Source organism: Martes martes (genome assembly GCF_963455335.1).
Source record: "Martes martes genome assembly, chromosome: 1".
Lineage (NCBI taxonomy): Eukaryota > Metazoa > Chordata > Mammalia > Carnivora > Mustelidae > Martes > Martes martes.
In genome coordinates this window covers 82,669,683-82,813,861 of record NC_137888.1, presented here as the reverse complement: position 1 = coordinate 82,813,861, position 144,179 = coordinate 82,669,683, and the positions used below count along the sequence as shown (strand labels likewise).

Genomic DNA, 144,179 nt, shown 5'->3' with positions numbered 1-144,179 from the left:
TTGAGGTTTGCCAAGTGTAAGCTCTAAGGAACACACAAACACACACAGTGAACTTCATCTGAACTTTGTTCATCCTTTTTTTCTGAGCCAAAATTGTCATAACAAATAGGGAAAGGGCCAGAGCCCACACAGATAGGTGGCGTGTTAGTGCAGAAGGTCTGTTTTCTGAGCCTCTTGCATCTGTGTTTCCTATCAACATGAACTCTGAGTGGCTTCACTAGCCACCCCAAATACCAGGCACTCAGTACACGTTTGAATGAACGAATGAGTGAACGAATGGACAACAAATGAACCCATTATTTTTCATACATTATGAATGCCTACAAGCTAGGACCAACACTATCTTGCCTCTAATGCTTTTTTCTGATTCACTCAGATTTAATGGCCTATTGTGTGTGTCATTATATATGAAGTAGGCACCTCTAATGTACAAGGAACTCTCCTGCCTTCAAAGATTACAATCTGTTTGGGGAGGCAAAATGTGAATAAACAAGTTTAAGCATACAGCCACGGATAGCTGAGCAGAGGGTGCAAAGAAGCTACTATGGGATTTGAAAGCATAACCCGAATATGGGTCTGGTTCAGGGAGGCATGGCTTTCCCAGTACTGGCTGCAAAATCCCTAGGGTGGTTTCCAAGCATTTTGCTCACAGTGGAGATGGGAAATGGGAAGATGGGAAGAAAGTGTCATACCAAGTAACACTCTTGTTGACAAAAGTCAGCAAAGCACAGATTTGGTTGGTATCCCACAAGCATTCTCATGTTTGCTTTAGTACTTTCACTCTAAAGAAGAAAAATAACAGTTCCTCCGGTGATGAAATCTCAACAGTCTTCTCCTCCCGCCATGAAAGAGGTACCACTGTTTGCCTGCTCTGCTCCCTCCATGACTGCAGACGTCAACTGATTTCCCCCATTTGGGTATTTCTTCCCACTGGAACAATGATCAAAGACATTTTTTTAAAGATTTTATTTATTTATTTGACATAGATGGGGAGAGCACAAGCAGGGGGAACAGCAGGCAGAGGGAGAAGCAGACTCCCCACTGAGCAGGGAGAGTGATGTGGGACTCGATCCCAGGACCCTAGGATCATGACGTGAGCCAAAGGCAAATGCTTTGCTGACTGAGCCACCCAGGCACCCCCAAATGATCAAACCATTATACAGGAGTAGCTAAGAGAACTTTCACTGCTTTGGGCTTCTTTTGGTGTTTTCTAGTTCTGGAACTCTTTGTCTCAACTCCTATGTTCTCCTGTGGCACCACATTCATGGCCAGCCCCACCAATTCACGTGAGAGTAGCCCTTTCCATTTTCTAGGAGGAATATCCTGATAGAGTAGAAGTCTTTCTCTTACTCTGCACTTCAGATTTAGAGGTTCAGACCTCAAAACATAAAGTCTTCATTTCTTTAGCTCTGGCTGCTTTACTTTTAATTACTTGTATAGAATATCCAGAGATGCAGTATTCTTTCAGTTTTGTAAATATTTCTTTTTAGCAAAATGTACACCTTTGGCATTTAAATGTCCCTGCCTTTGGGAAATAAGATAATTACAAGAGGAGCTGAACTTTTAAAAGGTCCTTAAACTCTATAGGATGGTTCCTACTGTGTGTGTAGAGTGCTCAGTTCTAACTGTGTGCATCCAGAACAGAGCCTGGCGTAGAGAAGTCTCTGGATGAGTATTTTTAGATGAATGAAAAATCAGAACCTTTCATCTGATGGCCATAAGGTAATCCTATCATAGTATGAGAGTATTGGTTCTGTTTCGTGTTCTCTTCAAATCTACTTGGCCATCCTGCAAATTCACATAGATTCTACCTGTTTTGTTTGAGGCTGCCCTGGGAACCAGCTTATGATGATTAATCTAGTGCCTATATATCTCAAGTGTAAGGGAAAAGGACTCTGTCCTGGCTCTTTCCAAATAATCTTTTTCATAAGGCCAGCTCTAGGATGACAGGGCTGTAGCTACCACTTTCCATGAACTATACAGGCCATTAGCATGGTTTATCACATAGAAAAATCTCTGTGTAGGAGAAAGCGGCTGGAGGTTTCACCTTAGAATTCACGGGAAGAAGGTCCCCAAAACCCTGCCCCAGTCATGCTCCATTTAAGGATTCTGCTGTGGGGGCTAAGTACCTACTATGTCAGTGGGAAATGACAGACATGATCTGTGCTTTTAAGGAACTTGCAATCTCATAGAAGAGGCCAGAAGTTAGAGTCCGTGAGGCACTTGAGGTAGACTTGTCCCAGACAACCACAGAGAGTGTCCTCCAAGAACTAAAACCAGGCCAAAGCAGGTGGACAAGGAGAGGGTTCCAGCAGGGGAACAGCAGGTGTTAAGGCTCATAGGTGAGAAATTCTGTAATGTATTGGCCTAGGCCTGGAATAGAGAAAGCAACAGGAAAAAGCAGCTGCAGAGGAGAAAGGGTGAGGGAAGCAGTGGACAGATCACACAGGAATCATGTTAGGAGATTTGGGCTTTATCTTGAGAGTAATGGGAAGCCATTGAAGTATTTCAAGCTGGTTAGAAACATGATTATATTTGCTATTTAGAAATATCAGATAGCGATTTAAACCAGCAGAGCAGAAGTAGAGATAAAGAAAAGCAACAGAATTTAACAGTCTCTAAGGAGACAGAATATATGGGGGGGGGCGGTGGGGACGGGATGGATATGATGAATGAGAAGCAGGGGAAGTCAGGATGAAGCTGCAGCCTCCCAGAATTAACAGCTGGGCGAACGGAGATGCCATTCCCTGACCTAGAGCTCACAGAGGAAGAACAGATTTGGAGAAGGTAGGAAGATGATTGATTCAGTTTGAACTGGTTGAATTTGAGTGATATGTAGGAAATCCAAGTATAGTTAAATGTCTATTAGATGGTTATGTATTTGGGTGTAGTTCATCAGAGAATCTGGGCTGAAGACAAGGATTTGGACAGCATCAGCACAAAGATGGCAACAAAAACCATGGAAGTGGATGAGAGTGTGTAGAAGGAGAAGAGAAGACAAGAACAAAACCCTGAGGAGCACCAATATTTAAAGGCAAGATTAAAAAAAGAGAGAGGAATCTATAGCATAGATTGAGAGGAAACAGCCAGAGAGTTGGGAGAAAACCCAGGAATGTGGAGTCACAGAAACAAGAGAGCTGGAGTTGTAGGTGTGGGTGGACAGCATTGTCCAGTGATGCTGAGAGATTAAGCAGCATAAAGGTGGAAAAGTATGTGTTGGATTTAACAGCAAAGCTGTTGTTTTGAGTTGAATTCTGTCCCCCAAAATTCATATGTTGTTTAACCCCTAGTACCTCAGAGTGTGACTAGGTTTGGAAATAGGATCTTTAAAGAGATAATTAAGTTAAAATGAGGTCATATGGGTGGGCTTTAATCCAATATGACTGGTGTCCTTATAAAAAGATATTAGGACACAGACACACACAGAAGGAAGGCTATGTGAAGACAAAGGGAGAGGGCAGCCATCTTCAAGCCAAGGAGAAGTGTCAGAAGAAACCCACCCCTCCAACACTTTGATCTTGGACTGCCAACTTGCATAACTATGAGAAACTAAACTTCTATTGTGTAAGCAACCCAGTCTGTGGTACATTGTGGTAGCAGCCCTTGCAAACAAACATAGCAGTTGTGGTGACTTTGATGAGAGGAGCTGCTTTGAGAGTAGCATGATGGGAGTTCAGGCGACAGGAACCAAGGAGTGAGCAAGTGTGAGAAAATGTCCAATAATTATAGAAAATAATTTAAAAATTCTGTCTGTGAAGGGAAAGAGCAGGCATGGGTGATACCTGGAGGAAGTTGTAGGTTAATGGAGGGGAGTTGACTAGTTAGTTGCTGGATTAGTTAGTTGATTTTAAAGTGATACAACTAGTCATTAATAGGTCTCCAACTGAAATATCAGAGCACATTTCAAGAAGGTCAGTTTACGATTCCAAGGCTAGAGTTTAACTAAGACCAAGCCAAAACATCCATTCTGGTCAGGTCCCTAGAGCAGCACTCTCCGATTAAGTAGCCACTGGATGCGTGTACTTATTGAAATTGAAAATAATTACAATTGAATAAAATTTAAAATTCAGTTCCTCAGTCACACTTGCCACCTTTTAGGTGTTCAATGGCCGCAAATGGCTAGTGGCTACCATATTAGGCAGTATAGATATCATAGGACATTTCCATCATCATAGAAAAGTCAATTGCCAATGCTGCCCCAGAGTTATTTAAATTGTTATTAAGTGAAGGGCTGATGCAAGCTCCATAGTTGTCACATGGTACAGTTTAAATGAATGGGGGAAGGTCAGCAAGAGATTGCATATCATTCCCAAGTCATGTGTCATTCAAGAAAGATATGCTTAGGCTAAACACAGATGGACACAGCCATCCTTATGCCCCAGAACAGAGAACCCCTGTGGCTCTTTTTTGCTGTGGACTTTGAGATTGAGAGCAGGTAGTAGAACTTGACTGAGGGTATGACCGGAGATTTTTGTGGTCAGAAAGCCTGGTACTGGAGATAACCTCCTATCAGCTGACCGGAGGTCCCTCTGCTGGGAGCCAGGAGGGAAACTGAGCCATGAAAGTCCCATGAAACTGCTGCACTGAGCAGCTTGTTGCCAGGAACCAAAAAAGACCCTAAAAAGTCATCCAAAGTACAAGCCTACTTGCGTCTCCTCACTAAGTCTATTTATGTTACACAAGGATTAGTTTCCCTGGAAATCCTAAGCACTGTCATTGTCACTAGAAATGGTGAAATGGTTTAATTTTCTTTAAGCATTCTACTGGTACCTGTTGTTGTTGTTGTTATTGTTGTTAAAATTGATTTATTTGTTCCTTTTCATTTTTTAAGACATAGCCATGTCTATATTTTTTTGGTTGAAATACACATAACATAAATTTTACCATCTCAACCATTTTTTAAATTTATTTTATTTTTTAAAGATTGTATTTATTTATTTGACAGAGAGAGAGAGCACAAGCAGGGGGAGCAGGAGAGGAAGAAGCAGGCTCCCCTTGAGCAAGGAACCCAATGCGATATTTGATCCCAGGACACTGGGATCATGACCTGAGCCAAAGGCAGATGCTTAACCCACTGAGGTACCCAGGAGCCTTTAAACTGATTTTAGAGGGCAAAGCAGAGGGAGAGAGAGAATCCTCAAGTGGACTCCCCGATGAGTGCAAAGCTGGACGCAGTCCTCAATCCCAGGACCCAGACATCATGACCTGAGCCGAAATCAAGAAAGAGCCACTTAACTGACTGAGCCACCCTGGTGCCACTCAACCATTTTTAAGTGTACAGTTCAGTGGCATTAAATATGTTCACATTGTTGTGCAGTCATCACCATCATCCATCCCCATAACTCTTTTCATCTTGTGAAACTGAAACTCGGGGTGCCTGGGTGGCTCAGTGGGTTAAAGCCTCTGCCTTCAGCTCAGATCATGATCCTGGGGTCTTGGGATAGAGCCCCACATCAGGCTCTCTGTTCCTCCTCTCATTCTCTCTCTGCCTGCCTCTCTGCCTGCTTGTGATTTCTGTCTGTCAAATAAATAAATAGAATCTTGGAGAAAGAAAAAAAAACCCTGAAACTCTATATTCATTAAACAATAACTCCCTGTTTCTCCTTCCCTTAACCCTTGCCAACCACCATTATACTTCTGTCTTTATGATTTTGACACTCTAAGTACCTTATATAAGTGAAATCCTACAATATTTGTATTTTTGTGACTGGCTTATTTCACTTAGCATAATATCCTCAAAGTTTGTCCATGTTGTAGCATATTTCAGAATTCCCTTCCATTTCAAGACTGAACAGTATTTCACTGCATGTATACACCACATTTTGCTTATCCATTCATCCATGGGTGGACACTTCAGTTGTTTCCATGTTTTAGCTATTACAAATAATGAACATGGGCACACAAATATCTCTCAGTCCTCTGCTTTCGATTATTTTGGGTCTATATGCAAAGTGGAATTACTGAGTCATATGGCAATTTTATTTTTTTAATTTCTTGAGGAACCTCTCTACTGTTTTCCACAGCTGCTTATTATTTTACATTCCCACCAACAGGAATTCCAATTTCTCCACATCCTTTCCAGCTCTTTTTTTTTTTGTCTTCTTTTCTTTTATTTTTTCTTCTTTAAATAGTAGTCATCATAATGAGTGTGTTTTTTGCATACTCTAGTTTAAATGTGTCCACCCAAAACTGACTACAGAGCTGACCAGACCAAGATCTGTTACCTCAGCTCATGCTATCAGTAGGGCTTGCAGCAGCACATCATACTAAAGGGGCCTGTTAAACTGTCTCGCTCTTTTCCAGCTGAACATTGGTCTACGTGGACACTTGGACTAGAACTACACTACCAGCTCCCCTGGGTCTCCAGCTTGCAGATGGCAACTCTATTAATGATTCCTCATAAAATTCATGACCTACTCTCACTGTCCTGACCTCAAGCTGCTCAATGTTTTCATCTAATTAGTTTTCTCTCCAAGAATAGGTCTTACCTCTGTGTGGATCATCACCTTAGAGAGGACACCCCCCGAGCTCCTAGAAAGGCCCCCTGGGGAGAGCAGAGCAACCTACCAGTGATCTGCTGGGAAAGTAGAGCATGGGCAAGTGGAAGGACATTCCAGACAGACTGCCTTTGTGCTATAAAGGGCAGGTTAGAAGGAAGGACCCTAATGTGTTGCCCTCACCTTAAAGCTCCGTAGCCCATTGTTTGTCCCTCCCTACACATCAAAATTTGACATCTTTTGTTTGTTTCAAGAGAACCAATGCACAATTTTATTTACTTTTTGGTAAATTTAAATCCTTGAGAGGTACAACATTGCAAGGATTCTCTGTGCAGTGGCCTTCGCAGGAAGGCTGCTTCATGGTTTGGCAAGAACCATGCCACTATTTCTATGGCATGAGTTGTCTTCCTCCAGATCCTTCTGGTATTGTTTGGTTTGCCAGCAGGAGTCACTGTGTTTTCTTTATGCTCATAAGCATGTCTCCCGCCCAAGTAGAATTTAGTTTCATGTCAGGCATAAGCAAACACCTTCAATTTTAAAGAGAGTTGTGTGTGCTCTCTCTGGTTCTGGAGACACTGCCAGCAAAAATAGCCCTGGACCACAGGCTCCCTGACATAGTTACCACTTTAGAAGTCCTATTCCCAGCGGGCTTCCACAGGCTCCAGGATGATGGGCAGAGTAGATTTGATCTCTTCTGATAGCATAAAAATCTCTCGCTAATTAGGGAAAAACAAAGTACTTTTTCAATACAGTTTGTCCCTAAATAAACTGTGTTAATTGCTGAATCTAAGATGTAGTGTAGCCTTAAATCTTACTCAGTACCTTTAAAATAAAATAAAATAAAATAAAATAAAATAAAATAAAATAAAACTAGCTTTAATTTGTAGAAGGTTGATATTGCATTATTTTGTTGTTACTATTTATTTTGTGATAAAAATTAACATTACAAAAAAGTAATAGTTCCATTAATAATCACCAGAGAAAAATAACTTTGCTTCTCCATATTATGGTTTGAAAGAGCACACCATTTTACATTGACATTGCCTCAAAATTCATAATTAATCCTGAAATGATGTAAGTAAAAATTCTGCAGGTCAGTAAAGAGAAAAAGAGAAATGATTTTCCTGAAGTATTAAGATTGCTCAAGGCATGGCCAAAAGCCATGCCCCCTTGGATTTTGTGGGATCATTTTCTCAGGCAAAGTGGAGTTAGGATTGGCAGGAACTCAAACAGGACAAAGAGCACACAGGGTATAGCAGGACATGGAAGTTATGATTTAGGAGGACTCCTGCCCCTTGAGTCAGTAATAGCAATATTTAGCACTCCTGGGGTGCTTTCGAACCCTTGGAAACCCCTCAAAGTCCTACCATGGGCCCCGGGCACTGGGTGCCTGAGAAAGGTTATTGTTACAAGTATCATGTAACCTGATGTCCTTCACTAATGGACACACTGGGGGGATGAAGAAACCAATACTGAGCGCCACATGTTACAGTCACACCCTCCTCACTGACACCTCACTGTGCCGGTTTCCCTATGAGCACAACAAAGAAGCCAGAGTGACTCCTTGCCCACCGAGTCTGATTATGTCATACCTCTGCTTAAACATTCAGGCCTCCTGTCAACCTTAAAACAAAGACAAAATCCTAATATGGTCTTCAGGATTTGGTATTGACTCCTGTCCACTTCACCATCATCTTCCACTTTTTGCTCCTGCACACTGGTCTGCAAGCTCCTCAAGCTTTCCATGAGAGCACTTTGATGCCACAGAGCTCTGTCCAGGCTCTTCCCTGCCTCCCACCCCCACCCACACTTTGCCTTGGCTCTTGGCTCACACTAGTACTTGAGATCTCAACTTAAAAGTCTGTTCCTCAATAAACTTACTGCTCCAAACTACTTTACCTCTTCCAGACCAAGTACCTTTCCCTCAGAATGTATCACATATGTGATTATACAGTCATGCATGTGATTATGTGATTAATGTCTTTATCCTCCACTTAAGCTGTCATCTCCATAAGGGCAAGGCCCATGTATGTTTTGCTTACCATGTTTTTTCCTAATGCCTGGCAGAGGTACATCATAGACTCTTAATAAATATTTGGTGCTTGAACAAATGGTAGAGTGCTGCCCCATCCCTTATAAATGTAATATTTGGGTTCACTCCCCACCATTCCAGCACAAGGTATAATCAGCATACAAACTTTAATCCCAAATATGGTAAAGGTTTATTCACACCCTATTCTCTGGAATTTAAGAACATATTGATTACTTCAGTTTGTGCCTCTCCATCTTTCAGAAGAAAGAAAATCATCATAGACTCATGGTTAAATGGGACTCACTTGTTTTAACTGGATGTTTTAAACACGAAACAAATGTTGAGAACTCAGTTGAATAACTGAGCTTCCTAATTTCTTTCTACTGTTAGAGATTCTCTTCTCGCCCCAGAAGTCTAGTGGAATACCACTTGAATATTTATTCACCTTAATAGACAAAGAAATGTCTCCTTGCTTTTCATGTGTTATATCCTTTTGACTGATTGGGAAATGAAGATCAAACACGTGTAGCTCTGGTGCGTTCCTCGTTCGTCAGAGCTCTCTACGTAGCTGATGGATACCAAGCCCTCTTTTCCCTGAAATAAACCACTCCTACTTCTAGCTTAATTTCTTTATTTAACGTGGTTTTTCTTCTCAGCTTTTGTAGACTCTCAAGGAAAAGGCAACGTTGTTTGAAAAGAATAGCAAGAATAAAACAGCTCTGCCAGGGATTAGATAAATTTTAAGACTGTGATAACTGATGTGACAGGTGCCAGGACTTCTGTATCCTCTGGGCACCAGAGTAAACAGCATGAATGGGAAACCCATAATGTAAATCCTGCACAGTGCCTGGCCAAGGCTGTAATCCACTGTGGCTCCTGGGAAGTAGTTTTTTACTTGACCCACTCAAGGCTGCCTCTAGGCCAAGGCCCCTATTTACAGATCGCAATCCTAGTTTGAGGGGGCCTGGTTCCCCTGACTTCTGTGGACTTTCTCCTCTCCTGGCCACTACCCCTTTTTATTATCTGACCCAAAGCCTTTGTCTCTTCTCTTGCCTCAGATTATCTGTGGTTGGCTTATTATTGGGAAGACTCTGAATCACCCTATCAGTGCCAAACCCCAATTGTTAGCAACTGACATCATCAGGTCAGTCCTCAAGGGCTGGGGATGCTCATTCTTCATCAACTCCAATAGTGTAATCTTCCCTCCATGGAGAGAAGAAAGATGTTGCCTCTCATCCCTGGATAATGTTGCCCTCACACCCAGAATGGACCTCTTTACCATCCAGAAAGAAAAAGACAATAGAATTTGAGTATTTGGGATTTTTAAAAAAGATTTTATTTATATATTTGACAGAGAGAGACGGTGAGAGAGAGAACACAAGCAGGGGGAGTGGGAGAGGGAGAAGCAGGCCTCCCACTGAGTAGGGAGCCCGATGCAGGGATCATGACCTGAGCTGAAGGCAGCCGCTTAACCACTGAGTCACCCAGGCACCCCTTGAGTATTTGTTTAAAGAGAAAGTTTATATCCTGCTTTTAGGCCATAATCCGTTTAATACTCATAAATATCTCTAACACATCCCCACACACAAAAAGAGGTGATCACATTCATTATATTTAAGAACTCTCCATAGAAAGAACACTCGTTATTTTTATTTTATTTAATGCTCAATGTATTAAACCTACAAGTTTAATAAACAAAACTTTGAAAATCAAATTTTCTCATACATTTGAGCATTGATTATTTATTTAAATTATCTAAAATTATTTAAACTATAATGAAATTCTAGCATAACTAATTTCTGAACAGTTCAGACACAACCATGATGACAACAAAACCCTTAAAACTATTTTAAAATATCGACCCAACTTATTTCCTAAGTATTTCTATACTTCTTATGCCTTTTCAACTTTGTATAAAATGCAGTATTGCTCATTTCAATTCCTTCCAAGTACTATACAATATTCCAGGCCAAAAAAAGAAAAATAATAATAATGGCAATATCACTTGGTGTCCAGCTGAGAAGACCAAACCCACTCAGGGTATTTCAGACATCAGAAATTTAACACAGAGATTGGCAGCAGCAGCAGGAGCACACCATCACTCTCAAGCCCCTGGGAGAACAAGAGGAAAGTAGTGTTAGCAGGGTGCACAACGTGGTGTGTGCAAGGCTCCCAAGCACCCCTGCTGCCACCACTGCCTTTCAGGAGCTTTGAAGTCCACTCCCACCAACACACAGAGCCCACCCATCCCATCAATGTTAGAGCTGAACCCAGTGGTGCTCTTTACCCTCTCTCCTCCCTGTCAGTAACAAGCACACATCCATACCCAGTATTACCATACCCAGTATTGGTAAGGAAATGCAGCCAAGAGGAGAAACAGAAAGCTCATATGTTATTACTATTCTCCTACTTATTACTATCAACACAAAATTAAACATGCATGATTATCTTCACTCTTCTACTATAACTGCCTTTTGTTCACTCTATATTAACTTTTCTCTTTTATATATCTAACTTTAGAAATTCAACAATTCCAATGAACTGTAATCACCATTTTCTCTGTGATATTCATACTGCCAAAGGCAGACAGGAATCTCTCTTAGATCAACCTCTATGTTCTTTCAGCACAGCTCCTCAAGTCCTGGAAATCATTCTTGTTTTGCTCCAGATCAGTCCTGAGGATTTGGCAGGCCAACACATGGGATCAACTACCCCTGGTCTTGGATCCTCAGAAAGACCAATTCTGGGAAGAGGAGTTGTACAAAAGAATGTTGGGGAAAGTACCCCTACTACAATTCTGCAACATTAGCTCCAGAAGTGACTTAAAGACTTGTAGTCGCAATAATGCTCCAGTTGAGCATATCCTACTGTTAAAACCTACTTTTCTTAGAGTATGAGATTTCATTCACCATTAAAACTTTTTTTTTCTTTTCTATTCTTTGTTTCTTCAAAGCAGCTGAGGTTGTGAGAACATATGTAACGTGTCCAGGATGACAACATAAGTTAGCAGCACATACCATTTCAAACCTGGTTTAATCCCAAAGCTCATATTCTCTCCACTACACAGTACTTTGTGAAACAGAAGCTACAGTTCTGGTCATTTGTTAATTTACTCTGTGAATCAGTCCTCCCTTATAGCTTAGGACTTGTCTTTCCTTCTCTATCTTCTGTCATGTGGTTATAGGGTGATTTAAATATGTCTTGTCCATTCTGGACATGCTGGTAATGACCAAGGGAAGAAAAACTCCTGTAATTGCATCAGAGTGAAGAAGAATTCTTTTAAGAATTATTTTTATACCTTCAAGAACTATCCTTTCAAGGCAATCAAATTACCTTATATTTCCAGGTCAAGGTCAGCATAAAGAGTAAAGTGCAACAAAAGGAATTCTCTGAACAATGCAAGCCAGCAGAACTACAGTAAATGAGAATTGAAATCTTGCTGAGCTCTAAATTTAAGAATAAAAGATTTGGTGCTGGGGAAATGGTGCTGGGAAAATTGGACAGCCACATATAGAAGAATGAAACTGGGCCATTTTCTTACCCCACAGGAATGTGAGACAGGAATCCATCAAAATCCTAGAGGAGAAACACAGGCAGCTACCTCTTCAATGCCAGCCTCAGCAACTTCTTTCTAGACACATCTCCAAAGGCAAGGGAAACTAAGGCAAAAATGAACTGTTAGGACTTCATCAAGATATAAAGCTTTTTCAGAGCAAAGGAAAACAGTCAACAAAACTAAAAGGCAACCCACAGAATGGGAGAAGATATTTGCAAATGACATTACAGATAAAGGGCTAGCATCCAGGATCTATAAAGAACTTCTCAAACTCAACACCCAAAAAACAAATAATCCTGTTAAGAAATGGGCAAAAGACATGAACAGACATTTCTCCAAAGAAGACATACAAATGGCCAATAGACATACGAAAAAATGCTCCACATCACGTAGCATCAGGGAAATACAAATCAAAACCACAATGAGATACCACCTCACACTAGTCAGAAATTAATAAGACAGGAAATAACAAATGTTGGCAAGAATGCAGAGAAAGGAGAACCCTCTTACACTGTTGGTGGGAATGCAAGCTGGTACAGCCACTCTGGAAAATAGTAAGGAAGTTCCTCAAGAAGTTAAAAATACAGCTACCCTATGACCCAGCAATTGCACTACTAGGTATTTACCCCAAAGATACAAATGTAGAGATCTGAAGAAGCACCTGCACCTCAAAGTTCATAGCAGCAATATCCACAATAGCCAAACTGTGGAAGAAGCCAGCTAGTATCTTTATAATCATTATTATGAACTCTAGTTCTAACATCTTAATTATATCCGCATTGTTTAGGTCTCTGGCAGTCAGTACTGCCTCTTGTTCTCTTTTTTGAAGTGAGTTTTTCTGTCTTGTCATTCTTGCAGGAAGTGGTTGCTTTTCTTTTTTTTTTAATTTATTTTTTTTAATTTCTTTTCAGCGTAACAGTATTCATTGTTTTTACACCACACCCAGTGCTCCATGCAACACGTGCCCTCCCTAATACCCACCACCTGGTTCCCCCAACCTCCCACCCCCCCCCCTGCCCCTTCAAAACCCTCAGGTTGTTTTTCAGAGTCCATAGTCTCTCATGGTTCACCTCCCCTATTTGTAGAATTGTAGCAATTCTTTTCTTAGATCTCTGGTTGAGTTCACAAGTGTTCAAAGTGATTTTATAGCTACCTAGCTGAATTCCTGGGACCAGACAAAACTAAGGTCTCCTACTCTTCCACCACGTTGGACTCTTCTGGCTAGGATTTTTTTTTAATTTCATGAAAGAACACTATGAATGATATGACATTAAATAATTAGAGGTAATGGACAATTTTCTAGAAAAATAAAAAAAAACAAACAACCCAAGGAGAATAAAAAACCTGAAAAGATCTGTACGCATTTAAAAAAAAAAAAAAAAGAGTCAGTAATTTAAAAAAAATCAGGGATGCCTGGGTGGCTCAGTTGGTGAAGTGTCTGCCTTTGGCTCAGGTCATGATCCTAGGGTCCTGGGACCAAGTCCAGCATCAGGCTCCTTGCTCAGTTGGGAGCCTGCTTCTACCTCTGCCTGCTGCTCTCCCTGCTTGTGCACTCTCTCTCTCTCTCTCTCTCTCTCTCTCTCACACACACACAAATAAATAAAATCTTAAAAAAATAAAAATTTAAAAATTTAAAAAATAACCCCTGAAAACAACAATCCTTCAAAATAGCACAGCTACTTTGGATGTTTGGTGGCTACTTACAAAGCTATAAACATACTAATATGATCCAACAGTCATGCTCCTTGGTATTCACCCAAAGGAGCTGAAAACTCTTAGCTACACAAAAATATATTCATGGATGTTTATAGTAGCTTTATTTATTATTACCTAAACTTGGAAGCAATTATTAAAATTTGGTAGGCAAATGGATAAATAAAATGGTGCGTCCAGACATGAAAAGACATGGAAAAAATGCATATTAATAATGAAAGAAGCCAATCTGAAAGGGCTACATACCGTACAATTCTAAGCATATGACATTCTGGAAAGGGCAAAACCAAGGAGACAGTAAAAATATCAGTGATTTCCAGGGTCTAGGGATAGGAAGTGTTGAAGAGGCAGATCATGGAGGATTTTTAGAGCAGTGAAACTATTCTGTGTGAGACTAAAATGGTACATACTTGTCATCATACATTTGTCAAGATCCATTAAGAAATGTAGGCCCTCACAAGTGAATCCTAATGTAAACTAGGGACTTTGGGTGATAATGATGTGTTCATGTAGGTTCATCACTTATAACCAATGTACCATTCTGATTTGGGATGTTGATAGTTGGTGAGGGGGGGCCGGGGGTTTGCAGATAGAGACAAGGAGTATAGGGGAACTTTCCCTTCTTTCTGCTCAATTTTGTGGTTGACCTAAAATTGTTCTTTTAAAAAAATGGTCTATTTAAAATTTTAAAAGGGACACCTGGGTGGCTCAGTGGGTTAAGCCTCTACCTTCAGCTCAGGTCATGATCTCAGGGTCCTGGGATCAAGCCCCACATCAGGCTCTCTGCTCAGCAGAGAGCCTGCTTCCCCCTCTCTCTGCCTGCCTCTCTGTCTATTTGTGATCTCTCTCTCTCTCTCTGTGTCAAATAAATAAAATCTTAAAAAAAATTTTTTAAAGCAACAGTATTTGATGGTTTCACAATTGTTTTATCAAACTTTTGAAGAAAGGTAACAAAAATTTAAATAAAACATTAACAAACTAAATCCAGCAATGCATTGAAACTCAAACACACACACACACACACACACACACACACGCACATGGCTTATTCCCAGAATGAAACAAAGGTTTAACTAGAGAAAATCTATCAATATAGAACACAGACTAATAAAGAAAAAATAATTAATTTAAAAAGAGAAAACATGGGGCGCCTGGGTGGTTCAGTGGGTTAAGCTTCTGCCTTCGGCTCAGGTCATGATCCCAGGGTCCTGGGATCAAGCCCCACATCGGGCTCTCTACTCAGCGGGGAGCCTGCTTCCCCCTCTTTCTCTGCCTGCCTCTCTGCCTACTTGTGATCTCTCTCTCTGTGTCAAATAAATAAATAAAATCTTTAAAAAAAAAAGAGAGAAAACATATAATTATTTGAATAGATCTAGAGAAACTCATTTAACAACTTTGAAGTCCATTAATGATCAGAAAATAAACTTTTAGCCAAGTAGGATTAGAAGGGAAACTCATGACCCTACAAAAGATGTCCTCCAAAAAATTACAGCAAACATTATACTTAAGAATGAAATATTAGAAGCATTTCCTCACAATCAAGAAAAATTAAAGGATTTTCCAATATTATCACTTCTATTTCACTCAAGGTTTTAGTCAGCACAAGAAGACCAGAGGTAAATATAAAATGTATAAGGAATGGAAAAGAAGAAACAGCCTTTCCATTAATTGTAGACAATATATTGTTAATGTATGTATTTGTCTTCTGTTTCTAGATAAGAAATTACCACAAATTTAGCAGCTCCAAACAGCACACATTTATTATCTTAACAGTTCTATCTGTTAGAACTTTTGTTTTCTGCTCAGGATGGAAGGAGGAAGAAACCAAAGTGGGGCTCTTCTGCTCTTCTCAGCTGGATCGTAGGGTCCTTTTTCTTTTTTCTTTTTTTTTTTTTTAAGATTTTATTTATTTATTTGTCAGAGAGAGAGAGAGAGCGAGAGCGAGCACTGGCAGACGGAGGCAGAGGGAGAAGAAGGCTTCCCGCCGAGCAAGGAGCCCGATGTGGGACTCGATCCCAGGACGCTGGGATCATGACCTGAGCCGAAGGCAGCTGCTTAACCAACTGAGCCACCCAGGTGTCCCCGTAGGGTCCTTTTTCAAGCTCACATGGTTGTTGGCAGGATTCAGTTCCTTGTGATTGTAGGACTGAGGTTTCTCTTTCCCTGACGGCTATCATCTGAGAGCTGCTCTCAGCCCCCTGAAGCCGGCCGCATTCCCTTGCCACATGCTTCCTACTGTGACAGCATACTTATTCAAAGCCACCAGGAGAAATTCTCCTTTCTGTGGACCATGACTGAGTCTTATATGATATATCGTAATAGTGGGAGTGACTATCGGATCACCTTTGTCATACAAAATAACCCAACCAAGGGAGTGACCATTCTATCAATTCTCAGGTCCTGCCCACACTCAGGGGAGGGGATTAGATGGGGTTATGTACATCAGATAATAAAAGTCTTGGGGGAGTTCTTAGAGTTTTGCCTACCACAACATGGTACATCCTAGAGATTTTTTAAAACTATTACAACAAATGTGACAGCTTAACAGGTTGCTAAATACACCATCAACAGACAAAAAGCCAAAGTATTTAGACAGAATCAATTAATAAAAATGTAATACAAAACAAGATTTCAGTATTAATACAAAATAAAACCACCAGCACCTAACTGGGAAAAAAACATCTAATAAAAACAGTGCAGGGTCTAGGGAAGACTCTCAAACTATAATGAAGGACATGGAAGGAAACCTGAGCACATGGTCCTGTTTACCACAGTCACCCTTCTTAAGATCTTTAAAAAGTCAGTTTTCTCCAAATTAATAAAAGCAGAGCAATTTAAACAAAATCCCAGCAGACTTTCTTCGTGGAACTTGTCAAGTTCATCCTCAAAGGAATAGGAATAGAAAAGTACAGCTAAGAAAAAACTGAGGAGGGAGAAGGAGACTCATGTTTCTGGATAATGTGACTTAATATGAAGCTAGAAACTCTGAAATAATGGGTGCCAAGTATTGACCCAGACAAATAGAGCAAGGAGCACTATTAGATGCAGGTCCTCACACATGAAAATGCCATTTATGACAGAACTGGCATTACAATTTAGACTAATAAGCGATACTGGGACAACTGGCTGTTGATTTGGGAAGAAAATCACTTTCACGCATATATTCAGAATTATGTATGATGAAGACTCAATGTGGAAAACAACATCTTAATATCTTTAGAAGAAAATAAGAGATTATTTTCATGATACTGAAGTAGGAAAGACACTTCCTAAATGGGATATAAAAGCACAAACCATGAAAGAAAAAAAATTTTAAAGACTTTATTTATTTATGTATTTGACAGAGAGAGAGAGAGATCACAAGTAGGCTGAGCAGAAGGCGGGGTTGGGGGGGGGCACGGTGGGAAGCAGGCTTCCTGTTGAGCAGAGAGCCCGATGCGGGGCTCAGTCCCAGGACCCTGAGATCATGACCTGAGCTGAAGGCAGATGCTTAACCCACTGAGCCACCCAGGTGCTCCAGAAAATTTTGATTACATTTAAAAATGTAAAACATGGGATGCCTGGGTGGCTCAGTGGGTTAAGCATCTGCCTTCATCTCAGGTCATGATCCCAGGGTTCTGGGACCAAGTCCTGCATTGTTCTCCCTGCTCAGCAGAAAGCCTGCTTCTCCTTCTCTCTCTGCCTGCTGCTCCCTCTGCTCATGCGTGCTCGCTCACTCTCTCTCTCTCTCTCTCTCTCTCTGAGGAATATGTAAGTAAAATCTTTTTTCCTTGAAGATTTTATTTATTTATCTGATTACGCTGAGTGGGCAGCCTGACATGGGGCTCAATCCCAGAATCTGGGATCATGACCTGAGCGGAAGGCAGATTCTTAACCAGCTGAGCCACCCAGGCACCCAATAAATAAAATCTTTAAAAAAAAAATGTAAAACATATGTAGAACAAAAGTCATATAATTGACTATATCAACAGGGTCCCCCACTCTCTTGCTTCCATTGGGTTTATCAGTGAAGAGCCCAATAGACTGGAGGCAGGCAAATATTATGAAGCCAGAGCACCTGTTCTCCCAGGATCCATGGATGTCCCCATAACTGTCTGTGACTCTCAACCAAAGACCACAACTCCGAAAGAGCCCTCTCTATATAGCCTCACTGTCCCCAGGCTCCTTCTCTATCCTATCAGCGTAGGGGTACAATGCCCCCATATTAGGAGTCCTTATGGTTTCCCTGAGTCCTGCCCACACTTTTATTATACTCACTTCTAATTGCTCAACTTAAGTTTGCCATCTGATCTCTTCCTGGACACTGGCATACCTGGTACAAATTCTGCTTTTAACCTATTAGGCAAGTTACTTAACCTGTCTGACTCCATTTACTTCATCTATAAATGGTTCTACTATGGGAATTAATTGAAATGATCTACATAAGCTCCTCAGTGCAGTTTTCAGCATGATGAGCAATCAGTAAATCGTTACTACTATTATCATGATGGTGATGGTTATTACTATTGCTTCTAATCTTTCTTTTCTGCTACCTAGTGATTTGAGTATCTTATAACCGTAGCTGGGCAAAAACACCAAAGCTGAGCCTACACAGGATAGCTAAAACATAATTTGCTATCAGGCTTAGAGAACTTCTCAAGATTTTCCTAAAGTCACTGTGGTACTAATAAGTGGGACACACTCTTTATCAAGTAGAATTACAGAGAGTTGTCTTCTGTCTACCCTTGATGAATGGGCCAGTCCAGTTCATCTCCCGCCTTCATTATCTGCAGACCAGTTGGCACCAATCGCTCACATTCCACAGACACCTGCAGGTGTGTCAGCGACAGAAGTCAGTGATGCTCTTGCCATTGCAGGTCTCCATAAACAGCAGCCAACCCAAATCAGTGGTGGAGGCAGGCCAGCACCCACTCATGCACCTGTGTGCACCTGTCCCAGCTAGAGACCTCATGAGTCAGTTCTGCCAATCAATTACCATGAAGGTCCTTACATACCTAATGACATTTATGACCAACCAGGGAGATGGTCTCCATTTCAGTTCAATTTTATATGCGTAGTTGAAAAATACTGCAAGTTAGAACACAGAATAAATTATTTAATTGGTATGACATATTGAACTATTTAAAGAAAATTATGCAATGGAAATGTGGGAAAACAGTATCATTAACACTTGGTTACTTGTCTCATGGAGGGGGATAGGGAATTTTAAACTGTAGGTATTTGTAAATCATGTATATCTGTCTCATTTTATTTTTATAGGATATTTGTTCTCTCCCTCCCATTATATTTGCATAGGGTCTAAGACCTATTAGAGTGTTAGAACTATAGGACATGTGAGGGATGAGGAAGGAGACCTTTCTAGGGTGATGGACTTGATCTGTATTCTGATCAGGATACTGGCTACATGGATCTATACATTTGTCAAAACTCATGGGCCTGCACGCTTAAGATCTGGGCATTCCTCTGTAGGTATTAACTCAGTTTTAATTGACATTATGGGAATATGTAGAGGAATAAAAAAGTTAAAACACAAACTCTAAAAGGTTACACTTGAAGGTATATCCCACCAGTTTCTTTATGACGGAATAAAGTCTTGAAGTTTGATAAATAGTTGAAGGTGAGAGGAGGTGACTCAGGGACCTCAGAGTGGCAAAGGGAGTCAACTGAAGATTAGGCCTTTGCTGGGAGTATACCGCCAACATAATTACAGGGTCAATGCCTCAATTATCTGTGCTCATTCACAGTGGAGTTAACCCGATGACACCCTGGGCTTTCTGGGAAAGGCTTTAACCCCTAAAGGATTCCAGTTTTTCATGATCATGTGTTCAAAAGCCTCTAGGGTTTACCCCTGAGGGCCCAAACAGAATTCGATGCATTCCTAAGTGGCTGGAGAAGAAGACTATAAATTATGGACTGACAGATCCTCAAGGTTCTTAAACACTTTAATCAACAATTTGGATGAGGGCACAGAAGATGCATTTACCTAATGTTCAGAAGCCACACAGAGGGGTGGGATCACCAGTAAGTTGGGCCACAGGCTCACAATTCACATCACCTAAACAGGAACACTGAGTGGGCCCAAGCCAAAAAGTTAAACTAGAATAAATTAAAAAGTAAACTGCCATTAGCTCCAGAAACAAATTGCCAAATCCAGGGGGGGAGTGGGGAACCTGACTTGACAGTGTTTTTCATGGATCACACGTGCAGTTCTATGCCAATAGTGTGGTGCAGTTGGTGAAAAAATGAACACACATTGACAGATCCACTAAATTCAACGTTGATTATCTCTTTGGTTACAGATGATGCATTTTAAGAGTGACATTGACAAACTGGAGTGTCTGCCAGAGAGGGGGTCAGGTAGAAGTAGATACCTTAGGCCGAAAAAATGTAAAGAGGTAGAAGGTAGGTGACCAGCCATCTTGGTTTGCTTGGGACTGAGGGGAGTTTTCAGACACAGAACTTTCAGGTTCAAAACAGGTACAGACTCTGCTCAGCTGCAGAAGGCCTTCTCGCTGCATCCTCACCTGGTGGAGAGAAGGAGCATGCTCTGGTCTGTCTTCTGCTTATAAAGATACCCTTCCATCATGGAGAATGGTGTCACCCTCATAACCTCATCTAAACCTGATTATCTCTCCAAGGCTCCACCTCCAAATATCATCACATTGGGGGTTAAGGCTTCAACTTATAATTGGGGGTAAGGGGAGGGACAGAAACATCAGTCCATAACAGAGAGATACAATCTGTGGGAGTCAGGGTCATGAACTTCGACACACAACTCCAGACACTGAAGGCAGAGGCCTTGGATCCAGAGCTGGAGGGGTCAAGAGTCATGATGGGGGCCGGGGAGCTCAGAGATGCCCAGGCCAGAATCCCAGCTCCATCACTTGACGACGGTGTGATTTGGTCTCATTACTAAAACCCTCTGAGCCTCAGATTCATCATCAGGAAAATGACTTATCTAGAGCATGGCATTGTACCCACCAAGAGGAAGTCCTCAGGAAAAGGTAGTTAACACTTGTCTTCGTCAGCATCATCAGTGCCGGGAGCACTCTCTTGTACTCCCCCAACGGCTTCTCTTCTTTCCCAGACCTCATGCTCCCTGGGGCAGGCAGAGTCCTCACACAAGTACCAACCTGAGAGAGAAAGGCTCTGTCTAGTCAGAGGTTTGTTTTCTCACATAAGAGAGTCCGGGGTCCTGCAGCTGCTTCAGGGACGCTGCTGAAGAGACACCTCCTTCTCTCTCCTGCTCCAGCTTCCTTGGTGCATAGCTTCTGTGGTGGCAGAGAGGCTGCTGTGCCTCCAAGCCTACCATCTGCATTCCAGAAAGAAAAAAAAGAAGGGGGTGAAAGGCAAAGGTCCCTAAGAACAGCCTGGCTAAGCCAAACCCCCCTTTTTTTATTTTATTTTTTTAATTTAAATTCAATCAACATACAATGTGTTATTGGTTTCAGGGGTAGAGTTCAGTGATTCATCAGTCTTATATAATACCTGTAATACCCAGTGCTCATTACATCACAGGTCCTCCTTAATGCCCATCACCCAGTTACCCTATCCCCTCCACCCCCATCCCCCCCAGCAACCCTCAGTTTGTTTCCTGTGATTAAGAGTCTTTATGGTCTATCTCCCTCTTGGATTTCATCTTGTTTTGTTTTTTCCTCTCTTCCCCTACGATCTCTGTTTTGTTTCCTAAATTCCACATACGAATGAGATCATATGATAATTGTCTTTCTCTGATAAGCCAGACCCCTTCTAAAAGCCATTCCCAGAAGCCATGTGTGAAAACTCCTTGGATGTCATTGGCTAGAGTCAGGCCACACAGCTACGCCAGCTGCAGGCCACCAGCGCCGTATTTAGTGGACACACTGCCACCCTGAACAACACTGGGGTTCAGTTAGTAAGGAAGAAAAGAAGAATGGGTATTGGGTTGGCAGAGAGCAGTGTTACCCCCCACCACCACCACAAGCTACCTCCTTTGGGAGGTACATTCATTCATTACCTTCCCACCTCACTTCTCCTTGGGAAACTGAAAAACAAGCAGACCTAATGGCACAGTCTGAGTGTGCAGCCCCAAATAGGAGGGCACAAGGCCATCAAGAAGAGAATGACATTGTGGGCCATTGTGCTGTGTCCTGACAAGGAGTTCTGTGACTCCCAAAGCAGTGGTGGTCACAGTTAACACCAGGCCCTAGAGATTTTCCTTTAATAAAAATAGCACAGTTAGCATGGAAAAAGGATTGGATAAGTCTTTTTTTTTTTTTCCTCAAGACTCTGGCGGCATTGGCATAGCTATTAGAAAGAATGTTCTACCAGGACCCTCTGTTCTAAAAACAAAAACAAAATGAAGAGTGTGCCAAGAAGAAGCAGCCTTGTGCAGAGTGGGTAAAATTACATGGGTTGTGTTGCAATTAAGAAATACAAAAGAAAATATGAAAAAGCTAGACCTGGTTCGATAATTCACAATTCTGAGTCTCTTGCTCACTGTCTGCCCATGTCTAGAAGGTGCCAATTGGTATATGTACATTAACCGAGTTGCCTTCTGGCATCCCCCATGCAGGCACCCAGAGACGAGATGTATACGAAGGTGGTTCTCCGTTATGCCAACTGCAGCTTCCTGAACCACTGGTGTTTGACATCTGATCCCTCGGCTGGTACCAGCAGCTTCCACATCTCCTGGGAACTGGCCAGAAATGCAAAACCTCAGGTCCATCCCAGACCTACCAGGATTCTGAGACACACACAGGTTTGAGAACCACTAGCCTAAGCCATGTCCAGCAGGGACATATTCAATAAGAGCAGTCAGTCTGTGGTTTTCCAACACATTTCGTAAGAGACTTATTAAAACCAGTGAAAAGTGGGACGCCTGGGTGGCTCAGTTGGTTAAGCGGCTGCCTTCGGCTCAGGTCATGATCCCGGCGTCCTGGGATCGAGTCCCACATCAGGCTCCTTGCTGGGCAGGGAGCCTGCTTCTCCCTCTGCCTCCGTCTTCCAGTGCTTGCTCTCTCTCTCTCTCTCTGACAAATAAATAAATAAAATCTTTAAAAAAAAATAAAATAAAAAAATAAAACCAGTGAAAAGTTAAAAATCAGGACTCTGAACTATCTAATCAATTCAGAGAATTTAGGGTAGAGATGAATGGGGGAAACCATCTGTAAGCCTATAATTAAATTTATATTTCTTAATTTTTTTATTCTAATCACAGCATCTCCATATATCTGTCTCAAAAGTTGTAGTAAAAAGTGATTTATTTACAAAAATTGCTCTCATTAGAGTTTTGGCACCAGGTATAGGGATAAAGATGTACTGAAAAGTTTTGCGTATTCCTGCCATTGTTAGAGCCTTATTTAATGAGACAGTCTCCAATTTTAACATCGTCTCTATTATGGCCTGAATCATGTGCCCCCCAAATTCATGTTGAAGTCCTAACCCCTAGTACTTCTGACTGTATTTGGGCATAGGACCTTTAAGGAGGTAATGAGATAAAATGAAGTTATTAGGGTAGGCCCTAATCCAATATGACCAGCGTCCCTATAAAAAGAGGTGGTTAGGACACAGACACACACGGAGAGATGATCATGTGGAGACACAGAGAAGGCGACCATATACAAACCAACGAGAGACCCCTCTGATGAAACCACACCTGCAAGACCTTAATCTCCGACTTTTAGCCTCCAGAACTGTGAGACAATGAACTTCTGTTGCTTAATCCGCCCAGTCTGTAGTAGTTTGTTCTGGAAACTCTAGCCAACGAACATGACATGCAAAAAGACTTATGACTAAGTGGGGCCTTGCCTGATAATTACTGTTGTGGTAGACATTTGTTGCTGTTCCAAATATTTCCAGCTTGCCACCTCCTGGGGAACATAATGTCATTGTACCTCCCCACCCCCTAAGAACTTAGGCATGGCCACATGACATGCCTTGGCCATTGAAATGTGATGGGAACTTTAATAGCCTGAGCAAAAGTCCCCCCTGCTCCTTTTTCCCCTCAGGCACAGCAAGGACCCATGCTCCCAAAGAGGCTGTTCCCTCAGCCTGCTCCCTGGAACGAGGGACACAGGCATAGCCCCCAGCCAAACCTCAATGGACTCATAGTGAAAGCAGCACTGCTTTAAGTCCTGAGTTGTAAGCCTTGTTCATTATTGCAGCATATCCTAGCCTACCTGACTGCTACATCAGTTTACTTGCAATCTAAAACAGAAGTCATCTCATTAACCAAATCCCAAACATCCAATTATTTCATTTAATTTGAATAACAGGTGTAAAAATTAAGCTATGAATCTCTTTTTGGTTTGGATTTTTTAAAATACAAAAATAGCTGAGAAATACATAAATTAAATGTCAATGAAATAAAAAAGAAGTACTGAAAAAAATAACAAGATAAAATATCAGGTAAGTCCATCTATGATACCTGCATGCTGGTGAGAGATAATGGGGCTTCTTGGAGAAGGTGGGACAATATCACTGAGACTAGTCCCAAGAAAGGACAATCCAGCAAGCCTCTCTGCCTTGGGTAGGCACAGCTAAAGGAGAATATAACCACAGTGTTCCAAACCGGCTCTTCTTTCTGATTATCACCTAATTATCACCCCAAACCCAGAACCTTATGCAGAGGAAACTGAAGCCAGTTAGGACAGCCAAACTGGGCTAGAACCCTTTCCTCCTGCCTTTCAGACCAGAGCTCTTTGCACTCTTCTGTACTTGTTAGTCCTTTAAGAATCAAAAGATAGAATTTCATATTAGCCCACCCTAGTACCTCCTTATTCTAAAGTCTGATCATATTTCTGTTATTTACCAGTGAAGAGAAAATCATTTTTGCACGAGCATTTCTTCCCAAAAAAAAAATGTTCAGGGCGCCTGGGTGGCTCAGTGGGTTAAGGCCTCTGCCTTCGGCTCAGGTCATGATCCCAGGGCCCTGGGATTGAGCCCCGCATCGGGCTCTCGCTTGGCGGGGAGCCTGCTTCCTCCTCTCTCTCTGCCTGCTTGTGATCTCTTTATGTCAAATAAATAAATAAAATCTTTTAAAAAAAATGTTCATACTATCTAACTCACCTTGTGCATTGTCCATTCTTTTCAGCCTACATGTGTGGGAACTTCTGGGGAACCTCTAAGAACAAAATGCCTATTTCTGGGCTCAAGTCTCCCATCTTTTTCCTTTACCTCAGGTAGCCTCTGGCACCATGCCAGCCAGTCTCACTGCTGTCCTGTGCTTGACCCTCCCTACAATTCATTCATTCAGGCCACCCCTCCTGCCTGGGACGGTCCCCTACTTTGATGTTCTCACAACTTGGTGATTCTTCTAAACCCACTACAAATGCAGTTTTTCTTGAATAACTGCCCAACCTGAAAATCCACCCACGGCATCATTACAAGAAACTCAACCAACTCTGTAGGTATATAAGTTGTCTAGGTGGTTGCTTCATCTATTTATCAGGAAGGTGATTTACTTATCAGTATTTTGTTCTCACTATTGGAGGCATGCCTTGTCATGTCTGTGGAAAGAATGGTGAGAAAAAAAAAACCACAACGTGGGTTTTATAACACATTGTCTTATTATCTAGGCTGCTATATGTGGGCACATACATTCTTTTGCAGTATGAAGAATTGATTTTAGTTTGCCCTGATAACATACTCTATGAAGTTTGATTAGTGATCCCTAGTGTCATAGAGTTTCATAAATCAGTCACTCCAGGGAGTTCGTGGTATACAAATATTAACAATTACTAGGGATTTTTCTTTGAAGAACATAAAATTCTAAGTATTACTGCCAGGGGAAAAAACTTTAAAATTTTTTATTTCACTCTGAATAAATGTAGCATCTTTTCAAATAAGAAAGAATAAACTTTACAATTTCAAGCTTTACTTGAATATCCTTTGCTTGGAAAATTAAAACAGTCCCAACCTGCAATTTACTTTACATCACAGTTTGTAAATCAAGTAGAATGTTAATTCATTCTTGGAATGGCAAATATCCTGTCTTAAATGATTGATGGAAGAACAAAATGCCATGCCAGATTTCTCAGGAAATGCATAATTGATCTATAAAGATGTTGCTTTCCTAACGAGCACGACATGCCAAAAATGAGGGTTTACTTTGGAAAATTGCAAAATCCAATACATTGGGTACTGACCATGTTCATTATATTTAAAAAACATCTGTTGGCAATTATGTGTCAAAATGGGCTTGTCAAATCTTTGCAAGAGAAGAAATTTTTGTCAAAGCCACACCATCTAAATTGCTTTCAGTTTTAACTGTGAACACATGGTGGATTTTAAAAGAATCGTTTCATGCTCACAGGTAAGTGGACAGAGGATTGGGTAACAGTTCTATTCATCTGCTCAAATATAGCAATGACTCCGAATCGAGAGTAGTCAAGCAAATAGGTTGTACACACTCACTATGAACCATAGCTAACTACCAGTGTTGTGATCACCAAAAAATTTGAATATAGGAATATAGGAATCTTTTTTTAAAAATTTGTCAGAGAGGGGCGCCTGGGTGGCTCAGTGGGTTAAAGCCTCTGCCTTCGGCTCAGGTCATGGTCTCAGGGTCCTGGGATCGAGGCCCGCATCGGGCTCTCTGCTCCGCAGGGAGCCTGCTTCCTCCTCTCTCTCTGCCTGCCTCTCTGCCTAGTTGTGACTTCTCTCTGTCAAATAAATAAAATATTAAAAAAAAAAGAAATTTGTCAGAGAGAGAGAGAGAGCACAAGCAGGGTGAGCAGCAGGCAGAGGGAGAAGCAGGCTCCCTGCTGAGCAAGAAGCCTGATGCAGGACTTGATCCCAGGACCTGAAGGCAGACACTCAACTGACTGAGCTACCCAGGTGTCCCTAGGTGTCCCTATAGGAATCTTGATACTTCTTATCGTCTTTAGAAGCCACCAGTTCTGGTCAGCCCAAATGCTACCCATATAGGGTCCAAAGGCCCACACTGACTTCCTTCTGGGGACCTCAAATCCAACCAGGCTTACTGAGGTACAAAGAGAGATGCCCACAAATCAGAACCAAAGCTATATTAATTCCCCCATGTCCCCGAGAATAACCCAAATAAAGTGAAGCTTTCATTACTGGTAACAGAGACAGGCCACTTACTGTCCTCTAAAAAATCTTTCAATTTAGCACTGAAGATTGAGTGGCTCCTTCAGTATTCTTCTCTTGAAATAAAATAATCCCAACTCTTCTATTAAGTTGTATTTTCACACTCTCCTTTAGCTTTTTTTTGTGATCTAAACCCCTCCATCTCGAGTCTCTCCTTGTGGAATATACCAAACAGTGCTTGGAGAAAGCTTGGGCACACCTGACTGACCCTTTCCTGACCCTTGCTAGTAAGGCAACCTTGGGCAGGTCATGGAACCTCTCTCTGGCCTCCAGTTTACTCCTCTAGACTGTGGAGATTGAATGAGATAATTCTGTTACAGAGAGCATGTAGCATTGTATCTGAAACACATCTCCCCAAATATTATTTTCCCTCTTTCCCCAAATCACTGTTGTACTGAAAAGTCAGTTGTCTATAATTGTGCTAACATGGCACAGCCATATCCTCAGCCACAAGTGGCTATGTATATTCAAATCAATTAAGATTATATATAATTAAAAATTCAGTTCTTCAGTTGCACTAACCACATTTCAAACAGTCAGTAGCTACATGTAGCTAGTGGCTACCATATTAGATAATGCAAATATAGAAACATTTTCATTAGAAAATTGTATTGGGTAGTGCTGGTTACCTTATCCACTTGATTTTGAGGCTTTCCAAACACATCCGTGTCAGTCTCTAAGCTATGTTGTGTGAAATCTTTTCTTGGTGACAGGAATCAATGTAACTTACTCTATTTTCTTTTTTTTTTCAATTTTATTTTTTCAGTGTTCCAAGATTCATTGTTTATGCACCACACCCAGTGCTCCATGCAATACGTGCCCTCCATAATACCTATCACCAGGCTCACCCATCCCCCATCCCCCTCTATTTTCTATCACATCTCTTTTAGAAAGAACCTGTCTCCAGTTCAGCATCTCAAAGGATTCATTCTCACTGGTTCAATCTAGAAAGACTCCCTTCTTAACCTCACAAATTCAGAAAACTATCATAGGCCCATCACAGCAGAGACCCATATTCTAGAGCCCTTAGCTCCGCAGGTGCCCCCTTGCTCTTTGCCTTGCTGTTGGGAGTCCGACGGGGTATAGGTGTGATGCTCCAAGCCCTGGGTCTTGTTACCATCTCTGGGGACTTGCTGCAGATGGTGTGAGCATCAGGTAGCTTATGGGTCCAATGTTGAGGAAAACAAATTCCTCCATGAGTCCTAGGCACCTTCAAGGAAGAGATCAGGAAGCCAAATGTTCTAGGAAAACAGCTCCCTCCAACAAACACGGTCTTTCCATGACCAGCAAAGTTCCTTCCTCCAGGGGCTTTAGGACAAACGTTACAGGCCTGAAGACACAGCATGGAAAATATGTAGGTCTCCAGGGCTTAACTGAGACAAAAGCTCAAGTCACCTCAGGGCATGCAAGATGCAGACCCAAGGAACCAGGTGAGCAGTACTTTGTCCACAGGTGCTCCTGGTTCCAAGTCTCCGAGAGAAAGGATCATCTCAGTCACACCTAAGATTTGGTTAATCGGGTTTCAGTAGTCAAGTGCTGATTGTCTATACTCTTCTCCCAGGTCCCACCTACCTTCACTTTCACCTGCCAAGAAGAAGAGAAAGGAGGATATAGATTCACATTTTCCGACTTGCTAATAGCTCTGCTAAAAGGTTGGGTTAAGAAGGGTTAAGAAGGTTAAGATTTTATTTGATGGCCCAACATATTTTAGTCCCTGGCATCCCCTCTCATCATTCGTGAAAAGAAATCCACAGCTGACTGCATTAGTTTCAAGATTATATCTGATTTTTTAGGTTAATAGCTATAATTATAATAGCAATCACTCACATAGCCATTACTGCACGCTTTGCATATGTATAGCTATTAGCACAAGCAAACCATTAGGAGGCATCACAAAAGTGCAGAGCAGTCCAGTAACACTGGTGAAGCGGCTCTTCAGACCCTGCAGTCTGGCTCCAAGTCCACGCCCCTCACTGCTGTTACCACCAGCAAGAGCGGAGAGCAGGGAGTCAAAGACTTGCAGTTCCAGTAATCTCCTTCCACCCCAGCTCCCTCTTCCAAGGCAACGGCTGTTCCCAGTTTCTGACTGTCCTTCCAGATGGTCTGTGCAAGCATCAGCATGTAGGAAGGGGTTGTGGTATTACATCCTGTGGTCTTACTCGTGCATAAATAGGAGTTGTCTTTACCGGTTTTCTAATAATTGATATCATCTGTGCTTTACCAGCCCCATAGGGGGGTGGGGCTTGCACTGGCATGATCAGGTGTGAGAGGAGGGGAGAAACCTAAGTTATCAATAAAGAATACTCAGGCCTTTACAAAATATTCCATCCACCCCAGTGATTCCATCATCCCTGGGTGGGACTCAGCCCTGGCCCATGTTCAAGTCTCTAAGGGAATTCCTTCCTCTCCTGCAGGGTCTTTTTTCCCCTATCCCTCCTCCTGCCCCTCTTTTCCTTAAAGAGCCCGAGAGAGAGTAGCTGACAGTTGTCCGACTTGGGAGCAGTCACTTCTCTAGTCTCCCAGCCTGGCCTGACCCTTATGGCTGGCTAGATTGCACAGCCCTAGCTGGGAGTGGATGTGGAAGGAGATGTCCCTTCACCAGCTGGTTCAGCCCAGAGCTGGTGGCATCTGCCAATATGGTCTTCTCCAGGTAGGGGGCCGCTGAGGTATTCCCAGACTGTGTCCCCCAGTGCTGGCGCAAGCAGACTTCCTACACACACACACACACACACACACACACACACACACACACACACGGGGCAGCCTTGTATCTCTGGTTCCTGCTTCAGCAATGCATTAGGAATTTTTCCACTGGTGCAACAAAATCACGCCCAAGTTGGCTTAAACAATAAATGTGAGTTATTGGTTCTTGTAACTGTGAAGTCTTGAGATAGGGCAGGTTTCCGGGGGGTCCTGAGCCAGCAGATAATATCTCCAATATCTTTCCGTGCCTCATTTCTACTTTCCACGAGCTGGCTTCATCCTGATGCCTACTTTCCGGAGGGTGGCATGAGGGAACCAGCAGCTTTGGGGCTACAGGCTTCCTCTCAAAGGCGCGGCACGGGAGGAGAGAGCACGCTCTCTATAAGAGCAAGGCAGTTTCTCTCCAAGACCTCACCAACAACTCGTGATTCCCTCACCCGAATAGGGCCCCGAGCCTATACCTGAACCAACCTCCCCCGCAATGACCAAGGGGTGAAGGGCCTTGCTGACCACTACAACCTCCTCTCCAGCCTCAGCCATCCAACGACCTGTCCCACTCCCAACGTCATTGTGCCACTGGGGACCCCCCCAATCAATGTTGGCTGCGTCCCGCCCCCTTATCCGCGGTCCCCAATTTCATAGTCTGGGAAACCGAAGTTCCAAGCCTTGGAGAACTGAAGCAGGTTCGCGGCGCAGGGTGGTGGCGGGCAAGCTGCGCTCCCTCGGAGGAGGAGTCTCCACTGCCCCCCCACCCCGGTCCCTCTGCCAGCGCAGCCTGGGCCAGACGCTCCGGCCCCGCGCCGCAAAGGCGCCTCCGCGTCGGGGCTTCGAGCCGGCGCAGCTGGGGCCCAGGCAGAGTGGGGCGGGGCAGAGGGGCCCCGGGGCCGGAGGAAGCGCTGAGAGGGCGCGGCCGAGCGAGGACCCCGGCTCCCGGCAGCGGGCCGCCCCGGGGGCGGAGGGGAGGAGCCCGTCGCGGCCTTATTTCCTCGAGCGCCGGCACAGCCCGCCGGGAACCCGCTCCGTCGAACGCCGCGCCTGCTGCCCGCGTCCATGCCGCCCCGCCGGCAACTGCCGCCCGCGTCTGGGCCCGGGGGCCCGCGCGCCGCTGTCCTGCTGCTCGCGCCGCTGCTGCTCCTCGCCCTGCAAGGGGTGGCGGCGGCACCCACGGGGGCCGGAGGGCCGGAGGACTCCCCCGGGCCCCAGGACGCGGAGTTCCCGCGCGGACTCCTGCAGCAGGCGGCGCGCGCGGCGCTGCACTTCTTCAACTTCCGTGCGGGCTCGCCCAGCGCCCTGCGAGTGCTGGCCGCCGTGCTGGAGGGCCGCGCCACGGTGAGTGCCCGAGTGACACGGCCGCGCAGCGCGTGGGCAGGACACCTGTGCGCGCGCGCCCGTCCGCCCCGCGGAGTACGACGCTGGGGGAGATCGGGCGAGGGCCTCGGCGGCTCCGGAGTGGTCAGGCGGTGCAGGGGCCCATGGTTGCGCAGAGTCCACAGGGAGTCGGCTGGCTCGTTCGCCGTTTATGAGGCCGTAGATTTTTCACAGGGCAGCTCCCATTCCTGGGAAAGAGGTGCATGGGGAAACTGAGGAGCAGGCCCCAACGGCGAGGCTTGATCTTGTCTGGGAGTATCCAGAGGTTCTTGCCAAAGGGGTGGTCACTGCGAGACCCACCTGGCTCCAGCAGAGGTCCTGGGCGGGATTTCTAAAATCTGTGCCAGTTCCCCTGCAGACCGTGGACGCACTGTCTCTTAACAGCAGGCGACGCTGCTGGGGCTTCCGGATGATGTGGTTGGAATTGGTGCGTTGGCCGAGGGGGCAGGAACCTTCCTAATGCTGGCTCTGGTTTAATGGGAGTGAACCAGGGCTGCTTTCCATGTGAATGGAATGAATGAGAATTTGGCTGCTCCTGATTTGGTTGATTTCCAGGCACTGGCTGTTGGACCCTCATTTCTTTGTGTCTGTGGAGCTACTTTGTTTTCTTCATCAAACAGAAGGTTGCAGAATTACAGAACTCCACTCAGTCTGTCCCCAAAGTAGCGACGCTCTTTCCAGTAATTCCCAAATACCCCACAAAGCCTGCAGACTCGGTCTCATAAAATCTAGAATTGAGTGTAGAGTGTAAATACATAGAGTTTTAAAGAGGGGCGGTAGGATTTTTGTTCTAGACTTGGTGTCAGATACCGGGGTGGGGAAGGCCTTTTGGAAACACAGTATTTGTTGCTCAAAGACTTAATCCTGTACCTCAGGTGGTTAAATTTATTGATGGATGAAATAAAATTTTTCTTAGAAAAAGGCGTCCTACTCTTCTCACCTGTTTTAATAATCCTTGCTTTCTCACGGAGAAAAGAAGTTCAGTGTTACTAGTTCTTCAGAGAAGTGAAGAAACAGAGCTTGAGAACTTTCTATCAAAGTAGGAGAGTAACCGCCTCCTAGAGCCCAAAGAGAGGGTCCATGAAAATTTGCTCCCTAGTTATCACTGAGGAGGATTCCCTACAGAAAAGTCAGTTTTCAAGTTCTGGGAATTCTTTTCTTCCTTCCAAGGCCATAAAAAACTAAATAATAATACTTTGCCTTTTTTATCCGTTTAGTCATCCCCTTGAAAGAAAATTAAATACTTAGTGTCTTTCCCGAGATAACTAAGCTCTCTTGAAACCCAAGTGCATTCAGTAAAAATTCTCCGTCTCTTCCACAAGGAGCTCAGTCAGTGTTTTTCATCTGTAATAGTATTGTGTTCCTGAACTTTAAAATAATTCTCCTTTGACCAAAAAAATGGGTGGGGCAATAAATCAATAAATTAGAGGCAGATATGCATGGGTGGGCAGGGATGGGGAGGAGAGTGGTAATTAATACGTAGAAGAATTCAGGGTATTGACTCTAAGAAAAGATAACTTCCTATTGTCATTTGGTTTACCTTTACATTTCTTCTGAAAATGGTTATAAATGTTTTTAAATCAAGGAGCCAGGAAAGAGAGCTCACTGACTTTCAGGGTCAAGAATCTCCTAAGAGTGAAGGGGTTTCAGTTTTTCTGCAGGTATTCAGTGAAATTTTTTCTCCATTCCTCTACCACCTTCAAACATCACCACTAAATGAGGACCCACCTTCAGGGGTGATCAAGGCAGCCTGGCGCAAGGTGTGTCTTAATTTGTGGCAGTGGCCTGCCGGGATCCTGAGGGTGGCAGAAGTCTAGCAGGGGGGCACTGAGAGTGAGTGCTCTTTCCTACTGGGGAGCTGCCATGGGGCTGCTTTTCCAGAATGTGGGTGACTGGTTGGCGTGGTGTTGTTGGGAACCTGGATTCCAGCCCCTGCTTTGCCTCCAGTGAGCCACACAACCCTGAGAAGGAAGATCATGTCTTTTCTGATTATTTCCTCATTTGGAGTGGAAATAATCCATGTTCTGCCTAACAGCTAGGTATTTTTAAGAATTCTGTAAGAGGATGGAAGTACCAATTGTAAAATATAAAAATGTGAGTTACCATTATACTGTCTGAGGGGTGATCCATTTACCCATGAGTTATTTCTTGAGCGCTTACTATGTGCCTGGCACTGGGCTAGATATTATGGCCCCAGTTCAGATTGGGGTGGGATTAATGGGAAAGCCTCTTTGAGATTCATTCAGTTTTGAAGCATTCTCTTGGCCACCTGAGTGAGGAGCACAGACATCACCTGCGTGAACCTTTCAATGTAGTGGCTTAAGAATTTCTGCTCTACTTCCAAGAACAGTCATAGTATTGATAAGAAGTGAAAAATGGTACATCTCCCAAATGGGTCTGCATTCTTTATTAAATCGGTGCATTTCCAGAGTGAGTGATCAGTTGCTACACAATGTTTGTCACTCATCCAGGACTGCCCCTAGGGTGAACAGGGGGCTGGGTGTGTGTGTGAAAAGTAAAGTTCCTAGGGAGCCCTCTTCACCCTAAGGGTCTGTGCAACCCTTTGTAAGATGAGAGGCTGAAGCCAAGTCAGGGGTTTTCAAAGTAATGGCCCACTAGTGGGTTAGGAAATCAAGCTGGTAGGTTGCAGATGTTTTGTGGTTTGTTTGTTTATTTTTAACAAAATTTGTTGGAATACAAACTATTAGAACGCTTTGCAAATGTAAGAGTAAATTGTACCTAAAATGCATTTAAAATATATATTTATGAACTAGTTCGCTATGAAGAATGCAGTTCTTGCTGTGGTTTTCAGCCAAAAAGATTTTGAAAACCGGTGAACCAAGTGATAGTGATATTTAAGACCTCTTCCAGCCCTGATAGATTTGATTTCTTGGTGTGCAAGAATCTCTCATTTTAGAGACACTATCGCCCTCTTGTGGTAAAATCCAGTAATAGCTGTGGTAGTCAATGTAGCTAAGTTTTGAAAAGAAATCAGTGATACAGTTGCGGAAAGAGCCAACTGTTTTGTTTTGTTTTGTTCTGTTTACTAAATTATAGGGAGAGATTGCAGACCACAGCTTGTGTTCCCTCATTCTATCTGGTGCCGTCTTTCTTCTGGCTTTACCCTCCACATAGCATGTGGCACAGCCTCATGACCCACAGTGCAGAGTGGTGGGAGGTGCTGGGTGACTGCTGATACCCAGGGTATCCTAGATCAGCCCCACTCCCAGCTCCTTCCTCCCTTAAGAGGCTGCCCCTTGGGGCGCCTGGGTGGCTCAGTGGGTTAAAGCCTCTGCCTTCGGCTCAGGTCATGATCCCAGGGTCCTGGGATCGAGCCCCGCATCGGGCTCTCTGCTCCGTGGAGAGCCTGCTTTCTCCTCTCTCTCTGCCTGCCTCTCTGCCTGCTTGTGATCTCTGTCTGTCAAATAAATAAATAAAATCTTAAAAAAAAAAAGGCTGCCCCTTACACTGAGATGGGTCTTAGCAAGTCCTGAGACCACACTGCCCCTAGCAGATGAGAGGCCAGCCCTTCCCTTGGCATTTAGAGATCCGAGTGTACACGTACCTCATGAGGAAAGCAACCCACTCAGGAATCCGCTGTTGTTTGGGGACTGGTCACTTCAGGTGAATGCCCGCTGCACTCCTTGGCTTCTGTGTCTGGGGAATGGAGGTTATGCCCATACCTCACGATGCTTCAATTTAAATTAAAAGCAATAAATGTAAATGTATCACCTATTTTGGGTATAGGGCCAAGGCCATTTCATTGTCACCCCTTGCAGTTTTTCTAGCAAGAAAACTCAGCCTTTATGGATCATCTCATTTCTCTTTTGGTTTACTTACAGTGCAGGGAGCACTTGCAAAGAATACAAAGTACAATTCTCTACTTTTACCCTTTTATCTTCTTGCTTAACCTTGACTCATCCACACCCAATTCAATAGCAAGAGTTTTAGAGACTTAATCAGATTCTTCTACAAATTTAACTTGGATTTTGTGGACATTATATATATTATATATTATTTTATTTTATTTTATTTTTTGCTCCCACTCATCACAGTTTATGTGACAGTTTGCATGCAATTAGGCAATAGGTACCCCTGGCAGGAACAAGTTTAGGAGCAAAACCATGGACTTCTGGCAAGCCTCAGGCCACAGTCGGGGCAGACAGGCTGGGCTACTGCAGGCACCCGCCCACGTGTCTGACAGCTGAACAGAGCCTGTCCACTGAGCCACAGGCTTTTAGGAGAGCACTTACTCTGCTAAGGAAAACCTTCTTCCTCTATCGCTGTCCAATCTTTACTTTCACTCAAGGAAGCCTCCTAGCTGCTTTTATAGTCATCACAGAACAGGGGTGGGATTTGCAAGATGAACATGGTGTCTCTCCGTGTGCCATCCCACACCCCTGGGGATGGAACCTAACCCTAGAGCCCAAAACAGACATACTCTCTCCTTGCCTCCCAGGCATTGCTCATGCTGAAAAGGCACAGGTGCATCCAAGGTCTGTGCCCAGCCTCCCACCACAGCACCCGTCTGGTCCGCAAAACCCTAACTGCAGAGTCTGGGCCTAGCACAGGATGGGAAAAGGCCACCTGGCCCTGACGATAAGCTTAGGCCTTGGCCTCCTTGGCACTTAGCCCCACTCACCCAAGCCAGCTGCACCCAGATGAGCTATGAAGTAGGAATGCTTCTGACCTCCTTGTAACAAATTGTTTTGAACCACAAACTTTTTTTTTTTTTTTTTTTTTTTTTTTTTTTTTTACCAGCCCACAACACTTTCCCACTTGTCTTGCCACGTGTGGTGTCCTAGCCAGGGGTGTGTGTGATCACAGATTATGAGCAGTGGCCCCGACTAAAGCTCACTGGTGGAGGAGGGTCGTGAATCTAACCACCAGGACTCTGGCTTAGTTGCACACTCTTCCTGGACCAGCCTAGGAAGTTCTGTTAGAGATGGATTATTAATACTCAGCCCTACAATGACCTATCAGTGAGGCATGGAACGTTAAATACACACAATAGCTCCCCGGTCCTACCTGCCCTTTGATCTCTGTCTATGGACAATGATTCACTCTAGAGATTTCTCCTCACATATGCAGCCTTGACACTTATTTGCCTTTGCGGTGGTGCCTCCGTTGGAGAGGTTTTTCAGAGCTGGTCCCACAGGAGGGGCTGGGGATGGTAGCCGTAGCAAGTCTCCACCCGAGGTTACATCTTGTTGTTGGTCAGCACATCTCTACCCAGTAAAGTCGAGTTGTCAAAGGGGGTCTTGTACTATAGCTGTGTGCAGGATGGACATAAAACCACAGTGGTCTCCAAAGACCTGCCCGCTCGGCGCACAACAGTAAGAGTCGCTACCATCTGTAATTAGTTCCACTGCTGTAACAAGTTACCACAAACTTTTATAGGTTAAAAGACCCCAGAGGTTTCTTCTCTTACAATTCCGGAAGTCGGTGGTCCAAAGGAGTCTAGATCAGGGTGTTGGAAGGGCTGCCTTTCTTCCAGAGGCTCTAGGGGGGAATCTGTTTCCTTGCCTTCTTCAGGTTTCGGCTTTGGTTTCCATCTTCCGTGTTCAAAGCCAAGAGCACAGCATCTCCTGGATGCAACACTACTGTCTCCTCCTTAAAAGGACTCTTGTAAACACATTGGTTAAGGCCACTGGGATAATCCAGGCTCTCTGCCAATCTCAAGATCCTTAGTTTGAGGCCCCTCAGTCCTCACATTGGTGAAGTTCCTTTTGCCATATTAAGTAACATATTTATAGATCTCAGGGATTAGGACATGGGCATCGCTGAGGGCTGTTACTCAGCCTACCTCACCCAGTTGCTGGTGTGGCTCTGGGCTCATGCAAGTACTCCCCACACTGCTGGACACGTGACTGGACCCACAAAATAGCAGCTCTCGCTCACGCCTCTTGTCTGGCCCATCGCTGCCTTGGTAATCTCCTCGCCTCCAGACACGTCTGTCCTCAACACGTTGTCTTGGTACTTGATTGGGGGCTGCCTTGTGCTGGCTCCTCAACAGGACCGTGCCTGTTTCTATCCTCAGACCTCCTTGTTCCTCCATTCCTCTGACATCGGGCCCTGTAAGGAAGAAATACTAAATATTAATATTTGTTCAGTGAAAATAAAGGTAGCTGGAAGGGTGCTGGGGCCATGGGGAATCTGGAACACAAGCTGGGCCTGGTCCAGCCCTTCTAGAGGGATGAGGGAGACTCAGCACCTAGTAACCCTCTCATAACCAGCCTTGTCCAGTGAGCCCCACCCTGAGCTAGAGGGGAAGCCGAGGGTAACACAGCCTCTGGCCATTTCCACTTTAGCTTCTTTCCAAGGGTCGAGAACTTGGAACCAGAGTTGGCTATACACTGTGTCTTTCTGTCTACTGGTCTTAACCTAATAAAGCAGAGTGTCCATGTGCAAAGGTCTCCTTGGACCCCACAGGATGGAGCCTGAGAAGGTCACGGACTTTCGATCAGTAGACTGTTTGCTTTATCTGGCATTGCCTAAGAGAAGAAAATGCGGTATGATAATTCCCGGGTATAATGAACACACTGAAGCTCTGTCCAGAACATAAGAACAGCACAGCAATTTTCATCCACAAATGATTCGTTTACTTCTCTGCCACTGAGCCTGACTCATAAAGTTAACCTTCCAGAATGAAAAAGTTTGCTTTTACTGAAATGGCAGGACATTTATGTTTTCTTACCAAATGTGAAGGCTGGAGGGGACATTTAGAAGCTGAGTCTGTCAAGCCAGCGGGCCCCAGTGTGTGTGGGAAGGGAGATTAGAATCACCCGGGAACTCGATGCCCGCGGGAGTTGTCCCCACCACCCACCCCCTCAACCTGAAAGCATGAAGTTGGAAGTTGTCACCACGAGTTCTCAGGCAAGATGAAGGGACTGTGCTGAGCAACCTTCCACGAAGAGAGGAAAAGCAAGGACCGTGTTTCCCCCTGAGCACAGGGTTTTCTTTCTGTAGATTAGCTTTTGGCAAAATCGTGTCTTTGGAAACTCAGAGTCGCAGCATTTCCATGGTCTCCCTGTGGCAGCCGACAGCAAGCCTTCTTGGGGACGCCGTTTCTGCTCTTTCATCGGCTCCAAGTTTTTGAGTGAGTGTAAAGGGGATGTTAGGTTTCTAAAATGAAATAAATATCTATTCTCTATCCCTCATTAAGGTCCTCAGGTTTATTTCCAATATTCACACTGATATTTCAGTGACTTTTTTCAAACAAACACTGTATTGTATCTAATGTAAATATAGTCCAGACATTTGCTGGGAGAAGAATCTTTGATCCGCTGACATGAAAACAAACCTTTATGTTTTACAGTAAACAGGTTTGTACTAAAAGTAAGCCATGACTTTGTAGAGTCACTATTAGAATGGGCAGTTTTAACTTCTTTTTTAAATTTATTTTAATTTTTAGAAGATTTTATTCATTTATTTTAGAGTGTGCATGAGCGGGCAGAGGGGCGGAGAGAGAGAGCGAGAGAATCCTCAAGCAGGCTCCCCACTGAGCCTAGAGCCCAATGCGGGGTTTGATCCCATGACCCTGAGATCATGATATGAGGCGAAATCAAGAGTTGATTGCTCAACTGACTGAGCACCCAGGCGTCCCAGTTTTAACTTCTTGATGGATATATAAAATGTCTTTACCTGGCAAAGTAGTTCTCCATGTAATAGGAAGCAAGGAGTGAATTTTCGTCAGCATTTTCTGTATCTGACTGTTTCGGTCCAGAGTGCTGCCTTCAGGTGCCCCCGCTTGCACAAGAGCCTGTCCTGTGCTGTCATGGAGTTTGCTGGTTGGGCTCCCTGAAGCAGAGGGTACCTTAACCTTCTGAGGCCCCATGACCTAATGGCCAGGGACACCATGTCAACCAGACTTTGAGCTACATTCCTCCATTTCGTCCTCAAGAAAGCCTTGGGCCCTCAGAATTGTCGTGTCCTCCATCTCTCTCGGTCATCTGTATGCTGGTGACTGTCACTGGAGCTACTTGTCACCTCTGCCCCTCCCTCAGAACTTCAGCGGTTCCACTCAGCACCTCGAGAGAAGGTCTCAAATGGTGGTCCCCAGACCAGCAGCAGCAGAGCCACCTGGCACGCCTTAAAATGCTGATCCCCAGGGCCCTCCCCCAGTGCTGACCCCACACTCCGGAGGGGCACCCCACCACACTGGGTTTTAGCTGGCTCTCCAGGAGATTCTGTTGCCGCTTAAGTTGGAGATTCACCACTCCAGAATAAAGTCTCTGTAAGAGGCCTTTTCTAATCTGGCCCCAATCCACCATCTTAACCTTCACTCCAAGTATATCCGTCCGTTAACTTGCCAACCTTCCAACCTGGCTGCTCACCTCCATGCTGGGGCTCACACTCCCTTCCTTGTGCCAGGCTCCTTGCCCTTCTCTCGGCTTCTCGCAGTCCCAGACCTCCCTGGAGATTTCCTCACCTGCGCCGGCTCCTGTTCCCCTATATACCTTACCTGAAATAGTGCATCCCGGGCTCCTTACAAAAGCTCAGATCATCTCCACTTACGCACTGGTTGGAGGTTGTTGTGTCCTCAAACATGATGCACTGAAGTCTTAACCCGTGCATCTGTGAGTCTGACCTTTCCTGAAAATAGTCTCTGCAGATATAATCAGATTAAGATGAGGCCATGCTGGAATAGCATGGGCCCCAAATCCAAGGACTGATGTCCTTAAAGGAAGACCACATGAGAGAAAAATGCCATTTAAAGACAGAGCCAAGGGGTGCCTGGGTGGCTCAGTAGGTTAAGCCTCTGCCTTTGGCTCAGGTCAGGATCTCCGCTTTCTGGGATCGAGCCCCACATCGGGCTCTCTGCTCAGTAGGGAGCCTGCTTCCCCCCCTCTCTCTGCCTGCTTTTCTGCCTACTAGTGATCTCTCTCTCTCTGCCAAATAAATAAAATCCTGAAAATAAATAATAAATACAGAGCCGAGGCTGAAATGCTGCAGCTGCGAGCTGAGGAGAAGTCAAGGACTTCTGGCCGCCACCAGGAGCCCGGGAGAGGCAAGGAGGGATTCTGCCCAGACCCCAGAGGGGGCACAGCCCTGACAACACCTTGATTTTGAGCTGTAGCCTTCAAAGCTGTGAGAGTATCGGTTTCTGTGGAGGCAGCCAATTTGTGGTACTTTGTTATGGCTGCCCTAGGAAACTGACACACATGCCTGGCCCTGTCCTTCCAGAAGGTTTGGGTGGTCTTGTCTGTAGGAACCATGGTTATAAGCGCCATCTGTCTCCCTCCCTTCCCTCCAGCCCCTCAGGCACACGTTGGAGAGCTTTCTTTCCACCCTCTCTTAGAGGTTGCTGGCCCCGTGCAGCTTCTGTGCCGTGTGGAGGCAGAGCAGCGCTTGGAAGCTGGGCGTTATTGCTTACTAGCTCTTGACTGTGGGAGGTTGACTCCATTTCTTCATCCTTAAAATGGAGCAATGACTGTATCTACCTGAAATAAGAAAGCCCAAGAGCCCTTGGGATGTGCGAACACACAGACGGTGTGTAGAACCCCAAGGAGCATGTAGTGAGAGCCTGTTATGTGCATCCTGCCTTTATCATTTGTTCTTTCCCCGTGGCTAGCAGGATGCCTTACCTACAAGCATGCAGTCAGTGCTTGAGACTGATTGGCTAAGGATTTGAGGAGCGTGTCTCTTACCCTCTCCCCCAAAATGTAGTCTACCGAGTCCAGTCCTCCTTCGTACACTTTCCTTTGAACACTTTCTCAAACAGGACTTTAAGATTTTTTTTTTTTTTTGCACACACAGAGAGAGATCACAAGTAGGCAGAGAGGCAGGCAGAGAGAGAGGGGGAAGCAGGCTCCCTGCTGAGCAGAGAGCCCGATGTGGGGCTTGATCCCAGGACCCTGGGATCATGACCTGAGCCGAAGGCAGAGGCTTTAACCCACTGAGCCACCCAGGTGCCCCTCAAACAGGACTTTATTTATTTTTTTTAAAGATTTTATTTATTTATTTGACAGACAGAGATCACAAGTAGGCAGAGAGGTAGGCAGAGAGAGAGGGAGAAGCAGGCTCCCCACTGAGCAGAGAGCCCGATGCGGGGCTTGATCCCAGGACTCTGGAATCATGACCTGAGCCGAAGGCAGAGACTTAACCCACTGAGCCACCCAGGCGCCCCTCAAACAGGACTTTAAAAGCAGCCTGTTTGCCTCCCTACTGCAAGGGAAGCCCCAAATCCATGTGCTGTTCCTTCCCCAAATAGCCCGTTGTGAGGCTCAGCATGTGGAAAGTGCACATGGGAGGGGGCTGCCTTTCCTCGTGGCCAGTGGGGACAAAACCAAGAAACCTGGAAAACAAGACAGATTAGATTATAATCCACATCATTAGTGGTCCCTGATTGTAAAGCAGTTTGTTCTAGGCTACAGCCCATAAATCCTCTTTTATACATAATTAGAAAGAAATCTGTAGCAAAGAACTGCTAATTCATCCCTTCAGGTTATGCATTCACATGGTCATTTGCTTTGTTTGTGGACTTTCCCTTTATATAAAGGGCCAATATTCTGGAAAATATTAGAACAGCATGTGGTACCTCTTGCTGTGTTTGAAGAAACAGATAAGACTTCCAAATCTGTCTCCCACTGGGACAGTTTAGCAGTGGGGGAGGGGATGTGGGTGGAAGGAAGGGCATAAGCACCATGACATGATATTCCAGGAATACTCCTTCCCTCGGGGAAGCCGGAACTGTTGTCACCTTTCCCAGAAGTAAACTCTTTCAAAAAAATATCTATTTAGCTTTTTTTTTTCCTTTTTAATAGCTATGAATGGATGGATTAGCTTTGCCCCGTGCAGTTGTAGCATGCCAAGAGCCAGCTGTGGAGGGAGGATCACCCGATGGGGAGAGTTGGGCTCCTTACTATGGGGTGAGGACATCCATGCTTAGCGACTTTGGACTTAACATTTTTAAAGGACTTTCTATCTTTTTAAAGGCCTGTTCATGGGCTCTCGGTCTCCGGTCCAAAGCTGAGGGAGAACCACACCTCATTTCAGGAGCTGTTTTTGTCTTTGGTCCACGGAGGCTCCTTCTGGAATTTATTCTTTTATCCCCGTTCCCCCACCTTCCCATGGGCCACCATCAAAAAAGTCAGATGTGTATTCATCTGTTTGTCAGTATTCTTACAAAAGATATTGTTGCGTTTGTGTGCAAATTTTTATTTAGACAATTTTTTGTAACTGGTTTTATGCCATACGTTTGTTTGTTTCTGTTTTCACTCTCAGAATTTTGGATCCATGTACATTGCTGTATGTCAGCTAGTTTGCTCCCTGTCGCCCCGAACGGCACTCTCTGGCCGGCACCCCCATCTTACTGCCCACCCTCCGGGGATGGACACCAGATTGCCTCCAGCTCCCCCTTACACATATGGTGCCTCAAGGAACCTCCTGCTGTGAGGCCCCAGGAACCAGCGTCCCAGTTCCTGGGGGCTGTGAACCAGAGGTGGGTTAGTTAGCTTGCAGGGCATGTGTAAGCGTGATGTGACCACGCCAGCCAGACTGTCCCCAAGCCAGGCTACATCAGACTTCTCTCAGTCAGCCCCCAAACCCGTCCCGCAGGTAGCCCTAGCCACTTTCTAATGTATTGCCAGTGATGTTACAGAGATACCTCATGGCTTCTTTAATGTGCATTTCTCTGATTACTCATGAGTCTGAACTGGCCTTCAGAGCTCTGTTAGCATAGTTAGGACATGTGGGGTGCTCAGAGCAGTCCCCCGCACAGACCCACTAGGGTAGCTGTTGTTGTTCTCTGAGTAAATACAAGCATAGTTTAAATGAGGGTTGGTGTAATAATGTCCTAATATAAAACTTACCTTCTAGTGGTTATTTCTGCTCTGGAATTACATTCAGTGTTTGCCTTCTACTGTGGCCCTCCTTTCTGTCTACCGTGTACTTCTCTCCATTTCCACCATCCCCACCTTGGTTCATCTACGACCCTCCGCTCACCTCCTGCAGTCTCTGTGGCCCGTGCTCACTCTGGACACCTCCTCACTCCAGCTCCAGCTCTCCACACTCCAGTAGAAGGATCTTTTAAAAATCTCTTCCATCTCTCCTGGCTTCCTATTTCTCTGCCGATAAAATCCTCACCTTAGCTGGTGGGGTGGCCCCTCCTTATCCTGGCTCCTGTCTTCCTGCCCTCTGGCCCCAGTGGCAGCTCCTCGGGGAACTTCTGCCCCACTGTTGCTTCCCTGTGGGATGACTGGCCTGGACCGCTTCCCCCGCCCCAGTCAATTCCTTCTTAATCTTCACAGTTCCGTTTAGAGGTCACTTCCTGATCCTGAGACTGGATCAGTCCTCCAGGTATCCTTTCATAGCTCTTAAGTCATCTATAATCACATGGTCAGTTCCAAAGGGATCTCTTTGAAGTTCTCCTCCTCCTACACACCGCCCCCCACGCTGAAGGCCCAGGCTACCACTGCCCTGTCTCCCCGTGTTCCAGCACCTAGCACTGCACTCTGAGCTCCTGCGGTGGGTGTCCAACAGAGGCCTCTTTACTGCAGAACAGTTGTAATCAAAGAGAGCCAGAGGGAAACACAGCCCTGCAACTGCCAGGGGGCACGAGACACTCACTCTGTCCCCGATGGAGCCCAGGCTGGCTGGTGCTGCTCACGGGGCTTATCTCGGGAGGACCAGCAAAGTGGCCTCACAGGAGCTGTGACTCATGCAAGGAAGGAGGGAGAGGCCCTTGTGGGAGATAAAAGCTCTGCGTCTTGGTAACTGATAAAGTGCAACCAAAAATACAAAAATCTTATTTTGGACAAAATGTAGATGCTTTTAAGAGTGCCTGATTAAAATAAGGAAATCAAATCAGCAAGGCAAATAACTCTTCAAAAGGCCAGGCTCCATTCTGACTCAGCTCACAGCCTTTGTTAATCGAGTTCTGTTTCTTTCCCTACGCAGTACATACTGATACCTCCTTTTGCCTCTGTGTGTTTTCAAAAACTGTTTTCAAATACTATCTTAAGTAGGTCATTTAAAATATGCACAGTTTTATCAAGGACGAGGAAGACTTTTGTTAATCCTTTCCTATGGCAAATAATCACCACCCCCCATGTATTACTGATAACGAAGTTTGATGGTCCCTGACCCTCGTATCGGAGGCCTACACTTCGTGGGGGTGGGGGAGCTGGAAGTGGGTGCAAACGAAGGTCCTGCATGTAGCAGGTGAGAGGGCCCAGGGCTGGCACAGTCAGCGTTTCAAGGCTTAGAACCTGCTGGCAAGCGGAGGGGCTGCCTTCTCCAAGTTCTAGTTTGTGGTGGGTCCCACTGTGGTGTGAGAGTCATAGGCAGCAAGCCCACCATTCCTCACGTTCCTTTAACTTGGGAAGCGAAGACCCCAAAGTTGAGGAGTCTGGGAGACAGAGGCCACGGACCACCTTATCCCATGACTTCCGTACAGATCTCAGATCCATTTACCACTCACCGGGAGCTTCAGGTGGAAGGAAACCAAACAAAGCAACCTTGAGTCCATGTTGCCATTCTTCCCTAGCCTGGAACTTGGGCCAGACTCTAATGTCCAGCATGGTTCTTTCTCTTCCTCAGGTCTATAGATTTTCCTAACGATAAAAATAGTGAAATATATTGACCTTTTACCCTGATCCTGTCTAAGCCCTTTTAATGCCCTATCTTATTCTTGACAACACCCTAAGTACTGTAGTTATGTTTGCTGGGAACTTCCTCCCTCTCTGAGTTCAGGATGAAGTTCTAAGTCCTCTTCATTTGACCAAAAAAAAAAAAAAGGGGGGGGGGCTTTCCAGGACCTTGTGCCCGTCTCCCCATACAGCCTTTTTTCTGGCTTCATTGCCTCCCCTGGAATGGCAGCCCCTACTATTCCTACACCCTTGGCCAGCCAGTACCTGCTCCTCAAAGAACTAGTTCAGGCCTCCCTACGCTTAGCGCCCTGCACACGCACAGCTTTCTGCCACACTGATGAGCACGCTATGTCTCCAGTGACTTGCCCGTTGCCACAGTAGCAGTGGGTTTCTGGTAGGGTTGGACTGGATATTCTTTGTCTGTATCTACCCTGCCGTGCTTGGCAGGGTAGGTGGCAAACAGGGACTGAGGGAGAAGTCAGACTTGTGTGTGTGAATTCTGTACATTGAAGTCTGTGTTTCAACTTACACCAGAACTTTTTTTTTCTTTTTTTTTTTAAGATTTTATTTATTTATTTGACAGATCACAAGTAGGCAGAGAGGCAGGAAGAGAGAGAGGAGGAAGCAGGCTCCCTGCTGAGCAGAGAGCCCATTGCAGATCCCAGGACCCTGGGATCATGACCCGAGCCAAAGGCAGAGGCTTTAACCCACTGAGCCACCCAGGTGCCCCCAGAACTTTTTCAAAATTGAAAATGGGTCCTAAGCAGATTGCCCCTGCGCTCTGCTCTGGGGGCTTCCCCACCCCCGACACAGTGACATCCGTACATTCACATGTTTCGATAGTCTTTATGTAAATAATTGCCAGAGCATCCTATCCCTCTGTTCTCTAGGTGTCCAGAATTATTTAAGGATCTAAAATAGGAATAGATGATATCTGGCATATTTAAAATAACTATCCTGTTTGGTGGTTGTGTTTCTGGGCTAAGATTCAAAGGAAATCAGTATTTTCAGAGTCTTACTTGATGGTAAATGGCATGAAATCCTTCTAAACAGTTGAAATTGCCTCAGTGATATGACTTTGTTGAGTCTAAAACTGTGCCTCAGAGTCGATGACAAGTTGAAAAGGCTGCATGTGCGTTTCTAGAGTTTAGATATACACCCGCTGGTGAAGCCGCCAGGGAGGGAGAGGCATGCGTCTGAGGGTCTTCAGTGTCTGTACTCCCTCCCAGACCTCCAGCCGCAGAGGCAGATCCCCTTTGCCTGCAGGGTCTGGGGGTGCGTTGGAGCTGAGGCGTCCTCCTGGGGCACCTTAGTGAAAGTAGTCACTTCTGCCCACACCCCCCATCTTCATTTATCACCATCTGAAAACCCATTATCTATAATGGGGCTCACCATTGTGCCATCTTCCCTGTTGACCATTGGCCGCCAGGAGCATGAGGGCTCCCCCTGGCTGGCACCCTCCTGAATGCATGAATGCATATCCCTCCCTCCGCCACCCCCCCACCCCCCCCTTTCCTGTGTTAGGGCAGAGAGAGGCGCTCCCTCCCAGCCTGGCCTTTACACATCCGGTCTCACAAAGCCAACCGGCCCCTCCGTACAACCATTTCCCCTCCTCAACCCCCTTTTGTGAGTAGATGTCACACGAGCAAGCAGAGTATCATGACTGGAGCAAAATTTGAACTCTTTTCCTCTTGTAAAAAATGATTTTATTCCGGTATAAATGCTAGGGCTACTGTTTGCACGCCCTGCTATCCCAAGAGAGTGATTCTTCAATAGCAAGATGTTAATAGAGCTTCCACTAGGCTGATTCCGTTTCTCTGTTTCAGGTTAATCCAAAGAAGGGATGTCAGGTGGACCTGGTGTTTACCACAGATCACTATAACCCAGAGGTAAGCTGCCACAATCGCTGAAGAATCCAGTTAGCAACTCCTGTGGATTTATTTTTTTAAAAAAGGTGAAAGTCTGAATATATAGTGACCTGGAGGTTAGCTTCTGGTTTGGTTTTTTTTTTAATGCTTTGTTTTGTGTTCTCAAGAGTTGAAGAGCAGAGCTAACAGGAGCCCACGATCGAACGCCTTCAACTCCATGGCCTTATGCGAGACTGCGTTTAAAACAGTCCCAGAGCCACCGTCCCCTCCTTCCTTTGCCCCTGGGAGGGAATTTCACAGTTCCTTTGGTACCCCCTCCTCACACCTCTAAATGCTTAGAATGACTCACTCCCAAATGTCAACCTGTTCCTCTTCCTGTCAGCTCTTGACATTTTCTTAGCGGGCCAGCTTCACATGAGGCCCATTCCACGAGCTCCCCTACAGAAGTATTCTCTAAAACACAGAGCAATGTATGCCGCAGGCATTATTAATGTCTCTACAATCCTGACCAAGCCAGGCCATGGTTTGCCAAGTTTCCTTTACCTGATCTTAAGAAGAGAGTAAACAGAAGACTCATACACAAATTAGAACCAGATGAGCTGCCATGTGCTGGGCTGAGCTGGGAGTCAGCAGCTGGAACTTGGGTGGAGAGACCAGCCCAGATGCTGTCTGCGTGGTGCTGACTCAAAGCAGGCAGCATCCCATTCAAGTGTCTCAGGGGGCAGAGCTTCCAAAGGGAAGGCATGACCCCGGCCCCCCATCCCATAGGGAGGCTTCTGGAAGAATGCTTACCAGTACATAGAAATAAGTTCTAACCACATAGCCGTGTATTCTGACTTTGCTGCTTCACTTAAGAACTGAACATCTTCTTAAAGCATAAAGAAGACCGCTTTGATTTCTATCATTGCAAACTGAAAGATTAAAGGTAAAGGGAAAACAGATTATGTTGACCAAGAATGTTTCTGGGAAGAGTGCAGCTAGCTAGTTGAAATGCTCCATTTCAGGGGATGAGGAGAGTGCTTTGCTTTGATTCTGTGGAGCTGTTTCAGGGTGGGAGGGTAGGAAAAGGAAGGAAAATGAAAGGAGGCAATACCCGGTTTCTTTTCTCTTTCCTGGAAACAGCTTAGACATCAAAAGAGATTATGTGCCAGCTCTCTTTTCTGCCTTTGATAAGCCTCTTTCGGGACGCCCCCTTCACCTTTCTTTCATGTTGCGGCCGATAATTAGGATTTTAATGCACTACTGAAATTTCCTCTCATTCCAAGTAGCACTCACGGGAGGAAGGGTCTCCCATTGTAAAGCAGAGTTCAGTTTTTTTGAGTTAGTGCTAGAAATGGACTTACTAAGCAGATCCAATTTTCATTAAAATTTGTCTCCTTGTGAGCTTTTTTATTTAAAGTTTCTTTTTGGTTGTTGTCATCCAGTTTCAGTGACTGTAAAAGTGAAAAGAACTGAACTGCTCAACCAACCACTCTGTAACAGGAGTTCTTAACTAGGGGCTCATGGATGGGTTTGGGTGGGGCCTTGACTAGTGGCCCATGAACTTCCTCAAATTCTAGGCTTAGTGGTGATGGTCTGAGCATACGTGCATTCTTCTGGGAATAGATTCTGGCTTTTTTTGTTGTTGGGGTAAGGAATCTGTGACCGATGAGGATGAAGAAGCACTGTCCTGTGGTTGAGTCATACATTTAATGTTTATTTGAAGCATCTAACTGTCCACCTCCAAGTGTCTCTGGACTGGAAGAAAAGTGAGGGGATGATCCCAGAGTACTCAGTACGTCTGTGTTTAAATACAAATGCAAACAGACATCCCCTGGATTGGTCCTATTTGGGTGCCATTTGTCTCTATTCCTTCCAAATTAGATCTTGGAGTAGAGAGATGGAGGTAGTATAGGGCCAAGGTTTTGGCATCAGATAGACATGAGCTCAACTCCTGGCTTAGCATTTACTAGCTGGGAGACCCTGGAGTAAGTTCCTTCTTAGACTTCAATATCTTCATCTGTAAAGTTGGCATCAGAGAGCCGAATTCATAAGGCAGTATGAGCATGTTGTCATTTTTGTTAATGGGAACCAACTTCATCTTTCAGTTCAAGTTAGCAAGCTTGAGGTCCAGCTAAGCATTATGTTGGTGCACAGTAGGAAAAGTACCTACTGTCCTTGAGGTTGGACCAAGCAGTACTCAATAGGCACCAACAATCTTTCTTTTAGATAGGCCCAGCATTATTGTATAAGGGCATTGTCAGAAAGCAGGAGTTTAAATGACAGCAAAGAGGAAGGACCATTGTGTTCAGCAGTGAACACAGAAATCATTTTCCACAAAGCCAAGACCACTGCATCTATATTGATGCCACATACGAGGAACTTCTCAATCCTGTGTGTAGCTGTGTATTGGGGTCCGTGGGCAGTGATAAGTAGCCATTCTCTTTAATTCCAAAATCTTTATTTCAGGTTGGTGAGGAGCATTTGGGGAAATGTTCTGCTCGAGTGTTTTTCAGGAATCAGAAACCCAGACCAGCTATTAATGTGACTTGTACACGGCTCATCGAGAAGAACAAAAGACAAGAAGAGGATTACCTGCTTTATAAGCACATGAAGCAACTTAAAACCCCCCTGGATGTCATCAGCATACCTGGTATGAAACAGTGTCTGGAATTTCTGTATTAGGGAATGTATGTAATGACTAAATCCTAAATAGAATGATCATGTACATTTTTATCCCCAAAGTGGCACTTTAATTCATCTATAGAATGTGAAACACCTTGTTATTTAAAAAAAACCTCAGAATTATCATTTTCCTGTTCTTCATCTCCAGGACAATATGGTAACTCCATCAAGAGCTCTTGGTGCCCTTTTAATCTCCCCACTATGCATCCCAGACAAGGGCCAGGGTGAGAGTTCAACCTTCAAAGAAGAGGTAGAGTTGCTACAGGAGAGGCACATAGTGGGGAAGTTTTCAGGGCTGAACCCAGAGCCTGAGGCGACATTTCTAAAGATTTGCAGTGTCGGCCTTGGAAACCTATGTGATGAGGCATCACCAGACCCCCACGGTGCCCACCGCAGACGTCCGAGCAGAGCTGGGCGAGCCAGCTGTCTCGGGGCCTTGCTGGGAGGCTGCAGCAGAATCAAGTTTGTCTCACTTAGGTCAAGAGCTAATGGGCAGTGGTGCCGTCTTTAATAAGAAATGAGCCCGGCCCTCCCAAGTGACTCAGCTGAAGTGAAGCAGAACTCATGCTTTCTGACCTCAGCACTATTGAGTGTGTGTGTGGGCAGCAGCTGAGACTCAGCACTTACTGGCAAATCCAATTTGCAAAACCACAAAAGTCATCTCTGGACTTGTGCTTGGGTATTAAGCTTGACATCTGACCAGTGTAGCACTCAGCATCCCACGCTGTCTCCCGGCTCCCTCGTTTGCCCGGAGACTATAATGGAGCCATGTCCACATGGCGGGACCTGTGGTCTCCACTCCTGAGTGCATCTGTGTCCCCTCCATTTGTCAGGACTAAGTGTTCTTAAAAACCTGCCTATAGAATACTACTCCTTGCCTTTCTAAAATTCAGAAACTTGGGTGTTTCCCATAGTCATTCTCTACCAACTCAGCTTAAATCCTGTTCCAGAGAAATATGAGAGATAATTCAAAATCTTGGAATTTCCTTATGTTTAGTACAGTCTGAAATAAATGGGCTCATGACTGACGCTTACAATCTGCATTTATCTAGGGATTTCCTCCCTTTCGCTTTAGCTGGGGAAATAAGATTTTATATAGTCTTCTTAAAACACAAATTTTAGAGACTGTAATAGGACCTTTTCTTTGAATATTTGCTACAGGATCACTAGGTTTTGGATACTTTTTAATCATGAAGTAAACTGCATTTTGTTCAGTTAATACGTCCTACATGCCAACAAGGGTCATTCTGTAACAATCTAACTTAGTGTGGCATACAGCTCCACAAACTTACTTTAAATAGAGGGCACCTTTTTGTTAACAATTTACAAGTTCTGTTGTCAGTTTAAGTTCAGTGGAGGCATATAATGGTACTATTTATAGCCTATCTCTGTATACAAAATTATTAAAACCGGAAGGGTTTGGTTTTAGACAAGAGTGAGTCAGAACTGTGGCGCTGTCCTCGGATTGGCCAGTTCAGATCTCAGCAGCCTCTGTTCCGTACGCAGTCAGTCCGGGGCGCTGGGCTTCTCTGGAGGGCAGCGTTCTCTACAACTGATGGGTGAGACCATCTAATCTGTTTCAGGATATCCTCGCTCCACATTATTTTTCCCCTAAAGAAGTGGTCATTTGTTTTTTGTGACGAGTACAACTTTCACTTTTTTAACAAATTTACAAACTTCCTTTAGTTGAGCCCAAGTATGCTACAGAGGAAAATACTGAAGACCTGGGAACAACCAGCCCGGTCCGGCCACCTAAATGAGTCTGTAGCAGGGTTGTCAGCCATCCTTGTTATCCCCAGTGTTCAATGTAACTAACTTGCCTACCAGCAATGGCTTTGTTGAGCCCACAGGGGCACTGTGAGATGAGTCCTGGGATGGGTGGCTGGATGAAGGAAGCTTTCACTCTCTCTTGCTCCCACCCCCACATGCACCACAGGAGTCCGAGGCTCAGCTCAAACTTCTTCTCTGTGAAGCTTTTCCCAGATTCCTCCCGCCCAAAGAAACCTCTCCCTTCCCTGTGCTCTGTCAGCATTTTGATCCTCCTTCTCTCGAGGCAGGTATCCGCTGTGTTTCTGCAGTGTCAGCGAGTGGAGGGTAGGGACCCAACTTTGGGTCTCTCACAGCACCCACACAATCCATGAATGCTCTTTGAATTGACTAGCATTGTAAACCAGCCAAGTCACGTTCCACCTGTACAGAGAAGAATTTGTGCTAAAGATTATTCTTCCAAGAAGGATTAGTTTCCTGATAAGTTTGTTCCTATTCCTCACATATTATATTATTATTGAGCCTTTATTTAAACTAAGAATAGCTCCACCAAATTGCATAAAAGGATGGCCCATGAACAGTTATCTTATAAATTAATTACATGCTAAAATTTGAGTTCCTAAAAGTCACAAAAGGTGATTTATTAATCATTGTATCCCCAACTCTAGCAGTGTCTGATATGAAGTAGGTTTTTATAAATATGTGTTGAAATGAAAAGATTGCAGTTCCAAAAACAATACCACAGGGGAAAACCCACTTGATTTCTTCATGTGGTCAAAATCAGTGACAGAGATACTGGCAATTCACTGATTAGCTTTAAAGCCAATGATTAGTGAAGGACAAAGACATTTAGCAATCGGCAAAGACCATTGCATGGACTTGTAGACCCAGACCAGAAGGTAATGTGGAGAAGATAATTGATAGACTTTCCAATCTAATTTTAAAATGCTTCTCAACTAACAAGACTTTAACTTTGAATATCATTCTAGCTCTTACTTTGCATTAATATGGTACAACAAATAGCCCTTCATTTTTTTAGAGTAGCTTTACTCAGTAGGTTGTACATACTGAAGCACGGGAATCTCTGTATGATGTAGAAACAGATAAGAACAAATCATGTGTCCAGCACAAGATCTTGCTGTAAGAGAGGGCTGATGTGGCTTAGTTTACGCTCCTACTCATTCCTAAACATATGAAATTGTGTCTCCAAAATGCCATAATGAAAAGGTCCTTTTTTTTTTCTTTTTTTCCTTCCCTCTCAGATAGTCACGGACATATTGATCCCTCTCTGAGACCCATTTGGGATTTGGCTTTTCTTGGCAGCTCTTACGTGATGTGGGAAAAGACAACCCAGTTTTTACACTACTACATGGCACAGATCAGCAGTGTTAACCACTGGGTAAGGAAAAAAACCCTGAAAATTAACTTTATGTCATAAGAGATACAAGCAATGCAGAGTTCTAAGACAAAGTTATTTTGAATTTCTAGTTTTATGGAAACAGTTTTACTTGCTGTCATTTACTTGCATGTCATTCATTCAGTAAATATGTCCATGCCTACAATGGACCAGGTATAGTTTTAAAGAGTGTGGATTTAGCAGTGAACAAAAAAACAGAGTATAGCTGCCCTCACTGAAATTAATTTTGGTGAGGGAAGAGAAAGATAGTGAACTAATAAACAGTTATTATGTGTCAAATGGTGGTATTAAGCACAATGGAAACAATCAGGGAGAAGGGAACGCAAGGGAGTGATAGAATTGCTACTTACATTTTCTCAAGTTAAGTCCCCTCTAATTTGAGCAGGGGTGACAGTGAAGCAGAGGCCTAGGGGCAGTGAGTGAGCCATGCCTCCATAAGGGAAGAGGATTTCAGGCAGAAGGAACTGAGGGCAGCAATGTGGCTGATAGGTTGGAGAAGTAGCAGTGGGGTTACTGTGACTGGAGCAGAGTCAGCAATGGGAGTGTGCCAGGAGATGAAATCAAATGGAGAGGACCAGCTCCTGTAAGGCCTCATGGGCCAGTAGAAGAACCTTGTCTTTTACTCATTAGAGCATTTTTAGCCTAGGAGTGATATGATCTGACTTACAATACCATCATTCTGGCTGCTGTGTTGAGAACAGACCAGAGAGAGACAACAGTGGAAGCAGGGAGACCACCGAAGTGTTGGCAATAATCTAGGCAAAGCCTGGGGTGACTGGGACCAGTGGCCGCAGCTGAGGTAGTGAGAAGTGTTTGCATTCTTCATGTAGTTTGAAGTTAGGCCATCAGTTTGTTGATGGGCTGGATGGAGATCTAGCTAAGGATAGTCTTGGGATTTTGGCCTGAGTAACCGGAAGGACAGAGTTTTCATTCACTGATTGGGGAAGACTGCAGGGGGGACAGATGTGGGAAGAAATGAGCTGATCCAGGGCACATAGACTAAATTCTAAATTACCATATAGATGGTATTTAAAGCTACAAGAGTGGATGACATCACAGAGAAGGTGAAGATAGAGAAAAGTTCTGTATAGAGTCCTGTGATACTTGTAACTTCAGAGGTTTTGGATAAGAGAAAAGATGTTTCAGGGATGAAGCTTGACTCTATCCAGTGCTGCCAGAGAATCCTTCCTAAAGACACCTGAGATTGACTATTTGACTTAGGTGGTTGGAAGTTACTGGAGCGCTCATCAAGAGCTAGCTCACTGGCACAGTGTGGGTAAAGACCTAAGTGAAGTACGTTGGGAACGACTGGGAGAAGGGAAGTGGACACTCCATGTCTCTCAAGGAACTGAGCTCTAAACGGGACTAACAAGAAAGCAACGGGCCGTAGCTGCAGGATGGGTAAGCACAGGGTTGAAAGAGAGTTTGTTTTCTGTTGTATTTTTAGGTTGGAAAGTTTAACAGCATATTTATATGTTGATGAGAAAAATCCATTAGCAAGGGGCAAAGGTGGACTTGTAGGAAAGCAAAGGAAGAACTGCTGGAGCTCATATCTTTGAGTAGGCAAGAGGATAGGATCCGTCCAAGAGATGCTCTTAGAACATGGAGAGTTCACCTGGGGGGAGGGCAGAGGCGCAGTGTCACAGAGGCTGACAGGAGGCTAGCTATCGTGGTGGGAGGCGTGGAAGTTCTCACTGCTTCTGTGTTCTCAGTGAAGAATGAGACAAAGTCATCTTGTGGGAGTGAGGATAAGAGTGGAAGTGTTGGAAGTGTGGGGGGGTACATGGACTTGGCATTCTGCAGCCCTACGGGCTCCTGGAAGGAGCTGCGCTCATGAATATAGAGGGGGGCCAGTCATGGTGAGCTGTCTGGGCCTGGATAGAGTCAGGTGGGCTTAGCCCAAGCTGGGGTTATTGTCAGGAAAGTAGGACGTAGAGAGAGAGTGACATTTCCAGTCAACCACGTCAGTTGCTTTTAAGAGAGGCAAGATGAACTAACCTTAAGAACAAATTTCTAAAATCCATTTTCTTCATGGATGGGTGAAACAGTGGATTCACCTATGGATGGATCATTAGTGAATATCTTCTGAGTACAAAGATTTGCCCGTCATCAAGTAAGCACTTTTTTAAAAAAATTTTATTTCTTTAAGTATGTTGATAGTCAATGTTATATTAGGTTCAGATGCACAACATAGCGATCGGACACTTCTATACATTAGCCGGTGCTCACCCGAAAACTGCCATTACCATCCATCACTGCAGAACATTGTTACAGTATTATTGACTATATGCCTTGTACTGTACATTTCATCTCCATGGTTTTTTTATTTTATAACTGGAAGTTTGTACCTCTTGATTCCCTTCACCTGATACACCCATTTCCCCTATTCCCTGCCTTTGATAAACATCAGCTATCTGGCTTTATAATAATTTTATAATTGTTAAATTATAAGTAATTTACTTATAATTATGTAAGTAATATATCACTTATATAATTATTAAATAATTTTATATTAAAAATAAAAATTATTTTTCTAGCTTTTTGTAGCTGAGTAATATAGCATACTATATATGCTATAATATCTTATAGCATATATGGATATGCTACTCCATACCATATCTTCCTTATCCATTCATCTGCTGATAGACACTTAGATTGCTTGCATATCTTGGTTAATTGTTAAATGATGCTGCAGTGAACAAAAGGTGTGGATATCTTTTCCAGTTAGTATTGTCATTTTCTTTAGGTGAATACCAAATAATGGGAATCCTGGGTTATGTGGTATTTCTATTTTGAATTTTTTGAAGAATGTCCATACTGTTTTCCACAGTGGTTGCACCAGTTGACATTCCCACCAGCAGTGTGTGAGAGTTCCCTTTTCTCCACATCCTTGCTAGCCCCATGGTATCCTGTCTTTTTTATTTTAGCCATTCTGAGTGCTGTAAGATAATATTTCATTGTGGTTTTGATTTGCACTTCCCTGATTATTAGTGTTGTTGAGTGTCTTTTGGCCACCTGTTATGTCTTCTTTGAAGAAATGTCTATTTGGGTCCTCTGCCCAATTTTAATCAGATTGTGTGTGTGTGTGTGTGTGTGTGTGTGTGTGTGTGTGTGTGTGTGTTGGGTCGACTGAGTCCTTTATATATTTTTGGATATTAACTCCTTATCTGAGAAATTATTTTTAAATATCTTCTCCCATTCATAGGTTGACTTTTTGTCTTGCTGATGTTTTCCTTTGCTGTGTAAAATGTTTTTATACTGGTGTAGTCCCAATAGTTTGTTTTTGCTTTTGTTTCCCTTGCCTCAGGAGACATAATCCATAAATATGTTGCTAAAAGCAGTGTGCAAAACATACTGTCTATGGGTTTGTTTTTTTTTAAGAGTTATATGGTTTCAGGTCTCACTTTAGGTGTTCAACCTATTCTGAATTTTTGTGTGTGGTTTAAGAAAGTGGTCCAATTTCTTTCTTGTATGTCGCTATCCCATTTTCCCAACACCATTTGTTGAAGAGACTGCCTTTCCCCATTGCATATTCTTGACTCCTTTGTCATAGATTAATTGACCATATAGGTGTGGTTTTATTTCTGGGCTATTTTGTTGTATTGATTTATGTGTCTGTATTTCTGTGCCAGTACCATACTGTTTTGATTACTTTGGCTTTGTAATAGTATATCTTGAGATCTGGAATTGTGATACTTCCAGTTTTGTTTTTGTCAAGATTGCTTTGCCTATTTGAGGTCTTTTGTCATTCCATACAAATTTAGGATATATGTTCTAGTTCTGAGAAAAATACTGTTGGTATTTTGATAGAGCTTGTGTTAAATCTGTAGATTGCTTTGGGCAGTATGGACATTTTAATAATATTCTTCTAATTCATAAGCATGGTATACCTTTCCATTTGTGTTGTCTTTAATTTCTTTCATCAGTGTCTTGTAGATTTCAGTATATGGATCTTTCACATCCCTGGTTAAATATATTCCTAGGAATTTACTCTTTCTGATACAATTGTCAATGTTACTGTTTTTTTTTTTAATTTCTCTTACTGCTACTTCATTATAAGTGTATAGAAATGCAACAGATTTCTGTCTATTAATTTTGTATCCTGGAAGTTTACTGTTTATTCTAATCATTTAGAATTCTAATCATTTAGAATTAGTTTATTTTAATCATTTTTTGGTGGAGTCTTTAGGGTTTTCTCTATATAATATCATGCCATATACAAATAGAAAGTTTCACTTCTTCCTTACCAATTTGGATGATTTTATTTCTTATCTGATTGCTACAAGTAAGGCTTCCAGTACTATGTGAATAAAAGTGGTGAGAGTGGACATCCTTGTCTTTCTCTTGATCTTACAGGAAATACTTCGGATTTTCACCATTGAGTATGATGTTAGCTGTGGATTTTTCTGAGGGGTATTTCCTTTAAACCCACTTTGTTGAGAATTTTTATCATGAATATCCGGATGTTCATGTAGGATGTATCACGTAGGATGCTTTTTCTATATCTACAGAGATGATCATGTGGTTTTTATCCTTTCCCTTTTTGATATGATGTATCATGTTGATTGATTTACAAATGATGAACCACTGTTGCATCCCTGGAATAAATCCCACTTGATTGTGTTGAATGATCCTTTTAATATATAGTTGATATTGGTTTGCTAATATCTGGTTAAATATTTTTACATATATATTCACAAGAAATATTAGCCTTTGGTTTTCTTTTTTTTCTAGTGTCTTTATCTGGTTTTGGTATCAGGATTATGCTGGCCTGGTTCTGACTATATAAGGAGTTTTTATTACTACTGATTCAATTTTATTACTAGTTATTGGTCTGTTCAAATTTTCTGTTTTTTCCTGGTTCAGTTTTGGAGGATTGTATGTTTCTAAAATTTTATCTATTTTTTTCTAGGTTGTCTAATGTTTGCACATACTTTTTTAAAATATTCTCTTCTAATCCCTTGTGTTTTTGTGGTGTTTGTGGGTTTTTTTGCTTCATTTCTGGTTTTATTTATTTGAGTCCTCTTTTTTATAGATGACTCTATCTAAAGAGTTACAAGTTTTGTTTATCTTTTCAAAGAATCAGACCTTGGTTTTATTGATCTTTTCTGTTGTTTCTTTAGTCACTATTTCATTTCTTTCTGCTCTAATCTTCATTATTTCTTATATTAGCTTTGGCTTTGTTCTTTTTCTAGCTCCCATAAGGGTAAGCCTGTTGTTTGTGATTTTTCTTTTTTTTTAAATCATTGTTTTAAAAATTATTTTCCATATGACTTTCTTTTTTTTAATTTTTTTTTTCATCAAAAACAATGGTCTGGGAATGCCTGGGAGGCTCAGTCAGTTGAACATCTGCCTTTGGCTCAGGTTATGATCCCAGGGTCTGGGGATTGAGTCCCACATCAGGCTCCCTACTCAGCGGGGAGCCTGCTTCTCCCTCTGCCTGCCGCTGCCCCTGCTTGTGCTCTCTCTTGCTGACAAATAAATAAATAAAGTCTTTAAAAAAAAAAAAAAAGGATGGTCTGTTATTTTATTGACAGTAGTAAGTTGACTCATAAAACTTAACAAAACTTTTTAAAGAACAAAACTTTAAAAACAAAGCAAGACATTCCCTTGTACAGTCATTTTGTTAATTCCTTTATGCCATTAAGTAACTCTAAACAAACTTCTTTATTAAGCCCCAAAATAATTTCTTTCTGGAAAGGTTATTCAAGAGATACCAATTGAATTTATCTCAGATATTTGTTTATGCAGGTATTCTTTCTAGTTAGCTTACTGTGGAAGTTCTTTGTATTTTTTTTAATTATAATTTTAGTATAGTTAACAGTGTAATATGAGTTTCAGGTATAAAATGCAGTGATTCAGCAATTCTATACATTACTCAGTGCTTATCATGATAAGTGTACTCTTAATTCCCATCACTTATTTCACCCATCCCTGTACCCACCTCCCTTCTGGTAACTATCACTTGGTTCTCTAGAGTTAAGAGTTTTATTTTCTTTTTTGCTCCTTTGTTTTTTATCTCTCAAATTCTACAAATGAGTGAAATCATATGGTATTTGTCTTTCTCTGATTCACTTATTTCACTTAGCGTTATACCCCCTAGGTCTAACCGTGTTGCTACAAATGGCGATTTCATTTCTTTGTGTGGCTGAATAATATTCCACTGTGTATATATACCATTCATCTATCTATGGACACTTGGATTGCTTCTGTAATTTGGCTATTGTAAATAATGCTTCAGTTTACATAGTGGTGCATGTATCTTTTCGAATTAGTGTTTTTGTATTCCTCCAGTAAATCCCCAGTAGTGGAATTACTGGATCATATGGTAATTCTATTTTTAATTTTTTGAGGAACCTCCATACTGTTTTCCATAGTGGCTGCACCAGTTTGCATTCCCACCAGTAGTGCAAAAGGGTTCCTCTTCTCTACATGCTCGCCAACACTTGTTGTTTCTTGAGGTTTTGATTTTAGCCATTCTGAGAGATATTAGGTGATATCTCATTGTGGTTTTGATTAGCATTTCCCTGGTAATTACCAATGATGAACAACTTTTCATGTGTCTGTTGGCCATCTGGATGTCTTTTTTGGAGAAATGTCTGTTCATGTTTCTGCCCATTTTTAATTGGATTATTTGGGGGGTTTTTGTGTTGAGTTGTAGAAGTTCTTTATATATATATATATATATATATATATTTTTTTTTTTTTTAAGATTTTATTTATTTATTTGACAGACAAAGATCACAAGTAGGCAGAGAAGCAGGAAGAGAGAGGAGGAAGCAGGCTCCCTGCTGAGCAGAGAGCCCGATGCGGGACTCGATCCCAGGACCCTGGGATCATGACCTGAGCTGAAGGCAGAGGCTTTAACCCACTGAGCCACCCAGGTGCCCTATATATTTTTGATACTAACCCTCTATTTGATATGTCATTTGCAAATACCTTCTCCCGTTCATTAGGTTAGCTTTTAGTTTTATTGATTCCCTTACTGTGCAGAGGCTTTTTATTTTGAAGTAGTCCCAGTAGTTTATTGTTGCTTTTGTTTCTGTTGCCTCAGGAGACACACCTGTAAATATGTTGCTATGACCAACATCAGAGAAATTACTGTCTATGTTCTCTTCTAGGATTTTTACAGTTTCAGGTCTCACGTTTATATTTTTAATCCATTTTTAGTTTACTTTTGTGTATAGTGTGATAAAATGGTCCAGTTTCTTTCTTATATATAGCTGTCCAGTTTTCCCAACACAATTTGTTGAAGAAACTGCCTTTTTCCTATTGTATATTCTTTCTCCTTTTATAAAAGATTAATTGACCATATAATTATGGGTATATTTCTGGGCTCTGTATTCTGTTCCATTGATCTGGATGTCTATTTTTGTGTCAATACCATACTGTTTTGATTACTACAGCTTTGTAGTATATCTTGAAATCTGGGAGTGTGATCCCTCCAGTTTTGTTCTTTTTTTTTTTTTTTTTCCCCTAAGCTTGCTTTGGCTATCCAGGGTCTTTTTTGTTGTTGTTGTTCCATATGAATTTTAGGACTGTTTGTTCTAGTTTTGTGAAAAATGCTGTTGGTATTTTCATAAGAATTGCATTGAGTGTGTAGATTGCTGTGTGTAGTACAGAGATTTTAACAATATTGTTTCTTCCAATCTATGAGCATGGAATATTTTTACTTTTGTATCTGTCATCCTCAATTTCATTCACTTATTTTTTTTTAAGATTTTATTTATTTATTTGACAGACAGAGATCACAGTAGGCAGAGAGGCAGGCAGAGAGAGAGAGGGAGAAGCAGGCTCCCTGCTGAGCAGAGAGCCCGATATGGGGCTCAATTCCAGGACCCTGAGATCATGACCTGAGCTGAAGCAGAGGCTTTAACCCACTGAGCCACCCAGGAGCCCCTCATTCACTTATTCTTTATAGTTTTCAGAGAATAGGACTTTTACCTTAATTAACTTTATTCTTAGGTATTTTATACTTTTTGGTACAATTATAAATGGGATTGTTTTCTTAATTTCTCTTTCTGCTACTTCATTATTAGTGTAGAGAAATGCAACAAATTTCTATACATTGATTTTTGTATCCTGTGACCTTATGGAATTTATCAGTTCTGGTAGTTTTCTTGGTGGAGTCTTTAAGGTTTTCTCTCTATATATATATGTATATTTAGTATCATGTCATCTGCACATAGTGAAGTTGTACTTCTTCTTTATCAATTTGGGTACCTTTTTCTTGTCTGATTGCTGCAGCTAGGGCTTCCAGTACAATGTTGAAGAAAGTGGTTATAGTGGACATCTGTCTTGTTCCTGACCACAGGAGGAAAGCTCTCAGGTTTTCACCATTGAGTAAGATGTTAACTGTGAGGTTTTCATTTATGGCCTTTATTACATTGCAGTGTATTCCCTGTAAATCTACTTTGTTTTTCTGTACCTATTGAAATGATCATATAGTTTTTGTCCTTTCTGTTGTTGACATAATGAATCAGTTTGATTGACTTGCAAATATTGAATGGCCCTTGCATCCCAGGAATAAATCCCACTTGATCATGATGAATGCTTTTTAAAAGGTATTATTGTGGTTCTCTTTCTTTGTAGTGTCTTTATCTGGTTTTGGTATCAAGGTAATGCTTGTAAAATGGATTTGTAAGCTTTCTTTCCTCTTCTGTGTTTTGGACTAGTTGGAGAAGAATAGGTGTAAACTCTTCTAAAGATTTGGTAGAATTCACCTGTGAAGCCTTCTGGTCTTGAACTTTTGTTTGTTGGGAGTTTTTTGACCACTGATTGGATTTCATCGCTGGTGATCAGTCCGTTCAAATTTTCTTTTTCTTCCTGATTCAGTTTTGGGAGGTTCTGTTTCTAGGAATTGATTTCTTTTAGGTTGTCCAATTTGTTGACATATAATTTTTCATAATATTCTTTTATAATCCTTTGTATTTCTGTGGTGCCAGTTGTTACTCCTTTTTCAGTTCTCATTTTGTTTGAGTTCTCTCTCAATCTCTCTCTCTCTTAATGAGTCTGACTAAAGACTTACTAATTTTGTTGATCTTTTAGAAGAACAGCTCTGGTTTCATTGGTATGTTCTATTGTTTTTTTAGTTTCTACTTTGCTCATTTCTGCTCTAATCTTTATATTTCTTTCCTTCTACTGGTTTTGGTTTTTGTTCTTTTTCTTGCTCTTTAGATGTAAGGTTAGGTTGTTTGTTTGAGATTTTTATTGCTTCTTGAGGTGGGCCTGTATAGCAATAGACTCCCTCTTAGAACAGTTTTTGCTGCATCCCAAAGATACTGGATTGTTGTGTTTTCATTTTCATTTATCTCCATGTATTTTTTTATTTCCTCTTTGGTTTCTTGGTTGACCCATTCATTGTTTAGGAACATGTTCTTTAACCTCCATGTATTAGTGCTCTTTCCAGATTTTTCTTATTGTTGATTTCCAGTTTCATAGCATTGTGGTCAGAAGAGATGTATGGTATGGCCTTGATCTTTTTTAATTTGTTGAGACTTGTTTTGTGGCCTACTATGTGACCTATTCTAGAGAATGTTTCATGTGTACTTAAAAAGAATGTGTATTCTGCTGAGTTTTTTAATTTAATATTTTCAGACACATGAACAGATACTTCTCCAAATACATACAAATGGCTAACAGACATATGAAAAAACGTTCATCATCATTAGCCATCAGGGAGATTCAATTGAGATACACATTGAGATACCACCTTACACCAGTTAGAATGGCCAAAATTACCAAAACAGTAAACAACAAGTGTTGGAGAGGATGTGGAGAAAGGGGAACCCTCTTACACTGTTGGTCGGAATGCAAGTTGGTGCAGCCACTTTGGAAAACAGTGTGGAGATTCCTTAAGAAATTAAAAATAGAGCTATACTATGATTCTGCAATTGCACTACTGGGTGTTTACCCCAAAGATACAGATGTAGTGAAAAGAAGGGCCATCTATACCCCAATCTGTTCCAAGATTCATTGTTTATGCACTATACCCAGTGCTCCATGCAATATGTGCCCTGCTTAATACCCACCACCATCCCCATCTCCTCCAAAACCCTCTGTTTGTTTCTCAGAGTCCACAGTCTCTCATACTTTGTGTCCTCCTCCAATTTTCCCCACTTCACTTTTCCTTTCCTTCTCCTAATGTCCTCCAATTTATTCCTTATGCTCCACAAGTAAGTGAAACTGTATGATAATCAACTCTCTCTGCTTGACTTATTTCACTCAGCATAATCTCCTCCAGTCCCTTCCATGTTGATAAAATAGTTGGGTATTCATCCTTTCTGATGGCTGCATAATATTCCATTGTATATATGGACCACACCTTTATCCATTCGTTTGTTGAAGGGCATCTCAGCTCTTTCCACAGTTTGGTGAATGTGGCCATTGCTGCTATGAACATTGGGGTACAGATGGTCCTTCTTTTATTTGGGGTAAATACCCAGTAATGCAATCACAGAGTCATAGGGTGGCTCTATTTTTAATTTCTTAAGGAATCTCCACACTGTTTTCCAAAGTGGCTACACCAACTTGCATTCCCACCAACAGTGTAAGAGGGTTCCCCTTTCTCCACATCCTCTCCAACACTTGTTGTTTCTTGTCCTGTTGATTTTGGCCATTTGAACTGGTGTAAGGAGGTATCTCAGTGTGGTTTTGATTTTAATTTCCCTGATGGCTAGTGATAATGAACATTTTTTCATGTGTCTGTTAGCCATTTGTATGTCTTCTTTGGAGAAGTGTCTGTTCATGTCTTCTGCCCATTTTTTGACATGATTATCTGTGTTTTGGGTGTTGAGTTTGAGGAGTTCTTTATAGATCTTAGATATCAACCTTTTGTCTGTAGTGTCATTTGCAAATATCTTCTCCCATTCTGTGGGCTGCCTCTTTGTTTTGTTGACTGTTTCCTCTGCTGTGCAGAAGCTTTTGATCTTGATGAAGTCCCGAAAGTTCATTTTCGCTTTTGTTTCCTTTGCCTTTGGAGGCATGTCTTGAAAGAAGTTGCTGTGGCCGATGTTGAAGAGGTTACTGCCTAAGTTCTCCACTAGGATTTTGATAGATTCCTGCCTCACGTTGAGGTCTTGTATCCATTTCGAGTTTATCTCTGTGTATAAGAGTAGTCAAGTTTCATTCTTCTATACATAGTGTCCAATTTTCCCAGCACCGTTCATTGAAGAGACTGTTTTTTTCCCCCACTGAATATTTTCTCCTGTTTTGTCGAAGATTATTTGACCATAGAGTAGAGGACCCATATCTGGACTCTCTACTCTGTTCCATTCGTCTATGTGTCTGTTTTTGTGCCAGTACCATGCTGTCTTGGTGATCACAGCTTTGTAGTAAAGCTTGAAATTAGGCAATGTGATACCTCCAGCTTTTTCTTTTTCAAAATTTCCTTAGCAATTCGGGGTCTCTTCTGGTTCCGAAGAATTTTAGGATTGTTTGTTGCAGCACTTTGAAGAATGCCAGTGGAATTTTGACTGGGATGGCATTGAAAGTATAGATTGCTCTGGGGAGTATAGATGTTTTAATAATGTTTATTATTCCAATCCATGAGCATGGAATGCTTTTCCATCTTTCTGTGTCTTCTTCAATTTCTTTCATGAGTGTTCTGTAGCTCCTCAAGTACAGATCCTTTACCTCTTTAGTTAGGTTTATCCCAAGGTATCTTATGATTCTTGGTGCTATAGTAAATGGAATCGATTCTCTAATTTCCCTTTTTATATTTTCATTCGTAGTGTATAAGAAAGCAACTGATTTCTGTGCATTGATTTAGTATCCTGCCACATTACTGAATTGCTATATGAGTTCTAGTAGTTTGGATGTGGAGTCTTTCGGGTTTTCCATAAAAAGTATCATGTCATCTGTGAGGAGAGAGAATTTGACTTCTTTGCCAATTTGAGTACCTTTTATTTCTTATTGTTGTCTGATTGCTTTTGCTATTTCCATTCTTTTTTCTTTTTGCTGTTTCTTTTGCCTAGTTGCTTTCCATTTCTGTGTCTTCCAGATCACCAGTCCATTCTTCTGTATCTGCTAATCTCATGTTGCTTCTCTCTAGTGTATTTTTCATTTCAGTTATTGTGTTCTTAGAATGCTTATCTCCATTTCATTTAGTCCTTTTTCTGAGGTTTTATCTTGTTCTTTCATTTGGAGTATATGCCTTTGTCTTCCCATTTTGCTTGACTTTCTGTGTTAGCTTCTGTGAATTAGAACCTACTTCTCCTAAACTTGAAGGAATAGTTTTATATATGGTCACCTCCCATATAGACTGTGTACCTGGTGACTTTGGCTGGCCAGCTAGAACTGTGGCTGGTGGGCATGACACACTTTGTGCTGAGGCTGTCCTGGTGGGATGGCTGGGAGAGGGGACAGTACCTTTCTGCATAGAAGGCATCCTGGTGGGAGAGCTGTAGCTGAAGTGGGTACAAGCCAGGGGTGGTCCCAGGGTACTCAGCATAGGGCACTCAGGCAGGGCAGCTGAAGTTGAGGTAGGTGTGGGCCAGGGTGTCCCAGGGTGCTACATGCAGGGAGTGCTCTAGCTGGGTGACTAGAGCCAAGATGGGGCACACGTCAGGGTGTCCTGTAGGTATTCCATGCAAGGAGTGTCCTGATAAGTCATCTGGAGCCGAAGCAGGTGCAGGCATGGCATGTTTCAGGGTGTTTTGCATCTCTGCTGTAGTGGGTGCTGTCCTGGGGTGTCTGTGGTGTGTGCTATACTGGGGCCACCACGGTGGGATGGCTGGAGCTCAGGCTGTTGAGGGGACCGTTTTGGGGGGGACAGCTAGGGCTGGTGTGGCTAGGGGCCCTGGGCTCAGTAAGGCAGTCAACTCAGCAGTCAACTCGGCCAGGGTTCCTGTGCCCTGCTCCCACCCCCACGATCAAGGTGGGGATTATACATTGGTGTGTGCCAGCCCCTTTGACCCTGGAGAGCATTCCTGCAGCTCCTCTAGGGCTGTCTCCTTTATATTCTAGGTTTTTTTAATCCATGGCTTTTTTTTCTGTCTACTGGGCAGCTGGGATGGAATAGTGCAGTCAACTATGGTGCTGGATGGTACTCCCATCTGCACTAGCTGCACTCTCACCAACCTCTCCAACCCCAGAGAATGTTCCATGGGTTCCCTGGTGTTTGGAAGACACTCAGGGGCTAATTTCTTTAAATTCTAGTTGCCCTTTTAAACCATGGCTTTTTTCTTCCTGTGACCCAGGGCGTGTGAATTTGTTCCCACTCCCTCAGTATCAGTATCTCTCAGTATCATCCCTCCTCACTGTACTTTGCAGCCTTGAGGATGGGGTTCCCAAGGTTACTGTTTCTCCATCTTTCCTGCCATTCTTTATGTGACCCCGTTATTCTTTGCTGTTCTGAAGCTGTTCAGTCAGCTCTCAAAGGTCGTGAAGAGGAACTCTTCTATATGTAGGTGTTGACTCAGTGCATCTTGTGGAGAGGAGTTCAGGGTCTCCCCATATTGCCATATTGGACCTTCATATCATGTCAAGTAAGCATTATTAATGCCAGTAAGTTTGGTGTGTTATTCAAAAGCCACTTGTAAAACAGGTGAGAAATACAGTTTTTTATTAATTATCAAAAATGAATGGAGGAGTCAAGATGGCGGAGAAGTAGCAGGCTGAGATGACATCGGGTAGCAGGAGATCAGCTGGATAGCTTGTCTAACCATGGTGAACACCTACAAATCCAATGGGAAATCGAAGAGAAGAAGAGCAACAATTCCAGAAACAGAAAATCGATCACTCTCTGAAAGGTAGGACCTGCGGAGAAGTGAATCCAAAGCGACGGGAAGACAGACCGCGGGGGGAGGGGCCGGCTCCCGGCAAGTGGCAGAGCAAGGGAGCACATCATCAGGACTTTTAAAGGTCTGCTCCACGGAGGGACATCGCTCCAGAGGCTAAACCGGGTGGAAGCCCACGAGGGGTCAGTGTAACCCCAGGTCCCACAGGGTCACAGAAGGACCGGGGGTGTCTGAGTGCCGCAGAGCTCGCAGGTGTTAGAGCGGGGAAGCCGGCTACAGCGACAGAGCCGAGGAGTGAGCTCTTGGACCGGGGTTACCTTGTGCCGGTCGCAGGCTGGGTGGGCTTGGAGCGCGGCCGGAGGCCACGGAGAGGGAGGCGACCTGGCGCTTTTCTCCAAGTGCCAGCAATTGACTGCTTCCCTCCAGGTGCGACTGCAGGCCAGGGAGGCGGGGTGGTTGGGCACTTTCTCTGAGGGCGCACTGAAGGGCGGGACCCAGAGCTTTCCGCTCCTCTGGGCTGGAGACTGGGAGGCCGCCATCTTCATTCCTATCCCCCGGAAATCTACGGAAAGCGCTCAGGGAACAAAAGCTCCCCAAAGCGAACCCGAGCGGATTACTTAGCCCGGCCCCTGGGAAGGGCGGTGCAATTCTGCCTGCGGCAAAGACACTTGAGAATCACTACAACAGGCCCCTCCCCCAGAAGATCAACAAGAAACCCAGCCAAGACCAACTTCACTCACCAAGAACTGCGGAATTCTAGAGGATGAGAAAGCAAATCTTATCTGGACAAAATGACAAGGCGGGAAAACTCACCACAGAAAAATAGAACAAGAAGCAGTACCGAAGGCTGGGGACCTAATCAATACGGACATTGGTAACATGACAGATCTAGAGTTCAGAATGACGATTCTCAAGGTTCTAGCCGGGCTCGAAAAAGGCATAGAAGATATTAGAGAAACCCTCTCCGGAGAGATAAAAGCCCTTTCTGGACAAATAAAAGAGCTAAAATCTAACCAAGTTGAAATCAAAAAAGCTATTAATGAGGTGCAATCAAAAATGGAAGCTCTCACTGCTAGGATAAATGAGGCAGAAGAAAGAATTAGTGACAGAAGATCAAATGACAGAGAATAAAGAAGCTGAGCAAAAGAGAGACATACAAATACTGGACCACGAGGAGAGAATTCGAGAGATAAGCGACACCATAAGACGACACAACATTAGAATCATTGGGATTCCAGAAGAAGAAGAAAGAGAGAGGGGAGCAGAAGGTATATTGGAGACAATTATTGGAGAGAATTTCCCTAATATGGCAAAGGGAACAAACATCAAAATCCAGGAGATGCTAAGAACGCCCCTCAAAATCAATAAAAATAGGTCCACACCTCGTCACCTGATAGTAAAATTTACAAGTCTTAGCGACAAAGAGAAAATCCTGAAAGCAGCCCGGGAAAAGTCTGTAACATACGAGGCTAAAAACTTTAGATTGGCAAATGACCTATCCACAAGGACCTGGCAGGCCAGAAAGAACTGGCATGATATATTCAGAGCACTAAACGAGAAAAACATGCAGCCAAGAATACTATATCCAGCTAGGCTATCATTGAAAATAGAAGGAGAGATAAAGAGCTTCCAGGACAAACAAAAGCTGAAAGAATTTGCAAACACCAAACCAGCTCTACAGGAAATATTGAAAGGGGTCCTCTAAGCAAAGAGAGACCCTAAACGTAGTAGATCAGAAAGAAACAGAGACAATATATAATAACAATCACCTTACAGGCAATACAATGGCAATAAATTCATATCTCTCAATAGTTACCCTGTTAATGGGCCAAATGCCCCAATCAAAAGACAGAGGGTATCAGAATGGATAAAAAAGCAAAACCCATCAATATGCTGCCTACAAGAAACTCATTTTAGACCCGAAGACACCTCCAGATTTAAAGTGAGGGGGTGGAAAACAATGTACCATGCTAATGGACATCAGAAGAAAGCTGGGGTGGCAATCCTTATATCAGATCAATTAGATTTTAAGCCAAAGACTATAATAAGAGATGAAGAAGGACACTCTATCATACTCAAAGGGTCTGTCCAACAAGAAGACCTAACAATCTTAAATATCTATGCCCCTAACATGGGAGCAGCCAACTATATAAACCAATTAATAACAAAACCAAAGAAATACATCGACAGTAATACAATAATAGCAGGGGACTTTAACACTCCCCTCACTGAAATGGACAGATCATCTAAGCAAAAGATCAACAAGGAAATAAAGGCCTTAAATGACACACTGGACCAGATGGACATCACAGATATCTTCAGAACATTCCATCCCAAAGCAACAGAATATACATACTTCTCTAGTGCACATGGAACATTCTCCAGAATAGACCACATCCTGGGTCATAAATCAGGTCTCAACCGGTATCAAAAGATTGAGATCATTCCCTGCATATTTACAGACCACAATGCTCTGAAGCTAGAACTCAATCACAAGAGGAAATTTGGAAAGAACGCAAATACATAGAGACTAAACAGCATCCTTCTAAAGAATGGGTCAACCAGGAAATTAAAGAAGAATTGAAAAAATTCATGGAAACAAATGATAATGAAAACACAACGGTTCAAAATCTGTGGGACACAACAAAGGCAGTCCTGAGAGGAAAATATATAGCAGTACAAGCCTTTCTCAAGAAACAAGAAAGGTCTCAAATACACAACCTAACCCTACACCTAAAGGAGCTGGAGAGAGAACAACAAAGAAAGCCTAAACCCAGCAGGAGAAGAGAAATCATAAAGATCAGAGCAGAAATCAATGAAATAGAAACTAAAAAAACAATAGAACAAATCAACAAAACTAGGAGCTGGTTCTTTGAAAGAATTAATAAGATTGACAAACCCCTGGCCAGACTTATCAGAAAGAAAAGAGAAAGGACCCAAATAAATAAAATCATGAATGAAAGAGGAGATATCACAACCAACACCAAAGAAATACAAACAATTATAAGAACATACTACGAGCAACTCTATGCCAACAAATTTGACAACCTGGAAGAAATGGATACATTTCTAGAGACATATAAACTACCACAACTGAACCAGGGAGAAATAGACAACCTGAACAGACACATAACCAGTAAGGAGATTGAAACAGTCATCAAAAATCTCCAAACAAACAAAAGTCCAGGACCAGACGGCTTCCCAGGGGAATTCTACCAAACATTTAAAGAAGAAGTAATTCCTATTCTCCTGAAACCGTTCCAAAAAATAGAAATGGAAGGAAAACTTCCAAACTCATTTTATGAGGCCAGCATCACTTTGATCCCAAAACAAGACAAGGATCCCACCAAAAAAGAGAATTACAGACCAATATCCTTGATGAACACAGATGCAAAAATTCTCACCAAAATACTGGCCAATAGGATCCAACAGTACATTAAAAGGATTATCTACCACGACCAAGCGGGATTTATTCCAGGGCTGCAAGGTTGGTTCAACATCCGCAAATCCATCAATGTGATACAATACATTAATAAAAGAAAGAATAAGAACCTTATGATACTCTCAATAGATGCTGAAAAAGCATTTGACAAAGTGCAGCATCCCTTCCTGATCAAAACTCTTCAAAGTGTAGGGACAGAAGGCACGTACCTCAATATTATCAAAGCCATCTATGAAAAACCCACCGCAAATATCATTCTCAATGGAGAAAAACTGAAAGCTTTTCCGCTAAGGTCAGGAACACGGCAGGGATGTCCGTTATCACCACTGCTGTTCAACATAGTACTAGAAGTCCTAGCCTCAGCAATCAGATAACAAAAAGAACTTAAAGGCATCCAAATTGGCAAAGAAGAAGTCAAACGATCACTCTTTGCAGATGATATGATACTATATGTGGAAAACCCAAAAGGCTCCACTCCAAAACTGCTACAACTTGTACAGGAATTCAGTAAATTGTCAGGATATAAAATCAATGCACAGAAATCAGTGGCATTTCTTTACACTAACAACAAGACAGAAGAAAGAGAAATTGAGGAGTCAGTCCCATTTACAATCGCACCCAAAACCATAAGATACCTAGGAATAAAGGGGCGCCTGGGTGGCTCAGTGGGTTAAAGCCTCTGCCTTCAGCTCAGGTCATGATCCCAGGGTCCTGGGATCGAGCCCCGCATCGGGCTCTCTGCTCCGTGGAGAGCCTGCTTTCTCCTCTCTCTCTGCCTGCCTCTCTGCCTACTTGTGATCTCTGTCTGTCAAATAAATAAATAAAATCTTTAAAAAAAAAAAAAAAAAAAAAAGATACCTAGGAATAAATCTAACCAAAGAGGCAAAGAATCTATACTCAGAAAACTATAAAGTACTCATGAAAGAAATTGAGGAAGACACAAAGAAATGGAAAAATGTTCCATGCTCATGGGTTGGAAGAACAAATATTGTGAAAATGTCTATGCTACCTAAAGCAATCTACACATTTAATGCAATACCTATCAAAATCCCATCCATTTTTTTCAAAGAAATAGAACAAATAATCCTAAAATTTATATGGAACCAGAAAAGACCTCGAATAGCCAAAGGAATATTGAAAAAGAAAGCCAAAGTCGGTGGCGTCACAATTCCAGACTTCAAGCTCTATTACAAAGCTGTCATCATCAAGACAGTATGGTACTGGCACAAAAACAGACATATAGATCAATGGAACAGAATAGAGAGCCCAGAAATAGACCCTCACCTCTATGGTCAACTAATCTCCAACAAAGCAGGAAGGAATGTCCAATGGAAAAAAGACAGCCTCTTCAACAAATGGTGCTGGGAAAATTGGCCAGCCACATGCAGAAGAATGAAATTGGACTATTTCCTTACACCACACACGAAAATAGACTCAAAATGGATGAAGGACCTCAATGTGAGAAAGGAATCCATCAAAATCCTTGAGGAGAACGCAGGCAGCAACCTCTTTGACCTCAACCGCAGCAACTTCTTCCTAGGAACATTGCCAAAGACAAGGGAAGCAGCGGCAAAAATGAACTATTGGGATTTCATCAAGATCAAAAGCTTTTGCACAGCAAAGGAAACAGTTAACAAAACCAAAAGACAACTGACAGAATGGGAGAAGATATTTGCAAACGACATATCGGATAAAGGGCTAGTATCCAAAATCTATAAAGAGCTTAGCAAACTCAACACCCAAAGAACAAATAATGCAATCAAGAAATGGGCAGAGGATATGAACAGACATTTCTGCAAAGAAGACGTCCAGATGGCCAACAGACACATGAAAAAATGCTCCACATTACTTGGCATCAGGGAAATACAAATCAAAACCACATGAGATACCACCTCACACCAGTCAGAATGGCTAAAATTAACAAGTCAAGAAATGACAGATGCTGGCGAGGATGCAGAGAGAGGGCAACCCTCCTACACTGCTGGTGGGAATGCAAGCTGGTGCAACCACTCTGGAAAACAGTGTGGAGGTTCCTCAAAAAACTGAAAATAGAGCTACACTATGACCCAGCGATTGCACTACTGGGTATATATCCTAAAGATACAAACGTGGTGCTCCGAAGGGGCACGTGCACCTGATTGTTTATAGCAGCAATGTCCACTATAGCCAAACTGTGGAAAGAATCTAGATGTCCATCAACAGATGAATGGATAAAGAAGATGTGGTATATATATACAATGCAATACTATGCAGCCATCAAAAGAAATGAAATCTTGCCATTTGCAACGACGTGGATGGAACTAGAGGGTATTATGCTTAGCGAAATAAGTCAATCAGAGAAAGACAACTATCATATGATCTCTTTGATATGAGGAAGTGGAGATGCAATGTGGGGGTGTTGGGGGGAGGTAGGAAAAGAAAAAATGAAAAGATGGGATTGGGAGGGAGACAAACCATAAAAGACTCAATCTCAAAAAACAGACTGAGGGTTGCTGGGGGGAGGGGGAACGGGAGAGGGTGGTGGGGATATGGGCATTGGGGAGGGTATGTGCTATGATGAGTGCTGTGAAGTGTGTAAACCTGGCAATTCACAGACCTGTACCCCTGGGGATAGAAATACATTAAATGTTTATTAAAATAAAAAAAAGGAACACATTTCTTTCTCTTTTTAATTTTAATTTTAATAGAAATTTTTAATTTTTAATTTTAATAGAAACTACCATTTAATTGATTGTTGCTATATTTCAAGTCAGGATGCCACATAAAAGTTCCTCTATCTCTTTCTGGCTCTTTCTTTTATCTACCAAGATGATTATATCCACAAAAGAGTTTTACCTTAACTGGAAGTTTAGGCGAAACTTGGTTTACAGTGTAGGAAATGATGTCAAGATAATTTAGAACTAATTGTAATGAATGTGAGAGGAAAACACAATAAGAATACAGCAATACAGATACAACAGAGGAAAAAATGGATTTTTTTCCTAACACTTTAATTATTTTATTGGTTTATTTTACTTATTATCCAAGTATAGTTGACATACTATGTTACATTAGTTTGAGGTAAACAGTATGGTGATTCCACAAGTCTGTACATTAGTGCTCATCGTAGTAAGTATAGTCACCACTTCACATTATTTAATATTATTGACTGTATTGCCTGTGTTCTACTTTCCATTTCTGTGACTTATTTATTTTATAAGTGGAAGTTTGAACTTTTTTTTTTAAGATCTTTTTAACTGTATTAAAACATAGTCATGGTGAAAATTTCTATTCACATTTATGGAATACATTTAACAGTATTACTGATAGTTACATTTATAGTGGTGAACATCATGTCTAGCTTTTAAATTATGCAATATGACTTTGACTATGTGGCTTGAAAAAACAGTTTAAAATATAGAAATGTTTTTGTGAGGGGTCTTGAAATGTAAAAAAAAAAAAAAAAAAATGTCTATTAACCATGGGCATTTCTTTTCTTTCTTTCTTTTTTTTTTTTTTTTTGGTAATTTTTTTTTATTATGCTAGTCCTAAGGAAGACATGTATTACACGGAAGTTTGTACATTTTTTAAAAACACTTTTTGGGTTTTTTTAAAAAAACATTTATTTGACAGGGAGAGAGACACCACAAGCATGGGGAGCAGCAGCAGAGGGAGAGGGAGAAGCAGGCTCCACGATGGACAAAGAGCTTGATGTGGGACTTGATCCCAGCACCCTGGGATCATGACCTGAGCCAAAGGCAGATGCTTAACTGTCTGAGCCATCCGGTGCCCCAGAATTTTGACTTCTTAATTCTCTTCACCTATTTCCCCATCCCCCCACCTCCCTCCACTCTAGCAATGAGCAGTATGTTCTCTGTTTTTATGAATCTCTTTTGTTGTCTTTTACATTCCATATATAAGTGAAATCATGGGTATGTGTCCTTCTTTGCCTGACTTACTTGCAGTAGTACTCTTCTAGACTTATCCATGTTGTTACAAATGGCAACTGCATTCTTTTTTATGGCTGAGTAAAACTCCCCGGTATATGTATATACACCATATCTTTATTATCCATTCACCTATAGATGGATACTTAGGTTGAATCCATATCTTTGCTATTGTAAACAATGTTGTAATGAATATAGGTGTACATTTATTTTTTCAAATTAATGTTTTCATATTCTTTGGGTAAATACCTAGTAGTGGAATTATTGGATCTTATGGTATTTCTAATTTCTGAGGAACTTCATACTGTTTTACACAGTGGTTGTACCAACTTACATTCCCACCAACAGTGTGCAAGTGTTCCCTTTTCTCTACATATTCGCCAACATTTGTTGGCATTTTAGTATTAGCCATTCTGATAGGTTTGAGGTTATATCTCATTGTGGTTTTGATTTGCATTTCCCTGATGATTAGTGATATTGACCATCTTTTCATGTGTTTATTAGCCATCTGTAGATCTTATTTGCAATACATCTATTCATGTCTTCTGCCCATTTTTTTTAACTGGAATGTTGGAGGTTTCTTTGGTTTTGTTGTTTTTGTTGTTTTGGTGTTGTATGAGTCCTTTATATATTTTAGATATTAACCCCCTATTGGATAAATCATTTAGAAATATCTTCTCCCATTCAGTAACTTGCCTTTTCATTTTGTTGATGGCTATGTTTTCTTTTAGTAGTTTTATGGTTTCACGTCTCACATTTTTGGCTCTTTAATCTATTTTGAGTTTATTTTTATTTATGGTATTAAAAAAGTCCAGGTTTCATTCTTTCGCATGTAGCTGTTCAGTTTTCCCAGCATCATTTTTTTGAGAAGACTGTCTTTTCCCCATTGTGTATTCTTTGTTGTAGATTAACCATATAAATATGGGTTTATTCCTGGGCTCCTTATCCTGTTCCACTGATGTAGGTGTCTATACTTGTGCTAGTATCGTACTGTTTTCATTACTATGGCTTTGCCGTATATCTTGAAATCTGGAAGTGGGATACTTCCAGCTTTGTTTTTTCTCAAGACTGCTTTGGCTATTTGGGGTCCTTTATGGTTCCAAACAAAATTTAAGATTGTTTGTTCTACATCTGTGAAAAATACTGTTGGTATTTTGATAGGGATTGCATGAATTAGTAGGTTGCTTTGGGTAGTAGGGACATTTTAATGATACTCATCCTGGATGGTATGCCTTTCCATTCGTGTTGTCTTTAAGTTCTTTATCAATGTCTTGTAGATTTAAGAGTATACATCTTTAATCTACTTGTTTAAATCAATTTCTAGGTACTTTATTCTTTTAGTGCAGTCGTCAATGGAATTATTTTAATTTTGCTTTCTGCTAATTCATTAGTATAGAGAAATGCAACAGATTTCTATATATTAATTTTGTATCCTGCAAATTCACTGAGGTCATAATTATAAGTCATAAGTTCTAACAGTTTTTTGGTGGAGTCTTTAGGGTTTATTATATATAGAGTATCATGTCATCTGAAAATATTGAAAGTTTTACTTCCTCCTTACCAAGTTGGATGCCTTTTATTCTTTTTTCTTTTCTGATTGCTGCAGCGATGGCTTCATATGACTTTTGTTGAATTAAAGTGGTGAAACTGCATATCCTCATCTTGTTCCTGATCTTAAAGAAAAACTTGTCAGTTTTTCAATATTCAGTGTGACGTTAGCTGTGGGTTTTTCATATGTGGCCCTTATTATGTTGAGGTATGTTCCCTCTAAATCTTTGTTGAGTTTTTATCATGACCAGATGTTGAATTTGCTAAATATCTTCTCTGCATCTACTGAAATGATTGTATGGTTTTTATCCTTCCTCTTGGTAATGTATCATGTTGGTTGATTTGCAAATATTGAATCATCCTTGCATTCCTGGAATAAATCCAACTTGATTGTGATGAATGATCCTTTTAATGTATTGTTGAACTCAGTTGGCTAATATTTTGTTGAGTATTTTTATATCTATATTCATCAGGAATATTGGCCTATAGTTTTTTTTTTTTCTTATAGTGTCTTTTTGTGGTTTTGCCATCAGGATGATTCTGGACTCAGGTGAACTTGCTAGTTTTCCTTCCCCTTCTATTTTTTCTAATAGTTTGAGAAAAATTCTTATTAATTCTTCTTTCAATGTTCGGTAGAATTCATCCATGAAGACTTCTCGTCCTGGACTTTTGCTCATGAGAAGATTTTTTTTTTTTTTTAACTGATTCAATTTTGTTACCAGTAATCAGTCTCTTCTGATTTCTCTGATTCAGTTTTGGAAGTTTTTTGGGTTTTTTGTTTTGTTTTGTTTTTTCTTTTTTTTAGGAATTTACAGTTTCTTTTAGGTTGTCCAACTCATTGGCATCTCATTTTTCTTAGTATTCTCTTAGTATACCTTTGAATTTCTGTGGTGTCGTATTATTTCTCCTCTTTCATTTCTAATTCTGAGTCTTCTCTCCTTGTTAATGAATCTGACTAATGGTTTATGAGTTTTATCTTTTCAAAGAACCTGGTCTTAGTGTCACTGATCTTTTCTTTCTTTTTTTCTGGTCTCATTTCTATCTAATCTTTATATCCTTATAATTACAGCGAGCTTTGTCTGTTCTGTATACACAGAATATTTCATCCAAAACCAGCAAAATACACATTTTTCAAGCATACATGAAACATTTTCCAGGATAGACCACATTTTATAGTCCCATCTGGTCTACTATGTCTAATATGTTGATCAAAACCTTTGTTTCCTTAATTGATTTTCTGTATGAATGATTCACTGATGTAAATGGGGTGTTCCCTACTACTATCATGTTTCTCCCTTTATGTCTGCTAATATTAGATTCATGTATTTACGTGCTCTTATATTAGTGGCATAAATGTTTAAAATGTCCTATACTCTTGTGGAATTGATATATGATTATGCAATGCCCTTGTCTCTTGCTAGTTTTTGTCTTAAAGTCTATTTTGTCTAAGTTTTGCTGCCCTGATGTTTTTATTACTTCCATTTGCATCCAATGTCTTTTTCCATTCCTTCAGTTTCAGTCTGCTTGTGTCTTTAGGTGTGAAGTGAGTCTCTTGTAGGCAGCATATAGATGGGTCTTGTTTTTTTTAAACATTCAGTCACCCTCTGTCCTTTGAGTGGAGCCTTTAGAGCATTTATATTTAAAGTAATTGTTGATAGGCAGAGGCTTATTGCTATTTTGTTAATTATTTTCTGGTTATTTTTGCAGTTCTCTGAGTTCCTTTCTTCTCTTGCTCCCTTCTCCTGTGGCTTATGGGTTCCTTAGTATTATTTTGTGAATTGCTTTCTCTTTACATCTTGTGTATCTATTACAGGTTTTTGATTTATAGTTATCATGGTATTCATGTAGATCATCCTATGTGTATAGCAATCTATATTAAGTTGAATTTAAGTTTGAACATATACTAAAAGCACTAAATTTTTACTCTTATTTTGCATATTTTTGAGTATCTCTTGACTAGCTTTTGTAGATAACATTGAATTTACTGCTTTTACATTTTAGCTTCCGTATTGGCTTTATTACTGACTAATCTATTACCTTTACTATTTGTCTGTTTTTACCAGTGAAGAATCCCCTTTAACATTTTTTGTAAGGCTGGCTAGTGGTAATGAAATCCTTTGATTTTTGTTTGTCTGGGAAACTCTTTATCTCTCCTTCAGTTCTGAATGATGACCTTGTCAAGTATTCTTGGTTATGGGCTTTTTTCCTTTCAGCGCTTTGATGCATCATACCATCTTCTAGTTTGTGAAGTTTCTGCTGAAATATTAGCTGGCAGCCTAATGGGTTTTCCTTGTGTGTAACTATTTTTCTTCTCTTGATGCATTAAAAATTCTCTTTATCATTATTTTGTCATCGTAATGTGTCTTGGTGTGGACATTCTTTGTTCATCTTGTTTGGGGCTATCTGTGATTTCTGTATTTGGATGTCTGTTTCCTCAGATTAGGGAGGTTTTCAGCTATTTTCATAAGTTTTCTACCCCCTTTCCCCTCTCTTCTCCTTCTGGGATCCCTGTGATGCTAATGTTATTATGCCTGATGTGGTCACAGAGGTCCCTTAACCTACTCTCATTTTTTATTCTTTTCTCTCTTTGCTGTTCAGCTTCCTATTCCCCTGTCTTCCAGATCACTGATCTGTTCTGCTGCTGCCTCTAGTCTGCCGTTTCCCTTTAGTGTATTTTTCATTTCAGGTATTGACTTCTTCATCTCTGACTGGTTCTTTTTTATATTTTTTGTCATTTTTGTTGAAGTTCTGAGTTCATCAGCTTTTTCTCAAGTACAGTGAATTTCCTTACAGCCATTACTTTGATCTCTTTTTCTGTGATTTTGTCTTATTCTTACATTTGGGATATATTCCTCTGTCTCCTCATTCTGTTTACATCTTCTGGTCTTGAAATTAGTGGCCTTGTTTAGAAGCAGTCCTGTGGTGTCCTGTACATAGCCCCCCAACCCAAGTCTTCAGAACTGGGTGCTCCAGGGATGTCCCCTGTGTGGGCTGCATGAACCCCCTGTTTTTGATGAACTGTGATTGCTGTGGCTTTGCCACTGGTTGGGGCTGGCCCTCAGCACACCTGTTGCAGACACACAGGGCAGGGTTTGCTTTCCATGCTGTTGAGGGTCCTGTCTAGAGCAGCTGTGGGATCACTGGTAGGCAGGGCTGGCCCTCAGCATGGCTGGATGCAGTTCACCGCTGCAAAAGCTGTGGGCACCTCAAAGTACAGGGCCTGCACAGCCAGTGAAGAGGCCTAGCCCCAAGAACTGTGGGAGTGCTGGTTTGTAGGGTTATCTCTACCTCCTGTATCCAGAGCAGGAGTCGCACCAGACCTTACCAGTGTCGCCTGCTGGGTTTGGTGGGTCTGTAGGGGACACAGGGTCTTAGCAAGGTAGATGGAAAGTATTAGAACCTGCTCCATAAGCATCTAGCTATCTAGGCTGGGGAGAGCAAGAAAATGGCATCCACCACTTTTGTTCCTGGAGAAATCTCCTGTAGATCCCTGTCCCTTTGGCACATGTCCTAAAATTAGTCACTAAATCCCCTGCATGTATACCCCAAGTGTTTTGCCACTGTGCTGTGCTGACTTCTGGGCTGTCTTGGGCCTTATTATTTAGCATCCTGCCTCTTGAAGGCCTTCACTTCCTGTAGCCCTCCCTCTCTCCCAGAGCTAAGCCCCACAGACCTCATATCTAAATACTATGGGGACTCATCTTTCCAGGGTAGATTCCTAGGGCCAGGGGTTTTGGTGTGGAATCTGATCCTCTCACTGTTCTGTGGTTGTGACATCCCTCCCATGTGTGGTTGGTCATGTCAGGGGTCTGGTTCCCCACCATGTCTCCACCTCTTTCTGTTGTGGCCTCTCTACAACCAGCTGTGGGAGATCTCTGCCAGTCTTTGGGTTGTTTCCAGAGTTAGCTGCAATCCATGCCATTATTGCTTCAGTGTGTCCACAGAATGAGATGAACTTGGGATCTCCCTATTGTGCCTTCTTCCTACTCCTTAGGATCTCTTAACGTCAGTGCTTTTCATTTGCAATTATACATGACCCATTGCCAAACCAACAACCACCAGGACACAGTATGGTCCAAATCCAGCAGCTCCATTTCTGTCTTGTTCTAGCCAGTCTTTGATGATTCTCATCTGTCCATTAATATCACTCACCCAACCTACAAGTGGGAAAATTGGTATAAAAGTAATTGTAGAGTTAAGAAAACAAAAATGCAGAGGGAGTGGGGCACCTGGGTGGCTCAGTGGGTTAGGCCTCTGCCTTCGGCTCAGGTCATGATCTCAGGGTCCTGGGATCGAGCCCCACATCGGGCTCTCTGCTCAGCGGGGAGCCTGCTTCTCCCTCTCTCTCTGTCTGCTGCTCTGCCTACTTGTGATTCTGTCTTTCTCTCTGTCAAATAAATAAAATAAAATCTTAAAAAATAATTTTTAAAAAATGCAGAGGGAGTATGGTCACATAGTAGAAGCTTTAGCTTTTATTTTTATCCTGTGAGGTTTGGGTTTTAGATAAATAATAATTGAATATGCATCTGGCTTGCTGGGTCACCCAAGGCAAATCACTTCCATCTCTTAGGGCCTATTAAATGAGGATTAACAAACTTACTAAAGTCATTGAAATTAACATAACTGAAGCAACTGGTAAATTTGGTTTCAAAGTTGATACACATTTAGACTCTCCTTAAAGAAAAGTATGCCCATATCCACACAGATTTCCAGATTCTGCTATTGTGTAGCCACTAAGGACTTGCAGGATCTCTCAGCAAAAGAAGCAACCCAGCAACAAGCAAAACAAGAAACAATATTTAAAAAGTCACGAAGATCAGATCTATATACTGTTCTAGAAGACTAGATACAGGATGGTGGAGCTAGGTGCTCTGTGGCTCACAGTGGCTCAGGGAAGTAGAGAGATTATAGTTTTTCCAGAAGCTTTTTGGGTGGAAATTACTTTTTTTACACTTGGGACTAAAGTCCCCCTTTAATGCAATAGTGTAAGGAAGGACAGGCTTACAAACTCATAGCTCCAAATGAACAAGACCTGAGAGAAACAAGGCTAAAATACAGATATAAATAAAGTAAGACCCATCTAACCGGCACGATTATCACTTTAGAACTGAGGCCAGATTCCATTCCTAATGCCATGAGGACTGTACCAGGCACAAAGGAGAGATATTTGCTGGCTAGAGGGGGGGAAAAAAAAAAAAAAAAGATGAGGTCTTTCCTCACACCCTTAGCCCTTAATATGAATTGAGAAAAGTAAAAGCGAGCATTGTCTCAACTCTTACAGTCCGTAAAAGACACTGTCAGTGCCCCAGTCATCCCACAGTGATCAGCCCTCCTACCTGGAGGGCCCACTGGCCAAGGGTGCATTATACAAGCCTTCTTACCGACCTTATTATTTATTCAACTAATAGTCTACTTTGGATAGTATATATTAATAATTCAAGCCTACTTACTCTGTACTAAAGCCACATGGGTTCTGGTGGGGATCAGGAGTAATAAAAGGGAGCAAACAAAACGCTCTAGTCTGTCTCTAGGAAGATTAAAGTGCTGAATTACTGGAAAATGTAACAGTAAATCATCAATTTGGATTATAAGGATTTGGCATTTGTGATAACTTGAACAGAAGCCAAGGAGATTATTTCTGAATAACATTAAAAATAACTACTTCTTGGCAAGCTTGCGTTGATAAGGGCAGCCCAACCCTGGGATACTTTGCCAGGCCAGGCTGTGCAGTGTTCCCTTCTGCAGTTTTTGAATAAGCTCTGTTTTGGGGTTGGTGTAAGGATGCTTCCTCCTGGAGGGGGAAGAATCTATAAAAACAAAAATGGAAAGGTTTAATGATGTTCCTGAGGAAGGTCTTAATTAAATGGGACAGGGTTTACAAACATTATAATAACCCCAATTTTTGTATTAAAAAATATGTAACACTCAGTGTATTTAGCAAAGTAGCTTATCAAATGGAGTTGGAAACCCATCCTTTGTTTCAGACTTTCCAATTTTATGCCTAAAATCTAGAGACTGCTATGATTTCCTCCAGAAATGCTATTTTCAAAAACAGAATAAGAAGGCATTGTCCTGAAAAAAATACTTCAAGTTTACAAGTAAAACCAATTTATATATCAGGGCTAATATATCAAATGGAGGTACAGAGACAGTATCTAGATTCCAAAGGTTGTCAAAAAGATTCTCCCTATTCCCACAGCACTTAGCCTCTACCAAAACCATACTTATTAGAGAGCAAAAGTGAGAGAAAGATACTCAACTAGATTTTCATCTAACTCGGTGACAAAACAGTGAGAATCCATGACTGTCATGTCTCAATGCAGGCTGCTACCAGAGGAACTGGGGCTCGAATTGAAGAGGCAGCGGGAGATTCAAGGGGCTCATCCAAACAGGAATTTGACAGAAGCCTTCCAAACTCTGAGCTAATATGAATCTACCATTTTTAGACACTCTTTTTTTCCTTCCTCTAGAAAACCAATGACGATGCGATTGATTTTGATTATACCGTTCTACTCCATGAATTCTCGACACAGGTAAAACAGAACTGTATGTATGCTACAAGGTGGGGGGAGGGGCAGTAAAGTATTGTCCAGACTGAGAAGGCACCTTGAGACCAAAAAGCGAAGCAGGCAGCTCCACCACACAATTTACACAGAGTCTGATTCAGGGTAACTTACTGCCAAGGGGGGTCAGCAGGCAGGGATCAAGGCACCGCACAGCTCTTCTCTGCAATGTCCAGACGGTTCCACAGATTTGCTAGAACAAGGGGATGTGCCAGGGCCATCGTGGTGAGTTCAGGGGTCTGATATTTTAACGGACCTCGTCACACCATCGGTGCGGGGTTGGGGGTTCTCTACTAGTGATCCAAACAAGCTTTCCTGCATTCGGGTCAGGGCACACATTACCTCCGAGGGGCCAGGAACATGTTTCCGGGGGAGGTCAGTGCATGGACATGAACAAGATGGAGGGCCAGAGGCAGAGTCAGTACAGCCAGCTCTCCTGCAATACACAACTGCGTTCACCAGAAATCTCTGCAGCTCATAATATTTTAGAACTCTTATTTTCTAGGAAATCATTCCCTGTCGTATTCACTTGGTCTGGTACCCTGGTAAACCACTTAAAGTGAAGTACCACTGTCAAGAGCTACAGATGCCAGAAGAAGCCTCTGGAACCGAAGAAGGTTCAGCTGTGGCACCAACAGAGCTTAATAATTTCTGAAAAGAAAAAAGGATCTGCTTATACCAAATTCTAAAGTGAAGATATTTAAATAGCCTAAATCATTACTCTGGTAAAATAGGTAGGGTAGTCTAATATTTGAGAAAGCCTGAAAATACAATACTCAAAAATTAAAAATTAATGAAAAGATGCTGGGGTTTTGTTGTTCGATTAGTTTGGTTTATTTAATTCTGGGAACATAGGCATACACTGAACTCTGCTCAGTGCTTAACTGAGTTTCCTCCATGGGTTTCTCAGGGTTTTAGCCCTAAAATGTAAAAAACACTCAGTATATGCTATAATTAGATCAATAAGTGCTTAGCAAAACAGAACAAAACATTGATGGTCTCACCTCTGTATTTCTCATTACTTTGAACGAAGTGTAGCCAACTCTTTTCTAATGCTGAATTCCTTCTACCTAGGATGTAAAAAAGGTAATATATCTCAATGAAAGCAAATTATGAGGAAAATGTTATCAATTTAGAAGGAACTTTACTATTTTTTATCACTTCAAGCAAATACTCTTTTTTGATATCTACTTTTAAATAAATGTTTACATTTCTATATAAAATGTGTTCAGTATGTGGAGATTTATATACATATGCAAAATTTGTGCTAAACTGAATTAACTCTTAATATTGCTTCATTCAAGTATTATAAATAAAAGTTTCACAGATAAAGCCAAGTGTCTGCAAATAGAATTTCATTACATCACAATTCCATCAAATACGTACAATTTTCATTTCTAACAATTTGTACCCAGTGTTGGCCTAAATTAATTTATAAAAGTAAACACACTATGTACCATAATCAAATTCAGTAGAGTATCTCCCAAGGCAGGAAGAAGGGATCCAGGAAACATGGCCATATCATTTGTAGGGGAGGAATTCAAATTTTCTTCTACCCATCAAGATTCTTCCATCTGGCCTAAGATTTTAATTGATATGAGATAGATTAACAGGAATAAAAAACAGAGAGGCCCAGTAATCCAGTTGAGACCTAAAGAAATGACCAAGGCAGGAAGTTTTTAGACTTTATAAACAGTATAAATCTATAAGGAACTGGCAGGACAAAGAAAACTTTGGGAGCCTCAATTAGTAAGGAATGCTAAACAGAACCTGAACTAAGGTAGTAAATTAATAACAAGTAGCCAGGGTTGTAGACTTTTTTTAAAAAAGATTTTTATTCATCTATTTGACAGACTGAGATCACAAGTAGGCAGAGAGAGAGGAGGAAGCAGGCTCCCTGCTGAGCAGAGAGCCCGATGCGGGGCTCGATTCCAGGACCCTGGGATCATGACCTGAGCTGAAGGCAGAGGCTTTAACCCACTGAGCCACCCAGGCGCCCCGGGTTGTAGACTTTTTAGCTCTAAATTTCTCTTTAACCTTGTGGTATAGAAAGGGTACCTTTTCACAAGGGAGACTTGTTTCTTGCTTTCAGGAAGACAAAACGGGATCTGAATGTCTCTCTTGTATAGTCTGTCTCTTAAATAACTTTTACTTAAAAGAATCAATATGCCAAAGGGGACATTTTGGGGTGGACTGCCCTTGGCCTCTGTAGTTCCCACCACTGGAGCTTTCCTGGAAGTTTCACACATTACAAACAGCTGGTAGATTGTTCCTTCTTTTTGAATCTTGTTGAATCTCTTAGTTCTGACAATAGGTCAGTTGAGTTAAACTCAACTAGGACACAGTGATCTAGGTGTCTTCTCAAAGTTAAGCCTATGGTTCAGATAGATAATAAGAGGCATTTCTATGGAAATAAAAACAGTGGTTAAGGATTGGATCAAATTTTAAATCAGTTTCTGAGTACTGAAAGTAGCTACTCGAGAAGATTTCTAAATGCGGGCTTACAGCGACTTCAGATAGGTACTTTTAGGGGTGGTGGTGCTGATCTGATTTTCTTTGTAGTTTCAGTATTTCTGGTGATTGCTCTGAGTGGCCCATAGAAAAACAGGCATGAAGAATGTCTATATATGAGCTGTTGTGGTGATTTCTCTGAATTTTACACCAAGTTGTTCATACTCAGTTTGCAGGGCTCCAGGGAAAAGGCCAGTTGTAGTTCTCAAATGATTCAAGTCAAAAGGATAGCAAAAAATTTGAAGATATTCATTTGGAGAGTTGTGGCCAGGCACTGGAGGAAACTAAAAGAAATCAGGATCTAGTCCAGTTTAATGTGTTAGAATCTAATATCCACAAAGGCATGTTAGTGAATCAAAAATTTTCTCTCTATACTCACCCTTTTTTTTTTAACCAAAGATAGCCAGATTAAGGCTAATTTGTTTGCAAAATAAATCTAATTTCAATAAACTTGGCCTAATTATATAAGTACAGCAAGAATAGTGATTGGTCGTAAAGGTTCTTTTAAATCTGCTTTGTGTGAACTTTTTTTTTTAAAGATTTTTATTTATTTATTTGACAGACAGAGATCACAGTAGGCAGAGAGGCAGGCAGTGAGAGGGGAAGAGAAGCAGCTCCCCGCCGAGCAGAGAGCCCGACTCGGGGGGCTCGATCCCAGGACCTGAGCCAAAGGCAGAGGCTTTAACCACCCAATGGTTAAGGCGCCCCTGCTTGAACTTTTTAAAGAAATCTACTGACTGAAATTTTAATAGCCTCTAAAATCTATAAGCCAAGCCAAATACTTGCAATGAGACTTGGCCCGTAATACCTATAGTTTTGGGTTAATTCCTCTCTTCTTGAGGTCCCCAGAATATCCTGAAGTTCTTGTACCCACAATGTAGTGACCATGCTTACTCACCTAGTAAGGTTACTTGGATCCCTGTAAGCAAGACTTTCCTCAACTTTAAAGTTCTGTGGGCATTTCTGAGTCTACCCATGTGTCCCTCAAATACAACATTCCAGTGAAAACCGTGGTAATATAACCAGTGTTTCCAATTATGTCCTGTTATAAGGAGAACAAATTTTTACTAAACTTAAACAAATAAAAATTGTTATGAAAATGTAAGAATACTCACTGAAAGTTGAGGAATTCTGGAAAGATCAGGTAGCTCCAGAGAAAAAGATAAAATATACCTTTGTGAACAAATTAAAATATTTATCAAATTGCTGTAAGTCATAGTATAAGAGAAGAACTTTCCCTTAAATCTGAAAAATCATATTTAAGAAAATCATTAATAGTTCCAACAGAAATGTCATATAAATTAAAATCATCCTCTTCAACTCATTCAGTCCCATTTTATTAAGTCTTGTTCTGCTTGATTCTAGTTTTTCCACTGGTTCCAGAAATTCTTACCCAGTTCAGTTTTTTTTTTTTTTTAAGATTTTATTTATTTATTTGACAGAGAGAGATCACAAGTAGGCAGAGAAGCAGGCAGAGAGAGAGGAGGAAGCAGGCTCCCCCGCTGAGCAGAGAGCCCGATGTGGGGCTCGATCCCAGGACCCTGAGACCATGACCTGAGCCAAAGGCAGAGGCCCTAACCCACTGAGCCACCCAGGTGCCCCACCCAGTTCAGTTTTATAATCAGGGTCATCAAAATAAATCCTGTACTCAGAGTTCCTCCCACAAGTCTCACCGAAGATGAAACACATCTACAGGGAAGCTTTTGGGAAAGCATCTGAGTAAAAGTACATGCGTCTGTAAATGATAAAAGACTTAAAAATGGCCATGGTGAAATAGCTCATTAGAAGGAATTATAAATTTGGTTGTTTCTGTGACACATAACACATTGAGATAACAACATACTAGGACATACCAGGTTTCATAGAATTTTCTAAACACTTATTTTAATAACCTAACTACACAAAATTAAGAGCATTTAGTATCACTTACTGAGAGTGCTTCCCATGTAATCGAACGTAGCAAGCCTAATTAGTGTAACATACCTCCCTTTGTATAAGAAGAACAAATCTTTAAATGTTCCATAAGGCCTCTGGAATATTTCAGTTAGAGTGTGGTTAAAAGATATCATTTTAGACTTTGATTTTGGCAGGTTTCTCAAAAAATATCAGAAGGTTTAGACATTTGATTAAATAGGCTCACAGATCAATCTGAAACAATACTTAACAAAAGTGGTAAAAGATTTCAAAAGCAAGTACAGAAGGTTATATAGTTGTGAGCAATAAGGCTCAGGTTTTTTGTTTGTTTTTTTTTATAAAGACCCAACAGAGACAAAACATAGCATCTTTGTGTTTCTAGGCAGATTACACGAAAGGTAAAGGAAAACTTTGTTTACAAACTCTTATAAAAAGCAAATCAATAGCCTAAGAAAATGTGTTCCTTTTAACAGAGAGAAAAAAACAAATTCTAATTTTGTACCACTGTACTTTTGGTAGAACTCATTTGTTTTTTTTTAAGATTTTATTTATTCATTTGACAGAAAGAAATCACAAGTAGGCAGAGAGGCAGGCAGAGAGAGAGAGAGGAGGAAGCAGGCTCCTCGCCAAGTAGAGAGCCCGACGCGGGACCTGATCCCAGGACCCCGAGATCATGACCTGAGCCGAAGGCAGAGGCCAACCCACTGAGCCACCCAGGCGCCCAGAACTCATTCTTAAATATTAATTTTAGCCAGTAATGACCATATATAAAATTCCTTTCCAAAGGCTACTTTGCTATGAACCTTCTACAACTTTTTGACTTTCAGAATTTGTCCTAAGTTTTCCCTCTTCAAATAATTAGCCTCACTTTAGGACAAAATTGTTTTCTCCCTCAATAAAAATGTATTTTTTATATCACACACTTTTTCTTACCAAAAACATGTACTTTACTTTCCTTGCATACAGAGCTGTTTCTCTTATTTCTAGTACATTTAATACCATATATTAATTAGAATTCCTCACCCTTAGAAAATTTAATTTCTAGGGAAAACTAAGTAGTAAGCAATTATGAATTGCCGGTTACACCACCAATTTTTTTTTTTAAGATTTCATTTATTATTTATTTGACAGAGAGAGACACAGCGAGAGAGGGAGCACAAGCAGGGGGACTAGGAGAGGGAGAAGCAGGCTTCACGCAGAGCAGGGAGCCAGATGTGGGGCTCGATCCCAGGATCCTGGGATCATGACCTGAGCCAAAGGCAGACGCTCAACAACTGAGCCACCCAGGTGCCCCTACACCACCAATTTTTACATTGGCAAATTTATGAATGCATTATATAACTTCTAGGAACATGAGTTTTGTCATAATATAATATTTTAATAAAGCACAAAACATGTTTACTAACAGACCCAAATTGATTTTTAGTTTCCCTGTAATAAGGAAACCAAAAGTAGATAACCATATGTTTAGTAATTGTTTCTTATTTTGTCTTATTTGGGAATGACCTAGATATTCAACGAATTCAACATAGTTCATCACTTAAACTTAGTAAAACTTCAAAGTTCTAGAATTACCAAAAAGATCTGGGGGAAACAATTTAAAAAGTTCACCTCAAAACTTTTTTTCTTATTTACGTCTATTCAATTTACTTATTCTTAACAAGTATACTTAAGTTACCCATAAAAACTTAAAGAGATAGCAAAGTCAGTCTTCCTCTCAAGCTCTGGTAATTATTTTTTAAACATTTTTTAAACATATTTTTAAACATTTTTTAAACATTTTTAAACATTTAAACAGAAATAACACCAACTTATTTGACTCTAAGTAAACACAAGCAGAATAAAAGTTTTAATTTTAATGCTGGTAATCTTAAAAACATGTCTCTTTTAAACCAACAACCTTAAATTAGCTTCAGTACAGAATATTTTTCCAGATCATGTGAACTTGAAAAACATTTGGGTTAGTTTCTGTCTTTCTAAGAGTTTTACAATGCCCAGTCCTTAGAAGTGCTTGCCTTCAAACCAACTAAATAGAGGTCTTTCACAAACTAATTTTAGCAAGACAGATGATAGATAGGTAGACAGACACACAAACAGATACAAACAAAAATCTTAGACCTTTTATTTTTACTAGTATTTGTAGTGAGGACATTATAGACCTGATTTCCAACGTATTTTGTTTTTCTGATGAGAAACTTCTTTAAGTTTGTATTTCAAAGGATGGCTCTTAGGTCCCAGAGAAGATGGGGGTAGAAAATTTACATCACAAAGACATAGCGAAAGAATGCAAGTTTTCTCCAAGATGGACTTTTTGGGACATACTGGCTTCTCAGAGGTGCTAGTCTGGGCATATCAGCCCTTTTAGCAATCTGTGTTTTGAAAAAGCATCTTTTCCCTTTTTAAAATTCCATCTCATGTGAAATAAAACCAAAAATAAACTACTGGGACTATATCAAAATAAAAACTTCTGCAGAGCAAAGGAAGCAATCAACAAAACATAAAAGACAACCTATGGAATGGGAGAAGATATTTGCAAATGACCTATCTGGTAAAGGGTTAGTATCCAAAATATATAAAGAACTGCTATAACTCAACACCCCAAAGCCAAATAATCCAATTAAAAATGGACAGAAGACATGAACAGACATTTCTTCAAAAAGGACAACGAGATGGCCAACAGACATAGGAAAAGATGCTCAACATCACTTATCATCAGGGAAATGCAACTCAAAACTACAATGAGATATCACCTCACACTGTCAGAGTGGTTAAAATCAATAACACAAGAAACAACAGGTGTAGAAAAGGTTGTGGCAAAAAAAGAACTCTCGGGCAGTTGGTGGGAATGCAAACCGGTATAGCCGCTGTGGAAAACACTATGGCGATTCCTCAAAAAGTTAATATTAGAGCTATCCTATGATCTAGTAATTGCACTATTGGGTATTTACTGAAAAAATACAAAAACGCTAATTCAAAAGGATACATGTACCCCTATGTTTTTTGCAGCATTATTTATAATAGCCAAATTATGGAAGCAACCCAAATGTCCACTGATAGATGGATAAAGATGTGGGGGGGGGTGTGTATATATATATATACACATACACACACACTAGTTATATATATATGTTTAATATATATTATATGTAAGTATATATACACTATTATATTAATATATACTACTAGTATACATGCTATTTATACATACTATTTATACATTTTTTTAAAGATTTTATTTATTTATTTGACAGATCACAAGTAGGCAGAGAGGCAGGAAGAGAGAGAGGGGAAAGCAGGCTCCCTGCTGAGCAGAGAGCCCGATGTAGGGCTTGATCCCAGGACTCTGAGCCATCCAGGCGACCCAAGATTTTATTATTTGACAGAGATCACAAGTAGGCAGAGAGGCAGGCAGAGAGAGAGAGGGGCGGAAGGAGGCTCCCCGCTGAGCAGAGAGCCCAACGAGGGGCTCGATCCCATGACCCTGAGATCATGACCTGAGCCAAAGGCAGAGGCTTTAACCTACTGAGTCACCCAGGCGCCCCTATACTATATAGATAGATAGATAGATAGATATAGATATCTATATCTATTTAGATAGATATCTATCTATCTATCTAAATGGATAGATAGATATGGAATATTACTTAGGCACAAAAATGGAATGAAATCTGACATTTGCAACAACAAGGATGGAGCTAGAGTGTATTATGCGAAGTGAAATCAATCAGAAAGACAAATACCATATAATTTCACTCTTACATGGAAACAAAACAAAGGAAAAAAACAGAAAAACCAAAAGAGACTATAGTCAAAAAAACAAAACAAAACAAACAAACAAAAAAAAAACAGGTGGTTACCAGAGGGACGTGGTAAGAAGATGGGTGAAATATGTTAAGGGAATTACACTTACAGAGCCCCCTGGGTGTCTCAGTCTATTAAATGGCTGACTTTTTTTTTTTTTTTAAGATTTTATTTATTTGACAGACAGAGAAACAGAGATCACAAGTAGACAGAGAGGCAGGCAGAGAGAGGGGGTAAGGAGGCTCCCCGCAGAGCAGGTAGCCCGATGTGGGGCTTGATCCAAGGATCCTGAGATCATGACATGAGCCGAAGGCAGAGGCTTAACCCACTGAGCCACCCAGGCACCCCTAAATGACTGACTCTTGATTTCAGCTCTGTTCATGACCTCTGGGTTGTAAGATCAAGCCCTTTGTCAGGCTCCACGCTCAGTGGGGAGTCTGCTTCTCTCTCTTTCTGTCTCTCCCTCTGCCCCTCCCCCGACTCATGCTCTCTCTCTAAAATAATCTATTAAAAAAAAGAAGAGTCCACTTATCATATAATGAGCACTAAGTAATGTATGGAATTACTGAATAACTATATTCAGGTTTACACCTGAAATTAATATAACCCTGTATATTAACTATACTGGAACCAAAATTTAAACCTTAATTAAAAAAAAAAAAGGTGAGAAACAAGATGGGATCGGGAGGGAGACAAACCATAAGAGACTCTTAATCTCACAAAACAAACTGAGCGTGGCGGGAGGCGTGGGGTAGGGAGAGGGTGGTGGGGTTATGGACATTGGGGAAGATATGTGCTATGGTGAGTGCTGTGAAGTGTGTAAACCTGGCGATTCACAGACCTGTACCCCTGGGGCTAATAATACATTATATGTTTATAAAAAAATTCTTTTTAATTATAAAAAAAAAAGGTGGGCTTGAAAGGTTTCTAGAGTTGCATTACTGGTTTTGTAGCAATTCGTAAGACAGACAGTTGTTTCCGATCCCCAAAGAAATGGATTATAGACTGAATATCTATGGATTGACCTGCCTTTTTAATTAAACTTTTACATTTTTTAAAGATTTATTTATTTTAGAGAGTGCGTGAGAAGAGGGAGGTGCAGAGCGAGAGACAAAGACAGAGAAGCAGACTCCCCGCTGAGGGTGGAGCCTCGCAATGCAAGGGCTCAACATGGGGCTCAATTCCACAAAGCTGAGATCATGACCTGAGCCAAAACCAAAAGTCAGACAATCAGCACACTGAGCCACCCACGTGCCCCAGAAACTTTTAGTTTTTCTAGTATCAGGGAGATTTTCAACTAAAAAATGGAATCTAAAGATTTTTGCCTTTGTAAAATCTGTGTCAAACATTTTAACAGAAGTCTTCTTTTCTGAGTACAGAACTTAACCTTGGCTTCCATTAGTGTCTGAATATTGGCCTTCCCCGATTCTTTTGTAGAACTAGGAGAAATTTTGGCCTTCTGTTTTCCCTCTGTGAAGGGCTTCTCCACAAGCCTATGTGCCCGAATAACCATAGTATAATCATGGTGGAAGAACTCACCTTAGCAGCCAGTCAAGGTCTCTGGGAGTGGAACTGGGAATAGCCATTAACCTAATTCTTCTCTGAAGTTGGTTGGATCTTCTGAAAGTGGAGGAAAAGAGGCTTTTTATTTCAAAAGATTGCTGCTGTTCAGGAGACATGGGTTTTGCAGTAGTGGGGTCTTAGATACATCACAATAGTACTGCCCAGAAATTCCTAAAGCTGAAAGGGCCTGATTACAGCGAAGCAAGCCCTACTGCCTGTCCGGGATGCTTCTGCTAAACTCACTTTCTGGTTTTCAGCATGTACATGACTAGTCTGAATAGCCTGTTTCCTTTAAACCTAGAGATTAGACCAGCATGTTCTCTGTGAATCTTCCAGGGAAAGTTGAAATAGGCAGATGGGGTTTTTAAGAGGATTTTAAGAGGAATTTATGTTAGATGTGGAGATTAATATCTTAGGTCTAATTTTTTTTTTTCATCTCATTCAGGGAGTCCCTAGGTATAGTGATTATACTAATCAGACAACTGAGAATTCTCCATAAATAATTTTTTCCTTGCAAATACAGCCAATTTAAAGGAACCCTCTCTGGCCACTGACAAGTAGGATCTTATTAATTCCAATAGCAACTCAAACTAATAAGCCCTTTTATGGTGTGATCAAATATGCAAGAGGTGTCCCTCTCTAGGGTAGATAAGGCAGCTCCTATCATACAAAAGTTTACTCCCAAAGATTGTCTAAGAAAGCAAAGGACTTTGTTGCACAGGCAGTAAGGATGGTATAGTGAAAACGGTGTCAGCACTCTCCCACAAAAATGAGTAGATCCGCTAATGTGTGACGGCAGCCAACACTACTGGAATGGGACTTTCCAACACTAACAAGCAATGAAGGATGACATGACAGAGGCCCTTGTGGGCTAGGACATTTTATGACAAACTCCCTTGAGGACAGGCATGCCCGGACAAAGCGTGCTGCTCGTAACTGCAGGTCTTGGAACCCCAGTCTATTTGGCCACCAAGGTGCACACCAGTAAGTGCACGTCCAGACAGTGAAGACCAGGGAGAAGATTCTTACTGATCACAAAGCCAGGCTCTTAGGACATTTAACAAGATGAAAGGAAAAACCCCATGTGCACATTGACAGCTTTAGCTAAGTGCTGGGTCTCTCAGATACAGGTCTCTCTCATATCTAGGAGGATGTGCTGTAGGTTGAGATTGTGTGGTGTTAGGCAGGTGACCTACTGTTTCTGTTTTTTGTTGTTGTTTTTTTTTTTAAGATTTTATTTATTTATTTGACAGGCAGAGATCACAAGTAGGCAGAGAGGCAGGCAGAGAGAGGGGGAAGCAGGGTCCCTGCTGAGCAGAGAGCCCAATGCAGGGCTCGATCCCAGGACCCTGAGATCATGACCTGAGCCAAAGGCAGAGGCTTTAACCCACTGAGCCACCCAGGCGCCCCAGGTGACCTATTATTAATCTAACCTGTTCTGTGACCAACTGATCCTAACACGGGAGTCCCTGAGCTAGGCAGTAAGCACTCTAACAGCTTTTAAGTGCTCAACCCATGCCACCAATTTTTAGGCTCTGGCTTCCAAGATTGCCCATGGCAACATCCTTTACCTCATGTGCACATTAATCTACAGGAAACTTTGTCCAGCAGACACCAGTCTTCTGAGAGCCACCACCTCATGAGTCTGTGAGGCTGGCTCCAACAGTGCACTTCTAGAGCACAGGCCTGCTTTCTGCCCCCTGGAAGTTCCTTTTTATGACAAACAACACAAAACACAGAGACAAAGGAAAAGACCATCTCTGGGAGGAAATGGATCAATAATAGTACTCAACCACATTTTCACCAAGACTTGCTAAGTCCAGTGTATTAGTTCCACAGTATTTTCTCTTGCTAATCTAAAGAATAAAGATTCTCATTACTCTCACTCCACCAGATTCTGCAGAGATTCTGGGAGGCAGACATGGAAAGAAATCTTACCTTCTGCTGGTTTTATGTCAGATGTCCCAATACCTTAAAACTGCAGAATCTTCGGAGCAACTACCCCGTGGAAGCCAACTATAGGGGAGGAATTTAAATTTCAGTCTACCCATCAAGATTCTTACAGCTAGTCTAGGAATTGGTAGGTGACAGGATTAGTAGTGACAGAATTGTCACTACTAATAGGTGACAGATTAACAGGAGAAAAAAAAGTTTTATTATATGTGCAGAGAGACCCAACAGTGCAATTGAGACATAAAAAACTCAGTAGTTTATAGATAGATAATCTATGAGGAATAGATAGGACAAAGAAAACTTAACTTTCATTAACCAATGAAAGAATTCTAAACTGAATTAGGGCTGAGGCAGTAAATTAGTAACAAGTTATAAGCATTGTTTATACAGCTTTCTTGGCTCTAAATTTCCTATCTCTGATAACAAGGATGTTTCTTTACCTTGTGGTACAGAGATGGTGCCTTTTCACATCAGAGATTCATTTCCTGCTCTTGGGGAGAGAGGGTGTGGTCTGAGTGTCCTTGTACACAGTCTTGTCTCTTATGCAACTTTTATTTAGAATAATCAATATTCCAGGGTGCCTGGGTGGCTCAGTGGGTTGGGGCTGCTGCCTTCGGCTCAGGTCATGATCCCAGCATCCTGGAATCGAGTCCCGAGTCGGGCTCTCTGCTCAGCAGGGAGCCTGCTTCCTCCCTTCTCTCTCTGCCTGCCTCTCTGTCTACTTGTGATCTGTCTGTCAAATAAATAAATAAATAAACTTTTAAAAAAAAAGAATAATCAATATTCCAAAGTGGGACATTTTGGGGTGGTCTGTCCTTGGCTGCTACACATTTAATGGAATGCTTATATGAGTGTCTCAAAACCATTAACCAGGTTCCTTGGCCAGTAACTGATTAGGAAGCATCAGCCTTAAAATATACCAAAATATTACTTTTAAGTCTATACTGTATGAAAATTAGAAAAGTTTACACCGAAAAGAAAAATTTTATAGACATAGACTACAACAAAATAAAAATGAACAGATACTTTTTAGATCTAATTTATGTATTTTTCTATTTAAACCCCTTTGTTTCATCTTCCCAATATCCACCTGATTTAAAAAACAATTATGTATCATAAAACACTGGAAACAATTATTTAAATGAAACATATCTCCCACCTATGTAATAATGCAAAGAAAATACTTTTCCTAAAATATCCATCTACAAGGATTAAATCAGGTCAAAACCAAGCAATAAGCTCCTCTAACTGAAATCCCCTAAATAATCATCAAAAAAGATACCAAGAGCATAATAATGTCAATGTCCTGTGATCTTTAATCAACTTTTTAGTATCGCATTAAGGGCTAAGAAAGGGCTTTCAGCTTTCTAGTCTGGCTTATCTCAAAGTCCTCTTCTTCATGAAAGCATTTTTTAATTAATGAGATTAGGCTCAGATATGACCATTATTCAATTTACAGATTTCAGTGTAACAGATTATGAAGAGGAATTCTACACATAGACAACACACAAACACAATTATCTACATTTATAAAACTTCCAAAAGTAAAACCAACTAAATATTTCTTACTAATATCATCATTAGAACATCTTTTCTAGCACAAACTCTAAAGTTGCTGACCTGATTTTACTAATATTGATTTTGCCAGCTAACACAGAGAAAAATTACTTCATTAGCCTTAACACAAAATGAAAACTCTAAATTCCGTAAGTCTTCTTTCATTAGGAGCCTAAACTTTTCTGACTCACTGAGCCAATGGCAGGTATATACAGCATCACATTTATCTTCCTAATCTCCAGAACTTCCAAAATTTTAAGATATACAAAATAATACCAGGACTTTGTCTGTATTCCACTGCCTTCCACTGTTTCATTTTTCCTACCTGAACTATGAATTTTTAGAAATTAAATAAATTCTTCTGAAAGTCATTTGGAAGTTTCTGTATTTGCCCTTGAATGATAGCTCTTCATGACATGACTTTATTCCACCAATTTCTCTCAGCCTAGAAAATTCTATGACCTGTTCTATGTATGACCTTGCCTAGATTTCAAAGTACTACAACCACCTAATTTGCTGCCTAGCACTTATTTGAATGTATAAATGAATGAATGAATGCTCACAATAAATTGTAAATGCAACAAACTATTTCAAGGGTACATTCCAGTGTTATTTGAAGACACTTTAAGCAGCAGTTAAAGCTCTTATTCACCAATTCCAGTTTTAGCAATGCAAATAGTTGTCTTCTTACAAAAGGATATACTTCCGCATGGTCACAATTTACTACTATCTGGTGGTGGCTAGTAGTAGCCACTGGCATCAATTTTAAAACTCATCCAGATTTCAAAAATACTACAATATGAAAAATTCTAACGTTTCAGTATTAAAATTTAATGATTTTACAACTAAATAATCTAAGAGTGAGCAGGGAGGAAAGGAATGACAGAAAATTGACCACATTTCTTTAAAGACAAAGTTATCAAACTAAGAACCTATATGGCCCAAACTCTAACTAATCACACAAGAAAAAATGAAAAATATGACACAAATAAGCAAATCTTCCGTTTCATGTCTTGGAGGTGCAGGGAATACTGGTCTTTAAACTTTCCTGTATATTAGAAACAAGTGGAAAACTTTTGATCTTGATCCAAAGAATCTGAGTATCTAGAGGCTGGACCGGGCATTTCTTTTTAAAGCTCCCCCTAAGATTTTTAAAGTGCAGCCAGATTTAGTGGGTTGGGAATCACTGCAATAGTGTCTGCCTAGCGCTGTTACTTTTCTCCAACACAATACTGTCTTTCTTTAAATTAGCCAACAATTATCCTTTGTAAGAGTTAAAAAAAAAAAAAAAGAATCCTCATTTATGAATATTCTCATTAATTTTTCTTTGCTACAGACCTTGGTTGCTATGTGGTCTTTACTAATTATAACCAAACTAGTTAGTAAGAGATACAGGTTCTGGTCCTAGATCTATCCCTATGTCATCCTACTGTTCTTACTCCCCCACCAGCCAGGGCTGTATTTTTGTCTATGAAATGCTGATGTTGGATTAAATATCTAGGTTTTTTTCTGATGCTCTATCTTTACAAGCAGAATGTCTAACAAGTTAAAAACACATCAGAACTTACCCATCTTAGTTCCATTTTCCTAACTATTGGCAATAGCCAGAGAAACTACACTAAATTCTAGGAAGGTATTTCCTCATCAGGAACAATTTTCAAAATCATTGTCAATAGCATGAGATACTGATGAAATGCTAAAGCCAATATTATTCAGGCTTCATGCTACTATAGCAACAAACATATTCATGGGGAAAATACATTTGGTTTCATGAATACAACTAATTATCAACTTAAAAATTTAACAAGCCGTGTGGTCCCAGACAAGTTATTTACCCTCTCTGTGCTTTTTCTTCTATTACAAAATGGACATAGTTATAGTACTGGCTTTCATAGGGTTGTGAAAACTAAATTAAATGCACTTAAAGCATTTGGCAGATACTTTGAAAACATGCTCAATACTTCAAAAAATCTTTTTCTAGAAACCTTAAGTTATAAAGCCCAACCTGTAAATCAAGAAAAAGAAAGGAACCATTATTTTATTTCTATTATCCACTAAGAGAAAGGACTAGGAAATGCCCTTCCCATCAGATGATTTGGGGATGAAGTAATCCTCAACGATATGGTAGAACTGTCCAGGAAAGTCCAACCTAGTCTAGAAACAAAACTTAACATTTGTTCTTTCAGCATGTCAAGGAATACAATATAGGATAAATTCCAACAGACTCAAATTTAGCTAGTGTTTACCAAGTGAATGAAACTGACCAGGCAGCAACTATGTAAATTCTATTTTATTATTCAGAGTTGCAGAAACATTAAAATAAACATAGGTAAAAATAGCAATATGCAAGGGTCTGCTTTTCATTTTAACATATCCACAAGAAACTAACATAAAAGTCGGCATTTACAAATTTACAGAAGCCACAAATTGAAGCAATCACCTGTATATAAAACAGCTTGAAATCTATTAGCCATTGTAATATCCCCATGAAGAATCTGAAAAATGTTCTCTATTAAGAACATATGAAATCCACCAAACAAAAAGTCTTGTTCAAGTGTGCGTTGGTGGTACAGTGGTGAGCATAGCTGCCTTCCACAAAAGCCTGCTCATTAAAAGAGGACACTTCCCCCAAGAAGTGTCATGATATAAGCAATTCACTTTCAAATTGCTGCTTAGCAAAACAATAATTTTAAAAAAATTAGAGAGGTATGAGACACACAGAGATGAGGCAAGTATGACAAAATAAATTATTATGTGATAAACTGTTAACAAGACTGTTATTGAGTCCAGATGGAAGATAATAGGCTATTCTTTGTACTGTCTTTTTCAGCTTTTCTATGTTGAAAATTCTTAGAATAAAAAATTCGGAAAGGAAGTTTACATACCATTCTAAACTTAGAAGTATAACTGAAGTCAGTCTCTTTTTCCCTTAGATATTAAATATATTTCAGTAATAATCATATTTTATTTGAGGTTTTTCAATGAACTATAAAGCCAATCCACAGATTTGGGATATATATAGAATTATCTTTGAATATGATAGAAGCTCCTGAATGTAATAGGAAGGGCTTCTAAAATTTGTTTCAGCCTGAATTCATTCCACCAGAACCCATGAGAGTATATAAATCTTGCAGATTCAGTTATAGCTAGTCAACTTAAAGTGAGGAAAGTTAGTTCTTGGCTTTTCCTTTTTTTACAGGGAGTTGACCTGTAGCTTCTAAGTACTTATTGATGAGGTCTTCTTGTGTGGACGGTGAACAGGGCTGATATCTGCAGTACTCCATTGTGTATTCTCCCTTTCCCTAAGGAGTTAAAAAACAACAGAGATTTTGTTTGTTTGTTTTGGTACATCTACCAAGCAAAGACAGGATTTCACACATTTGAGCACTGTGTAGGGCGGTTTCTTAAAGAGCACCCGAGTAAAGTTTAAATACCTGCTTACCTCTGTGCATGACCTAAGTTCAGTGGAATAACCAAACATATCATTTAGAGGGACCTGAAAACAAACACAGGATATTCTGGTATTGCATACTGAAAAATATTTGAGAAAAGTACAGAAAAGCCTTAGGCATTTAATTCCTTTAGTCTTATGTTTCTACTAACTACTCTTGATTTAAAAGAATTAAAAGCCAGAGAAGTATATATTTGTTTTACTGAAAGTAAAAATCTTATTTAAAAATAATTTAACGTGGCAGGCACAACTAGAAACAAAATCTTTCTGTTTCACAGGGTGGACACCACTCTCATACCCACTCCACACTCTGGCTGCAGCTCAAACATGGAGAAGTGTTTCTTCTGTGAAAATGTTAATACAACTTTCCTCTGGACACCTCAATAATATGCTGATAATAGTGTCTTTTAGGAGACCTCATGTAATGTGATATACACTTTCTTCCATGAAATTTAAGTAACGCACAGGCAATGGAACTCAGTATTATCCAGTAAATAAGAGATAATGTGATAAAGCAGCTATACAAATGAAACTTGTAACAAGAAATAAAGACAACTTCTATACATCTAAGAAAATGACATATTCATAAAGGCCCACATAAATCTTTTTTTAGCTTTTGCATTTAAGAGCTGCTCTAACAGCAAATTATAGAAATTGCCACAAATACAATACTTGAATAGCTAGGAAAATGTGTCAATTCGCTCTACACTCTCCAAAACAAACTCTCCAAAACCAAAAACTAACTCTCATTTCTATCTGCGGTTACTAAAAGCAAGATTGTCAATGATCAATAGTACTTACATCGGCATACAGTGTAAAATAGTCCTCAATCCCATCTTGTCCTGTGATTACCCCATGGCGTCGGTTAATTCCCGCAATCACAGGTCCATGAAATTCATTTGGGGCTATAATTTCCACAGACATAATAGGTTCAAGAATACATAATGTTGCATTTGCCAGAGCTGGGTTAAAAAAAATACACAAATCAGTTTATTAATCTTTAAATACATGGGAACTCTTCCCTACCCAGACATACAAAAGAGAGAGTGCTTCCAAAGGTACACACAAGTGATGAGGTTCAAGTATTTGATCCGGACTCTTTTTTTCTAGTAGCTGTAATAGTCACTCTCCTAGATGGAAATTCCAGTAAGACAACACATGATTACAGTATAATAGTTCTAAACTATATTTTTATCCTTAAACATCAGTAAGCTGCAGAGACTATAAAAGGGGTCTTCAAATGACATTCAATCAAGTCCTTTAGCATCTAAATTATCCAGCTGAGAGTTACTTATTCTCTTTCTCTGAATACTTTCAGGAGTAAAAACTCTCACTGTTAAGTCTTTGTTTGACCAGGTAAACCAGTTCCTTCTGGTTGGTCCCTGGAAGACAGTTATTTTTAACTGTAAGAGAATAACTTTTATCATATATTTGGAGACAATAAACAAGTCACACCTGAGTTCTGTCTTTCCTTTTCTAGGCTAAACATTTTCAACACGTGACTGAGAATCAGAACACCAAGTTTCTAGTTTCTGCTCTGACCTCAACAAGTTATATATGCCTTTTAGAAAAACAAAATGTGTCCAGCTCTCAAGTTTCTTCACCTATAAAATAAAGACACTGGATATGAAGAGACATTTAAGCACTAAAACGTGTGTGTCCAAGCTTATTTTTATTCCCCTTAATATACAACCAGAACACTTCTTAATGTGACAAATGCCAACTGAGGGTTATATTTAATAATGTGGAGAGAACAGGATAACATTTCAAACATTCTTATCTAATTTGTATGTTATGATAGTGTGGAATAATACTTCAGCCTCAGACTGGATGAATTATCTCTAAATAAAACCTTTAAGCAGAACCTAGAAAAGATGACAAAGAAAATATTTTAAGATAATCACAGCTTTCCAGGCATCAATTTGTTTAGATTGATCAATTAATTAATTAATCAGCAATCATTCTCATATAGTCACTAAAGCACTTCTCCTAAAGCCACTAGTAGCTTAAGTGCAATAATTTTAAGAACAGCAACTTAATATGCTTGGATTTCCTTGAATTATTCTCTAATTCAAATCATAGCTCAGACCTACCATTGACTAATTAGTCCTCATTAGTGAATTTTGTTCTAAAAAAGAGAAGTAACTGAACTTTGCAGACTCCAAAGCTTCTTCAGCTAAGCCCCCCAAAACTCTGCACAGATGTGGAAGGCAGCTAACAATTTGGGACTGTAAAAACGGCTCTGGCTCTTGCAATGTCTGGGGTTATCCCAACAGCAGAGCTTCCCTGGCTCTAAAGAAATGCAATCCATGCAGAAGAAGACACCCAGAAAGACAGATATGAACAGATGTAATAAGATTTAGAACACATTACCTCGTGCTTTCAATAGGTCAGTAATATAAAAGAGCGAGATTGTGAAAGGGTCATATTTTAAAGGGAAGAAAGAAAGAGCCAGGTAGACAGTGCCTATCACTTAACTGCTGAGGATGTCTTGTCCAGTTCTCAGTTTCATATTCTCTCATCCTGCTCCTTTCCCTTTAAGTTCCTCTTTCTTCCTCAACTCATCTCCTGCCTCACTTCCAAAGAATTCATGCCTCCTTCTAAGCTGCTGTGGCAATACTCGAGTGAATTCACCCTGCTGTATTCAACAGTCACACGGCAGCCCACTCCTAAAACCTGTGTTTCCTCAAGCAGATCCGCGTGGTCTATGGCTTTTTAAGATACCAAGTAAAAATACCAACATCATCACAGGTACTTTTAAGCCTGTGGTGGTGAGAAGAGGTGGTAATATTTTTATATCAACCACTAGGAATAATGCTGATAACACCAGGCTAGGTGTTGAAGAGGCCGCATGAGGTGGTGTTCAAGGGCTAGGACTCTAGGCTGGTTTAGCTCTCAGCTCCACCAATATCATGTAATCTTAAGCCATTCAATTAACTACTCTGAGTCCTATTTTCTCAACTGTAACGTCACTGTGAACGTAAGATACGATAATTCATGCACTCAGCATAAAACACCATACATAAGTGATCAATAAATGTTATTATGAGTACTCGGAGACAAGAAGCTAGGGAACAGTGGCATGGCACAGTACCAGGTCAAAGGCAATCCAAAGGAAAGCATGACTAGCATTCACTGCCCAAGTATGCACGTGCAAGTTTTCAAAGACGTTCCTGTTATTTAATTTTACATTCTTTCACACAGTGTTATGGAATTACTATTTCCAAGCAGCCTGGGGGAAGTTTCCACACAGTAAGTATGGAGCAGAGCTGGGATCTAATCCCCAAGCCCATCACATAATAGAGCAGGAGCTCAAAGAAGGGGTGCTGTCAAGTTAACTGAGCTAACCTTTACTTCTAGGCCTTTATTTCTCTTATTGGGTGGCTACAAGTTTGAGGTTTCCGGGAAGACCAAGCATAGTGCTCTAAAACCTGGCCACAGAAGAAGATGGCAATGGTCACATTTGTAAGGTGAAACACGCCCAAAAAGAACATTGAATTTTAGATTCAGTTTTAGTTATATCACTGATTAATCTCAGAGACAAAGTTTAAACTGTCACCGAACAGTTCCAGTTTGCATTTATTTTGAAAGAACGACAATCCAAACTACTTTTCTTCCAATTTTGAATAGAGAATGGCTCATAAATCTAAGCTATTCTGATACTAGGCTCACTTCATGACATTTTTACCCCAAAACTCATATGGCATTCAAGGGAGGTTTATGCATGAAAAGCTGATTTTCTTACTGAGCTAAGGAAAACTTCCTTTTACCCTATACACTTGTCCTTCAATCATGGATGAATGAATGACAGATGAAGAAACAGCAAATTAATTCATTTTTCATGCTAGCATCCTGATTTGTACATGATTATCTGGCAAAAAAAAAAAAAAAAAAACAACCCAACTCAATTACTATCTAGTGTTTTTCCTTTACACACCTACCAGGCAGTTTTCATACTTAATGTCTGTACACTTAAATAATTAAAAAGTAAAGGTCACATATTCACCCGTTTAGCTAATATTCACAGATGTACAGACTGTTTTCATGGATGCACATGTGTAAATTATGGGCATATATGTCTGCGTTTAGTTATATCTCATATAGGAGCAATTAAAAAAGATGAGGCTTTTTGTTAACTGACAGCCATACCAATTGTCTGGCTTTGTGTAAACTCTTATCTCCAGGAAAGCTACTAATTTCCAGTCAAGAAGCAGCATAGAATAATTGGTGATTTCTAATTTAACTATACTTGTAGAAGGTATCAACATGGATGGAACTGAAGAGATTATGCTGAGTGAGATAAGTCAAGCAGAGAAAGACAATTATCATATGGTTTCACTTATTTGTGGAGCATAAGCATAATAACATGGAGGATAATAACATGGAGCATAATAACATGGAGGACATTAGGAGAAGGAAAGGAAAAATGAATTGAAGTAAATCAGAGGGGTAGATGAACCATGAGAGACTATGGACTATAGGAAATAAACTGAGGGTTTCAAAGGGGAGGGGAGTGAGCGGATGGATTAGCCTGGTGGCGGGTATTAAGGAGGACAGAGAGCACAAGCAGGCGGAGTGAAAGAGGGAGAAGCAGGCTCTCCTCTGAGCCGGGAGCAGCAAGTGTTTTAATGTGAATCATGCCTTAGAAAATCTTTCTTTGCGACTTAATTTCCCTTTTTCCTATTAACACAATCTTCAGATTACGACAAGATTTCCAGATCACAGATTTCAACTGCATTTTTAACAGAGCTGGCAAAAGAAAATGAAGGATTTTCTCTCCCTTTCACAACTGAGAAACTAATACACAAATTATTAACAGCTGCCATTAGTTTAAGTAATATAAGGAATTAGCAACCTAGTCAAGAAATGAGCAAACTTTTCCAACTACTGCCCTACACCTGGTCACAGATGCAAAGAGAAAAACAAAACGAAGTCCAAAATTCATGTAGCATCAACAAAATCGTGATTTACAGAATGCTTAAAAAATATTATGATTAATCTAATTTTTACTGTCTATTTTGACTGCCTCTGATAAAAATGTTTCTGAAATGTTTCATAAATCATAATATAATCCTCCTGTCTAAAGATACTTATGGACATTATTAATAATATGGAAGAGATGACAAAGAGAATACATTTTCTGGGTCCAGAACACAGGTTTCAAGTTCCTTTGTTGAATAACCCTGATGTCAGATTGCTGTGTTATTTGCTTTTCTCTCTTAAAAGCAAGAATCAGATATACTTGCAATTGTTTAGGTTTCTGGTTCATCAGGGTTTTGTTGTTGTTTTTTTTTTTTCCCAAAGATTTTATTTATTTATCTGACAGACTAAGATCACAAGTAGGCAGAAAGGCCGGCAGAGAGAGAGGAAGGGAAGCAGGCTCCCTTCTGAGCAGAGAGCCCGATGCAGGGCTCGATCCCAGGACCCCGAGACCATGACCAGAGCCGAAGGCAGAGGCTTTAACCCACTGAGCCACCCAGGAGCCCCCATCAGGGTTTTTAATACACTGGTTATTCTGTGTGGAAAAGGTTGACAATTCCAGCAGTTTATCAAGAGTTCTGCACCGTGAATAAAGTTTACTGAATTCCTTCAAAATATGCTGCCATCCACAAAATGCCTAAAAGCCTAAAATATCACACTTTACAAAAATTACTTAAAATTTATGGACTTCCTGATATCTGAATAAGTCACTAAAAAGAGCATGACGGCAATGTTTCTATAAAATATCTCTTAGTACTCCAACCACATCCATCTTCTTTATTAAAAACACAACAGCCAAAATATGGGAAAAGCCCAATGTCCTTTGACAGAGGAATGGTAAAGATACGGCATGCATATCTCTATCTATCTACCTATCTACACACACACACACACACACACACACACACACACACAGAAATATTACTTAGCTATCAAAAAGATTGAAATTTTGCCATTTGCAATGATGTGGATGGAACCAGAGGGTATTATGGTAAGCAAAATAAGTCCATCAGGTATTATGGTAAGCAAAATAAGTCCATCAGAGAAAGACAAATATCATATGATTTCACTTATATGTGGGATTTAAGAAACAAAACAGATGAACACAGGGGAAGGGGGGATAAAATAAAGTGAAGTCAGAGAGGGAGATAAACCATAAGAGACTTAACTCTAGGAAACAAATTTGGGGGTTGCTGGAGAGGAGGTGGTTGGGGGATGGGGTACCTGGTTGATGGGCGTTAAGAAGGGTACTTGATGTAATGAGCACTGGGTGTTATACGTTACTGACGAATCACTGAACTCTACCTCTGAAACTAATACTACACTATATACTAATTAACTGATTTTTTTAAAGTGGCAAAAAACCAGAACTTACAGGTTATCTCTAAATTTAAGCATATGACAAATATTAGGTAATTTAGGAGAACAAGGTACGCTTTTAGTTTTGTAAGGAAGAGAATACAGTAAGCTACCCTCACTTCAACTCTAGATTTGCCCACACCTGCCAAGTGCCCCGGTGGGCTGCCTGGGACCCTGGGGCACAAGACTAAAACCCAGCACTGCACTCAGAGTCTCTGACGGTCTGTCAGGGAAACAGACACCGTGCTGCAACAAACGCAGGACACAGTACCTTGTTTAAGAGCACCTTCTCCCGCACGGATGAAAGAGATTTCGTTGGAATCAACCATGTGGTGCGCCCCATCTTGCAGGACAAACCGGAGCCCAGAGAGCTTGTGACCAGAAAGAGGGCCTTTCTCACACGCATCCAAAAACCCCTGTTAGTGAATGAATACAACTTCTGGAATCAGTGGATTTCACTTCCAGGTGAATTATCAAAAATACTCACACATTTTACTGTTCAGAAATTGGAACATTTTTTTATCAATACTACACTTTACTCCTCAGAAAAAGAAGTTTTAAAAAGCTGAATAGCTTAACTACTTAAACTTTATTATTGTGGCATGAACAATCCCTTGGAAAAGCGTATCACTTAAAAGTGCAAGCTGTTTTGAAAGTACTGCTGAGAGTGCCAACACGTAACATCTTCAGGAATTACTTACCTCTTATAACCCATTATACAGACAGCCTGCTCTTAATTTTATGAGGAGGAAACAGAGGAAAAGCAAGGAAGAATACTTCCATCAAACTTGGCATTGATTCAACATGTTGAATCACTATACACCTATCAGGGCTTTGCCTCCCTGGCAGATCACTACATTATGGCTTTGGTGTTATACATGGCAGTAAGAACTGGAATTCAAAAGTAAATTCATTTTTCCTGATGCAGTTCTTTAAAAAAAAAAAAAAAACCAGCTTCATTGATGTATGACTGATACACAGTAAACTAAAGATATTTTAAAAGTATAATTTGATAAGTTTGCAATTCTTTTTCAGCCACTTCAACATTTGTAGAGCTCCCACAATTCAAGTTAGTTTTTCCTGACAATCACATTGCTGCACATAGAGTACAATATATTTCTGACACTGCAAAACTATAACCTCTATATGCTGAAAAAAACATAAGCCCTCCTTTACCTACATTAATATTGAAGAATACAAGATTAACTTAAAAGTATAAGAGTGACAAAATACTCTCTTGAAATAAAGTAATCACAAAATGCTACCACCACTAAAGCCAAAATTATAATTAGCAAAGATTTCTAAGCTTAAAGGGTAAATGAAAACCTAAAAATCTCCATGTAGGAGGACAGTTGCTGAAGGTTTACAACAGTCTTAAAGTCAGTGACCTAGAAAGCAAACAAAACACTTAACCTCTTACATGTGCAAAGCACTTCACACTTTACAAAGAAATGTCACAGAGTATTATCTGACCCTCAAGTTGGTAAGGGGTTCAAGTTTAGTTTTCTATTTACTCACACTTTACAAATGAAGAAACTGGCTCTGAACACCATGATTTACCAAAGAGTGCATTAATCAGTAGCAGACGATGGGAGAACTCAGATATTGGGAATCTTGGCAAAAGATCATGCTACTATAACAGTAAACTTAAAACCTTCATAAAACCCTACTGACTGCTACAAATTTTAATTGTTGATTGCTATTGATAACATAGGCTCAATTTATCAAAAGAAATAGAATATGATTAAGAAACAGAATGAGGGATACTTGAGTGGTTCAGTCGGTTAAGCATCCAACTCTTGATTTCAGCTCAGGTCACGATCTCAGGGATGTGAAATCGAGCCCTCTATTAGGCTCTGCCCTGGGCACAGAGCCTGCTTAAGATTCTCTCTCTCCCTCTCCCTCTGCCCCTTAGGAGAGTGCTTAAATATGAAAAGTGCTTAATATATATTTGCTAAGTGCATGTCTTTGAAAAGCTGGCTACAATCTGGAGACGGCTGGACTATGAGAAAGAAAATAAGTCCTCTTAGAGAAAGAACTACTGCTTTGTTCTGGAAAAAAGAAATAAAGGAAAAAAAGAAACAGAATGAGTTCCCCCTCATCGTCATAGCATATATTTATAGCTCTTCAACCTAATGAACTGAAGATTCTAAATCAGATGGAAAGCTTACCAATCAGATAAAGAAGCAGGACTGTAACTGAAATGAACCACAGAAGACAATGTGATAGAAATAGTATTTGAGGGGTGCCTAGCTGGCTTAGTCAGAAGAGAATGAGACCCTTGATCTTGGGGTCGTGAGTTTGAGTCCCACGTTGGGTATAGAGATTACTTAGATAAATAAAACTTAAAAAAAAAAAAAAAAAGAAGGAGCATGTGGTACATAAACAATGACTCTTGGAACACTGAAAAAATTAAAAATATAAACACACAAACAAACAAAAGAAATATGATTTGATACCACCTAATAAACTGGTTGAAAAAAATGTAATCAAGTTATTTTTGTTGTTACCTTTTCTACTGCAGGCACAAACTGCTTTGGAACATTTGCCCCAAATGTTTCATCTGAAAACTCCAACTTAGTGTAGTTCTCTGGGTCCAGAGGCTCCAGTACACCTATCACTCTTCCAAACTGGCCCGCACCACCTGATTGTTTTTTATGTGTAAATTCAAACCTGAAAGTGATTTAGGAGGGGGAAAAAATCAACATGGCATTAATATAATTAATTACCAAAATGAAATAATTCCTACCGATTTAAATGAAAAATGACATTTCACCATTTTTACTTACTTGTTCCTTTGAATTTACTGCCATAAAATTTTACTGTAAAATTTATTTAAAAGGTAATTCTCTCTTTCATGTTTTTACTTGGAGGTGAGGGTGAGGTACACCACCAAAATAATCCAAGGTGTTCTTTCATTCTGCCAATTCTTTACTTCACAAGTAGAAATGTAAAAGTGTTAAAAGTCAGTCTAAGGTTCTTGCTCTAGTAACCTACATTCAAAGAGCTCAGCCTCTTCTTTTGGAATGCCTCCCTTCCCTCGGACACAGCATTCTCTTCTTAAATCTCTACAGCTAGAGACAGTTACTTGAAAATGGGAGCTCTGCAGTTAATTTATTCAGATACTTCCTATCTAAGTTAATTTACCACTTGGACTTTATGGAGTGACGCAATACAAGGGAAGGGAGTTTCAGGTGGATTAATACCTGAAGAGAGTAATGGCAAAACAGTGACTAACATAAGTCACTCATATAAATAGACACATACACAGACAATATACAGACATGGCAGTATTTACTTCAAACCACTAATGGCCACATAAACAGAGTAAGCACTCTCTATATACTTATTAAAACATTTGTAAACATACGTTATTTCCCTGAAAAAACAAAAACAAAAAACCATTTCATGAGTATCTACTGCCTGCAAAGCATTTCTTCCTTTAAAGGGAAACCTTCCTCAAGACCTCAAGATGAAAGAGGCCACCTGCTTTCAAAATTATCTCAGGCAACTGCAGGTAAATGGACATGAATGAGCGTGTCCCTACATACAGATGTGTGGTGGTTTGAAATTACTAAATACTCATTTTTGTAGCAGACGCCAGCTTGGAGTATGCGGTTTCCTAAGAAGCCTAAATGTGAATGTGCCTGCTGAACTGCCTGTAAACAGTTTCCCAGCCACCAGGAGACTCGGGATGGGCTGAGAGAAACAAAATGCTGACAGAGACACTGTTGTGGGAGGGAAAACAACAGCTATCAGAACTAAGAGAACGGAAGGACTTGCTGCAGGGATTCCATAACCATGGGCCCCTGACAAGTCTTGGGTATGCACAAGTTCTCTGAGATGTTTACAGTTTTGTTTTCAATTTGACAATAATATGACATCAATACAAACATACGCTCTGTCTGTTGTCTGTAGGGTAATGTTTATAGTTAAGTTAAAATTTTTAAAAAATTTAAAATTCAGTTCCTCAGTTGCACTAGTCACATTTTAAGTGGTCAACGGGAACAATATAGGGCAGCACAGAGAACACTTCCAGCACTGCCCTGCAGGACCAGTTCACAAACCAGGAAGTTTCAGGGGTCACGTGTGAATCATAATCAAGTGGAGGCCGAATAATGAAACACAGAGGTACCAGGCTTGTGCTAAGCAGTTTTTACGGATCATTTTATTTGTTCTTACCCACAAACTATGATTGTGTACTATTATCACCATTTTACAGATGAGAAAGTAACTTGCCAAATATGATGCAGTTAAATGGCAGAGCCAGGACTGTACCAAAACCAATGCTCTTAATTAAACATTTTTCTAGAAGGCTAATAAGAACATAAGCTGACTTAACCTGCAAATGATGATTTCACTGAAAAAGCTTTAGAGGGTGGTACATGAAGACAGACTACAGCAGCTTACAAGAGGTGGAAGAACTAAGACATCACTTGGTAGGCAGCTAACAGGAGTGCTCAGGTAAAAGAACCCATGCCCTAGTCATGTTGGGGAGGCAATTTCGTTTTGGCAAAATATCATCACTCACGATAAAATTAATGTTAACTAGAACAGTGTTGGTTTTTTTGTTTTTTTTAGATTGTATTTATTTAAGAGAGAGCATGAATGGTGGGAAGGGGCAGAGGGAAAGGGAGAAGCTGACTCCCTGCCTAGCAGGGAGCCCAATGCAGGGCTTGATCCCAAGACCCTGAGATCATGACCTGACCTCATGACCTGAGATCATGACCTCAGCCACTTAACTGCCTGAGCCACCCTGGCACTCCATAACTGTATTGGTTTTATCTCTATTTCGTACATTTATTTTGATTTTATAGTTGTACCAAAATTGCAAGATACAGATCTTTTTACTTAGTTTTCATTCATATTAGTTTTCATTATCAACAAAAAGCTCTTTCAACATCATCAGAATGTACTCAGTCACTCTTTCCTGGACACTATCAAAGAAACCCACGATTCAAACAATACACACACACACACAATGACAACCTAAGAGGTTGGCTGATACATGAATGACTCACCCTCTCACGCCCAAAAAGAAAAATCTTCCTTTTTTTTTTTTCTTTTTTTTTTTTTTGAAAAAAGCCTTAAGGAGAGAAACCCTGTCATCCTCAACTCACTTGATAATTGGTTGACTAACGTAACTAGAAAAGACAGAAATGCCTTATTCCTTACATTAAGAATATATATATACTTACTGCAAATAAAGACTATGAGTAAATTAAAAAGGATATTTGAGGGAGAGAACACATTACAAATACATTTTTAAGTTTATTTTTTAAAGCACAATACATATGCCCACCCAAAGAACCTTCAAAATCCATTTTGAGGGGAAAAGGCAAAGAATGTCTATTTTCCAAGCCAATGAGCTTGGAAAGTTTGGCCATACGGATAAAAAGTAACCTTAGCTTCCTGATCTAGAACAAATCCAAAGCCTAAATTATAGTCCCTTCAAAGGTAAAACAAAGTAATTAAGAAACCTGGAGAATGGAAATGCACTACCTACTAAAAGTCTGTGCTTGCTTGAGCAGCTATAAAAACTCTCATCTTTGTTAGAAGTTTCTTCAATGCAGTGCTTGAAGTTCAGTTCTTAAATGTTTTAATTCTTAAAGTAAAAATGTCAAAGTGATCAGAAGGTCAGAAGCATGGTTTTACAGCAAAACCTCATTTTTTCTAAGATTAGCAAAGGGAGAGAGGGGTGCAGGTGTATTTATTTCTCTTGATCTAAATAAATTACATAGTCCTCCAAATTAATGCTAATTTCTCATATGCTGATTTGGGCAGCATTGGTCCAATGCCACAGAAAAGGGGATTAACCAATAGGGCTCCTGCACCTGAGAAGGGGAAAGAGAAAAAAGTAACCAACCGACTCACTACTGGAGCTCCTTCTGCACTTTGCCCTGGGCCTGACACTGTGAGTAGTGTCTGAGGAAGTTGTGCTCCGAAGGGCATGTGAAGCAACCAGATTTCTTCCAAGAGGAAACTGGAAGCCCGAGACGCACGCTCCATAAACGAAAAGGCCAGAACGCCCCTCCCTGCACTTCAGTAAAGGTTAATGAAAGGAAGCACAAAGTCCCAGCTAGCCTAACCCACCAACTCCCTCCCCACACCTCCACCCTCGCCAGCCGGAAAGGCCAGGGCTCTCCCCTCGAAGGAACAAGTCAGTACTGTGGGTGGCAGTGGGGCGGGGCCACAGGAGCAGCAGCGGGAGCCAGCGCCCCTGCGGCAGCTTCCTGAATCAGAAGGAGGGAAGGAGGAAGAGAAGAAGGGTGGGAGCTGGCGATCCCGCCCACACCCCGCCCGACCTCTGCGTGCGACTCTTCCGTTGCAGCTACCCGGCAGAAGGCTGAACCAGCGGTGCGCTGGGAACGTTTGGTCCCTGCAACTTGAGCAGCCGTCAGCTCCCACCAAGAATGGAAATCCCCCCGACCCATTTCCCAGCCTCCAGGGCAGCCTCGGTGGCGGAGAACTGCATCAACTACCAGCAGGGGACCCCCCACAAGGTGTTTCTGGTGCAGACTATCAAACAAGCCAGCATGGAGGTGAGTCCGACAGAGGGCAGTGGGCGGGTGCCTGCACCTACTTGCTTTCCCTCCACTCCCGAGGGTCTCAGCCTCGTTCTTCGGGAGACTTCCCTTCCACTCCACCCTTGCCTGTTTTGGGACTCCCTGTTGACGTCAGGTCTAGGGAAGTTAACATTTCTGGGGATAGCTGACACTCCAGGACAGCCACAGCTGTTTGTTTTTTCTTGGAAAGGCAGAGACATCGATACAGGTTTTAAGGGGCACTTACAAGAAAAGTAAAAGCGTTCTAAATGTGGGGCAGCATTTCACCATTTTCTGAATGAAACCTGTAGAATCATTCAAAAGAATCTCAAAACTGCTACTGCATTTCTCATCTGCTACTCCAATCTGAACCAACAAAACATCCCGTCTTCCAAACAATACTTCTTTGCCGAAATTTTAGGAACAATCTTAATCAGACCCTTTGACCAAAATGAAGGGGGAAGCAAAGAGCAAGACAAACTGACAACCAAAGTCAGAGAACAAAAGCATTGTGGGCTGAAGCTTTAACTACCCAACACCACTACCACTGATTCCTGTAAAAGATAATGCTCCCTCTGGCAAAGGGTTAAATTAAGTGCTTAAGGCCACAGCTGTCACTAACTAGGCTTGTTTCTATTTTACTAAAATGTAAGATTTGAGATTGTTGCTTAGTTATCTGACATAAACTTAACTAACAGTCTGTAAGAGCTGACAGGGAGTAGATGTTACTTCAAAACTGCACCAGATAATTAGGTATACACTCTTAACTGTATCTTGATTCAAAAGTGAAATACCTACACAACTGTCTTACAGTTATAAAATTTGTTAAAGTATCATTTTGCAGGTCCACTAATGGACAAATAAAAACAGTATTTAACATCTCTAACCACGTCACAGTAATCTGTCCCCAAATGGAATTGACCTTCCTTGAACAGTGTTTGGAGGATACACAGGGCTTTTTGAAAATGTTTTCAATGGTATATACTGTTTTTCATCTTAGAATCAAAAGGTGTTTCACAATTTCTTTTGTAGAGAATTCAGAATCACAAATCCAGAGGTTGAAGTCCTCTGATGAATGAAAGTGAATTATAACTTATTTTATATATGCTTTTATCCCACTCTTCTGTACTCACCCAAAATAAATCTCATAATGTACCTCCTAAATTAGATGTTACATACATGGTGACATGCCTTTTTCAAAGTCAAAGGCTTTAATCATTTACCCTTACCAAGTCAGCCCTCTGTCCCAACCAAATGAGAATGTATTTTTCTAACAACACAAAGAACGGAGTTATTCTTATAATAACTCACCACATTTTCTTAATAGGATATTCCAGGAAAAGGACACAAGTATTGCCTTAAATTTTCTGTGGAAGAAATTATCCAAAAAGTAAGTAAAATGTCCTTTATTATGAAATAAAATTTGACTTTATAAATATTTTAGATCACCTTTCCTAATCAAATCATAGGATTAACTTGTATTTTTTTTTAAAGTTGTTGTGAAATTCCTGCCTTGAAAAAAATAATGAGCATTCAAGGGTCCGATTATACTCTTTTAAAAACATACTCTGAGATACATGAAGTAATTCTATTCAGCTATTTAGAAAAGACTACCCATATCAATTCAAATAAATTCTTTTTTTTTTTTTAAGATTTTATTTATTTATTTGACAGAGAGAGATCACAAGTAGGCAGAGAGGCAGGTAGAGAGAGAGGGGGAAGCAGGCTCCCTGCTGAGCAGAGAGCCCGATGCGGGGCTCGATCCCAGGATGCTGGGATCATGACTTGAGCAGAAAGCAGAGGCTTTAACCCACTGAGCCACCCAGGCGCCCCCAAATAAATTCTCTTAAATATATTCTTAGGGCAGTCTGAACTTATGCCTGATATGAACAAATGAAGTAATTTACTCTCCAGTCATCATCACTTCCTTATGTCTGCCTTTCTCATTCTATTTTTTATTTCTTCCAATTAAAGAAAGCTGGTGCATTTAGGTATTCATGAGCAATAAAATGATCAAATGATACCAGTATGTTCATAGGAATCTTTCAGTAATGTGGCAGGGAGATTTTTAAATATTACATACCTGCCAAATTATTAGTGAGACAAACTTTAAAAAAAAAAAAAAAGGAACTGCAGTTTGTAACATAACCATCTGAAAACTTTTTAAAAAGCTTGCTCTTTTGTTGAGCATAATTCAGAAGAGACACAGGCTAACATAAGAGATTTATTAAAAGATTATCTGATTATCTGAGCTGCTAGACAGCCATCTTTCAAAGCAGAACCAATGCTTCTATTTGCTCCTATTTTCTAATTTTACATCTAGACACAGATTAATTTATCTGGGCAGAGGGTAGAGTAAGACTTAAAAAGTAATGGAAATCTAGAGGTAGTACATAAAGTCAGACTAAAATCTGGCCTCACAAATGGGACACCCCATTAACACTAACATAATAAAGTTTTAAGATGAACTGTAAGATTATGATACTTGATAAGTTATAAAATAAGTTATCTATTTTAGATACCTTCAAGAAAACTGTAGGCCACACCCAATTAAGATAGCTCTGTAATAGACACTCTGAAGTCAAGTTTGAAACATGATTAGGGGGCCAACACTTTAAATGTTGCATCTCAAGAATGACAATTAGGAATGGATGGCCATTTACATGTAAAGGTATTTTGCAAAATGTTTCAAACAGCAAGTTACACTGAACTGTACAGCAGAAGTACTTTATCCTCTAATGGGACAAGATACTGCACCAGAAGTCAACTTCACATTTGAAGGAGAAATTGGAAAGAACCCAGATAAAGAAGATAACACATTTTATCAAAGACTCAAGTCCATGAAGGAACCACTTGAAGCACAAAATATTCCAGGTATATAAGTATGGCATGGAAAAATTTTTTCAACTTTAAGATCAGTATAAATTATCTGTGCTCAAAACTGTTAGATGTTAACAATATGTTGGAAATATACTGGCTTTTTCAAAAATATTCATTACCAATCTAATTCAACAAAAAAGGGACTTAGTTATATTCTGTACATATTTGAAGGAAACTAAAACATGACTAGAATTTAGATTTCTTAAAGGTTAACACTGTATGTATAAATAATTCCATTTACCATATATATGTTTCCTCACCAGACAGTTTTGGAAATGTATCTCCAGAAATGAAGCCAGTTCGACACTTAGCCTGGGTTGCTTGTGGTTATATAATATGGCAGAATTCTACTGAAAACACATGGTATAAAATGGTAAAAATTCAAACTGTCAAGCAAGTGGTAAGTGATTTCTATAAAATATACTATTAACAGGGTTGTATTTTACTGAAAGTGTGATCATTCAAATTGGATAAATAGTGTCCCTTCGGTCATTTTGTATTTAAAATAGTGAAGCTTCTATTTTGAAGGAGAGGTCAGTTACAACCCAGGTTAAAAAAGTTGAAGCTATGGTATCAAGAGAGTAAAGTACTGAGTTATAAATAATTTGGCATTCAGTTTTTGTGCTCAGATTAATATAGAGTATATCCTTTGGTGATCTAAATTTTGTACTGAAGTCTTTATAGCTATGCAAATGAAACTACCTCTCTTTTTCTTCCTCTATTGAAATGGTGGTGCCAGAGCTCCTCAGAGACATGGCTGGCATTTCTTTGCCCCAAGAATCAGCTAGAACATATATCTTAGCATCTTTTCATCTTTGTGAAACTTGCTTTATATCATTTTCTTTTCTAGTCATAATCTACCACCTCATATCTTACTGCTAGCCTGCTCTTCTTTTAAGTCTGATAGGACTAGAACCTCCTCTTTCTAGTCTTTAAAGACATAAAGTCAACTTCACACTTTAGCTTTATTAAGAAGTTAAAAAGAAAAAAAGTCAACCGTTGATATCTAATGGATATGAAGAAAAACAGAGTACAAAGAAACCACAACAAACAGTTTTAGTTCTATAAGAAAAAAGGACTTTCCGAATGACTTGTTTCAGCTTGCTGGAAACAAACTGCAAGGCAGCTGGAGCACCTTTACTCCACAAGCTTTTGCAACCACTTAGTAGATACCTACGGGCACTGGCAGCCAGGACACCCAATCACAATAATTAGAATATGATGTCAATATCTAACATAAATACCACAACTACATTTTAAGAAACAGAGCCTTTTTTTTGTTTGTTTTTTAAACAAAAAACAAAAAATAGCCCTGTGTTGGGCACCCCGCGTGGAGCCCAACACAGGGCTTGAACTCACAACCCTGAGATCAAGACCTGAACTAGATCACAAGTCAGACGCTTAACCCTCTGAACCACCTAGGCATCCCAACGCAGGATTTTTCTTAATGCATTTCTGCAGACATTTACTTTGGTTACAAATTCCTACTGGGGTAACAAGGCTCAAATAATTGAGTAAAAGGTCCAGGTTACAGAGGTTATACAATCATAATCATGGTTTTCAAGGCATGACCTTGTAGCAAAATATGCTCAAGACAGTGCTAGAAGTTTGATGACAGAAAACTCCTATAACTCTTCATCAAAGTTTTAAAGCATTATTAAAATTTCAGCAGAAAGGTTTACTGCACATTTATAATTGCTATTAACCGAAGAGGCCACAGCAGCTCATGCTGCCCCTTGGAGGCCAGGGATGGTTTCAACACATTGATTATAAACCTTAAAAAGCCTTGTACAGCAAATCTCTGGTGAATGTAGTTTTAAATGATGTGGATGCAGTATTTCTGTGTAGCTGGTGGTCTAAATACTTTATATGCCCAAAACAATAAGCAGCACAGATCAAAGCTTTAATTGCAAAATGATTTAACTACATTGTTTTCCTATTTTCAGTTTTTAAAAAGAGAATTTCCATTATAAAATTGGTTTCCTTTCATGTAAACACTCATTTCAGTAGTTTATCCCCTAAAACGATGCTTTTCTGAAAAATAGAAACATTAAGGAATCAATCTTTGACAAACTTCAGATCGTAATGTTCTGAGGTAACTATCACAACTCAGGGAACACAGCTTTTAGAACAAAAGGTGAAGGGGCGCCTGCGTGGCTCAGTGGGTTAAGCCTCTGCCTTCAGCTCAGGTCATGATCCCAGGGTCCTGGGATAGAGCCCCACATCAGGCTCTCTGCTCCGCGGGGAGCCTGCTTCCTCCTCTCTCTCTGCCTGCCTCTCTGCCTACTTGTGATCTCTGTCACACAAATAAATAAAAATCTTAAAAAAAAAAACAAAAAAACAGGTGAAAAATCATGATTTCAAAATGTAGTTTGAAAGAAAGCTTTTTTGTAAGAACATAGTTTTTCTTTTTCTTTTTTGTGTGAGAGAGAGACAGCGAGCATGCAGGCATGGGTATTGAGTAGTAAGGGCAGAGGGAGGGAAAGGGAAGCTCAAGCATGCTCCAGGCCCCGTGCCAGCCCAGGGCAGGGCTCCAGCTCACGACCAGGAGATCGTGACCTGAGTCAAAACCAAGAGTTGGATACTTAACTGACTAAGCCACCCAGGTGCCCCAGGAACACAGTTTTTCTGATCAGGCTAAATAAATTATAACATTCAATTTTTGTTTTTACTTATTAAGTGAAAGTATTACCATCTAGTAATGAAAGCTGAATTTTAAAATGAACATACATACCACTTTTGCCAAAGATACTGTTTCAAACACCAGCTTTTTATTTTTTATGATAGCAAAGAAATGATGACTTCATTGAGTTAGACTACACCATTCTACTTCATGACATTGCATCTCAGGTAAAGTATCATCTACTTTTCTGAGACTTTGAAAACTGAGACTTGTTTTAGAGCCACAGTGTATGTATGCCTTATAATTTTGACCCTAAATCAGAATTCCTGTAAATTAATATAGACACCAGGTTAAAGTATATTATACTTGTAGCCAAACTTCTTTATTGCTATTCTCTGTAAGGACTGTTTTGTCTCTAACAAAATCTAAACCAACATTGTTTTCTTACATGTTTTCTGAATTTTATCACAGTATTAGTTAGTTTCCTTTACTTGCAGGAGATTATTCCTTGGCAAATGCAAGTTCTCTGGCACCCGCAGTATGGTACTAAAGTCAAACATAACAGCCGTCTGCCAAAGGAAGCACAACTAGAATAACGGAAGACCCTAACACTGACATGTCAACGTACTTACTGATGATGTGTGTATGCCAGTCTTCACTGATACCTAGCTTATGGGGTCAAGCAAATCCCAAAATGTCACTTTGTATAAATGTCTTCATGACAGTATAGAACTACACAGATTCCATAATAGAGACTCACATGATGTAAAAGTGTCCCAACACTTAACGGTGGTATGTATATCCCATAATAAAAAGCTTCAATTCCGGCCTCACAGTATGTTTAATTCTGCTGCATACTTACGGGACGGGGGCAGTAATGGTCTCTCTGAAAGCAACTTTTGGCTTTCCTGTGACACAAGGACAGCCATATTCTCTTTCCATCCTCTAAAAAGAAGAGGGGAGATAATTTTTTGGTATACTTAAAAAAACAAACTGAAAGAAGAAAAACCAAAAGAATCTTAACTACCTTTGAAGCACTCATTTAAATATGATAAAAAATGATAAATCTTAAATCATTTAAGTATCTTACAAAGGTTAGATACATGATTTAAGTAATACAAATGACTCTTAAAGATTTTATAGAAATGAATTCTAATTTAGACTGTTCAACTTACACTTACCTCGAATTAATCTATCCACTAAAACTTCACCTTTATTTCATATAATTGTATATTCTCTGGAATAGCCTATAAATCTGTTGTCAGAGTTTCTACTATCTTAATTTCAAAAATATGATCACAACCAGGATTTTTAATCTTAAGTTAAATAGCTTTTGTTTTCATTCAAAGATACAGAAGACCTTTCCTAGGGAAAATATAAGGCATCTACTCTTTCTATTACCTAAATTCTAGTACTAAATCTATCTAAACCTTCAAGTACTGACTTGAGAAGAAAACAGATAAGAAATTGTTCCAAGAGTGGGTACTGGTGGGCTAACTTCCTCAGCAGGTCTCTCCCTGCAGGTTGTCTCCCTAAAGCTGGCACTGGGATTTGCAATGACCCAACTAACCGTGACCTAGTGTTGGATGAACGATCTTATTGCAAATACTTGGGAATCTTGATTTCAGGAGTCTGCAAATGTTTTACAAATATAAGGATTTAGAAATAAAGAATAATTAATTTTTAAGAGATGGTAACATTTATAACATAGTATACCACATCTGATATAAACCAGAATGAAATCTGAAGAACCACTATTAGTTTACAGTCATTAGACTGAGAATTATTGACTTGTAACAAAACAGAGACATAAATAAAATGAATTTAAGTTAATTTCCATATTATTCATTACCTGAGCATAGATTTCTAAGTGTAATTCTCCCATTCCAGATACAATTGTCTCTTTGCTCTCATTGTCAAAGTGGACTTTAAATGTGGGATCTTCTCTTGTAAACCTGCCAATACCTTTTGAAAATTTTTCCAGATCATTCTTGAAAAAAAAGAAAGTCATTACACATTTTAGTAAGCATGATAAGCAATGGGATTGTTGAAAGAACTTTACTAAATGAAATCAAATACATTAACAGTTAAGAAATAATAATGATCCCCATCTAGTTCCTAGGCCAGACCCCTTCAATATGTAAGCTTGGACACCACACAGTCAACAGAGCAGGGAATGGTTGGCTGACAGAATTTTCTTTCCACAAGATATAAAACAAGAGTCTAAGGCTTAACTATACCCTTTCCTATTTTATTCTTGGATATAATTGAAATTGTCCATTTGTGGAAAACTTTCTCCATGAAGGGAAAAGAAGAATCTGTGTTACTCTATCACACTTTAGAAATTCTACACATAATCAAAGGAATCCACATGTTTCACAAGACCTGATTGTAGAATCAAGCAGGACAGTTAAGACCAAGAGTAAGGCAAATGCCACAGTGAGACTTCCTTTCAAAACAGCCTGCTTGGATGTGATTGCATGTACCTTTATTCTCCTTAGATATAATTCCATACATGGTAAATAGAATTATGGCCCTCTAAGGATATGCCCTAATACCCCCAAACCTGTGAATGTTACTTTATGTAGTGAAGGGGATTGTGCAGTTATTATTAAAGTTACAGGCTTTGTGATGGGAAGATTACCATGAAGAATCTAGGTTGGCCCAATGTAATCACATGGGCCTTTAAAAAGGAAGAGGAAAACAGAAGGGTTAGGTTAGAAAGATAGAATGAGGAAGAGGCAGAAGATATCTGAAGCACAAAAGTGACTGATTGCATGGTGGAAGGCACTGAAGACAAGATGATGGGGCCATAAGCCTAGGAAAATGGACAGCCTCTCAAACTAAAAAACAACAAACAACAAAAAAAAAACCCAGGCCCCAGGTGACAGTCATCAAAGAAATGGGGACCCCAGTCCCAACAGCCACAAGGAGCTGAATTTTGCCAACAATTTGAGTAAGCAAAAAGTAAAATGTCCCCAAGAGCCTCCAGAAAGGGACAGTCCTGTCAATATCTTGATTTTAGTCAATTAAAAACTACGTCAGATTTCTAACACTGTATAATACATTTGTGCTATTTTAAGCCACCAAGTATGTGGTACTTTCTTCTTATGGCAGCAATAGAAAACTAACACACCCTGAATCACCAGTATTTAACACCGATAGGTGTGTGCATGGAACTGTGCTATATGTTTTGAATATGTACCTCAAATTCTAACCAAAATGCTGCAAGACACACCTATCCACATTTCACAGGTGAGGAAACTAGATGTAGAAAGGCTGAGTGACCAGCTCTAGGCCACAGAGCTAGTGCATGGCAAAGCTGAGACGGAATCCTCGGTTAGTCTATCTCTGAAGTTTTTTGGCCTTTTCCCTACATTAGCCAAGTACCCTCAACTTACTAGAAGATCATCCTTGCCCCCACTATCGAGATTCACAGCTTTATGCAGTGATTTCATTATTTGATTTAAATTTACTCCAGCAAACAGACAACCCTGATACTAAAAAACACTTAGATATTGATGCCTTTGATTTTCCTTCACTTTTGTGAACAGTATCAACAGTTAAATATCTTTAACTTCTCTCCCTGATTATTCAGAAGGGAAAAGCAAGCAATTTTAGCAAAGCACCTGGAACTGTGGCATTTCACTGTATGGTAAGATGCAAGATTTGCCTTTCCTCAAATTTCTGAGATGGAATGACATAATATTTCTTGCTCCCTTAACATTTTTTTCTATACTGAGAAGGGTCTGGAAAACCTCACTTCCTCAAAACAGAGGAAGAAGTACCTGTTAGTGTATCCATAAGACAATACATCAGAGTATGTTTTGTAAATAATAGTTCCCAGATGACATGAGATTATAAAATATTCCCTCAATGCATGAATGAGTTCATTTCAATTTACCATATTAACATGACTGTTATGAATGTCAGACCAACTTAAGAACTCAATTATGCGAGCAATGCAAACTAATTCCAATGGTAGTAATGCAAATAAGAACCTATTCAAGAAATTCTGGTTTCATAAAAAGCTAAATGACATCAAACCCAACCATAAAACTATTCTATTTGAAACTGACAAAGAGGTGCCTGGGTGGTTCAGCTGGTTAAGATATGACTCTTGAATTCAGCTCAGGTCTTGATCTCAGGATTGCGAGTTCAAGCCCTACATCCACACCCAGCATGCAGTCTACTTAAAAAAAAAAAAAAAAAAAAAAAAGGTGACGCAGTGCCTGGTAGTTCAGTCAGTTAAGCATCTGTCTTCAGCTCAGGTCATGATCCCATGGGCCTAGGATCTGCCTTGCATCGGGCTCAGTGCTCAGCGGGCAGTCTGCTTCTCTCCCTGCTCCTGCTCCCTCTCCTTCTCTATCAAATAAATAAATGAAATCTTTAAAAAAAAAAAAAAAGTGAGGAAAAGTCTTGTTTGCAGGCTTTCCATGTTATAATGAGATATATACTTCATAACTACCACAAATCCAGAGATGTATCATAATCCATGAGGCAATTAACCTATGTAGTAATCTAATGTAGTTCAATGAGGTTTTACTATAACTTAGGACAAATGTCCTTATTTCCCCTTTTCCGTTCCTTTATGATTTGAATATAGGAAAATATTCTTACCCCTTTGGAGCCAATGATACTGTAAAGAGTTAGAAAGCACAGTCTTGTGCCTACTTTAATACCATCAACTTTTTCAGGTATAATGAGAACTGATTACTCCCAAGAGACTGGTAATTTTAGAAGGTGATTTCAATACCAAAAGAAGAAATAGAGACCATAAGATTGCTGGGTATCACAAGATACTATGTGCATTGTGTAGAAAGATGAAAAACAGCTCAAGTTTTTATTGTGCTATACTGAGATTGAAACCAAACTCCTACCTTGTTAGAAGGCTTCATTGCTATTGAAATGACAGGATCAGGAACATGAATTGACTCCTAAAATATTTTTTAAAAGAACAAAGAAGAATTCAAGTACAGTACTATTTGGGTCAGGGATGGATTAATTTTAATATGCTACTTACAAAAGAACAAAGGACAAATACTAGTCAACAAGTTTACGCTAGACAATATATATCTTGATCTGTTTTGTATTAAATATATTAATATAATACATTAATAAATGAATGCATATACTTACATGATCTCCTTCCTCCCAAAATAACAAAAAAAGATTATTCACTATTTAAAACCCCTAAGTTTACTGACACATTCATTTTAAACATAATCATAATGAACCCAAATGCCAAAATGTGAAATTCTTATTGGCCAGTGGCTACACGTGCTGTTGCTATCTTTTGCTAAGTTACTTTATTTAATCAAAATATACCATGACTGATAAAACAGAGAAAGGGCACTAGACTCTTTATGCATATGATACCTCATTCAATTAGTCACAACTCTGACAAGCAGATATTATTATCCCCATTTTACAAATAAAATCATTAAAGGCTTGGAAAGACAAAATAACTTGGCAGAGGTGAGACTCTAATCAAGGCCTATTTGCTTCAAAGCCTAAGCATTTCCCACAACCTCCAGTCCCTCACATTACTAATTATAGGTATTTAGAGAAGGCCTTATCAACAATATTTGTTTACAAACTATGCCCCTCCTCTAGATCCCCCCAAAACCTGTACAGACTTTGATTTTCTGTAGTATCTTAAATCAACATGGACATTAGAGAATATCTTATACAGAAAAGCTAAATTATAAAATTATGAATTCATCATATAATACTGGGACTATATTAGTGCTCATCTATTAGGGCTGGATCAGTTCTTAGGTAAATGACCCACTGTAAATTCCTTCACGGCAAATTATCCATGTGTGCTCAGTCTTTCTTTACTAAATTCAGGAGAGGGACCACCCTCATGAACAGATGGTCATACTGTCGGGAGAGCCTACTCATAAAGGGAAAAGTGAGTGAAGGGGGATTCAAAGGCAGGAAGTGCCCAGGTATGCTCTTCCCTTTGGGATCCCTCAGTCATGAAAAGGGACCTCTGAGTTCCACAGGACAGGCTGTGTGAAGTCAGACTGCATAGTTGCACCTTGCCTTTGAGCAACGTTCCATTCTCTTATACCCTAGTCTACAAATTACAGCTCTCTGGGGACTGAGGCAAGGGCCCAGGCTGTCTGTTAAGTTAGTAAGTGGCCACCCACTGGGACTAGCCTGATTCTGGTGATACGCAGTTGAGAGGCATCTTCAAAGGGGAAGCAGATCTCAGAGTGCGGGAGTCAGCACTTCAAGTACAGGTGTATCTAGTGAAGATTTTTCCTTCCATGCTAAATCTTAGGGAACTGTGGAATTATTTACCTAAGAAAAATCAGATAAGTTCGGTCACACAGAGCACTTGCCTAACTGACATCCAAAGAGCCACGACAAATCTACACTGATGCCTGTGGCAATAAACGAAAACTGTGACTGTTTTTCTTAAGTATTAAATATGCTATATAAACACAGACTTCTAAAAAGTGTTAACTTTGAAATTAAATCACGTACCATAGAAAGGCCACTATTATTTTTGTTTGTGAATGTGTCTCCACTAGCACAGTCAATGCCAAACAATGCACAGATGTCTCCGGCATACACTTCCTCAACATCCTAAATAAAGAAATAACACAAAGTAATACTTGCAAATAATACACATCAGGACATGGTAATCACATGATGAACACACTGGATATAAACAAAAATGGCAGAATCTCACCATGAATTCTACAGAGAATGAATTAGCTAGAACCAATGTAATACCAATAATAACCAAGGTGAGATATACCTTGAATAGGGCCTTTATTTAAACCACATCTCAACTGACAAGACTTGACATTACATGGAAACTCCGAGCTGTGGCATCGTGAGTTGGAAGATCTGTAGTACTGACAGAACACAGAGCCTCACACTTTTAGAGTTATTTCTATGGATTCAAAAGGATGTATTACGTGTGCTGGCACAGTCCAACAATGAGTATATGACAAAGATGTACAAGGAAAAACTGCACAGGAAGTTTTGAAAACAAAGGCAGGCGAGTTCAGCCCATTGTACTTAAAATAGTCTTAATTTCTCACAGATGCAAGCAGTCAAGTAAACACAGGAAATCTAAGAACAAAGCACTGGTGCCTCTTAAGCTTCCTAGTTTTTGTCCATTTATACTGACAGTTCATTCATAACAGCTGTGGCTATGAATGACCAAATGTGCCTGAGTCTTTAACGGTTCCACAGATGTAAACCTCTTGTAGCCTCTGGCCCATAAAAACATCTGTGACAATCACTAATCCCTGTATCATGCCCCCTGCTGCCTATCTCACAAAACAGCAATAACACCCAATTTTGAAAGACTGCCTATTCATCTTCCAGGAGAGACAGTATGGCTACCACAAATTTCTGTACGTCCTAAGATTTTGTTCAGAGCAATAAACTTCTCCAGCAATAGAGCTGACTGGGGAAAGAGTGTGAGCAAGAGACAACCCCACCCACATGGCATTTTTACTAAGGCCTAACCCTAAAAGACCATATAGAAGGCTAGAACAGATTCAGACCCAATTAAAAAATTCAGGCTGTAAGCCAAAGTTTATTTCCCTGATTAGACTTTGAGAGGTTCTAAATCTTCAGATGGATTCTAGCACTAATATGGTCCTTCTGGGGGGAGTTGATTCTATAACAGGAATAATAAACTCTAGGGCTAAACAGGGCTTTCACACAGGGCCATCCCTGTGAAAGTAAATTCACTGAACAATGTGGGACACTGTGTGTGAACTGATTACCCTCAGTTACCTTTGAGAACTACAGTTTCACTGTCCCAACACCTGTTATATTCTTTGTAATGACAGCTCTTGAGAAAGGTGCTGAACCTTGGGTTCTAAGTCAAGAACTAACTGTCCTTTCTTCTTAACCTGGCCACTGAGGAAATACAGCTGATCACTAATAGTGTATAAAATGTGTCCTTAACATTTGCTAATTTAGCCCATACCAAAGAGCTACACCAGAATTATAGCACATCTAAGAAAAAGGAAGAAGCAGAGGAACATTCAAATAGAAGTGATTTTCTTGTGGGGCTCAGGATACCAAGGCAGAGAGAAGGCAGATCTATTTCACCTGCATTAGAGAAATTTCTGATCTGCCAGGAAGAACCTATACTTGCCTCCATCATGTCAGCATGCAAGCGAACCAGCCGCTGCACCCGCACCTTCTTTCCTGTCCTTGTGTTATAGATGGTGTCACCCTTCTTCAACTCTCCTTGGTAATTGCGGACATAAGTTAACTGTCCAAATCGTCCAGCCTAGAAGTCAAGATTGGGTAAGGTGGAAAGAAGAAAAAAGAAACATAAGAATCAAAATTAAGGGGCGCCTAGGTGGCTCAGTGGGTTAAGCCTCTGCCTTTAGCTCAGGTCATGATCTCAGGGTCCTGGGATCAAGCCCCCATCAGGCTCCTTGCTCGGCGGGAAGCCTGCTCCCCCTCCCCCCACCCCGCCTGCCTCTCTGCCTACTTGTGACCTCTGTCAAATAAATGAAATCTTAAAAAAAAATAAAAAAGAATCAAAATTAAGAGAAAAACTTCACAACAACCTCCAATTGTTCCCTATCAATTGTGGTAGTATATACACGTTTTGGTTTATTGTCTAAAATACTTAAATACTAGCTTTGAATATAAATGAATTAAATGGTTGTTGTTGATCTTTTTGGTACTACTTCTGATTCCTCTGAAATAAAAATTAGAAAATAATTTTATTTTTTAATTTTTTTAAAGATTTTATTTATTTATTTGACAGACAGAGATCACAAGTAGGCACAGAGGCAGGCAGAGAGAGAGGGAAGGAAGCAGGCTCCCTGCTGAGCTGAGAGCCCGATGTGGGGCTCGATCCCAGGACCCTGGCATCATGACCAGAGCCAAAAGCAGAGGCTTTAACCCACTGAACCACCCAGGCACCCCTAGAAAATAATTTTAAATGGTATATGCAATAAGGAATTATCCTTTTGCCTTCTGTTATTTCATAAGTTTGGTTTAATGCAATTAAGATATAAAACACAAATATAATTATTAGAAAGACAACAAAAATATAATTAGAAATGGTAAGACTGTATTATACATCTAAAAAAAATCCTTTGATAAGCACCTGCAAAGCTATATAAATAAGCATTCTTTTAAAGTAACTGAATATAAAATAAATAACCAAGGATCAATTCCTCCTCAATACTAACACTAACCAACTGGGTATGTTTTGAAAGTTGCCATTTAACATTTAAAAGTTCCCATACTGATTTACAGATTTAGCACAATAACAATAAAAACCCCAAAAGGAATTCTTAAACATATTAGTAATGATTTTAAAATTCATTTTGAAAAATAAATGAAAAGAAAAAGCAATTTCTTAAAGTATTCTGACAATGAGAAGCTAACATGATTGATATAAAAACATTTTAATACTCCAAACTTAAAAAGTGCAGAAGGAGGACAAATTAAACTCAATAGTGCACAGAGTAAAAAAATCTAAAATGTAGAATAGAACACATCTGTCAACAGACAATGATGACAAAAGACATGACAATGGGTAAGTACAGCATTGTTCAATAACTGGGAGCTGGACAATTGGTCCTCTATGTGGAGGCAGAGGAGATACATTTAGAGTCCACCTCACAGCACACAGCAAAACAAATTCCAGCAGGATTAACAATGAAAAAAAAGGTCACAAAAAAATAGAAAACATTTATGAAATATATACAAAGAGGATGTCTAAGGTTAAAAATGAAAGAAGTGAAAAAGATGAATACATTTGACTATAAATTTAAACTGCTGTGCTCGCTTCGGCAGCACATATACTAAATTTAAACTGCTGACTGTTTTAAAAAATAAGAGAGCATTCAAATAAGTAAACACTTTGACACTAATTTTTAAAATAAGAAATGAGACAACTGCAAAAGAGGAATTATAACTGCATAATCAATATATGGAAAATGTTCTGTACCATTAGGAATTAAAGCAAGATGTAACGCAAGATGAATTACTAACTTTCACTTATAAAACCGGTAATAATTTTTAAATAATACTCAATGCTGATAAAGATTCATTGAAATAATTTACTACGTTAACTCTATGAAAGAAATTTGATAATAAACCATTAAATACTAAAACATTCCATTCCTGGGGCACCTGAGTGGCTCAGTGGGTTAAGCCTCTGCCTTCGGCTCGGGTCATAATCTCAGGGATCGAGCCCCGAGACAGGCTCTCTGCTCAGCAGGGAGCCTGCTCCCCACCCCCCGACTGCCTCTCTGCCTACTTGTGATCTCTGCCTGTCGAATAAATAAATAAAATCTTAAAAGAGAAAACAAACAAAACAAACAGTGTTAAAACATTCCATTCCTTTAATTCAGTAATCACCATTTCAGGAATCCTAAGAAGATATTCCTAAATGTATATTTTTAAAAGCTTTACCCATAAAAATTGTCACAATTGTTATTTGTACTTTTCAAGTTAAGTTTTTCAGAGTTAAGTATATTGTAAAAATTTTACAATAAAAATTAAAGCCCCCCAAATAGAATCCCATCCCAGAAATAACCATTTTTTTAACACTTCTAACTTAACCACCTTCTTTCCCCCTTAAAATGATAGGAACACCAGCAACAACAACCTAACAAAAAGTACCCAAATCTTGGTTTCTAATACCATTCTCGGTTAAAAAGAATGGAACGAAGGCACCTAAAATGGTTGATTCTAGGGTGGAGACAGGGAGGATAAGCCTAGAGGATCCTGCAGTGTCATCAAAGTCAGGAAATACTCAAAAAAACAAAACACTGCTCAATGTCAAAAGGACACAGGAACAACTCGAAGAGATCCAATGGCCAAACCTGGCCAACATGCACAACAAAATAACATACTACTCATCGTGACTCAAAATACATATCCATGAGGCCATACTGCCATAAAGATAGACTGAATAAAAATATAAATGGGAAGACAAGACAACTCTCCCGTAAAGAAGAATCCCAAGTAACTTAACAGTAGATACTGCTCCCTCAAGGGGGTGGAACATGACTCCTCACAGCTTAAGTGTGGGCTGCATACAGTAACTTCTTTCTGAAGATGGAGTATGGAAAGAGAAGGGGGAGTAATTTTCAGCAGAGAAATTTGTAACAAAATCATTTTGTAATAGGACGAACACCTTAAAAGAAAATTTCCACCTACAGCAATGACATACATTAGAAAGCAACTTACCTCCAGTTTAAAAGCCAGGCCTACAAATGGGTGGGAACTGCTTCTCTCAGAGTTCATTAAGATTTTGTTTTTCTCTCTTGAGTCACTTAAAAGAAATATAAATCTGTGAGATGCATTATTTGATATCTCTCTTATATCACTTTATTTCATCAGAGAAAAAGCATATACATGTTAAACATTTCTGACCTCACATAAGGGAAATTTCACTGAGATTGGTAAGAGTAACTTATCAAGAGCTTAGTTACTACATTATGACAGGACCAGAGCAGACTAAAAACACAAAAATGGCAGAGAAGAAAAGAAAAATAATCAATGAGAGCTTAAAAAAATGTTTGCATTTCAAGCTTTAAGGTTTTTTTTTTGTTTGTTTTTGGTTTTGGTTTTTTTGGTGTGGCCGAAAACAGCTGGTCCCAAGTGAAAAAAATTTACTAATAAAGAAAACCTTAGTAGATAATAAACCATACTTCTAACTCACAAACAATATAATATGGCAAATGGTATAATAGTTTTCTACATGTCAAAAGTGTTACCCAAATAGAAACTGGCAACTGATTTTTGTAAATTATGGGGGGGGAAACCGATAAACACAACTTAATCAAAAGAACCATTCTTAAATTCTTTCACAGTGCATAAATGTTAAAAGCATTTCTACATGGACTAAGATTCAATTTCCAAGACTTACTCCTCCTGATTGAGAATAGCATAATTTTGGACTTCAGATGGATTTGGGAGGTATTCTAAAACAGCATCTAGAAGAGGCTGAACTCCTTTGTTCTTCAACGCACTTCCCAAAAGGACAGGAGTAAATGACCTATTTAGAGTAGCTCTTCGGATTGCACACTACAAAAGAAAAAAAATTAACAGTTAACCTTAAAAAAAGTTTTGTATTTCAGATCAATTACAAACCAGTAAGTGAGGGGCACCTGGGTAGCTCAGTAGGTTAAAGCCTCTGCCTTCGGCTCAGGTCATGATCCCAGGGTCCTGGGATCAAGCCCCACATCGGATTCTCTGCTCAGCGGGGAGCCTGCTTCTCCCTCTCCCTCTGCCTGCCTCTCTGCCTACTTGTGACCTCTGTCTGTCAAATAACTAAATAAAATCTTAAAAAAAAAAAAAAGAAAAAGAAACTTCAAACCAGCAAGTGAATAAAAGGAATTGACACTCTTTGGAGTACAGGCTATAGTGGAGACTAGAACGAGGTCCTCTATACATTAAAGGTCAAAATACAAGGAAAAAAATCGGTTCCTTTTCCAGGGCCAGGAAGCAATTTACCGTATAACTGCTTTTGACACTCTTGGAATGTCACTAATTTCCAATGTGACAAAAATACACACACACACACACACACACACACACACACAGAAAACAGGCACACACAGAGAAAGGTATAAACAGTATGCTAACAATTATGTAATAATAAGGAAAAGTAACACACACACACACACACACACACACACACACACAATGTCTGGAAAAATACACCAAAAACTATTAACTGGTAACCTGTTTTAGAGAGGAGGCAGAGAACTAGGCAAACAGGAGACACATAGGAGACTTTTTCTTTACTGTGTACCTTTGTATACTTTTAAATGTTTAAAACCTATGAAAATATCTATTAAAAAACACATTTAATTAACAGATGTCTTCTTTCTTTTAAACAACATACATATAGGAAGCCAAGTAGTACAAATCACTCATAAACTAAGAGCCATGAGAGTAACAGGCTATGTTACTCTTGCTTAAGGTGCCACAGGCAGCCCTCCGGGCTAAGCAGGTCTCTGAGAGTAAGCAATGGAACTAAGTCAGTCTTAGCAGCTAGAAGACATCAACAGCAATAGGGAAACCAGTGTACAATTATTCTTCTAGAAAAATAGTTATCGTAAAAAAAAAAAAAAAGCTTAAAGCAAAAATTTACAACCATAACATCACTATAATATAAGTCACTAACCACTTAATAAGCTACCTTAAGCCACAGGACCAAAACTCTGACTTACCAAACCTCCCGTATATGCAAGTAGGGACATAAATAATCTTACCACATTTACTTCACAACAGAAAAACAGGAAGGTGGTAGATAAATAGAAAAAAAAAATCAGAACCATCCTAATACCAGCCTAACAAAAGCTTTATTTTTCAAAAATTTCCCTTGTTTTCGTAAGACTCATTTTCACACTTCAAAGGTGCTACCTTTCCACTGTCCCTAATAATATATCCAACAATACAGAAAGTATACCCATGTATCCTCTGCAGAAAACAGTAAACACAGCAGCACTGAATCGGCCATGCTTAGAAAGGCCTGTTTACAAGGCTGGCTCCTGGCTAGTGTCTGAGAACCTGGATTTCAGGGGGGTTCCCAACATTCCCAGAACTGAGAATGGTTCACCGTGGCTACAGTCTGCACAAACAATGGGTGGATGCTAAAAAACTGCTTTCCTCCCGCAAGTCTGGAATTTGGGTAAATGCCAGGCAGAGGATGTCTTTCGATAGCCATTAGTAAAACCAAGGGAATGAGTTTCTAACAGATGAGATTCACAGGTATAGTCACAACTCACTGCTGGAGGAGTGAGGCATACCCTGCCATGACTCCACTGCGAGAGGACTCTTGGAAGCTGATACATGGTTTCTTCTGGACTTCATGTGCCTTTTCCCTTTGTTGATTTCACTTTGTATCCTTTTACTGTAATAATCAGAGCCACAACTATGATAATGTGTTCAGAATTTTGAGTGATCCTCCTGAATCACTGAACCTGGGAATGGTCCAGGGGACCTGTGACACATGCCCTTTAGCTGATAAAAACCTAACTCTGTGTTGTGGTTCCCAGGACACAATGCTTGACCCATACCCTCCTACATAGTTTGTAAAAATTAAAGGACTCAAGTTATGAGATTAGTAAGCATCCTCAGCTTCAACAGGGTTCTTTCCTTGTGCATTTCGCCTACTATCAACTCCTGTGCCAGGTCTTAAACACAGTCATCATTTATCTGATCTCTGCTAAGTGTACCATGTGGTTTGGCAAAATAAGTACCAGTTTTTTTTAATGGTAAAGTAAACAAAATTTATCACTTTAACTATTTTTAAGTATACAGTTCAGTAGCATTAAGTACATTTACACTGCTATGCTGTCGTTACCACTATCCATCTCCAGAACTTTTTCATCATCTCAGATGGAAACTCTGTACTCCTTAAACTCTCCAATCTGTAACCCACCCCTCTGCCTCCACCCCCGGTAACCACTATTTCTGTCTTTAGGAATTATGACTGTGCTGGGTACCTCATATAAGTGGAAAAATATGTCATTTGTCCTTTTGTATGGTTCATGTCATTTAGCATGTCTTCATGGTTCATCCACGCTATAGCATGCATCAGAATCTCCTTCCTTTTTAAGGCTGAATCATAGTCCATTGTATGTATATCCTAATTTTGTTTATCCATTCATCCACTGATGGGCATTTGAGTTGTTTCCAGCTTTTTGCTACTGTGAAGAGTGCTACTACCAACACAGGGGTACAAATACCTATTTGAATAATTCTTTTGGATATCGTCCAGAAGTGGAACTGCTGAATCTATATGGTGGTTCTAGGTTTAATTTGTTGAGGAATGGCCATACTTCTTCCACAGTGACGGCATCATTTCACATTCCCACTAGCAATGCACAAGAGTTCCAATTTCTCTGTATCTTCACCAACACTTGCTATTTTACTAGCTATCTTAATGGATAAAGTGAAATTTCATGATTTTGACTTGCCTTCCCTAATAATTAGTGATGCTAAGCATCTTTTCATGTGCCTATTGGCCTCTGTGTGTCTCCTATGGAAAAATTATCTACTTGAAAAATAAATACCAATCTTAAGCAGAGATCTTTTTTTTTTTTTAATTTTTAAGGATCTAAATGACCAAGTGAAAAAATCTATACAGCCTTCTAAACTGTACAAGTATCAACATTTAGTCTGTAACCATTTAGCAGCCTCATCTCTCAATCTGTTTTATTGCTTAACACTTGTATATTTATCTTCTTTCTTCTTAAGAAGATATACCCAAGAGGTTGGATTTTTTTTTTTAAGATTTTATTTATTTATTTGACACACAGAGAGAGATCACAAGTAGGCAGAGAGGCAGGCAGAAAGAGAGGGGAAGCAGGCTCCCTGCTGAGCAGAGAGCCCTATGCGGGACTCGATCCCAGGACCCTGGGATCATGACCTGAGCTGAAGGCAGAGGCGTAACCCACTGAGCCACCCAGGCACCCAAGAGGTTGGATGTTTAAATATTATCTTTTTTTTTTTTTTAGAACTATAACTCCTTTCCCATTGTAAGATGTTATAGAACTCATTACTTAAAGAATAATAAGAAATAGCAAGTATTTTTTGAAAAAACCAACAATATTAAATAAGTTTACTCAGATTTCATTAATAAAACCCATGCATAAAAGCATCATGTCTCTTACCCACAAAAAACCCCACTCTATTTTTCTTGTTATTGTAAGACTTATTTTGAGAGCACTTGCCTTTAAATCAGAAACTGAGGGGATTTTTTCCTCCAAGAACATCTCACCAAGCTGCTCATCTGAATTGGCAACACATTCAATCAGCTCTTGCCGGTGATCAGCTGCTGCTGCCCTGAATTCAGCTGGAATTTCCCCATATCGAACAACCTGACTAAGAAAAGAAATGCTTTACTTTACTACTATAAGGATATTCAATTAAACAGTATAAAGCACCAATGAAAAACACAACCCCTAATGGCTAAAATTTTTTTAAATGAGAAAGAGCTTTGATATATTTGCATTAAAATGGCAAGTAAGGGGGCGCCTGGGTGGCTCAGTGGGTTAAGCCACTGCCTTCGGCTCGGGTCATGGTCTCAGGGCCCTGGGATCAGGTCCCGCATCGGGTTCTCTGCTCGGCGGGGAGCCTGCTTCCATCTCATTCTCTCTGCCTGCCTCTTTGCCTACTTGGGATCTCTGTCAAATAAATAAATAAAATCTTAAAAAATAATAATAAATAAAATAAAATGGCAAGTAAGACCAATGCAGATCTTTAAAATTTAGACAGAACAGTGGGCAAAAATACTTAAATAAGCAAAGCAAACTGCCAAGGTTGTACTACTAATAAATACAAGAGACAAGCTTCAAAGTCATTCTGACTCCAAAGCTCATATGACTCTTGAAAATTCTATTAACCAAATTAATCAGAATATCACAATCACTAACAAAAAGGAAAAGAGACCTCACTCTATTCCTTCCACTGATAACAAACTCAATTACACAATTTTAACACAGAATATAGTAAAAAAAAAAAAAAAAGGTTACTAAATATGACAAACTCTTCTACCTTAACCCCAGATCTCCATTTCTTTTAGGAAAGAGTTATAAATATACACAACTGAGAAACAGATATACATGACATTTAAAACATCAGTCTCAGAAGTTTCAAAGTACTTCTTTAAAAATGGAAACTAACGTCCAAAATATCAGCTTTTCAGAAAATGTGTTCCTAAATTAAAAAAGTAAAAGAAGGGGCGACTGGGTGGCTCAGTGGGTTAAAGCCTCTGCCTTAGGCTCTGATCATGATCCCAGGGTCCTGGGATCGAGCCCCACATCAGGCTCTCTGCTCAGTGGGGAGCCTGCTTCCTCCTCTCTCTCTCTCTGCCTGTCTCTCTGCCTACTTGTCATCTCTCTGTCAAATAAATAAATAAAATCTTTTTAAAAAAAGTAAAAGAAGCCAACCGCACATAGAAAATAATTCTTATCTCAAAAAATGCTCTTCAGAGCCTTCAGATCATAATTTCATCCTTCCTGTCAAGCTCCCTGGTTCTTAGCCTTTTATGTCAGAATCAGCTGTGGGTCCTTTCAAAATTTATATACTCAGAGGTCTAGGGCTGGGAAAGGGGGCAGGTATAGTAAGAAATTTCATCTGTGGTAGGGGCATAACAAAGTTTAAGAGCCTTTACTTTAGAAGACAAATGTGTGCCCTGATAACTTTGGGAAAGTGGATTTATTCATTCATTTACAAATATTTTTGAGTCCTTATTGTGTACCAGAAAGTGCTAGGGCTGGGGACAGCATTGAATAAACATGATAAAATATCCCTATCCTCTTGGGCCTTACATTCTAAGAAACAGTAGATAAACCATAGTCACTACTGTCACACAAGAAGTGAGAGAAACGCCTCAACTACTAGACAGCCTACATCCTTCCCCTGCCTACAAGACAGCTGATGAGGATAAAGGATACAGTTAACTGAACACAACACCCTTCACCCATCTGCCAGACTAGCAATCCCCATTTCACAGCAGAGAAAGAAAACCTCTCGGGAATTACCCCTAGAGAAACTGCTAAGCTATTGCGGGACACTGCTCATAATGAAGGGTCATTTATGTCTTCCCACACTGTCCAAAATAGTGCCACTCAAAATGTGGTCTATAGACCTATAATGGCAGCATCACCTGGGAGCTTTCCAGAAATGCAAATTCCAGGCTCTCCCCAGACCTACTGAATCAGAATCATCTGGAGGTGGATCCAGGAATGTGTTTTAACAAGCTTGCAAGTGATTTTTCTGAATGTCAAATTTTGATTAACTACTGGGAAAACACAGTTTTGTATGCAGAGGTCACTCAAAATTGATTGATGGATCAAACACCATGTCAAAAAATTACTAATTTGCTTTTTATGTTCTCCAAACCACATCTGCACTATTTTTAACTGCTTTTATGTATTATCGTTTTATCTCTGTAGTCTCATAAATAGAGAGCAAACATTCGTGATCCATATTTTCTTCCCAGTTTTTATCACAATACCCAAGACACAGCAGCTACTCCATAAAAGTCCACAGGATGAATCAATGAATAAATAAACAAATGGAAAACGAGATACATTATTAGCCCAAGCTGATGGCCTTTTACCATGCCATGCATATAACATGATATAAATTACCCAAAAAATAAGATACTCTCCCCTGGAAAGAATACTAAGCAAAATGGGAACCAACTAGGATTAAAGGCATTAAAACAAAATCATCTTGGAGTATATTCCTCCAGCCACGTCTTAAAAAAGATGTTTTCTCTATGTTTAAAGAACATCTTTTCTTTTTTCTCTTTGATGCTTTTTAAGATATTAATAATACATTTTTAACTTACCCAAAGTCTCCATCAAAATAGATGGCTCGTTCCTCAATAAGGTCTATTATACCTCTAAAATCACCCTCCAAACCAATGGGTATCTGCATAAATGCTGCATTGTGACTCAGTTTAGACCTGAAAAATAAAAATATGTATGCTTACCAAATAAAAATACATATGTCCGCCCTAAATCCCTTTGAAACGACAGAAATAAATCAACAGCAGATGTTGTAGAACTGCGAAGGGTATCATCAGGAGCTAAAAACAGAAAATATATTGGGGCCCCTGGATGACTCAGTCGTGAAACATCTGCCTTGGGCTGGAGTCATGATCCTGGGGTCCTGGGATCGAGTCCTGCATTGGGCTCCCTGCCCAGTGGGAGGCCTGCTTCTTCCTATCCCACTCCCCCTGTTTGTGTTCCCTCTATCGCTCTGTCAAATAAATAAAATCTTAAAAAGAAAAAAGACAAAAAAAAACAAAAAACTCAGAAAATATAAAACAATTGGGAGTAACCAAATTCACCATGCTCAGGAAGCCAAAACCCTATTTAAGCAACAAGAGAACTCTAAAATAAGTGTTTTTCCATCAGCTCCCCAGAATATCCTGGATCAAAAACATAAGGGGGAAGAACAAGTCAATGGTGGTTGGTCAGAAAATTAAAGGATAGTGGGATCACCTTGACCATCTCTCTTTAGATCAGCTGACTCTAGCAAAGCTGAGTACAGCTAAAGAGGAAGTTCTTACAGGAGAACTTTTAGCATGCATGTTAAAAATTAGATACTCATTATCAGCCTGTACCCTCAATCAGGCACAACCACTGAAGGGATTCATGGCAGGAATTCTCACTGAAAAAGAAATATGCTCTGGCTACCATTGTTTAGTCTAGACTCTAGGCCCCCATCTATAACTATGGATAGAGAACTAAGAATCACCAAATATTTGAAGATTACCAATAGCTTGAAAGAGACGTGTGAGCTCAAGAAACAGTATTAACTTCCAAGGAGAGAGTTATTGAAAGAAAATAAAATGTAAAGATGTGAGAACTACCTCTCTATTAACGAAGACGATGCAATAAAAGACAAAGTTTAGGAAATTAATTACATAATTACAGAAATTAAAAAGAAAAAAAAAGTCTAACATACAGAAGGGATACAGATGACTTTCTGATTGGTGAGATGGAAGACTGACATCAATTTTCTCATAACCCAGTCGAAAATGAGAAGAAATAAAATGTATGAGAATGTTTGGTAGAAAAGGTAATACATGGAGATGAGATCCAGAAGTTCTAAAATCTGTTTAATAGGAGTTACAGAATGCAGATAAGAGGGAGTAGAGCAGAAAGAGAACTGCAGTAGTCACATAAATGCTAAAAGAGAATTTTCTTGTAATTCAGACAACTTGGTAGAAACAGTCCATCCATTGCCAAGTACAAGTAAAATATAAGTAAAAAGGACAAAAAGTGAAAAGGTTTTGTTTTCCCAAGAAATTACTACAAATACCCAATGAAGAAAACTTTCAAGCTCGTATTCCCAAATACATCACTTCCATCAGTGCGCACAGCAATGCTGTCTCTTGAAGCTATTCAACACCGTATCCTTCATGATCAGACACATCACTCTTGGTCTCTCCACTACCAGAAACTTTACTATTTTCATCAGCTCTGCCCTGGGATATTTGAATAGGAACTTGATAGCTCCATTTATACATCCACCAAAGATGAAAAGTGAAACTTCCACTCTTTTGAAAGGCTATGTGAAATATACAATATTGAGCAAACTGTAAAATGCCAGGACCACAACTTAGTTACATCTGGTACAGAAAGGAAGTGTTACTGTTGTTTTAGCAAGTATGTTACTATATGAACCCAAGGGAATACACCAAAACTTCTTAAGGGCATTAATTAAAATTCCTTAAGTTGGGGTGCTTGGGTGGCTCAATGGATTAAAGCCTCTGCCTTCGGCTCAGGTCATGATTCCACAGTCCTGGGATTGAGCCCCACATCGGACTCTCTGCTCTGCAGGGAGCCTGCCTCCTCTCTCTCCGCCTCCCTTTCTGCTTACTTGTGATCTCTGTCAAATAAATAAATAAAATCTTTAAAAAAAAAAAGGTAAAAAATTAATAAATAAAAAAATAAAGTTCCTTCAGACAAGGTTAAAACAGACGATCCTCTAGGTTTGTCTAAACATATACTTCTAGAATCCACACTAGATTATTACTTCTCTAATCACAGCAAAACAGTGAATTGCCAGATTGTTACCTGAACTCACCTTAAACCTCCCTATAACTTAAGTCACATTTTCCCCATTTTACACCAAATGTAACTGATGAGATCACATCACAAACCAAACTACTGACTTCGATGTTTCTTTTACTAAGATAAGTCACTCACATAAATTTAAGGGAAAAAAACTTTTTTTTCCCCTAAAAAATTTTTTAGGAATAAAGCTTAATGACATTGAATTGATAATTGTCCTTCTATGTCAGGTTTCTTATCCAAATCATCACAGCCCCTCCTGTTCTTTCTAAACCTCAGTACCTCATTTGCTGCAGGGCCCTGGTGGGGTTGGAGCCCATTCGGTCCAATTTGTTAATGAAAGTTAAAAAAGGAACGTTGTAGCGCTTCATCTGACGGTTAACAGTCATGGTCTGGCACTGCACCCCTCCAACAGCACAGAGAACAAGGACTGCACCATCCAACACTCTCAGGGCCCTTTCAACTTCTATTGTGAAGTCCACATGTCCTAAATTAGACAAAGAAGTGTGTGAGGGTCTTAAAGTATGAATTTTTATAACATGCACGATTACAAGCTTTTGTATCTCTCCTCATGACACAAGTCTTTTAATTAGAATGTGGATTTCTTAAACCACCATATTGTTTTTACTCACCATAAGGTCCAGGGGCCCAACTCTTCAAAAAACTACGAGGGGGCGCCTGAGTGGCTCAGATGTTAAGCACCTGCCTTCACCTGGGGTCATGATCCCAGAGTCTTGGGATCGAGCCCCGCATGGGTCTCCCTGCTCGGTGGGAGGCCTGCTTCTCCCTCTCCCACTCCCTCTGCTTGTATTCCCTCTCCTGCTGTGTCTCTGTCAAATAAACAAATAGAAATCTTTAAAAAAAAAAAATCACAACAAAACTACGAGGGCATGGGCACCTTTAAATCAGATACAGCTTTCAATGGGCAAGAACCTTCCCACTCAAAATTTATTTGCGCTGTATCTTTTTTAAGATTTTACTTATTTATTTGACAGAGAGAGAGAGAGAGCACAAACAGGGGGAGCTGCAGGCAGAGGGAGAAACAGGGAGCCTGATCCAGAACTCAATCTCATGAATCATGACCTGAGCCAAAGTTGCTTAACCAACTGAGCCACCCAGGTGCCCTATTTGCATTCTCTTTTAAGGAAACCACATAATGATGAAGTGTTCTACGTCCCAGATTTCTCTAACAAGAATTCAGTCACACTTTTGAATATCATCTGACACTTAAAAATGAGCTGGGACGTAATAAAGAACTAAATGTGTTTTTGTCAAAACAAGCTGCAACAATTAAGCTAAGACTTCAACTCACCAGGAGTATCTATAATGTTGATATTGACATCTTTCCACATGGTATAGGTGGCTGCTGACTGAATAGTGATTCCTCGTTGTCTCTCTAGTTCCATGGAATCCATGACAGCACCAACTCCATCTTTACCTTTCACCTAAACACAAGCACAGCAATTCAGAGTCCCCCATCCCTATATCCCAAGAAGGAAAGAAGTCTTACTGAGTTGGAATTAGAACACAGATAGTTAACTGATGCAATTTTCAGAGAAGTCAGACCATATCATATTGTGAAACAGAGAAATGATTACAAGTTTTGCCCTCTATTTACTGTCTAACCCTCTTTTCATTGCTCTTCCTAACATAGAACAATCACCTCAGTCTTTGAGCCAACCCCGTTTCCCCTGCACTGTTCCTGCCCACTAGCTTGCGGTAGTCCATGAGCAGATCTCAAAGCATACATTTTTCCCTGCTCTATGACATGTGGATCTTGAGGCCTGAGTGGGAAGGATTTAGCTTTCAAAATATGTGACTTAACAAGATGACCTTCATCTGAAGAAATGGAGTTAAGTTACTCGATGATATGGTAATTTCTTTAGAAGACTTTCAAGTTAAAAATTTTTTTTCTGATACATGTATTTTGTAACTATTAACATCATACTATATATAGTTTTAAACCCTTCTTAAACATCTCTCCATAGCGTTAAAAATATGTAAATACGACTTTAACAGCTGCTTAAGAATATATCATGACGTATTAATTGAAGTATAATTAACAATTATATTAGTTTCAGGTGCAGACTTAACATTCCTAAAGGAAAATCTACCAAGGATACTCATAGTGATGGTTTCTAGAAAGATTCCTCACAACAACACTGCAAGCCAGTTTGACCTATCTATTCCTTTGTGCTAGGACTTCAATAAAAATCCACTGTAACCATTCTTTTAATCTTTCAGGTTTTGTGATGTTTATTAAATCGTAACTTCCAAGCTTGAACTAGCTTTGAATCAACCAGGAACCCCACACCTCATGCATCTTTGCAATTCTGCCAGTGTAGTAAAGTACTCGTTCTGTTAATGTAGTTTTTCCAGAATCAATGTGAGCTGAAATTCCAATATTTCGTATCTTTTCATTAGGAATCACTCCTGATGAACACCATCGGCAGACTTCCCAATTAACCTGAAAAAACAAGAGCTCAAATCAATGCACTTTTTATAAGAGATAATGGGCAACTAGAATTGGTTTGGTTGGTATCTTTCCACCAAAGAATCTCGATGGAAACAAAACATCATGTGAGATTGCCTGGAAAGGCAAAAGAAGGAATGCCTCAACCTGCAACTCCTGTAACCAAAGGAGAAAGTGCAAGAGAGGACAGAAAGGGCATACACATTCTTAGAAATAAATCAGAAAAATATATTCAAATAAGCTAGTTAAATAAAGGGGGACAGATACTTTTCCAAATGTCACAGGTTTGAAAATACATGCTGAGGCTAACAAAACCAGTAAGACAACTTCCAACAATTTTAAAAGGAAACACAGTTTTTCGTTTAAATTTTACTTATATTTCCCCTTCTCCCTTACTGTAGTTGACAGCTAGCAAGGATGTTTTCCAACACATATGCTCTGTGTTGTGGTACGGATAGTTCCAAGGGACCCCACAAAAGGTTTCCAATTCCTTCTGCATGGGAAGAATTACTTTTTAAAAAACTTAATTTCATTTTGGTGGAGGTGGGGTTAAGGGACAATCTTACATTTTACCGAATCAAGACAATATAAACCTCTCCCTATAGGACTGCAAATCCAAAAGGTACTGCAGCACTTCTGGGGAAAGGTAAACAGAAGAACTTAGAAAAGGTGGGCAAATACTAAACGGATTCTGGTGGTAAGGCATTTAGATGAAATCCCATGAATATCAGCAAGCAAAGCAAACGACGTCTGCATACCAGGAAAGGCTCAAATCCCACCCCAACCTACTCCACTCTGCAACCCCCGCAAAAGACAGAAATAGGATCAAAGTACCGGGAAATTCGAACGCCAAAACAAATAACCCAGGGTCTGCCCGAAAAGAGCTGTCCACAGCCCAAGGACTCTGTGCAAAAAAGAGCACTCGATAATTAGTCAGAAGCCCTGGGTTCGAACTCTGAACACACTAATTTTTCAGCTGTTCTGACCGGCACTCCAGTCACTACCCCCCCCCCCAAAAGAGGCTGAAACATAAATCCGTGGCCCGTCCACTCCCCCAGGGCACCGAGACGCAGCTCATGAATAACGAGATGTTCAGGTACCAAAAAACTTCTCAGCACTGAGGCACGACACCTCGCACCCGGAACTCTCAGGAGGTCCCAGAGAAGGCATTACTGTTCCCTAGCCCTGGAGGGACGGCAAGGTCCTTTATGCAGTCCCTGGTTCGGTTTCGCCTCGCCGGGCTCTAGTACCTGCTTCCTCTGCCATCCCAGGGTAGCGGGGACCAGCGGGAGCGGCCCGCGCCCCAAAGCCGTGGCAGCGGCTGCTCCCAGCAGTCTCATGTCAAGCGCAGAAGTGCCGTAAAGGTGGGGCAGCTGTAGGTCGGCTCAGCAACCTGACCCACATCAAAATGCGTTCAAAGTCACGCCGGCAATCACTCCCGGAAGAGCGCTTCCGGGTCGAAGGACGCGGAGGAGGCGAGTGGAGAGAAAAGAGGAGAGACTTCCGGCCCTCGGAGCCGACCAGCCCCATGTACTTCCATGACGCCCTCTATGGACTTGGAAGAGAAAGTGCAATCGCTTTGGCGAGCTAATCAAGCGTTTGTGTGTGCCTAGATGCAACTTTTATTTTTTATTTTTATTTTTATTTTTATTTTATTTTTATTTTTCCTTTCTTTTTTTAAATTTTTATTTATTTTTTTTATTTATTTTCAGTGTTCCAGAATTCATTATGTACCACACCCAGTACTCCATGCAATACGTGCCCTCCATAATACCCAACCCCAGGCTTACCCAACCTCCCAACCTTTTAAACGTAGTTATTTTGCGTGTTCAGTGTTGCCATTATGGCTACTTTTGTGTAGATTTAAAATTTTTCATAACTTTAAAAAAATCTGAAATAGCCTCTCCCCTTTAAAGGGCCTAGAAGGCCCTGCTTGAACAGCCACACCAATATAACAATGTGGAGAAATGTTTATAACAGAATAAAGTAAAAAACAAAATGCAAAGTTGCTATTTATGTTATTACAAATACAAAAAAATAAGACATGACCCAAAGGGTGTCTGGGTGGCTCAGTTTGGTTAAGTGACTGCCTTCAGCTCAGCTCCTGATTCCAGGGTTCTGGGATGGAGCCCGGCAGCTGGCTCCCTGCTCAGTGGGGCGTTGGTCTCAGTCTGCCTTCCCCTCTGCCCCTCACCACTAACACCCTGTAAGGGCTTACTTAAGCAGAGGGACCCGTATTGTTGCAGTGAACTTAGATTGACCCTGCCCCTCCCAAAGGAACTTCCTTGCAAAGCCTAGATACAAGGGCGGGTCAGGCCAGGTGAAGACATCCAATCAGAGGGGCATGCATATATCCACTAGGGTAAATTGAAATTCAATTGGCTGCCCATGTGTAACCTAGCAGGTTTGTTTTTTTTTTATGTGTGGCAGATCTAGCATGACTGTGAAGTTTTCTCTGTGTATTGCAATCTCATTGGCTACCTGTGTATAGCCCGGCTAAAAGTGCCTCTATAAAAGCTGGTTTGCGAGGCTAGTAGTCTCAGTCTCGCAGTCTCACCAGAGCAGTAAGAGCTGTTAGCAGGAAGAGTCGTCGGGGAGTGGCCTTGCCAGAGCAGCCTCCCCTCTGGGGAGTGGCCTTGCCAGAATACCCTCCCTCTGGGGAATAAGAGCTGTCCCCTGCAGGAGTAGGAGCTGTGAGCCTCATCGGGAGTGGTCTCGCTGGAGAAGCAAGAGCTGTGAGAGCTGTCAGCGAGAGCTGTCAGCTGTAGGAGTCATCGAGAGCAGTAAGAGCTGTCCGTAAGAGCTGTAAGAGTCGATGGAGTGGCCTTGCCAGAGCAGCCTCCTTCCGGGGAGTGGCCTCGCCAGAGCAGCCTCCCTCCGGGGAGTGGCCTCGTCTGGGAAGCAGCCTCGTCGGCAGCAGCCTCGTCTGGAGCAGTCTCGTCCAGAGCGGCCTCGCCGGGAGCAGCATCATGGGGAGCAGAGTCTGCGTCATCGGGGCTGTCGTCCTCGTAGTCATCATTGCCTCTTCATCGTCGGGAGCAGCCTCGTCCAGGGAGCGGCCTCGTCTGGGGAGCGGTTTCGTCCAGAGCGGCCTTGTCCGGACTGGCCCTGTCGAGGTCATTGTCGTCATCTCTTCGTAAGAGACAGCCCTTACCAGTCGGTTCGATTTTCGATGCTTGGCGTGAAATAAAGCTTTGCTTGACTTTCGCTTTGCATCAGTCTCGTTCCTTTGATCACGGACCCTAACACCTCTTATACAAATGACAAAAAACTCAGAATAGATATGGTTAAATATCAAGTGATGACCCTTATCAAAACACTGAAACTTTAGGAAATGTATAGAACCTCTGGAGTAGTTACAGCATTTTCCACATGTAACCCAAGGTTTATCACTGATTTGGCAGTACTTTCTGAGTAACTTAGCACATCAGGGAAAAGCCTTATGAGTCAAAGAGATCTCATTTACAATTCTGGGCGGGCAAAGAGAAAACCATTTATATTTTCTTAGAAACATCTCAATCTCTAGTGAAGACTAAATATTAACCAATTGTGAACTGTTGCAACAGCAGTTAAGCACAAAACATGTTTACCAACAGATTTCAAAAGCACAAACCCAGTTCCAGCAACCAGCGCCCTAGCACTTCATCCCATTTGTCATCCAAGCAAAACTTCAAAGCTTCAGGTTACCAAAGACTCCGAAAGCTACTTTAACAAATACCCATTAAAACCCTGAGACAGACAATTAACCATCAGCCCAGCCATCCCTCCTCCAACAGACCTCATGTTCTACCTGGGCCCATTCCACTTCAGACGCCATGCTTTCCCCGCCAGCAAGTGGGAGGGGCTAGGCAGTCTACGTCGGGCCAGAGAAAGCAAGGAATGTCCCCAAAACAAAGTTTGTTTCGGAAGCTGCTTGGGAATATTCCTTAAAGTCTCTGTCTCGAGTTCGGTTCATCTTGCAGCGCCAGTTCTGCTTACCAAAAGTGGCCCACTAGGCACTCATATTCCACGCCCGGCTCCAATGAGCATCAGCATTGGGCACCTTAACCTGGCATTAGACTAAACCCAGTTGGCTCCAGTTATGGCCCTTAACACACGAAATGAGTGAGGGAGAAGCCCCACGTCTATTATGAGGAATGGAGAGATGAAAGTCAGAGTGCCCTTCCTCTCTGCTTGCCCCATTCCTTCAATCATAACAAACAACACAACAGACAACAAAAAGACAACACAAAGTCAACCGCAGACCCAGCTGTACTGCCGCCGGTGGGGATTTTCTCAGTCCCCGGTGACCACCTAGGGGGACTCTAGCCCCCCGGCCGCTCAGGGAGACTCAAACCCCCTGGCGACCGCCTAGGGGGACTCGAACTCCCTGGCCACCTAGGGGGACTTGAACCCCCCGACCACCACCCAGGGGGACTCAAAGCCCCCAGCAGGCTCCTGACCGCCCAGGGGGACCCGAACCCCCTGGCGATCCCCTGACCGCCTAGGGGGACTCGAACCCCCAGAGACAGTACA

General features: G+C 40.7%; 3 protein-coding genes across 3 annotated transcripts; 2 read left to right on the top strand and 1 right to left on the bottom strand.

The window, feature by feature from the left end:
* The first annotated feature begins 30,467 nt into the window (after nucleotides 1-30,467).
* On the top strand, nucleotides 30,468-82,823 carry RARRES1 (retinoic acid receptor responder 1). The gene is made up of 6 exons (XM_080818858.1): nucleotides 30,468-30,922; nucleotides 46,380-46,442; nucleotides 48,870-49,053; nucleotides 52,115-52,251; nucleotides 81,395-81,457; nucleotides 81,993-82,823. The coding sequence occupies exons 1-6, from the start codon at nucleotides 30,644-30,646 to the stop codon at nucleotides 82,140-82,142; spliced, it is 876 nt and encodes a 291-aa protein (XP_080674984.1). The 5' UTR covers nucleotides 30,468-30,643; the 3' UTR covers nucleotides 82,143-82,823.
* Nucleotides 82,824-97,060: 14,237 nt separating this feature from the next.
* GFM1 (G elongation factor mitochondrial 1) lies at nucleotides 97,061-141,120 on the bottom strand. Its single transcript, XM_080829698.1, has 18 exons — nucleotides 140,915-141,120; nucleotides 139,506-139,658; nucleotides 138,504-138,636; nucleotides 137,474-137,678; nucleotides 134,956-135,072; nucleotides 132,329-132,479; nucleotides 128,512-128,669; nucleotides 127,830-127,914; nucleotides 124,762-124,899; nucleotides 123,123-123,224; nucleotides 121,505-121,561; nucleotides 118,477-118,614; nucleotides 117,487-117,569; nucleotides 107,087-107,249; nucleotides 104,848-104,992; nucleotides 99,039-99,199; nucleotides 98,229-98,282; nucleotides 97,061-98,088 (listed from the first exon to the last, which is right to left on the bottom strand). Exons 1-18 carry the CDS (start codon nucleotides 141,002-141,004, stop codon nucleotides 97,957-97,959), a joined length of 2,265 nt encoding a protein of 754 aa, XP_080685824.1. The 5' UTR covers nucleotides 141,005-141,120; the 3' UTR covers nucleotides 97,061-97,956.
* On the top strand, nucleotides 110,817-117,458 carry LXN (latexin). The gene is made up of 6 exons (XM_080829711.1): nucleotides 110,817-111,118; nucleotides 112,449-112,511; nucleotides 113,818-113,995; nucleotides 114,265-114,401; nucleotides 116,789-116,851; nucleotides 117,122-117,458. Exons 1-6 carry the CDS (start codon nucleotides 110,990-110,992, stop codon nucleotides 117,218-117,220), a joined length of 669 nt encoding a protein of 222 aa, XP_080685837.1. The 5' UTR covers nucleotides 110,817-110,989; the 3' UTR covers nucleotides 117,221-117,458.
* Nucleotides 141,121-144,179: the final 3,059 nt, after the last annotated feature.

Coding starts and splice junctions, on each gene's coding strand:
- RARRES1 (XM_080818858.1), top strand. CDS start 30,644: ATGCCGCCCCGCCGGCAACTGCCGCCCGCGTCTGGGCCCGGGGGCCCG. Junction 30,923..46,379: donor TGCTGGAGGGCCGCGCCACG/GTGAGTGCCCGA, acceptor TCTCTGTTTCAG/GTTAATCCAAAGAAGGGATG. Junction 49,054..52,114: donor GGATGTCATCAGCATACCTG/GTATGAAACAGT, acceptor CTTCCCTCTCAG/ATAGTCACGGACATATTGAT.
- LXN (XM_080829711.1), top strand. CDS start 110,990: ATGGAAATCCCCCCGACCCATTTCCCAGCCTCCAGGGCAGCCTCGGTG. Junction 112,512..113,817: donor TGGAAGAAATTATCCAAAAA/GTAAGTAAAATG, acceptor TGTTTCAAACAG/CAAGTTACACTGAACTGTAC. Junction 113,996..114,264: donor TGAAGCACAAAATATTCCAG/GTATATAAGTAT, acceptor TTTCCTCACCAG/ACAGTTTTGGAAATGTATCT.
- GFM1 (XM_080829698.1), bottom strand. CDS start 141,004: ATGAGACTGCTGGGAGCAGCCGCTGCCACGGCTTTGGGGCGCGGGCCG. Junction 121,562..123,122: donor ATAATAGTGGCCTTTCTATG/GTACGTGATTTA, acceptor AAAATATTTTAG/GAGTCAATTCATGTTCCTGA. Junction 104,993..107,086: donor TTGTGCCTGCAGTAGAAAAG/GTAACAACAAAA, acceptor ATTCACTAACAG/GGGTTTTTGGATGCGTGTGA.